This window comes from Anguilla anguilla, chromosome 5 (genome assembly GCF_013347855.1).
Source record: "Anguilla anguilla isolate fAngAng1 chromosome 5, fAngAng1.pri, whole genome shotgun sequence".
In the NCBI taxonomy this organism is placed as follows: domain Eukaryota; kingdom Metazoa; phylum Chordata; class Actinopteri; order Anguilliformes; family Anguillidae; genus Anguilla; species Anguilla anguilla.
In genome coordinates this window covers 16,873,736-17,017,337 of record NC_049205.1, presented here as the reverse complement: position 1 = coordinate 17,017,337, position 143,602 = coordinate 16,873,736, and the positions used below count along the sequence as shown (strand labels likewise).

At 46.2% G+C, this 143,602-nt stretch overlaps 6 protein-coding genes and 1 long non-coding RNA gene across 16 annotated transcripts in view; 2 read left to right on the top strand and 5 right to left on the bottom strand.

Annotated features, from left to right (window-relative positions):
- ripor1 (RHO family interacting cell polarization regulator 1) overlaps positions 1-36,201 on the bottom strand; it is a 90,899-nt gene extending 54,698 nt beyond the window's left edge. Inside the window, exon 1 of one of the 2 annotated variants that reach the window (XM_035419853.1) lies at positions 35,809-36,201. The gene's annotated coding sequence lies outside the window, so the exon portion shown is untranslated. Of the gene's footprint in view, positions 1-5,833; positions 6,395-35,808 lie in introns of those variants that run through there. The other variant, XM_035419852.1, reaches the window with a different exon arrangement.
- Positions 36,202-42,442: 6,241 nt separating this feature from the next.
- Positions 42,443-49,502, bottom strand: vrk3 (VRK serine/threonine kinase 3). 3 transcript variants are annotated; one of them, XM_035416567.1, is made up of 15 exons: positions 49,384-49,502; positions 48,405-48,634; positions 48,080-48,220; positions 47,573-47,710; positions 46,783-46,923; positions 46,235-46,290; positions 45,784-45,850; positions 45,520-45,604; positions 45,311-45,410; positions 44,813-44,905; positions 44,403-44,535; positions 44,021-44,141; positions 43,720-43,778; positions 43,326-43,462; positions 42,443-42,926 (listed from the first exon to the last, which is right to left on the bottom strand). In XM_035416567.1, the coding sequence occupies exons 2-15, from the start codon at positions 48,631-48,633 to the stop codon at positions 42,921-42,923; spliced, it is 1,506 nt and encodes a 501-aa protein (XP_035272458.1). In that variant the 5' UTR covers position 48,634; positions 49,384-49,502; the 3' UTR covers positions 42,443-42,920. The 3 variants fall into 3 exon arrangements, with proteins under 3 accessions (XP_035272458.1, XP_035272457.1, XP_035272459.1); XM_035416566.1 differs by lacking the exon at positions 49,384-49,502 and adding an exon at positions 48,961-49,223; XM_035416568.1 differs by lacking the exons at positions 47,573-47,710; positions 49,384-49,502 and adding an exon at positions 48,961-49,228.
- Positions 49,503-49,824: 322 nt separating this feature from the next.
- On the bottom strand, positions 49,825-52,034 carry zgc:158868 (uncharacterized protein LOC791147 homolog). The gene is made up of 4 exons (XM_035418076.1): positions 51,893-52,034; positions 51,647-51,701; positions 51,001-51,278; positions 49,825-50,035 (listed from the first exon to the last, which is right to left on the bottom strand). Exons 1-4 carry the CDS (start codon positions 52,001-52,003, stop codon positions 49,922-49,924), a joined length of 558 nt encoding a protein of 185 aa, XP_035273967.1. The 5' UTR covers positions 52,004-52,034; the 3' UTR covers positions 49,825-49,921.
- Positions 52,035-65,625: 13,591 nt separating this feature from the next.
- On the top strand, positions 65,626-108,301 carry pard6a (par-6 family cell polarity regulator alpha). Of its 2 annotated transcripts, XM_035419861.1 has the most exons (4): positions 65,626-65,917; positions 72,583-72,805; positions 102,241-103,137; positions 103,180-108,301. In XM_035419861.1, exons 1-3 carry the CDS (start codon positions 65,855-65,857, stop codon positions 103,134-103,136), a joined length of 1,182 nt encoding a protein of 393 aa, XP_035275752.1. In that variant the 5' UTR covers positions 65,626-65,854; the 3' UTR covers position 103,137; positions 103,180-108,301. The 2 variants fall into 2 exon arrangements, with proteins under 2 accessions (XP_035275752.1, XP_035275751.1); XM_035419860.1 differs by having other exon boundaries at positions 102,241-108,301.
- Positions 108,302-115,227: 6,926 nt separating this feature from the next.
- Positions 115,228-120,836, top strand: LOC118226699. The gene is made up of 3 exons (XR_004765085.1): positions 115,228-115,289; positions 116,551-116,676; positions 120,343-120,836. It is a non-coding gene; the product is annotated as an uncharacterized LOC118226699 (long non-coding RNA).
- An 81-nt stretch (positions 120,837-120,917) lies between these two features.
- LOC118226698 (trichohyalin) lies at positions 120,918-126,451 on the bottom strand. 2 transcript variants are annotated; one of them, XM_035416495.1, is made up of 5 exons: positions 126,160-126,451; positions 125,174-125,546; positions 124,147-124,533; positions 122,104-122,678; positions 120,918-121,353 (listed from the first exon to the last, which is right to left on the bottom strand). In XM_035416495.1, exons 1-4 carry the CDS (start codon positions 126,406-126,408, stop codon positions 122,173-122,175), a joined length of 1,515 nt encoding a protein of 504 aa, XP_035272386.1. In that variant the 5' UTR covers positions 126,409-126,451; the 3' UTR covers positions 120,918-121,353; positions 122,104-122,172. The 2 variants fall into 2 exon arrangements, with proteins under 2 accessions (XP_035272386.1, XP_035272385.1); XM_035416494.1 differs by having other exon boundaries at positions 125,174-125,542; positions 126,153-126,450.
- Positions 126,452-127,448: 997 nt separating this feature from the next.
- Positions 127,449-142,748, bottom strand: gfod2 (glucose-fructose oxidoreductase domain containing 2). Of its 5 annotated transcripts, none has more exons than XM_035418429.1 (3): positions 141,749-142,748; positions 139,612-140,072; positions 127,449-131,532 (listed from the first exon to the last, which is right to left on the bottom strand). In XM_035418429.1, the coding sequence occupies exons 2-3, from the start codon at positions 139,862-139,864 to the stop codon at positions 130,592-130,594; spliced, it is 1,194 nt and encodes a 397-aa protein (XP_035274320.1). In that variant the 5' UTR covers positions 139,865-140,072; positions 141,749-142,748; the 3' UTR covers positions 127,449-130,591. The 5 variants fall into 5 exon arrangements, with proteins under 5 accessions (XP_035274320.1, XP_035274321.1, XP_035274322.1 ...); XM_035418430.1 differs by having other exon boundaries at positions 139,612-140,069; XM_035418431.1 differs by having other exon boundaries at positions 139,612-139,991.
- Between the last annotated feature and the right edge of the window lie 854 nt (positions 142,749-143,602).

Genomic DNA, 143,602 nt, shown 5'->3' with positions numbered 1-143,602 from the left:
TTCCGCCCGTCTCTGAGTCTGTACTTGTTTGAATGCGCCTTTTGTGTGTGTAAATTTGTTTATGTGCGATTCGTTTGTTTGTATATCTGTGAGTGTGTACTTGTTTTGTACAGTTTGTGCACCTGTGAGTGTGTACTTGTATAGTTTGTGTATCTGTGAGTGTGTACTTGTATAGTTTATCTATCTGTGAGTGTGTACTTGTATAGTTTGTGTATCTGTGAGTGTGTACTTTACTTTTAGTTTGTGCACCTGTGAGTGTGTACTTTACTTGTATAGTTTGTGTATCTGAGAGTGTGTACTTGTATATTTTGTGCACCTGTGAGTATGTACTTTACTTGTATAGTTTGTGTATCTGTGAGCATGCACTTTACTTGTATAGTTTGTGCATCTGTGAGTGTGTACTTCTTCTGTGGTTTTTGTCTGTCGGAGCTGGGCCCAGGGAGAGAGTGAGTCAGACGGCGCAGCTGCGTTCCAGGCCCCTCCTCGGTAATGACACACCGCAGGAGCGACGCAGAGTAACGGTACACTGCAATAACACACAGTAATGACACACTGCAGGAGCGATGCAGAGTAACGGTACACTGCAATAACACACAGTAATGACACACTGCAGGAGCGATGCAGAGTAACGGTACACTGCAATAACACACAGTAATGACACACTGCAGGAGCGATGCAGAGTAACGGTACACTGCAATAACACACAGTAATGACACACTGCAGGAGCGATGCAGAATAACGGTACACTGCAATAACACACAGTAATGACACACCGCAGGAGCGACGCAGAGTAACGGTACACTGCAATAACACACAGTAATGACACACTGCAGGAGCGACGCAGAGTAACGGTACACTGCAATAACACACAGTAATGACACACTGCAGGAGCGACGCAGAGTAACGGTACACTGCAATAACACACAGTAATGACACACTGCAGGAGCGACGCAGAGTAACGGTACACTGCAATAACACACAGTAATGACACACCGCAGGAGCGACGCAGAGTAACGGTACACTGCAATAACACACAGTAATGACACACTGCAGGAGCGACGCTGAGTAACGGTACACTGCAATAACACACAGTAATGACACACCGCAGGAGCGACGCAGAGTAACGGTACACTGCAATAACACACAGTAATGACACACTGCAGCGGGGCCCAGAGCGTGGTAATGACACAACACTGGTGCTCAGGCCTCTACGTCTGTCGGTCTCTCTCCATCTCTGTCCTACAGTGATGTCATCACTGCTGGCCCAAAGCTGCTCTGGGGCTCTCACTGGCCAATTTCTCAGAATAATGACCCGAGAGGGGGGGGGGGGGGTGCAAGTGGTTGGCGCAAGTGCACGGCCACCTGCTGGGAAAGCGGAGACCGTAACAAACCCGCTCGACTCCGAACGAGCGAGGCGAGGACGACGCGTACGGCGACATGCCGACAGCCACAGACAGACGTCGCGTATCCTCGCACACGGATTTAGGGGGAGCAGACAGCGTGTACTCCGATACTGATACTCGCGGTCGGAGCAGAGCTAGCGACACTGCTTTCGCTTACCGCACTGGGGGGTGGGGGGGAAGGTGGGGGGTGTTAGCTTTCGTTTCGCTGGGCTGTCGCAGACCGAGCAGCGCAGCGCAGCGCTGAAGTTCCAGCGGCTTCCTGTCTGAACAGGCCTGGAAACCGTGGCAGCCGCTCGGGCGCTCACATGACAGCCGGCCGCGCCATTGGCCGCCCGCCGTTCTAAAATAGAACTGGGGGGAGACGGGGGCGGGGCTTCTGTCTTTGCTGTGGCTTTCTGAGACGTTCTGGAACTCCGTGCCCAAAACTCTGAGGTTCTCCTGACGGAGCACGACTCGGTCACAACAGGAAGAGGAGAGTGGAGGTCGGACACAATGGCTGCCGGTGACAGAGCCTGTCAGGGCGCCAGGAACAACACTCATCAACAAACACTCATTACCCACTTAATTATACTGCAGAGGAGGAACAAGAGTGTGTGTGTGAATGTGCGTGTGAAAGTGTGTGTGTGTGTGTGTTTAATTAGCTGAGACTCCAGCAGGAGGTGGGAACACACAGGAACAGATCCACCCCCGGGATGTCATTAACTTCAGGGCACACGTGGCCGAGAGCACACTGCATGCTGGGAATAAAAAAAAGGGCAAACTGTAATATGGGAGAGCGGGATGTGTGTGTCAGGACGAGATGTCGGTCTAAGGACACATGCCCCTATGTAAAAATCACAGTTTTTCATGCACGCTGTTTTTTTTCCACTGGGACAGGCACCATCGACTGCCAAATAATAACTGTTTTTTTATCCTCTAATGTTCAAGGAACACTGAATACTGCTCGGACAGTGCTGAGATTGTAATTTGCGCCGTTATGTGGAACAAAGGTAAAAGAAAAAGTAAATACCAAGACTGAGAGACACACTACACACACACACACACACACACACACAGAGGCCAGCAAACTTCGCGAGACTGAGATCCAGCTCACATGTGGTCAAGGTCCAGCCACACAGCAAGTTCTGCCATACCTTTGTGTTTACAGAATAAGCGCAGCACACAGTATTGGGGTTTCATTAGAGGTCAAAATGGCCCCGTTTCCTTTAAGAAACTGGCAAGTGCTTTTCATTCTGTGCTTATGTATGTGTGTGTACAACCGCACGCGCACACACACAGAATTTTCATTTTACCCTATGGGATCTGACCCCATGACCCTCTGGTTTGAGTGCACAAACTGGCCTGGAATGGCCCCACGGGGCCTGGAAACCACCACGTGACCTACCCCCCACAGCCCAGAAACACGTTCTCAGCAACACTCCCACTGTCCATGCAAGCACACGAGAACACACACGGCAATGGAAAAATCGCATCACACTCCCACACACTCAGTAACAACACATCAGATTCATGCACAAGCTTTTGTACACTGCCAGACAAAAGGACACTCAAACAGACAGCCCCTTTTGTAGACACACACACAGACACAAACATGTACTTGCATACAGATGCACACATACACAAACATACACACACAAACACACACACACACACACAATTGTCCACTTCTGTAATTTTCAACACCATCAGAACATCTGGAAAGCCACAGCTGTCGTTGGCAGTAATAAAAACGATTTAGGGCCTTTGTCTCCACAACACCGTCACCTCCCCTTTCCTTAATCACCCCAGTGCCAGGATGCCCCATGCAGGCACTGCATCAACCGCCCCTCTGACCCTCCCCTCCCCTCCCCTCCCATCCACCTGCACCTCCCCGCCTCCCAATCACACCCCAGGATTGACACAGCGGCGGTCCTGACCACATGGCCCATGCATTGGGCTGGAGCACATACTACAGTAATAACCCGTTAAAGAGCGAGATCACAAATGTGAGATGAGAACGTTCCTAACTGAACATTCTAATGCTGATGTAACAACCACTCCTGGAAACTAAATGTAATAGGAGTTCTAGAACACTGACTTCCATTCCAAACATTCCAAAAAAAACCTACCCTTCACAGGGTTCACAGGGTGCACGCGCAGGGAGTAGAACACAGACGGCACCAAAAGCCTACAACACCCAGGAGTAGACCTGGGTAACGACCACATAAACCCAACCAAACCCGCCAAACTACCACCTAACCCAAACCAAACCAGCCCAGCAACTACGCAAACCTAACCAAGCCAGCCCCTAACAACCATATCAAAACCACGCCTGACACTCAGGAAACCCGGCAAAGGTAGTGGACCGCAACGGACAAGCCCATGCGCGGTAAACGTATGCCCAAAAGACGAATTGGGACACGACACGCCCCCTCTTCCAAACCCCGCCCCTGAATGTGTGCGTCGCGCCTGTGTGTGTCCCTTCACCCCTCCAGCCCATATCCCTTTCATCATAATTGTTTTTGTTGATCGAATCATTAGCTAAATTAGGCCCCTCGGCTGCCGGGCAGCGCACAAAGGCCGCGATTGTGCGGCCCCGGATTATACCCCCACAAGGCCCCGCCGTCCCCAGCGCTATTCCCACAGTCCGACCCGGGAGCGCCGTCCGCCGGGGAGAGAGGGCAGGGCGTCGCCGTGGGACCCGCCGAGGGAGGGCAGGTCCGGCGGGAGCAGGAAGCTTTGAATTTCGTGGTTTCCCCTGCCCTCAGCACGCTGCCACCACCCCCCTTCCCGGTGATGGCCACTTCTTTCCTCAGGTCTATTAGCTTCCACCACCGCAGGCCAGATAGTCATTTAACAGCTACAGTCCGAGAGAAAAGTAAAAACCAATTCACTTCTTCTGACGCTGATGCTTCCAGCACTCGACTGTGTCCTTCAGACGCTGAGGGTTTAAAAGGGTGAACTCATCCTATTTTAATGAACTCACAATGCCTCCTCCATTTCACCAGGGAAACTCGCTGCACATCTTGCTTTCTCACACTGCAAGCCACTTCCTACCGTGCAGATTACAACGCTTACTTAAGTACTCTTTTTAAACCTCCTGAATTATTGACCAGACCCTTGGTAAACACTGCCCAGTGAATTTAAACTCCCGAAACGTCTTTGCTTATGTTTCTCAGCAGAAGTATCAACCAGTTATTTAACTTATTTACACCTTTTTCATTGTCGTTTGTTTGTATACTGTAACACTGAGTGGAGTTTTAATAATAAGACCGCTGCTCCAACTAAAAATAAAAACACTGTGGACAAGAGCATGACGAATGTGAAATGAACTGATAAATATGGTGTCCTAGTCGAGTAGGTAATCAGTGAGTCAACCACCCACTAGAATGTTGGAAATACAATATTTCCTTTGATGTAGCCAACACCTTGACTAATGACTATAATGGAATCTTCTCTCCATATCCATGGAATGTTTATGACAGTGTAGAACGCTGTGAAGGGCTATAGAATGTTCGTGTTATTGTCGAGATAATGTGTCCCCGTTCGTCATAAAAAAATTATAACTATCCACAATCTGACGCCAAAGGAAACTAAAAAGAAATCTGAATTACGACATACATAGTTTGAAGGGCTCGGCAACATTCCCTTGCACTGGCGTTTTAAAAAAAAAGTCAACACAGGGATTAGAATGTGGGATAAACTGTAGCCGGCCAACAAGGATATTCGCAGTAGCCAATGGAAAGAAGAAGAATCATAATTTATCCCAAAGAGCATAAACTATAAATGCCAATATTCTTTTTAAATGATCGCACGTTTTTGGAGTGAACAAAATATTTTCCCTTACATTTTGGGGGAATTATTCGACTTTCAGATTAAGATGAATGCGCAAACAAAATCCCTGCGTCTCTGTATTAAAAATAAAATGGAGCCCTGTCGATTCTGTACAGCGGCTTGTGTTTTTAATACCAGCCGCTATAGACTTCTATCATCTTCATTACATATTCAAACCAAGCCTAGCTAAGAGACAAGACCCGCTTTGTCATCATAAGCTTGACGTTCAACGCGCTAAACCACAACCACACTCTCCGTCCGCCTTTCCCAGATTCGGGAAAGGAACGGACCGCTTCGCTATCCCGGGTCTGTCAAAGCGGTTTCTCCGACCGAAGCCAATCCGGCGTTTCTGATGCAAATTCCAACTCCGGACGGAACGATAGCCTAGCATGGGTGCACATGTAAACTCATTTGACTCGTATAGTTTTAAACGTTAATCACGCCCCGTCGTTTGCTTAGTGCACGGGGCCTTTTTATCCCGGGTACCTTAGCCTATATTTAGTCTGGAGAATAAAACCGATATAGCCATGCTCTTCAGCGTAGGCAGAGGACATAAAACGTGCTCGAGACAAAAGCTAAATTGTAAAAAATAAACGTGCGTTTGTAGTGCTACATACATGTCTGCCGCTTGGTCAGGTATCCAGTTCCAAAGTCAGGTCCTCGAATTCGCCGTACAGTCGTCAATTTCAAAGTAATAGAAAAGAGGCGAAAGTCTTCACAGCAACAGAATATCCACAGTCACTCTGGGCGATATCCTCCTCTCGATGTCTTCCAGCTTCCCCGAGTGTCACTTTCCCCAGTGCTATCAGCGGAGCCGAAGGCTGGGACCTGCCTTTCTCTCAGGAGGGGTGTGGGCAGAACGATAAAACTGCGATCACCACATCCATCCGTGTTGTCTTGCGTACTGCTTCTTTGAAAAAGGGAGCAAGACAACTTGCAACGCAAATAATCAAAATTCTCAACTGAGAAACGCTTCGAAGAAAAGATTTGTTTTGCAGCGCAAACCACGCGCTGGTGGCTGACTGCTTGCTTCTGCCTCGTGCTGCACTGTAGTCAGTGCTCCTGTTGATCGTGAGAGGCAGTGCGTGTGTGTGTCTGCGAGCACACACACTCTCCGAGTTGCAGCAGCCGCTCTAAAGCCGACAGAGCTTAGAAACGGGTATGGCAGCAGTGTAGAGCTGCGAAGAGAGAAGGGGGATGGGAGGGGTAAAGGGACCCGGATTTTCGCCTCACCTCTCTCGAGTCTTGTAGGACGGAGCAAAGTGATTTTTTTCTCTCTCTCCCTCTCGCACTCCTTCTCTGTATAAAGTCATCCCCAAATGCTCGGTTTAAAGTTGTAACTCAGTCAGGTTTAAACAACAGCAACGGCAAAGTTAGAATGTACGTATATAAAATGACATTAGTGTTATAAGTAAACGACTCTTTACAAAGTTTAAACTCTGAAATATTGGACAGATCCCAGGGGCAAAGCTGTATAGTAGCCTAAGTCTTAAAATAGGCATCCCCACTCTAGACAAAAATAGCTTCTGTACTTGGATATTCCTAAAACGTGATGGGCTATTTCTGCACATGTGCCCATATTATAGCCTGGAACAATAATGACACTCAGGGTGAAGCCAGCTAAAATAGGAAACATTTTGGCACATATTTAGACATTTGAAAACTACAGCCTGTTACTGAGTGATAATGTCTTTGATCCAACTAATAAATCGTCTGTTTTAAAAATATAATTGATGTGAAATAAATCCTGGCTGTTGTATGCAGATTCCAGGTTGATAATCATAAAGCTAGACGCACATAGTGCATAATGCATTCCATTTAAATCATAAAGAATGTTATGGGTGCTCGCATATCAGATGGAATAATCCAGTACTAGACCTGCTCCCAAGTACTGAATTTGTCACAAATGCCAATTCCAAAGCAATATCTTATTTTGCAATATTCCAAATTATATTAATAATTATATAGAGGATGAATCTGAGCATGAGTACAATGAGCAGGAATGATAATTAGAAGAGAGGCATTGCAATCTCTCTCCCCCTCTCTCTCTCACGCTCTCCTCATACTGAACTTGCACGTGACATGAGAGATGGAGGGAAAGCAAAGCAGCAATGCCACCAGGGACGGGAAAAATACATCATCAGAAGCAAACAAATGTAACGACGAATGACCGAATAATAAGACATTGTGTTGCACATAAGGGGTACTTGAAGATTTGATAGATTTTCTCCTCACAGGCAGAATCCCATGAGGGCTACTGTGTGTTTGGGGGGCTTGCCACGGGATCCGATGGCAGGGCGGCTCCTGAGCGCTTCAGTCGCCCCTGGAAGGGTGGACCGCCAGACCAAGCCCTGTGATTGCCGATCAGCCCGTCTCGCCCGTGATGTTCCATTCACTCAGACCGCTGTCTGAGACGAGCCGCGCGCGGCCATCTTCTACGGAAAACTGAAAACCACGAGACCGAAACCCGGATACGCGCACTTGAAAGTGACCATTTCATAATGCACTTCTCCCGGGGAGTTTCACACACTTCTCAGATATGATGTTAGTGTTGTTGTTTTTTTGTTTTGTTTTTTCTTTGTTTGTTTGTTTGTTTTTTAAGCAGAATAATATGTAATATTTTATAACATCTATATCTCCTGAAAATAAGTTGTGAGGCTGTCCATGACAAATTAACTTTGTTTACAATGTTATGAGTTCCACTGAAGAATGGAGGGGTGTGGCTCATGACCATTACCAAAAAGAAAATGCCAGTCCTATAACTACACATCTCTTCTGACTATTTTTGTTTCACTCTACATGTGAAGTTTCCAGCTGGACAGCCTGCAGACTCTGTGTCCAGTGCCGCTTTGGTCTTTCTGGAGCTGGCCAAGGAACTACTGTCCTTCAAAGGAAGAGAGCTGCCCACCAACTACCATTTTGGATCTTGTGAAAACAAACAAACAGAAAAAAGGAACAGGATTTTTTTGACAGGTCTAAAATGCCCATTTGCATTTTTCTTTATGTGTGAGTGCTGGGGTCATTTCCTTTGTCAGTTGAGAAAATGAATTGACATGCAGGTAATTTCATTGAAACATGCCCACAATGTTCAACCAGGATGTTTCAATGAACAAATTGAATTGCAATTCATTTCATGTATTGATTGAACTGGAAGGGAACTGACCTACAATCCCAACAGTCACACGCTAAATGTGACTGGAATAACAAGAACATAAATCAGCCGCATCGTTTACGTTGAATTGGGACAAACATCTTACGTACAGCCCCAGTAAGTAAGAAGTCTGCAGGCTGAACTCCAAGGCAGAACTGTGGTTGTGAACTTCAGCAAGGTAACCAACACTAACCGCCCCAGCAAATATGTACACATTTTCCCTTTGTCTCTTATCTTCTCCTGTTCAGTGATTCACACTTTGCGCCATTTCTCTGCCTATCACAGTGCAGGTAACTGTTAGCATGAAACTGCTGGGTTCCAACAGGGTGTATAAAATCAAACTGTTCCTTATTATCATGACTGGTAAACCAGAGCATGCAGTGCACATATGGATCACTCTGTGTACAAGCAGCTCTCTCATTTTGTTTACTAAATACTTTTTTATTTTTTTTAACATAATTTATTTATATATTTTCTTGGAGAGCAGATATTCTCTCACACCCTGACACACATTTAAATATATCACACAGATTCGGAGCCACAGCAGATTTAATTAAAGGCTGACATGACCACGCTGTAATTAGCACGTCGAGCTAAAGACAGGGAGAGAACGACAGAGGAATAGACGGGAGAGAGCCAGCTCAACATGCCCTGTCCTGCTGACGGAACCGGGAGGGGGGCGTGTGATGCGCCAGATTAGCCATCGCCGTGGCGACGTTACTCATTTCCTTATCCCGACCGGCGCCCTTCTTCGCCCGCGCTGACCCTCAAACTTTCACCCTTCCGTGTCGTCGGGGGCTGTCGAAACATTTAGGCTGGGATTTTTGCAAGATCTCCTGAGGGTGTTATCCTATGTGTCTGCACAGTTCTGGTTGTCTGCACAACACACAACACATAAAATCTCAGGTCCTCGCACAGAACTACCCTTTGTGCACCGCCATTATCAACGCAGGCCTCTGTGCGTCATCTTGAAGACAGGAGGAGGAGACTACAACATGCCACTCAAATCTCTGCCTTTTGGTGATCTCCCTCAGTCTATTTTTTATTTTTTTGCTGTTTACCAGTCTGCACAAAGAGCGTTTTTCTCCCTGGAGGGGTGAAGTGGAATAAAATCTATTCGTACAACAAAATGTCTGTCAGATTTGATCAGAGATGTAAAAAACTGGAGTTGATGAGCAATTCAATTTTGCGATGAATGAGAGGAAACCACCCAGCTGCTAGCTTCTCACCTGTGATTGGTCAGGTGCCCTGCACACTCAAATCAACCTGAGTGATGCTGTGGACAAGAGTCGTTGACAAGGGGTCAAAACACCTCTCACACCCTCGCTTGTGCCACCAAATAAATAATAATGCTCACATCCGCCCCCCCTCCCCAAGCCCGTAATACCAGACTCGTCTCTCTTTGTTGGGGAAATGGGGGGGGGGGGGGGTTTGGGCGGTTGGGGTTCAAGTGGTGATGGGTGGTGTCCTGCTACTGTAATTTAAACCCCCCATGTGACCATTTTGCAAAACACACATGGCAGCCTCAGTCCCCTCCCTACTAAAGCACTAACATAACTCACATAGCCCCACGTATCAGCTTATTGATTGTGAATGTGATATTTTGGGTTGCCCCTGGCAACAGCCTTTTCCTCTTCAGCCTTCGATTACTAAGGCGCTAGGGGCAGAGTGCGGTGTGGGCGGTTTAGCCGAAGGGAGGGGGTTGAAGTGGGTGGAACGTAAAAGAAATGCAGAACCAAACCCCCCCCCCACCTCCCCCAGTGTCTGTCTCAATGTCTATCACAAGGGCAGTCCTGCCTTAGGGCAGTCTGTGTTTTTGAAACCCTGTACGCCAATCTCAACAACCCCCCCCCTCCCCCTCTTCCCAGCCTGTCATTTGGAAGGGAGGTATTAAGATGTCTGATCATATAGGAGTGCTGGCAGCATTGGTGAATGGGGTAGAAAACCCCTCCAACCATAGCGCAATACTCTGTGTTTGTACTTATGTTATTGCTGTTATTGAGTGCACTGTGTTATGTGCATTTGTGCATGTGATTGCTAGGTTTCTTGGTGGAAAAATAAAGGACACATTTCAAGCTGAGGTTATTTGAATTTAAATGCAAATATAAATATCTTTTTCATGCCTTTTTTTGTAATTGGTTTGTCGGTTGCGGAAGCCCCACGAGGCCCACACTTCCTGTTGGGGTGAGTGTGAACCCTCTCTCCGCAGCTGCAGGACAGGAAGATGTGGTCTATCTGGATGGGGCAGCCTGCACAGGATAACCTGCTTCCCAATACGGCAGCAGCATCAATGAACTGCCCCGTGCACTAAATCTCAACATGTAATCAATACACAGAGCAAGCCCTCCAGCAAACACAACATCCTCGCAACATTTCTCCAGCACAGCTGAAACCCTGACAGAGAATGCAATATGTTAATGGCAGGGGTGGGGGTAGTTTATATTTAAATTTGGTCGGTGCTGGGAAGTTTCAGTTCATTTCCTCAATCATCTGAACTGAAATGGAATTGATTTCCAACCTTGGTCAACAATTAACTGATTTCATCTGATTCTGAGCACCTGCACAATTTCCTGCTGGAGTAATAAACAGACAAAAAAAAAAACTCTTCTTCCAAGGATAAGTTGCGTTAAGGAGACAGTGTTAAAGCACCAGCCTGCTGCCTGCTTTAGGAAGAAAGTAGTTGGTGTGGGTTTCTGGTTTGTAGCCATGAGTGGAATTACTGCTTCCAGCCATTCTCTCTATGGCAGAATAGGGTGAGGAGCACAGAGGCTTTGGAAAGCGGCGGGGAGCATTGGACCTGGGTGTATGGGGTGGCAATTGTCCATCCAGAAAACATAGAAATCCCCCCTAACCCTCCCCCGTCCCATCCTATTCCAACGTCTCTGAATCACTCCCTCCCGCGTGGGGTGCTGCCCCCTCCACAGTCACCAGCGGCGGTGTGTGACGGGCAACAAAAGCCTCGCCAGCTCCCAAAAAAAAGGGATGAATGACTCCTTCTCATGGACCCGTCAGCGAGTTGCCCTGGCAACCCTGCTGAGGAGACCCTGAGTTACTTGGGGGGGGTGGGGGGGGTGATGTCATGCGATGCCACAGGAGAGTGGGGAGGTCTGATTGGCCACTTGCCCATGCCAAGTGCGGTAGGCATTGACTGGAGAGCATGGTCAATAGTGCTGGCCCATTCTTCACAACACCTCATCCCCCCCCCCCCCCCCCCCCCAGCCCCACTGCTGGTCCTTCAGTACTACTGAGCCATTATCCAGTCATTTGAATTCAGCAGCCATACCAATTCAACACACAGTTGTCCGACCCCAACACGCCAGGACCAGTCCACTGGTACATAAATTTAACACTCTCACCACAGTGGCTCTGCAGCACTTTTATAATGACGTCACCATGGCGGTCCAGAAACACTGTGCAAATGGCACCCTGTCTAGTGATCTGAATTCAACACCACCCTGCCACTACACCCTCCCATTAGCTGCTTCAATTGCAATTACATCCTCAATGGAGCGCTCTCTCTCACTTAATGTATGCAACCCCCTCATTGTGGGAGCTGTAAAGGTCTAAATAGGGGTGGACATGATGTCACCAGTCGCCACGGTGACATGAAGGGGCTGAACAAACAAATGGTAGAGCACAAGACAGTTGCACCCTTGCTTGCATCCCACCTCAGAACATCTGAGAATTTGCCCTTCATCTTAAGGATCTGAACATTTTGTCTTGGGAGGATGCAGTACCCTTTATGGTTTAAAAAGCTTTAGTGATATATTTTTTGTCTTTTGGGGGTTATTAATTATTAATTACACACTCATTGTTGTCTCTCCCTGCACAGCTGTGTGTGTTATCCACTCGCCATGCACAGCAACGTGAAACACACAGACACACACACACACACATTGCAGATTGGGTCATGCAATGGCACCCCTGGCCACAGTGCATTATGGGTAAACCTCTGTTCGGTAATATTTGAACTACATAAATGTGCAGGCTCTGGTTCAGTTGAAGGGCTCTGGTCCTTAAGAGCGGAAAGGTGTTGGGGTGTTTCTCTGCTCCTGAACAGGCCAGACATCAGCCTTTCTGCACCCTAGGCAAAATTTAGAACCCGGGAGGGGGGCGTGGTAGGAGAGCAACTGGCACCTTATGTGACCGCCCTTGTCGGCCATGCCCAGAACTGGCCCTGCCCGTAAGCATCCCAATTAATTCAGCCCAAGGGACTACTGGACGTAATGAAAACCCCCTTTTTCTTAGCTTTCTTTGGAAATTTGTGAAAGAAAGAGATGAACACAAAACCCTCAGCACTGTGTCCATTGAGTAGCCCAGGAGTGGAACTGGGTCTCTGGCCCCTAGGGGGGAGGGGGGGGGGGGGGGGTTCTGTGCTTGGCTCCTTCTCTCTGGGTCTGGAATGTTCCGAGGGGATCAGCGCTCTCTCTTTATAAACACGACAAAAACAGTGTCCACTGTCCATCTCTCTCTCTCTCGCTCTCTCTCCCTTACTCTCTCTCTCTCTCTCTCTCTCTCCTCCTTCTCTCACAGACCCCTCCGCACGCTGACTCTCATGGCCCACAGGAACGCAGCACAGTCGGAATTGAGAGTTTAACTGCAGGCCAGGGCATGTCGGAGCAAGACACAAATATATTTATAAACACATGACAAAAACAGCATCCCGTGTGCTTTGCTCTGCTCTCTGCGTCTTCTCTCTCTCTCTCTCTCTCTCTCTCTCTCTCCTGAGCTCAATTTTCTGCTTTGAACTGGAAGGTGAGGGTGTGTATGGGGGTGGCAAGGGGGAGGGAATGTGCAAAGTGATTGGAAATAAAGACAAGAGAGTAGGAGAGTGCAGTCCAGTTTTTCTTTAAGTTTGTCAAGCAGAAGACACCACGCTCATTCTGTAATGATGTAACATTAACCCCCTCCCACAGAGGAGAAGAGTAGCAGAAATAGACCAGTCCCCAAAGCATGCAGGCAAAGAAAGCACTCTGCTATTATACAAGATATCCATTTGCTGTGCCGAGACCTTTGGAACTTCTGTTCCCTCTGCTTAGACAACTAACAACACGCATTTGAAACACCCACTCAGAAATAGTCACACTCAAAAAACGCAAATTCACACACACACACACACACACACACACACACTTCATCCCTCCTGTCTGGTCCATCTGTTCCTGCCCTGCCTCACACATGTACAAACATACACACACACACAGGCAATGATTTCCTGGCTGGTTGAGACATTATCACAAGAGAAAACCAAAGCATAGGCACACCCCAGGCATGAGGCCATGCCACAGGATCTCTCAGTCTGTCAGTCTGGTCTGCAGGACACACCTGATCCAGAGTCAGTTTTGTCCTCCTTAACTCAAACTTCAGGCAGATCCAGGGTCAGTTTTCTCCTCCTTAACTGAAACTTCAGGCAGATCCAGGGTCAGTTTTCTCCTCCTAAACTCAGACTTCAGGCTGATCCAGGGTCAGTTTTTTCCTACTTAACTCAAACTTCAGGCAGATACAAGGTTGGTTTTCTCCTCCTTAACTAAAACATCAGGCAGATCCAGGTCTGGGCCTAAGGGGACAGAACTGATCTGTCTACTTGCTGTCTAATTACTGCAGTTTGGTCCTTGCACTTGGTGTTTGCGTTGTAAGTCACTCTGAATAAGTGTCTGACGAACGGCAGTAAAGCCAACGGGGCTGAACCAAACGCTCTGTCACAGAACGCTGCAGGTGTGGCGTTCGGGGCGGCAGCTATGTGCGGTGAGAATATGTGATCACTGGGCCGCAGACCACCCTACCCTCTGAGAGAGGGGGACAGGGAACCCGTTTCGTGCTGTCACGGGACGACGGTGCCTAGAGAAGGGGTAAAGTGAACAGTGAATCCGAATGGGGCATTCTGCTGAAAGGAAGGTTTTCACAGCCCAGTGAATCTGTGTTCAGACCTGGCCTGTCTCCAGCACATAAGGCTTTTTTTTTTAGAGGGGGGGGGCAAGGGTGTACTTCCTCTCCTTCTTGCTCTGTTTCGAGACAAAGTCAAGTTAGCCATGCACGTGTCAGTAATGTTTGTTAACCCGCTCCATGGACTGAAATCCTCAGATTCAAGATGAGCGCTATCTCCGAAACCATTCCTGTAGCGGTTGCTTTGTCCCGCAGGAAGGGGGGTGGGGGGCTCCGGCTGAATTATTAAAAATACGTCTGATAAATTAACACAGCAGCTTTGAGAAGCATTTCACACACGTTTTCTGTCAAAAACACAATCGCACGGCTATCAAAGTTTATGGGGCATTTTTTGCTGTTTGCTGTTTTTCTCATTACCGTCCCCGAGGCCAAAACCCTGGCGTCCTGAAGTTCCGTGTCAGGAGCAGCTGAAGCACTCACATCCAGTGATGGAGGCAAAGCAACAGAGGGCGCATCCAGCCAGAGGGAACCATTGATAGATAGAAGCAGCGGCTTGTTATCGATCAAGCGCAGTGGGCTCGGGGCACACGAAGCACAGCCCATATAAACCGCTTCCTTCATTCATTTCTGTCTCGTTTGTCTGTAGCGTCTGCCTCTCTTTTCCCCGCGTGATTGTCGGTGCCTTTTTTCTAGAATCACGTCCCAGGAATTCTCTGTTTTTCCTCTGTTGGCTCTGGGTTTCTGGGTTTTCCTGGCCGATAACACACTTTATTCAGTGATAGCGTGTTCAGCCTCTGTGATAGCGACACGGTAAAAACAAGCTACTGAAAATATGCTTCAACTGAATGACTGCCACACTGTTGAATCACAGAAATCAGGAGACCTCAAAATTAAGGAGGGTGCTCTTCTCAAGCTGATAGTACAGCTCGGTTTGCACCCTACGCTTCTACCAGACGGGTCCACAAAGGATTAGGGTATTTCTTAAAGACAACTTATGCCTAAATGAGTTATTCTCCTGGACCTCCAATTCCCTGCCTCATTCTGTTGTAGTGGAAGTGCTTTCGAGAGTCAAGGACACGCGAGGGTCAGATCGCTCGGCGAAGGTGGTTTTTTTTGGGAGAGTCCACACGGATGTTGGAAAGTTCATTCCCTGACTCACTCGGCGTTGAGGTTTCCATTTTTATGTCTGTATTACGGATCGTAGGCCAGCGGCAGCAGCTCTGGCTCAAGCAGTCCGACCCACAGGATGCCTGGTCCCACGGCGCTCTTCCTCCTCCTCCTCCTCTTCTTCCCCTTCCACTTCAACTTTCACCTCGTTTTCTCTCACGTGCGTTCCATCTGCTGAGGACCCAGAGCACTGAGTCTTTTTGGCACGTGGGAAAAACTGAACGAAAGCACGTGCCTCCCCGGAACACAGGCCGGGGAACTGGAAACCTTTTCTCCCGAAACCGTGGCGTCTCCATCCTTGCCAATCCCGGACGGCGGACCGGGAACGTCGTCTCGTGCGCCGGGGAGCGCCGCCTCGGGAGCCGGAGCGCTGCTTTTGGGACAGCGGCCTTTGGCGAGCGCCTGGCTCCGCTCCACGGGCTCCATCTGCTGTGGGCCGACCCTGGCAGCAGCGGAGAGGCAGCCTGTGACAGGCGGGACCCTGGCACTGTCCAATCCCAAGGCTGCCCCAGGCTTTCCAACATCCTGCCTCTGAGCGCTGACTTCTCCAGTTTGTGTCAGGTTCTGTAATGTAACGGTAGGGTCAGGACTAGGGCTTGACTGAGTTCACTCGGGCTAGTTGTGTCTCTGAATACTTTGAAATAGTATCCTTCTGCCCACCTTCCATTCATCAGTTCACTGGTCTGTAGTGACAACTGATTGGCTCGTGAGGGCTCTGCCATATTGCTTTTGGACGTCCATGATGTATAGATAGGGGGCTCTTTCCAATGACTTATTCTATCCATACTTTTCTCATAGCCTAACAAAAGTCCTTTCTTCAGAAACTTTCCTTTCATCCTCTGGTAAGTGCAGCTAAGGAAGAGATTAAAGGACATGTGGAAAGGTTGCAAGGAGGTTAAAAAAAAGTGATTGGAAAGAGTCCCAGGTGAATGATGGAAGGACGGAAGGAGAGGAAGGAAGGAAGGAAGAATGGAATTGAGAGTTTCTGGATACAGCTTGCGTTAGTGCAGATTTTATGAGGTAAATGGGGGGGGGGGGCATAATTACAGGATTAACTTCACTTTCAGGGATGTGCCCCATCCAACAAGGTAAGTCAAAGCACCCAATGATGTACCTTCATCGTTTGGTCAGGGTCCAAAACATCATGTCTAATACTTAAAACTATTCTAACTGCTATTTGGGTAATTTAGGCAAGATGCAAACACAAAAATAGCTCATGAGCCCTTAAGTCCCTATAATTGAGCAATTTAAGTGCTCAAGTGTGGATTTTATGACAGGCCGACAGACTGGTTACAGGATGTGATGTAACCACATCATGTCAAACTCAAAGTGGTCAATCCACAATTATACAGTATCCAAACATGTGTTTACATTAATATGAGTTGAGCTCAGCAGTGCTTATGAGTGCCATTAAAGGAAAAAGAGGCTTTTTCATATTAACAAACAGACAGGCCTTCATCCTTTTACATAAACTAACCCCCCAACACACACACACACACATACATACTCACACATACACACACACACACACTCACGCATACAGACACACACACACATACTCACGCATACACACACACACACACATACATACTCACACATACACACACACACACACTCACGCATACAGACACACACACACATACTCACACATACACACACACACACATTCACGCATACAGACACACACACACATACTCACACATACACACACACACATACTCACGCATACACACACACACAAACACACGCACTCACACGCCGAAAACACATATGGAAGGAGTTAGCCGTCACACGGGAGGGGCTCCGGGGAATTGGCTTCATCAATTTTGCATTCGCAGAGAATCAAAGAGCCGGCCTGAGGCTCGCAGCGGCCGGCACTGCAGGGAGGGAGGAGGGGGGAGGAGGGGACAGGGTGAACGAGGGAAAGGGGGCACGTAAGGAACACCCAGCGAGGCCTGGCAGGGGAGGGATGAGGAGATCGGCCCTAATGATGAAGACAGGAATATCAGATATGAGCAATGAGAGAAAGATGAAGAGAAAGAGGAGAGAGAGAGAGAAAAAGAGAGCGGGGAATGTTGGGGAGAGGCAGAGGAAGGAACGACAGAGCAGAGGAGGCGAAAGGAAAGGAGAGAGACATTTAACTTTTTAAAACATTGCTTATTAAATCATTCCAATTATTTCAAAAAAGGGAGGGGCAAATCAGATTAGCACCAAGAAACGAACCAAAAAGAGCAAGCAAACATGACGCATTACTGCACTTAGAGCATATTGATTTCCTTTTTACTCCATTTTTAAGAGAGACGGGGAAAAGGAGCAGTTAAAGGAAGAGCGGAGACAGACGAAAGGAAGGGCAAAAGAGAGGAAGGAAATTTTAAAAATTGCAGTCAGTATGAATGCCCAGGTCAAATGAAGCAGGGTTTCTAACTGTCTCAGCTACATTGTTACAGAGTGCATTTCAAATACACAGTATCTCCTCACACATTGCTCAGGCCTGCATAGTCAGCATACTGCTTAGGAAAAAAGATTGTGGTTTCTATTTTTCTTCTCACCCCACCCACCACCCCCCCCCCCCCTTTCTCTCTGTGGACATTTTTTCTCAATTTTCTCCATCTCTCTCTCTCTCCCTCCCAGGATTCTCTGGGAGCTCAGGTCATCTGTCTCCTAAATCATTGACTGAGCTGCATGAGCTGTGATTTACAGTTCTCGTTTCTCTAGAACTTTCTCTCCCCGCCCGAGCACTCCGGCAGTAGCACTGGACTTGCAGACAGAGCCGGTCAGTCTTACAGTACAGGAGAAAAGAGAGAGAGAGTGAGAAAGAGAGAAGGAAAAGAGAGAGAAGAAGGTTGGTGAGGGGAGACGGGAGAGGGAGCGCTACAGATGGAGGGCGGGAGCTCTTCACATCTCTAATCCCAGCTCCCCTGGAGATTGCCTTCCTCCTTCTTCTCCTCCTTTTTTTCTCCTTCTTAAATTCTTTAATCTTCCCGAGCCGAATGACTGCCGTCGCTCCCTCAGACCCATTCATAATGGAGGGGGGCTTAATTACTAATGAGCGAATGTGCTTTAACAGTGTGTGCGGGGGGTGCGCACTGAAAAGCAACAGGGGGGAGGAACCGGGGGTGGCTGAGAGGGTGGGTTGTGACAGTCACTCAGAGGGACACAGGGACACAGGGACACAGGGACAGGCCCTAATGAGGCTCCATGCCCCAACCAACACCAATACTGCAGCCTCAGTTTCTTCTTCTACCTCACACTCACACACACACACACACAGTTCTGTTCAATGATGACCAATGCCCAGCTCTTCTGTGCCTTGAAGTAGGGACAGAAAGTATTTCAGACGCATACATTTGAAATATGTTTTTGCATATATGTATTTCATATGGAATGGAGGTTTTTATTCCCCACTTTTTAATGACCAATACCTCTTTCCCATCTGCACAGCAACCTAGGCCTCCAACATCATAACTGTAGTTTATAGTACTTGATATTTTGCATTTTTTAACAAAATACATTACCCAAAATAAATTACAGATTGGAGGTCAGACTCCTGTCCTGGAGGGCCACAGCTTCTGCTAGCTTTTGTGTGTTTGCATACTCAAGTGATTAATTTAAGTCACTCATTGGCTGAAGAGTCCATTAACCTGCTTCCCAGGGAAAAATGAACAGCTAATTTGAAGGAACCCACAAAACCCAGACCCTGTGGTCCTTCGGAATGGAGTTTCACACCTCTGCATTCTAGTTAGTTTTTTTCCCATCACTGGGTGAGAGTAGGACCTCCTCCCCGTGTCGCTTTTTTGTCTGGAGCGCAGCCACGGGTTCCCCCTCGGTGACCCCCGAACAGGGAGAGCGGGCCCCGATCGTGCCGTCCCCCTGCACGCCTGCATGGGCACCCTGTTTAGGTCTCCAGCTCATGGATCTGCTCCAGGGCTCTCTGTAATTAAAAGCCACCAAAGGCCTTCCCATTGAACCCCACTGAAGTGTCTGAAGCGTGTGTGGTGTCTATTACACTGAGAGCTGAGAGAGCGAGTGTGTGAGTGAGAGAGAGAAAGTGAGTGAGTAAGTGAGTGAGTGAGTGAGAGAGAGAGAGAGAGAGAGAGAGAGAGAGAGAGAGAGAGAGAGAGAGAGAGTGAGAAGGGGGAAAAGAAAGACAAAGGAAAGAGAAACCACAATCATTTCCCCAGGGAAGGCTGTCTCTTTACAGAAATGGAAATATTGAAAATGAATATATTATCAAGATTACAAAACATATTGAAACACTTAAAAATGCATGGACAAATACAAGAATTATTGCTACTTTCAGACATTAAATATATATTTAGAAAGGCACTGCGGTGAACTATATTGTTATATTTCCAAAACATGACACTCACTACCTGTAAGACATTAAGACAGAGATGTACATCAGAGCTAGCAATAAAGACAGTGAACTGTGTAATCCACTTTTAAGAATTTTAAAGTATCATTTTACCCTAAAATAATATTTTATAAAAGGAAGTGAAAACCTAAAAGTGATGTAAGAACCAAGACTTATGTCACCATTGCCCACAAACTACCATTCGTGGGTGAGGCTAGGACATATATGCAATATTAGAGGCTCAACAGCTCACTGAAATGGCACACTGACATGCTCCAGCCAGAGGAACAGGAAGTGGCATCACCCAAGCAGTGTCTGTTAGACATGACATACTCTATGTGTTTGTAATTGTTTTGTTTTGTGTGTCAGTAACAATGCGCACTTTGTTCTTTAATAAAGCTATAACGTATGTCACATTGATATCTCATATAAAACGTATTGTATCGAGTTCAAGGCCTTCAGTCATCCGGTCATTAACATGCCAATAAAGCCTACGTAGTATGTCTGCATTTTCTAGAAAGAGAAAGAAAGAGACAGTGCTAAAGGGAGGAACAAGACTGAAAATGAAAGAGAAAGAGAGAGAAGGGCCTGGATTAAATCAGCATTGGTTCATGACTTTGATTTGGCCATAAATGCAAGTATCAATGCATTTTCTTTCTTCAAAGAAACAGTTTGCAAGTTAAATTTACTTAGTGATGGTCCAACTTGCCATGCAGCGTTTGTTAAAGAAACTAACACATCTGTTTATTGGCAAATAAATATCCCTCTTGCACTCACATAACACACTGCACATGACCACTTTGGCAACAGCTTCGCCTTGTGCCCCTAATAAAGCGCCATTGAACTGAACTGAAATGAACTTAATTGGCAAAGGGGCCAGAGAGGAGACACAGAAAGGGGGTGGAGGTTTGGTGGGCGGACTTTCACTAGCTCATACACGCTTGCTGTCTTTCGATACTGTTACTTTTTACATTGGCTGTGGTTTCTCATTGACCCTTTCTGTGGATAGCCAAAAATATGTAAATTAAAGAGAGAGAGAGAGAGAGAGAGAGAAATAAATCCTCAAAGCGATTGTCTATCCACCCTATTCCCCCACTTCCCTATGCTTTGTGTGCTTGGGTTGCTTCTCAGTCCAACGCGGCCCTGATCTGTTCGTATGTGTGTGTGTGTGTGTGTATGTGTGTGTGTGTGTGTGTGTGTGTGTGTATATGTGTGTGCGTGCATGTGCGTGCGTGCGTGCTCAGGGAAGTAGCACCAGCATCGTATGAGCCCCATGACCAAAACATGAATAGCTGCCAATGCCCCTCTGCAGTGCTGTAAACACCAGTAAACAAAAGCAGCTCACAAAGAGACCACTGCCATTTTAGTGCTTCCTCGCACAAACCCGGAGCTCTGTGTATCCTGTTCGGACATCTCAGTAACTTATTGAAAAGGCACTGTGTTGTTTATCATTTCTCCAACTGCGCCCACGACCATGTAAGGAAGGAAGCTGTCGGATCCGATACAGTAGAATACAAACGCACGTAACCGGGCTCGGACGGAACTTCCTGAGCAAGGCCTTATCTGACAGGCCGTCTTAAAGGGACAGGACCTTGGACACACAGTGCGGCGGCTGGAATTACTGATACAAAGGGAACATTTCGCTCTGTGTTTTTCCTCCTTTTTAGTGTCCTGTGGGCAAATGGCTGGTAGCGTCTCTTCCTTCAGCCATTACCAAAGACATACAACGAGGGCCAAAGAAGAAACAGTTGCCGTGGTGAGGCTTCTGAGACAACAAGATGATATAAATGGGCTTTACAGTCACCTCAGCGGGAGATGTTTTTTTTTTTTACCAGGCTTTATTTAATGAGGACAAGTTTGTAAAACATATAGGGGCTATAACAGGAGATAGATCTTCTAACAGGATCACGGTGTTTTGTTGGAAAATGTCTATCTGTGCTGACATCAGTGCCTGCGTGGTTGTGTTCTCTCTCTCTCACTGTCTGTGCTTAGTGTTTGTTCTGTTTCAGCATGTCCTTATTCTGACATCATCAGCTGTGCAATTGCTGTCTCCGCACAGCTGTCCCTGTCTATGTGCAGACATGACCATGCGCAGTTGTGCAAGATCATGTGACTGTCCTGATCAGTGAGAACACAGCACAGTGTTCCCTACAGGGGACAGGCACACACAACCCCCTGTTCTTCCTCACTCACTGAAGGCTCCTGGAGCCATGACCGACTCTACACCTCTGTCCTCTCCCTCTGTTCTATATCTCTATATTCTCTCACTCCCTCTTCCCATCCGTTTCTCTCTCACTTTTCCATCCATTCCTTTCCATGCCACCCTCTTGCTCAATCTCTCTCTTTCCATCTCCCACCCTTCCTCCTGCTCAGAGTCATTTCCTCTGTGCCAAACTGACGTCCCAGACCACAAGTCCCCCAGCTGATCCTAAGGCTGTGATAATCTCTCTCTCTTTATCTGTGTGCTATTTATAAAAAATCTCATTCAGCATTGAGGCCTGCAACTGACAGCTAACAAGACTGTGGCAAAGGTGCGGCAAATGCTTTCAAAAACCAAAATAGCAATGGTAAGGGGTGTGTTTGGGTGTGTGCATACGTATATGAGTAGGGGGGAGTGGGGTGGTAGTGGAAAGACTAATGCGTCAACTAAAGTGGCCGGGGCTAGCAGCCGTTGTGACAGCAATCCAATAAGCAGCTTGTGGGAACAATTCCACTGCTCACAGCTCTCAATGGACAGGAGCCCATGGAAGTGGAAGCCAGTTGGGACAGGCCAGGTTCTTACAGTCACACAGGGCTCGGACTGAAACGTTTTCGTGGAAAATGTAGTCGTAAACATTAGCCTGCAGTTTGAACCGTGTTATTGTTTTGTTGTATTGTTGTATATGGCCTTCAAACAACACCACCCCTAAGAAAAAAAATCACTTATCTTCTTCCTTCGCCTCTCAGAGGAGTAAACAAATTATAAGTGAAACCGGGTCCTCGGCGCCGCTTAGACCTGAACTGGCGCACACGCTCCCCCGGCAGAAACGCGATAATAAGCTCCATACTTCTGACGCACGAGCAGTACCGAACGCGCAAACTAGGAGAAGCACCCGCCGCAAACGACAAACACAGCTGTCTTCAGTAAGCCAGCAGTTCACTAGGTGCACCAGGCCAACAGACTTCTGCTCGAGATTTTTTTCTCTCTCAAGGAACCGCTGTCGCTCACATCTCAAAATATTGTGGGATCCATTAAGTGCGATAAACGGTTAAAAATACGAAATGCGCAAAGTGACTTTATTAGGTACCATTTGCACCAAAGTCTGACAATTATGTGTCATATGTCTAATGTTAGAGAGTTTTAAATTGGCAGTACAATGGCACTATAACATTTTAGGACGTCAGGAGGAGCAATTATGGTCAAGTTAATACACACACTCTAACGCAAACAGACGTAAAAATTGATCTCCCAAATGTATCCTTGTCAAATATCGCCATCCTGTGGACAAAATGCCACATAACGGACATCTAAATATGTCGATTAAAATGTGATACAAATTAATAAAACAAACCTCTTCATGCCATAATTCTTGAAAAATATATTTAGAATTTTGAGCTAGTATATTATTTCACCGTCATGTCAGTATGTAGTGTCGTATAAACGCTGGCAATTCATTTAAAAGGTGGTTAGACCTTCAAAAAGCATAATGCATGACAATTTATTCTTGCAGCGCTGTGAATCATCGCATTGCAGTGTGCTTATGTATTTAGTACATTATGGATATGCCAATGAATATTACTTTGGCAAGCTACGGTCCATTTACACAGTCAGTCAGGCAGTCTGCACGGCTGGTGATTGATTGAGGAAGGCAGTAATTAATGAGAGGCAATGAAGTGGAAACAGCAGCAGTCGCAGACCTGCCACGTGATATTAATCACAACCCGCACAGGACAGGACAAATGAGTGGGACAAATGTTCATGAGGAGCTCACACACACACACACTCAGACTCTCTCTCTCTCTCTCTCTCTCACACACACACACACACACACACACACACACTCAGACTCTCTCTCTCTCTCACACACACACACACACATACACACACACACACACACACTCAGACTCACACACACACACACAAAGCCTTTCTCCGATTACGGAAGAACAATCCAGCTGTTCAAAGCTGCCAAATCCGATGCACAGCACATAGTATGGGATTCTTAAGACTTTTCAAACCAAGAGATGCTAACTTTTTAAATACAAAATCGCATGTCATGTACATCACTGAGACAGCATACAGCATTTGTGAGCATGATTTCTTGGCTCAAGGCCAACAGGTCATGGGTTAAAATCTAAGTTTGGGGGGAAACGAACATGAAAAGATTCCAGGGTTCTGCGGGAGAAAAGCGGAAACTGAACGCGCAATAACAGCGCTCGCCACCTTTGACCTTTGGTGAATGTGGCCTGGCCTTCACTTCCTGTTCTGTGAATCCACAGAAATCTGCATTATTTCCCAGGAAGCATTCTGATCTGCGTATGGCAGCAGAATGAAAAATGAACATTAAAATGATCTGCCTTTTATCAATTTGCCCCAACCACCAGCAGATGCCATTTAGAATGTGAACTCATGCTACTGTTTCAGGTCTTTTAATTGTAGAAAACTGTATCTGACGTCAAAATCCCTTTTTTCAGGGGAGCCCTGACCGAACAGACAAGGCAGAACATCAAGTCATGGAACAATAAAATCTAGGAGCGTAGCACACACGTTAGAATCACATTGGTCTCCATTCCAAAACATCAGCTGGTGGTAAAAAGATAGAAAAGTAGCACTGCATAGGCTGGTCACAAGAGAAGCAGTGTAAGGCCACTCAGAAGAGACCTTTTTATCTGAGTAGACAGCACCACTGCAAAGCTGTAGACTGTATGGCTGCAACAGAACATCAATACACATGGACGGTTTATGGGTCTGAGTGTTAATCACTTGCTTACAATTAATCATTTATTTAGTGCCACTTAAGTAAGGGCGTACAATATTACTGGACACACTAATTAAATTGCCTCCTGCACTTGTGTATGTACTGTTAGTCCACATGCACCAAAAGGCCATTGTCACCCCCCCACCCACTCCCCCAACACACACACACCTCAACTTACATGCCCACCTGAAGCACAAACAGACAACAGATCGGACAGAGATGGGAGAGGGGGCAGGCAGCACTGCCTGCTGGGATATCTTTTATTTCACTTACCAAATTGGGGTTGCTATTATTTTTCTTGATATTCACCACTGAATGAATGAGATTACACATTTCTGCATCCAGCACCCAGACCTCAGCCCCCAGCCATCGGCAATATTTGATCTGGTTACCTTAGCACGCATCACTGCATAACAGAGAGTGCTGGGAAGAGCTTTCTGAGGTATAAGGAAGGATAAGTGATGGGGCTAATATTAGACATTGTACTAACACACAGTGACATCACAGAGAGTGTGCAGCATATTGCTTGTCTCTTTGTCACAGTGCTGAATGAAACTCCAGCAGGCTGATTTTAATCTGAGTTCCTGACCTTTCTCGTTGATTGCTCTAATGATAGTGGGGAGATGTTTTCTCCTGCTTGCGCCTGCAATACAGCCAGAGGCACTCTAGGTGTTCCACTACCAGGTTTGGCGCACTGCTGGATACTGTTTAGACTCTAGACTCTAGGGTGCTGTTGTTTAACTACTACTCTCTGGGAGCCAGACTCCTTTTAAAAATGGTGCATTTGGGATGAACATTTTCCACATGCTATTTATAAAACAACGCATGAATAAGAGGTAAGGTATGCATGCTTACACAAAGTATACGCCTCATTAAAATATGCGTACCTTTTCATTAAAATAATTTTAGTTATGATTCTTTCACAAATGGGAGGTACGCTGCCACTGTGCAGATGCAGCCTGAACATAGACAGTTATTCATGAACTGAATATGTTATTCTTCTCAGTAATCCCAGGCCCAAGGGTGCTGCTATGGTGGGCCGTATCTGGCCCCGGGGCTACCTGTGGTACCTAAATAAGGAGCCTAGCCTGGATAAAAGTGCTGCTCCTATCAAGATGTCTTGTGTTCTATTAAAGATGCTGATAAAGGCCTTATATTTGGTGACCTGAAAGAAGCTTATTTGACAATGGTGCACCAGTGCTATAATCACCTGCAGTGTCAGGCTGCGGTGGCGTATCTGCTGTGTAGGGGGATTCCAGACAAACGACGGTTTTGTCTCGTAAATTATTAAAGAGTACCCAGCACGCATTGCATGCTAACAGGGTTGGGAGCGAGAGAGTGCCCTGGGGAACTCCCCTCCTCATCGATACTTTAACACTCCTAAATGTAGAAGGGCGACACACCTGTGGCAGCTGCCCCAGAGCAGGAACCTAACACTGAAATGACCCCTATTTGAGACACAAAGACACATTCCTATGCATGTATGCACATGGACTAATGTACACACAGACGCATGTATACAGAAAAATGCTCATTGTTAATGTAACTTATATAACAGAGTTTATAGGGAGTCCAATAGGGATCATATGAATTGTGTCAGGATAAATGGTACTGTATCAGAATTGATTTAACACTGAAATTTTTACTGTGTATACACACAGACACAAATATTTTGCTTAGTAACAGCATGGATAAACAGAATGCAATGTAACACACACTGGCGCTCACATACACTCTCACATATTTACCCTGTGAGTAGTTTCAGACAAAAGTCTCATACTACTCATGTTAACTGTAATCAGTGCAGACCCATTAAACAAAAGTATTTTAGCAAACAGGACCCCACCCTTTGTCGCCCCTCCAGTGTATTTCCACTGTCCAGTCCAAGCCCACCCATACCAGGTGCCCTTACCGGGAACTGAAAGGCCCACTCAGACATTTAAGAACAGTGCAGGGAAAGACTGACCATTCTTTTCCTGCCATTGTGAGGTCACTGCTACGGTCTCCTAGAGACAGAACATAGGGCATAGGACAATGGAATGACATCAGCAGGGCCCAGCTACAGTCAAAAATATATACATATACAGTGGCCTCCAAAAGCATGGGAACAGTAGATAAGAGTGAAATTGTTATTTTTGCTATATACTGAAGGCATATGAATTTGAGATCAAAAGATGAAAATGAGAAAAAGTACAATCAACTTCTATTTCATGGAATTTACATTTACGTGCAGGTACCATTTTACAGAAACAGCTGCCTTTGTGTTGATTCCTCCCATTTTCAACTATGGTAACCACTGGTAAGCTTCAAGAACAGAATGACTAGGTTAGACCTTGATAAAAAGTGCACACAGTAGAGTCCTAGAACAAACTCTTTGAGACAGATGAGATAAGGATTAACCTGCACTAAAGCAATGAAGAAATGGAAAGAGCAGAAAGAAAGGAGCTGCTAATAATCCAAAGCACACCATCTCATCTGTGAAACATGGTGGAGGTAGTGCTATGGCTTGGGCATGCACGGCTGCCACTGGAACTGGTTCACTTGTCTTCATTGATGATATGACTGCTGACAGCAACAGAGGGATGAATTCTGAAGTGTACAGAAACATCTTATCTTCTCAGATCCAACCGAATTCCTCCAAACTAACTAGATAGCACTTCACCTTAGAGCAGGACAATGACCCCAAACATACTGCTAAAACAACCAAGGAAAAAAAAATTAATTTTCTTGACTGATCAAGTCAATCACCCAACCTGAATCCAACTGAACATGCGTTTCACTGGCTGAAGACAAGGCTGAAGGCAAAAAGCCCCCAAAACAAACATACTGAAGATAAATGCAGTACTGGCCTGGCAGAGTTTATACTAATCAGTCCAATTACTTTTGATCCCTTAAAATGGGTGAACTGTGTATGAAAAGGGCTGTAATGCCTACATGGATCACCTGATGTAAATGTACAGTAAATACCCACAAATTAACCCTCCTGTTCTGTTCATTTTTTAGGTGTTCCCGGGTGATATAAACATACAGGGGGGGTTTGCAAATACATGAAATGAACCATTTTCATTTAGAATGTTGATTACACTAATTAAGGCCAGTAGAAGAAGTTTCATACTGAAAAAATAATTTTAAGTATTTTTCCTAGATTTTCAAACTTTAAAAAGGGTCAATTTGACCCGCAGCATAACAGGAGGGTTAAAGCTGACCCTTTACCCTCATTTTCAGTGCAGTTTCGCAAGTCATGCTTGCACGGACATGAGTATAAGAAAGACACTTAATGTGGGGCCGACTGGTGGTCTTAACAAATGAACTTGCTGCAGGCCAGTCAACCAGGGTGGGTTGCTGGTGTGCAATGCAATGATCTCATCTTGGCTAACTGAATCCCTCCCATCCTAGAAACAATAGTTTGGTCTCCTCCAGGGCTGCTGGCCAGTCTGGACAGGCAGTCTAGTCTAGTTCTGACACCAGACCATGGCCCATCCACATATCAGAACAGTGCCTTAACAGGGTGAGCCACCCAGGTGTCCATGAGGTAGGCTTTTTAAAGGCAAAAGCTCTATAGAAACAATTTTTTTTTATTACATGAAAACATTTTTTAAATTACATGAAAACATTTTTTAAATTACATGAAAACATTTTTTAAATTACATAAAGAACATTTTTTAAATTACATATTAAGAAGAGAATACGAGTGTAAATAATGTAAATCCCCTTCACAATTTTCCAAGGTTAACCAAATGCCTTCCTTTGATATATTATCAATAGGCTGTGCAGTCATATTCTCCTCATAACATGCACGCACACCTTGTTGTTAAAAAGTGTTTTCCAAGGAATGTCAAAGTTCCTTGGTCAATCAGGGGGCCTTCACCTTGTGGCCTCTTGTGAATACAAACAGCTCAGGAATGCACCATTCATAGAGAGCCATGGAAGCTCTGTGCTGTTGCCACAGCAGCGAGGTGTAGTGTGGAGTCCTGACACAATGTTATCTCCCTGAAACTTTCTGTGTGACAGTGAGCCAATAGAACACACGTGAGAATGTCCTTGTGCCAGTCACCGATGGGAAGGACAAGATGGGGGGGTGGGGGGGGGCTAAATAATTTCTCGAGGGGTGCTGGGATCAGCATAAAGGATACCAGTCATGGAGAGGCGTGGAAAGGACAGGCCCATCTCGCCTCTCTTGCAGGAACTGACCACACAAAAACAATAAGCCAAAGTCTCTCTATTCTGTACAGTAATGTTGTGAGTAACCATGGCTGTGAGGCTGTGGAAATCCCCACTTTCTGCCTCTGTATGCTGTTACAGTAGATAGACCGTAAATTAAGCAATCTCAGGCTAATTACAGCCTGGATTTAAAAATAAAAATTGTTGACTGATTCACCATGTTTCCTGTCTGCACCGGCCTCTTTTCTGGAGTGAGTGTGAAGGGGCACACACATATTCATGTACTACACTCACACACACGCACATATACACACATATACTGTACACAGATGGACACAGACACACAGTCACACACACATAGACACACAAACATGCAAAGCGACACACATGCAGATGTTTTCTTGATTTATTCAAGATTATATCTCTATGTCTTGCTATTCACTCTGAAATTGTATCAGTGAGGATAAACCCATCTCCTGTGTGAGGATCAGAGGGGATAAACCCATCTCCAGTATGAGGATCAGTGGAGATAAACCCATCTCCTGTATGAGGATCAGAGGGGATAAACCCATCTCCAGTATGAGGATCAGAGGGGATAAACCCATCTCCAGTATGAGGATCAGTGGAGATAAACCCATCTCCAGTATGAGGATCAGTGGAGATAAACCCATCTCCTGTATGAGGATCAGAGGGGATAAACCCATCTCCAGTATGAGGATCAGAGGGGATAAACCCATCTCCAGTATGAGGATCAGTGGAGATAAACCCATCTCCTGTATGAGGATCAGTGGAGATAAACCCATCTCCTGTATGAGGATCAGTGGTGATAAACCCATCTCCTGTATGAGGATCAGTGGGGATAAGCCCATCTCCTGGAGCATACCACACAAATCATGTGAATCAAACAACAGTGATCTGCAAACTGCTACTCATGGTTCGAATCAGTGAACCACTCAGAACCGGTGACAACTGGATTAATTTTGAGGTTCAAGAAACCGCACAACAAAGTACTTTCACGTTAGGTGCCAATCATCCCCTCTTTGACCTGCTCCTCTCCACTGTAACGTGTCCCACACCCTCTCCGCAGGGCTAACCTTCACCTCTCAGCCCCCTCACTAGCTGGCATCCTCTCAGACAGGAAGAGGGGCATCACTGGCGCCCCACGGCTCACCCAGCCTCCAAAACAAGTGCCTGCACATCTGCACTAATAAACATTTCCTCTTTCTCCGGCCATCTCTTTATCTCCCACACACAATAGGAGCCTTCCTGCCAACTTTCCTAAAACTGTGAGCGTACAGTATGAGAGAGAGAGAGAGAGAGAGAGAGAGAGAGAGCAAGAGAAAGGGCAAGCAAAGATAAACTACAGGTAAACTACAACTACCTCTTGGCATGGAAGACCCATAATCTGCAAGATGTTGAGACTTGAGACAGAGCTACACTTTCTCCTCATATGCAACACAAACAATGAATCAAGGAATCCATACATGTTACTTAAGTGCCAATTTTCAAATACTATATTTTTTTAAATGTAAGTGATAACAAAAAAATGATAACGATAACCAATGATTAAATAGACACAGGCCACAAACTACCAGTCCCTCCTGGTTGAAGCTGTGCCATGTTCAACACTGCCTGTTGCGCCATTGTGGATAACATCCACATTATTAATCCAATATTACAAAAAATACTTTAAAAAAATATCAGAAGCCCATGACACAGATGCACTATAATTTTAATTAATATTGCAACCCCCCACAATCATAGTTCTTGTGATTGGCTGTGGCTGAATCCTCAGTTTTTGTAAATAATTTCCAAAGCAGAGACCAGGTTCGGCACAGGACACAGGCAAAGGAATCATCCTGAGAGGGTCACTTTGTGAACTCTGCCACCGCAAAAGTGCTTTCCGCCGACTTAGGCCGGCTTGGAAGGTAATGCCTAAACTAAAACCGGCGATGCGGATCCATGGCACTTGCCAAAGGTAGAAGACTAAATACTAGTCATCTGAGAACACACACACACGCGCACACACACGCGCACACACACATAAACACAGCCCGAATTTACATTAGCCCATCTGAAAACAAACAGCCACGCAGAGGCTCACACTCCCGTGAAGTGTTTGCATACGTAGCGGTGATGCTGCCTGCACTTGCCAAAGCTCAGGAGCTGGATGAGGCCTGGAGGTGGGCGGCAGAGCTGGCCAAACAGATGAAGCTGCTGTTGTTGGCGGCAGACTTAAGGAAGCTTAAGCAGCCAGGGAAATGATAGTGTCACTCACTCACCGATAGATTTACTGAGTGACTGACTGACTAATTCATCAATTATTCATGGACCAACTGAATTGACAACTGACTGACTGACTGACTGACTCACTCACTGGTTCATTCACTAACTCACTCATTAATTAATTTAGACTCACTCACAGACAAATTCACTCACTCACACGGATTCACTCGCTCACTCCCTGGCTCACTCACTCACACACTCACTCATTTACCGACTTGAATGACTGACCGCCTCCCTCACTCTCACTTTGCCAGATTTGACCATTTAAGTACAAAGGAGCTTTTCACCAGACCGTTCCGACTGGAGCCAGCTCCAGTCTGGCAACTGGAGCCAGGAGCCCTGTGAGGCACTATGACAGGATTTCCTCTGCCTCCTCATTCAAGAGTGACTCCTCTGGTCACGTGGGAGTCCGCCTGCAGGAAGTGCAGCTCACTGATGCATCGGCTAAGCGCTAGCTAGCTAGGCTGAAAGCTCAGCGTAGGGCACACATTTAAGTCTGCACTTCTCCAGAAACTGGTGTAGGACATTTCTGCAATGCGATGGGCTCACAAGTTCAATTGGGTATTCCAAATTAGGAAAATATAGTTATAATAGAGTGATAAAACATTTGTTAAAATTTTTTAATTTTAAAGTCATGGTATGAGACGAAGCCCCTCTCTGCGAATGTGAAGTCAAGAGTTGATGCAAGCCAGTTTTTTTCTCACAAAGACACGTCTATCTGCGGAGGGAAGCTGTTCCAGGAGCGAAAGCTCCTGCTCTAATGCGATTAGAATGCGAGCTCTCTCACTCTCATGTCTACAGCTGGGACACTGATAGCGATAAGTAGGAGAACTGTTTGAAAAACAGGAATTTCTGGCCTCTGCAGTACTGAAAACAGAACATAAGTTACACCCCCCCCCCTCCCCCCTACACACACACACACACACACACTCACACACATACACATGCACTCACACACTGACCCTAACACTGCATATGCACACACACACACAACACATACACTCACACTCACTCATAAACACATATGTACAAACACACAAAATCTACACACAATATCCCCACTAGGATGTCCCCTCTGTGGTGCTCAGAGTGCACATGTTCCTGTACACATAGCACAGAGGGATGCTGGGTGTAAAATGCAAATGCAGGACATCTGTACGATGCAAGGACAATGAAACATCTGTGCCACAACAACCAAGACAAATATTAATACAGAGGGGGGGAGGGGGCAACAAGGTCACCTGCATTCCATTCCCCTTCCCCTAATGGGCTGTTGGTCATCGCCGGGGATGACTGCAGAGGGGTCACCGGGGCCCACCGTGGCATGTCCCGCGGGATGCGCACGCAAGCGAATGACCCCCATGGCGGAAGCGTCCGCAAAGATTAAACATCATAAAACGGTCCACTCCGCCACAAAGGGGCTGGGAAATGTGGCGTGCATGTGCACGGGGCTTTCCCTCTGTAAGCACGCAGCGCTAAGAATGATCTGTGCTCTTCGTCTTCGTCATCATCATCACTGTCATCATTATTACCATCACCCGTAGCTTCCTGTGAAACGTTCTTCAAAAGAACCACATTCAGACCACGTAAATATTATATAGCCCTTTCATAAGATACATACGCATAGACATGTAAGCTTAAGCCAAGTGACATTGATTGCCATAGCATGTGCCACATTGTCACATTAATGGTGACAGATCATAGATGACAAAGCCATGAACTTCTAATATGGTATGTTATGTTAACAGCATGTGATATGGATTCCCAAACAGCATACCCTATGACTGTCTATGATTAGCTGGGACATGAATGTTTAAGCAGTGTTTATGAGGGCTTTATGTATTGTTTACGAACCCTTATCATGATTCTATTTACTAAGCATTTCTTTGACTTTTTATTTTAGCTGCTAGTTTTGTATCTGAAGCTATAATCTGCCCAAATACCACTTTGGCTATTTGCACCAATAGATTTCCCATTACCTGCCTATTACCCTTAAGCTTACCTTTAACTATTGACACCTGGCTGGATAGGTTCTCCTGTATTTCTGGGTTCCTCCCACCATTTCTTCCCAGTGGGGACGTTTTCCTTTCACTGTTTGAGTGTTTCTTCTTCCCACTGGGGATTTTTTGCTTCACTTTCTGGATTATTGGTGGTTCAGGGTCAGACTTGACTAATTCTTTACATTTTCTGTTTCTGCAAAATGTTTTTGTGACAGTGTCTCTGTAAATAGTGTTACACAAATGAAATAAATATAATAAATAAATATGAGATAAATAAAAAAATAAAAAAATGGATTTACCTGCTCAGCAAATGCTAAGGTTGCTCACTCTGTGCGACTTAAATATGAAACATAAAACATATGTGTGAGCTGGAAAAGAGTGGGAGGGTTCATTTTTTCTGTTACAACAATATTGGGGTAACTATAGAAACACAAGTTCTACCACAGGAGTGATATCTGGTAGTTTATTTATTCAACGATCTGTTTTGTTTCTCATCTTACTGGCAGAGAAGAATGAAATGTTTAATTCTGCACTGCCAGTAAAATCAGTAAAACACAGTACAAAGGATACGGAACAAAGGACGTCCTATCTGGGCTGAACCCAGGACTGCTGGCAACTGTACCAGGACCCAAATCTGGCCAGTTCTGGTTTCTAGTTTAGTTACCAGCCCAAAATATAACACAGCCACTCAGCACTGAGATTAAAGAACTGACTTCATATCCCAGAGGTCACAGGGGCGATTCCCAGGTCAGGCACCCATTAGCCAGTGGCAAGCTAAGGAAGTGAAAAATAACACTTACCAAAGCAGCCGAGCTCACTGTGGATGCGGGTCTGCTGAGGACTGTGATGTTAATGTAGGGTACCTTGGCCTTTTGCCATGTAAACTTACATCTCCACTTCCTGAATAAACACTGATCGTTCTTTGGGAATAAAAAAGCCTTTTAAACCAGCATATACGGCACACAGAGTCTGACATTTTCCCCACAGAAATCACCACAATAATGCATAAAGAAGGGAGACATCATCAACCGTCACAAACAAAATCAGTCAGATCAAAGAAAAAGAATATTGAAGGAGATGGATATGGCAGGTTTTTATGCCAGGTTTTCAGTATCTCTCTCTCTCTCTCTCTCTCTCTCTCTCTCTCTCTCTCTCTCTCTCTCTCTCTCTCGAGGGCACGCACACACACACACAGACACACACAAGTAAGCAACCAAGCATGCGTGCGTGCACAGTTTTCAAACTAGAAAACTGAGAGACAGGTTATGACACAAAAGTGAATTGCATGAGCGTAGCCTCCTGGACACCAAACTCACACAGTTCGAAGTGTGCATTCATTTTAACTGTTTGTCCAGGAACAAATTCAACATTCCAGCACTGACCTACACAATGACCCTGTGGCTGGGTCACTGGCCAGAGCAAGTGAAATACAGGAATGCCAGTGCAAGCAATAATCAGTTGAATGTGCCATGAACAATTGTTTTCTTTATGTCATCATTCCTAACAGGTAATAGGATATTTGTACGTGTTTTTTATATGCATAGCTCAGGCAAATCTTGTGAAAATGAAGGTCTTGTTTCATGTAAACTAGGTAAGAACAGCTATTAAGCAGTCAGTCTAGAAGAAAGTATGCAATACATGCAATTTAATGCACTGCCAATTGCCAAGATACTTATTGGAATTCTCTTGTATCAGTATTTAATGCTAAAAATCCCATTTGGTTTCCATTCATTTGCTCTAAAAGCTGGCATCAGAATTCAGTTCAGTGAGTATTTGAGTTACGTCCAGGAGCACGCCGAGTTCCGTTTATTAGAACTGCTGACCACGTGCAGAGAGCTGCGCTCTCAGCCGCTGCGTTTCCTCTACATTGCAGCACGTGGATTAAAGACCCTTTTCTAAAACCCAGCGGTTGCCCGGGCAACGTCAGCCGCGGAGTGCAACATCGAAAGCAAGCTGCGGTGGGCTCACTGCTTTGGACTTGAAATTGTGCCAATTTTCTTTCTCGCTGGAATCTGACGGGAATGGCTCGGACTGGCGCAGGGGACTACCCCACCCCAATAACATCTGGCAACTGATTAATAAGGGAGGAAGGAAAACATTGTTTCTCAAGTCAGTTTACCCAACTTACTCAACAAGCTGCGTTTGTTTATATTTCACTCTGCGCTATGGAACATGTACGAAATAAGACAGCCAGCCGTAAAAACAGCCACCGTAGCATACATAAACACTGCGCACTTCAAAAGTAGTGCAAACTTCATTTGTGAGTGATTGCACATCTCCTAGCCACTCCGACGCACAGATAAAATATTAAATTCTGAAATTAATAGTTATGAGAGGGAGGGAGAGAAACTGGGTGTCTGTAGGCTAGTGTAGTCTAAATTTGTACTGAAACTACAAAAACAATACCACCACCCGTTCAAAGAATGTAACAATGTAAATAATGTGTACGGTATTTAATTTTAAGGACGGTGCGTAAAAGTTGTAATATTAATGTAATACAGTAGGCTACCTTTTATTGTAACACAATGCATCAACTAAAACCCTGCACTGATCTGCGCTCGCGCCAATCTGCGCACTCGTAACTGAAGTACTCCAAGGTGCACAAATTAATTAACGTGGAGACCGCGCTTACCTCGGCGGTGACTGTCAGACTGCGACGGAGTCCCAAATCCAAATGGCAATTTCAGGGTAGCCTATATGTCTTTCGAATAAACCACAGGCTAGTATCCCAGTGGAAAAAATCCTTTTTGCTTGATCTGTGGAGTCCTACAGTCCAGTTCACCGTATAGAGCTTCTGTTGCCTTCTATCGTGCTTTTCAGTTAAGTTAGACAGTTTCCTATAATCCCTCCTCTTAAGCGGAGGGACAACAAGCGACAGCGACCTCCTTTTCTGCTATCCTGCGCAGGGTGTTGTGGAGATGTAAAGTGAACGAAAGATTTAAAGACAACTCCTGTCTCAACATCGTTTAGCTCGCAGCTTCTGCGGTTTGTTGGCAGCAGATGGAGTCCCCTCCGTGTCATACAATCCCGTTGGCCCGAGTGCTAAACCCCGTATGATTGAGCCCCTTGTCAGATTAGTTAATTAACACGCTAAATTTACGCGGTCCGGGATCTACACAACATAGGCTAGTTCTGACAACCAATAATTAAAAGGGACAAACTTCTTGTTGAATATTTTATGCAATGTAAAGACTAAAAAGTAGAATGGAATTTCTTAATTTTATAATAGTTTAAAAAAAAACAGGTAGGCTACTTGCGGTCATTGCTGCTTTTTACTTGGCTAAATCTGCTACTAACATGTCATTTCATTTTCTGTCCAGAACACTAACATGCAGATACTTCACACTCTAAAATAGACAAACGCCAATGTAAAGAAACACGCTTCTCTTCGGTTCCTCCCCGATTTGATGGTCAAAATATACCAGTTTGGGTACCAAATTAAATTCTCGCGCTACATCGATTGAGATTCGATTTTTTACATTCTTGCGAGCTCTGTCAAGTGGCTCAATAAAGAAGCACGTGTAATATTTTACTAGTCGCTGCCCTTCTCGGAAATATTAATAGGAGCCCACAGAAAAAGGCACTGCAAGCACTTCCCTCGCGTCTCTCTCCCACTCGCACAACTCCCACAGCGTGCTCGGAATTTAACCTTATGGTATTTAGCTACAGTGTGAGGCCGCCGTGAAGGTTTAGATCAAACATTGTACGAAAAACAAAAACAAACAAATAATAATCATCAAATAAACTCTGGACAGGCTGTGTTTTTACAAAAAAATGTAATTTTCCTGAAATGGTATTCCAGCTTCCCATCCACAAAAGGAATTCTGAACAATTGGCAACTCAAGTAATTCAAATATTAAAGCGCATTCATGAAACTACAAATATAGAATCTTAATGAATTAGGATTTCGTGTTACATAACAGCTTTCAAAACAATAACCTTATCAGAGTAATTGAAAGATTTCTTTTACAAATCTCAGAACACGTATGTATGAATCTCCAGGGGGCAAAATAGAATGATCATTTTTGCATGGAACTTTGAGAGTAATTTTATATGCAATAGCATCGATTATATTCAAATTCATTTGTTACTTTTCGCTGAACTGAGTATCTTCCAAAGTAAAGTTTTCCTGGCCACACCTGCGAAAGACCAACAGTTCCCATCAACAAAATCTGATGATAAGAGATATCAGCCTCACTTTAAAGTGACAGGCTAATGTTTCACTCTATCTATCAGAATGATTTTAAATCTAAGCTGATATGGTACAGTACTCAGGCACATCTATGTCCAAACATCTGAACACTCTACATGAGTGGTTCCTTAACTTTGAGCCCACTACCTGCTTAATGAATAGGTACTGGAGACCATCACTGGCAAGCTGGCATATGTTCAAATATAGAACAAAAATTGTTAAAATGTAAAAAAGAAGAAACAAGCTACATCATAAATAGTACTGTCAACATAAAAGCCACAGTGTTTAATTTCATTGCTGGTGAATGTAAACAAAAGTATATTTCATACAGCTAGTTCTTTCATGTGTTGTGACTAACCTCAACCGCTCTCACCATTGTGTTCCAGCCCACAGACTGGGAACCACTGCTCTACAGCATTGATGTACTGTATATTTAATCAAATATGTGTGTCCATTTTAATTTATATAATTATATTCTGTGTTTGTACATCATTCCTCAAAATAACTATAACTACTGTTTACACTCACTGGATTATATTTCATTAACTGTCAACGGTCATTAGAGAATCAGATTTTTTTAAAAAGGTCTTCAGATTCTCTGTTTCTGCTTCTTGGAATGATCTTCAAAATGTATCATTGTATCAATTACAGGAGCTCATGACTTTAAATGAATTTAAAGTTAGAGTCAAAGACCTGGAATTCAGAACAATTGTGCTTTCTGGTTGTTATATGACTTTATTACAGTCTCCTTTTTAAGTTTCAATGTATAATTTTTTTACGTGTGCCATTGCCATTTTTTTTGTAACAGGTGTTTCAGCTGTTTTCTTGGCCAGGTCACTCTTGCACAAGGGATTCTGAATCTCAAAATACTAACCTGTTTAAATAAAGGTTAAATCATCCTTGCTTTTTATTGTAACCAGTCAAAATTCTAGCTGTTTATGGTACAAATACTCTCAGAAATAAAATACAGAGGAGACACATTTTTGTTCTTTAAGGAACACATTTCCTAAATGTACCATACAGGTATAATAATGTTCTTTCAGTACTAATAAGTAGCATACCTTTTACAAGCAAAAAAGGTTTTAATGAGTTATTAAACCCATGGCTAGGGCTAAATTTTTTACCTATAGGGTATTGCCCCAGTGACAAGCATTATACCTTTTAGGGACTTTTTATGGACTATTTTTCTGAGAACACTGATGTAAAAATCTCTTCACATGAAACCAGTTCACAAGGGCCACATTTAGACATTGCTTAGACATCACATTTTTGGACACGTTGATTGGTTGAATCAATATCTAGGTGCTTGGAGTGGAAATAACTAGTCAATGTTCCACTGGCACACCAAACGTCGCAGCATAAAGAGACTTGGTCACGCCTTTCTTCAGCTACAAGCAATGGTTATTCCATGCGTTGGACATTTCTCCAAGCCCTGCTGTTGTCAGATTCTTGAGTGGGTCTAGTAGGGCTAAAGGCAGGATTATCATAGATATGTTGGTCAATAGTTTGTAGGCCGAAGCATCATCTAAGAAGAAGCTAGTTTTACTCGCATGTTTGTTTGTTAGCAATCATTTTTTGTCCTTCTTTTGCTCACAACAGAATCACAGAACACAATTGTCTGTACTGGCCAGCAGTGAACTGTTCCTACTACAAGTAGCTGATAATAAACCCACAGGAATGCGAAAAACATGCACTGGTCCGAACTTGGGGGGGTGGAGGGGGGGGGGGGGGGGAGTCTTGGTTATTGTTGACAACAGGCAACAGGGTCAGAGGTCAAGAGGGTGAAGGGTAGAACTAATGATATACTGTATACATTAACTAGACTTGCATCACTGGTTCAGCACTTTCCCACAACTGTATGGCTACCTGGCATTTGATATCTTTGGCCCAAAAGCTGTTCTTGCCCATATATTATCATTGGGATAAGCTGTTTTCATGAAAGATAGAGTCTAAAAATCATGCTACAGAGGTCGACTCAAAGACTAACCCTTTGAGAAAAATGTTCAGGCATTTCTCACTTGCTGACTTCTTGCCCTACCTGGCTATGGTTACATTCCACTGCAGTGCAGACCTACCTAACATCCTACTTCATTTCCCAATTTTTCCCTATGAGATTTTCTTAACTCTAGAAAGCACAATATAGCATTAGCACCCACATATAAATGTAAAATATTACGATTATGTCCATGTCAATGATTGCTGTTGTAATTAAACTGTCACAAATTGATTTGAGAGACTTTGTAAGGTAGCCTGGCTGATGAGTGACTGTTTGCCATGTGACCGAAGGGATAGAGCGCCACCCTGTGGTGTATTGTAAGAATTGAAAATTCTGCATTCACAGGAAGGGAGGGGGTAGAATTCTACTGTACTCCACACATCACATGCTTCCTGCTTTGTGCTTTTGATGTTTCTGTGGGAACAAAACTTGATTAATTAATGTCTCTATGGGAACAAAACTTGATTATAAATAACCTGTTACAAATACAATAAATAAGTAATACTTATTCTGTACCCGGTCAGTCACAAAATGGCATTATGGTGGCGTAATGTGAAAGTGTAAGATGGAAAGTGGAACAGCACTTGACAGAAAAGACAAAGCAAAATTGGCTATTTTGCACTGTATTTTTAATCCAGATACTTAAAATCCAATAGCCTGTTAGGCTGACATTGATATTTTTGAAAACTGCAGATTACAAGAAAAAAATGTATGTGGACATTGTGATATGGTTGCTGATGAGGCCTCTGATTTATGTATAGAGTTTTGGGAAATGTGCAGGAAGGGAATATTGGGAGTGTTCCTTCATTGCCAATAATGAAATGCGCTGAATTCATTTGTGGAGGGGCAAAACTCTACAATTGCGAAGGTCACTGTGATTGACGTGGAAGATAAGGAGGATGATCCAGAATTTGTTCCCTCAGCATCACTGTCAGCCATGACATCACCAACAGCCAGTCAGTCCGATCGAGGTGAGGTTACACCTCATTGTTTTCCACATTACCGTCTATATAATATGTCTTATTAAGGACAATAGTCCGAATTTTCCATTTATTTTATCTTTCTTTGTCTGACAATCTCTCCCTCTCGTTCTCCCTCTCTTGTCTGGAGGGAAGAGCAAGGCCACGAGTGAAAGGTCCACATATGGCCCAGAGCTAATGGCAGAGGGCGATCAGGTGACGGACACAGCTGGCAGGAAGTGGAAGCTAGTCAAATTGCTGAGTCAGAGCGATAGAGAGATCATATGGGAGTGAGCTCATGGGGCCTGAAAAATCATGCCCTTTCTGTCACCCAAATAACCTGTGGGGGGGAAAACTGTCAGTCTCCCAAAACCTAAAACACATTAGGGTTTGGGCTTTGGGGTTGGGGAGGGGGGATCTGAGGTTTGGTTCTAATGTGTGGTTACAAACAGAAGAATAACATTAGAATGGTTGATGACAAGAGCAAGCTGTTTAATGAATCTAGACTGTGAGAGGAATTGAAACAAAAGCTCTACGAAAGTTTTGCCGTTGTCATTACCCAGAATGCACACTCTAGTGTGGGGGTGGGGGGTGTGTGCTTTATCCTCCCCAAGCGTATCGATTTTAGTTGAAAGAGGGGAACTCTGTTGCAACCCCTGCCCATCATCAATACTGCTAGCAGTACAATACTGCTAGCACTCGGAGACTCATGGGAGCTGAAGTTCATGCCAGTCCATGACCAAAACTAAACTACATATCCCACATATGGCCTGGGTGTCCAATGACAAAAAAAAGGTACAAAATTCAAAAGAAGACGTATTTCTACTGTGTTTATATGAGATCTCCACACATCGGAGTGTGGCTGCTGTTGATGTTCTTTCATTTCTGTGGGAGAAGCACCCCTACCTCCTGGTGGCCATGATGCTGTAAAGCAGTGAGCGGAGTTTTGCATGTGAGTGGGACGGGCTGCTGCAGAGGGTAATAGGAAGTTCAGGAGCAAGAGGTGATGTGCCACAGAACACTCATTCATTCATTTTCATAACAGTCTCTATGGATGATGGAGGGATAAAAAAAAAAGTGACAAAATGTTTCCTGGAGCCATCACTGGGGACATGTTGCCCTGGAATTCATCTGACAGCGGATTGGATGATGGTGCAGAACAATGGGAGTGTGTAAGGGAAAGAGGACAGGAAGGAAGGAGGAGGCTGGAAGAAAAAAAGAGATGCATCCAGAGATGCTGTGGGAGGGAAGTGGGGGGGGGGGGGGAGTGGGTTCAGAAAAGTGATATGCTGAAGTCATCACAGGTTTCTGATTTGTCCCAATCCCTGCTGTGAATCCAAGAACCGGACTGAGAGGGTAAGGTGGATGTGCACCCAAGAGCCTCTGCTGGGGGTTCAGCAGGAAGTGGACGCTAACCAAACTACCAAGTCAGAAGTCATATAGTACGGTGAACAGGAGGGCCCAAGAAACCACATGCTAGTGCTTTGGCTTCCACAAACAAAAGGCTAGAGCAGAAGAGAGACCGGCCTGGGAGGGAGGTTTTGACTGAGGGGCCTTTAACAAGGCAGAAAAAACAACGTCAGTTGTGAAGTTTGACCAAGACCAGAAATACAGAAAACACAAGCTCACCAGTCAAGTGGTTCAGTGACAGACGAACAGTATTCAAAGAATGGTTTTCTCTGAATTTATTCAGCCTACGTTTATGTCTCTGCAGCTCTGAATGTGAAGTCAGGAAGTTTAGTTACTGCTAAAGTGGAGACCTTGATGACTCATATCAGTTTGTGGCAGCCACCACATAGATCCAGTAAAGTACAAAACAGCAATACTGTAATATAGAAACCTGGACTCACTGCTAATTAGTGTTAGCTGCTTTTAGCTTGTTAGCAAGCAATATATACAGTAATACACTAACGAAAAGCCAATAGCCTATTCTTCTGTGTTTTGCACTTTATTACCCCGCAAATACAGTACACTTCCTACTCTAAAGCATTGTTCATTAAAATGGTGATGAATTCTGTAGGAATACAGGTTTGCTGTATTGGAGATGACTCCAAAGAGCATTCTAATGATGTCAACAGTCATACATAAGGAAACAACATGAAAAACTGAAGAAGCAGCATTTTACTAAAACATTTTTTATTCCCAATGAATGGATTAATCTGCCCACAAATGCAAATATTAAAAACTATTCTTCAAGCATAAAACACAAAATCCCAATGACCTCTAAAATGGAGAATGTTCCATGGATGTGGCTCACATCTAGCATACCCAACACAAACAAATTTCGGTATATGTGATATTTCAGTGATACAAACTTTAGAACATGTGTTCTGAATCCCATCTCAAAACAGGGTGGGGGTGAAACCCACCCTCCTAATATTTCAACCAGTATTTTAAAAACCAAACCAGCAAACCAGACCAAAAAAAACACCAACCCAGTGCAATAACATTGATAAAATTAACTGAAAGTGACTATATTAAACAAAAACAAATCAAAGCATGTCAAAATTAGCAGTCACATTCTAGGTCTGTGGTTTAAAAACACACAAACTCAGCGTAAAACATCCCCCGATGAGAACTTTCCTTCCTCTTCCAGGCTACACCTGTGAAGACAAACAGTTCCAATCAACAAAATCTGCTTCAAAGAGACAGCAAATTGCTTTAGAACATCTGACAGATATTTCACTCACTAACACCAAATAGGCTGGATAAAATGTCAGTGGTACTAAGGGAGTCAGTGAGACACTGAAAGTTTTTTATAAGTTAAAGAAAATACAATATTAAAGACAAACAATAAACTCATTTGTACAAGGACCCCTGCAGGGCATTGCCCTTCCTCAAACCCAGGCAGTAATTCAGCAGGTTTTATACTCCACTTCTCGGCTTGGAAAAGTGTATTGGTTGAATCCATGTCTTGGTGATTGGAGGGGGGATTTAAATTTTGGTTAGATTCACTGTGGCTCCTGCACTAATGTCAGCTGAGCCTGCACAGGTGTCCTTACCCGCAGGTCAATGGGCTGATCCAGAGACGCCCCCAATTTGTGCAGGGCCCCAAGCAGACCGCTGTGCAGCTGCTGGTAATCGGGCTTCTCTGTGTACTGCAGGCTCATCACCTGGGACAGGTAAACCTGCACCGCACCTGCAGAGCACAGCACAGGCGAAGCCCTCGTCTCAGACACTGCATGGCCAGGCTCGGCACCACTGACCCAGATAACGTAGCCCACAGTGCAGACTGGTGCTTCCGGTGCTTTCTCTCACGTTCACGGGGAAAATTTACTGATTCCTGCAGTCATATAGAGATTTTACCCACTTAATATTTGATCATTTTATTTTATTTTTATCAGAGTAGTCAGAAGACTAAGATAAAGATGAAGATGTGCCCACATCAACACACACCTGCCATCTTTTTCCTCCCAAAACACTGGGTCCTGAGTCCTTGAACATCAGTCATGTATCTGTGTTCAGACAGAGATTGTAGAGATTAGGCATTACAAATGAACATCACTTCATAAGGAATTACTAAATCAAAAGGTATTTGTAAGAATACAACAGATCAAAGACAAACAAACACACAAATGCAATGACACCGTCAACACATAGATCATTTTTTATATTTGAACCTGTAAATGAAAACTGAGAGTGACATGCATTTGTTTCACTGTGACAGTTGACCTTTGACCTATGGATGCCCTCTCACCTTTCCTTCTCAGCCATGACCTTGGCAGGGCAGTCTGTGAGCGAGGTCCAGGGCAGAGCACCTGCTAGCCAGCTCAGCATGCAGTACCCCAAGGCCTGCAGGTCACTGCGTCTGGATGGGCCTGGGGGCGGGTGGGGGAACGGGGGGAGACAGCGGAGGGATGAGCAGGGTCACCAACAAAAATAGAGGTAAAACAGAGGTCAGAGGTCAAGAGAATTGCAGGGAAAAATATACAGAAGATTTCTATGTGCATTCATCTCAAGGTACTGAATTCATGGCAGCGTCACTGCGGACCACAGGGCGGAACACAGCTGTCCGTAGCGCCACCCTTGAGTGGGGGGAGTACAATGGAGCAGGGCAAGGGGACCTTGTTTCGGCTCACCTGCCCCTTTGTGAGAGTCCACGCTGATGAACTCGACGGCGCCCTCGTGTGGCGTGCGGCTCCCCTCCCGGTACTCCACGTGCTTCCCGCTGGGGCAGTAGCGGAAAGCGTGGCAGTATCCCGCCAGGTACACCTGGGGACAGGTAAGCGACATCCGACTCATTCCACCGCCTCACTTATCGTATGACTCCATGTCATCTTGCCATCCACACACAGTGAGGAGTCCGTCTCATCTGACTTAAGACCAGGGGGAGTGGCACCCACTTTAGGCAGGATTTAAATTAAAGAACCTGTGTGGTCAACTGGGGCAGGACAAATTCACCTGAGTTGGGACAGGTTCACTCGTTTGGGTCAAGGGTCATGTGGGACCGACTTACCAGTGTGAGTCCAGTGGTAAAGGACACACTCACCTGTGAGGGCTTTGTGAAGTCGATGTAGATGTTCTCGGCGTGGATGTCAGCGTGGACGTACTCGTTCTCGTGGATGTACTCCAGCACGTCCAGCTGGGGGAGGAGACGGGAGGAACACGTGAGCCGTGATCAGTAACAATTCAGCAGCACTGCAGGTTGATGGACTCAACCCCTGACACCCTGATCTATATGTTAGAGCAAGTGAATGCAGGCATGGCAGTTTGACTTGTAATCTGATGGAGCAGAGTGCCACCTGGTGGTGCTGCCTGGTAAAGGAAGAAAGGCTGCCTTAGCACAGGAAAGAATCAAGAGAAAAATATTTGGCTACTCTGCATCATGCTTTCCTGCCTCTTGCTGTCTCCATGACAACAACAGTGGATTAATAGTGGGAAACTGGTAAGTGGGTGCAGTATTTGGCAGAAGGGCCAGAGCACAGGGAGAGTGACATGGGAAGAACAGAACTGTCATATATACAAACACAGCAGGTCCTGTACTCACTATTCGGCAAGAGAGCTGCAGAACAGCTTTCTCAGACAGCACTTCCCCTTCAGGCATAAAGGATTGTAGAGTTTGGCCCATGTTAGGTAAGATCAGAAACCTAGGGACACATAAACACAAACACACACGCACACACACACACCAATGAGGCAACATTCACTGGCTGGATTCTCTGTGACTCGAATACTCACACACGTGCACACACACACCTGTATGAATCTGCATGGAGCCCAAAGCCATCACAGGAAGGAAGGCCCAGAAAATCCATCTGTTTGTCCTTCTTCCACTTCTTCACTAGAGGGTAAAATAAACATATGGACAAAAATAAACATATGGACAAGCCTGATTCACTTGAAGACAGTTTTTAGGTTCAACTCTAAATACTGTACCAACGACCCAAGTATGTAAAGAAAAAGAAAATGTCTGGTGATCTGTCAGTCACCAGCAGAGGTCCCTGGGAAGTGGTGTCTTACCTGACGTGGGTTTGGCTGCCCTCTGCAAGAAGTTCTGCTCATTGAAGATTTTCCCATCTTTCGAAGCCTATAAAAGAAAAACACATTACAACTACAGCCAGTGGAACTGGGAAATACATTAATAACAATTAAATAACAATAAAATAATCCAAATGGAAGACCTTAGGATTGGATTAAACCCTCTCACACAGTCCGTGCTTCATCACCCTAAGAAAATGAAATCTTCTGCAACAGGATGACATCATTCTAATGAAGACCAGGGCTGGCATGAAACTGCTGTGATAAGAGCCAATCAGCAAGTGAGTTCACTGTAAAAAAAAACCCAAGCAGAGTATCTGTGCACCAGACCTGCTCTGGAGATAGAATTCCCTTGTGGCAAAGAGCAGAACAGGGTTGCTGATATGAGCTGAACACTGACAGAAAGCAGAAACCCACTCGAGACTTTACTCACCAGCTTGAGTATGTGTTCGTAGTCTGCAGAACAGGCTCTTGTTGTGACCTGCTGAACTGAAGAACCAATAATGGAAACAAAGAAGCATTATTAAACCAAAAATCCACTTCTATCACCTAACTTTCTTTATGTGCCATGATAAATAATTAGCCACATAAAAAAAGATTATTAAGTTCTTAGTTACCCCTCAGTTACTGTTACTAAACCAGTCTTTCAACAAAGAAAGATTCTGATCTAATCTTGGGGGTACAGGTACAAACTGCCACATAATTTACCTAAACATTACCCAAGGGGAAGCTTTCAGCTGACATGCTGACATGACATTCCCTATTTCATCAAGTAATGACATACAAACATACCGCACACCACAATACAACATTATATTTCATACACCCTGAAACCTACATCTGGGAGCAAGACTCAATCTGTTATCTCAACCCCAAGCATTCCGATTGGCGGGGAGATCGAAGCTCCCGCCTCCCCTGACATCTTAAGAGGAGATGCATTTTTTCATCCAGACTATGGCTTTTGGGGCCCTGTGCACTCACCCCCATAGAAGATCTCTGTATCGCTCTGACTCAGCAGTTTGACCAGTTTCCACTGCACGCCAGCTGTGTCCGTCACCTGCTCGCCCTCCTCCAGTGGCTTTGGGGCAGATGCACGCTTCATTCTTTTGGACTTGTTCTTTGCTGTGTAGCAGAGAAAAAGAAAGAGAAAGACAGAGTGAGAGATAAAGAGAGACAGTTCAAATCAGGCTTCTCTGCTTGCTCCTGATGGTAAACCAGCACCCATGACCGTGTGAACTAGACACCATCATTCTCAGGGCAGTAGTTCTCAACCCTCGCCCTGCAGGTTTGTGTTATTAATCAGCACTTGACTGATGGATTAAAGAGGTTCATTACACTGTTATCGCACTATAAACTCACTGACTGGTTACTTGGGCCTACACTGGCTGCTGATTTTATGGTGAAGCACAGGCAGCAACTGACCAGAGCCATGGCTGAGAGCCACTGCACTAGGAGCACTGGCTTTTCAACAGGGGGTCCACAGACCCTTGGGAGTCCTTGAAGACACTGTAGGGGGGTACCTGGCTTGATACACAATGACTATAAAGATAATTGGGAAAATATTTCAAAATATAATTTAAAAAAATATACAACCCCTTTAAACTTATGATAGGGGGCCCCACACATGCCTTTGAGTCTGGGTGGGGATCCTTGGATCAGAAAAAGGTTGAAAACATGCAGAGAGTGACACCAGATTTTAGCCACTCCACCAATGCAGCTCTCCCTCCCAACTGTAGAGCAGAACGTGGAGGAGAACACTGCACTTCCTCACCTACAGCGGGTGATTTGGGGGATTTGGGTGATTTGGGTGATGACGAGGTCAAAACCCCTGCGTTGGCCTGTTCTTCTTGGCTGACATTTGCATGGGCCTGCCGTTTCCAAGGTGACGACAAGGCTTTTGGGCTCTTACCTGTAAAAAAAAAACTGGGTGTGTAAAACAGACTGGGCGAAGGTAAATGAGCTCAGCTGATTGACAGCTGAGCTCATTTACCCCAGGTTATGGAAGCGTTTGGTGCTAAATTCTCTTGGTGTAACCAATGAGCAAAGACTGAAGCTGCATTTCTGGGGCCCGCTAAAGTCCCAGCATGGTCGGTTTTTTTGATGTGAAAAAGAAGATGGGACTAGAGACCAACAAAAACATGTAAAAACAGAGTTCTGTGGCCCGCGGATGATAGTGTCCCTGAATGACCGCAGAGAGTGTTTATGCCAGCAGGTGGCGTAGCCTCAGAGAACATTACGAGCGGAGTTGTTAAGCCGACACCACATTTCCCTCACTCACCGGCAGCTGCAGATTTTGGGGACACGGCGAGCAGGGGTGCGGCCGACGCCAGCAAGGGGCTGGCGGACTCCGTGACTTTGACTAACTTCTGGGTCCGGCGCAGAGGGGAGCGCGGCAGACCAGAAACAGAGCTGGCGGGACCTGTGGAGAACAGACAAGCATCTTGACCCACATTTCAATAAGAAAGATCGCATCTTTTAGGGCTTAGTTTGAAGTAATGCCCCAATGGTAGCCAGCTGAAGTGTAAATGTGGACTACTGCATGTATATCTATGTATTCTGCACATGTATGTGGGTATGTGCGTGCTGGCCTGAAGTTTTCGTACCATCACCAGTGTGCTGTATCAGCTCTGCTTGGGTGGGCCAGGGGGAGCTCTGCAGTTGCGCAGTGGCAGAGCCGTCAGTCACACTGATCTGTGGAGCGGCTGGTGAGCTGGTGGATGAGTCGACCTGTGCTGTGTCCAGAAGGAAGGGCAGCTTCTGTCCGCAAGACGGGCAGAACTTGAAGTTTGTTAGCAGCTTGGAGCCACACTCAGGGCAGAAGTTTAAGGGCATTCTGAAAAAGAAACTAGAGCTTATTGTTGTTCGGAGAAACAGCAATGCTGGGTTAGCAGGCATACTCTCTCAAAAGTTTACAGTTTGCTTTATAAACAGGAATCATATCCCTGACAGTAATAATGCAAAGCTAGCTTTTTCATGCAGTCACAGAACGTGAACTGTCGTGCATACATTGTTTTCATTGCCCTGCGTGTGTAGATAAGCAGAGAGAGGGATCGCACGCAATGTCTTATGAATTCCCTGGTTTCGTGGGGATCGTTAAACTGAAGAAATCCTTGCTGCGTTCATGGCCTGTACGAGCAGGGCACAGACAGGGTGAATTACCCAATAGAACAGGCTTCCTGGCGCTTCAGCGTAAAGTATAAGATAAATAAAGCGAATTGTCCTTCCGAGTAGCTGATCTCCATGAAGACCTTCATGTTTGCCAATTGGTCATTCCAAACATTCCAGAAAAGTAGAATGCGACTATAGCGGTCTCCTATGTACTGACAGTTAGCTTGAAAATAAATTCACTTTATGCAACTAAGGGATCTTGAAAGCAAAGACGACTTGTACGAAACGTATGCACTCGTCTATACCTGAGTTAACGATAGTTCGCGACATAGACACTATATGGTTAACGAACCAACAGTCAACCCCCCCCCCCCCCCCATACGTTAGCAGTATGATACAGAAAGAATAAACTGTGTTTTCCTTCTGGTGTCATCTATGTTAGGTTACTGTACTTAAAGCACACATTTTCTGTACCTTCAAGTCTGCGAAGTATGGGGGAAAAAACACGAATTCATTCCCTGAGCGCAACAACTGTTCACCAACTGTTCCTTCCTTGAAATCACATGATCAAAACAGACATCATTCCTACGGCAGCCAGCAAGAGCCAAATTTAGCAGTTTAACACCGCAGGGACCACCGACTTCTTTATCAGTTTATTTTGCCTTTTCAACGCATAATAATAATAATAATAATAATAATAATAATAATTGATGCTGTTATGGCTGACATAACTACTTATTTATGAGTTTAATAAATATAATTTATATAAATCAAAATGAATTCATATTTAATGGACCAAAAGTAAAAATTTTATTTCTCAGGTTTGAGGTAAGCAATGTCGGAGACAAAATACTGTCGCAATTGCTGCTTCACTCTGTGGGTCATTGAATACAAAAAATATTAGCTGGATTTGAGTGGACAAAATGCTTCATTTTATTTTATTTACCAGACAAAGTGCAAAGTGGTCACACAAATTGCTACATAAAGATCTGGCAGTTGCTCAGCTGGAACATCACCAGGGGATCCCGTTCCCCTCCCAGTCCAGCAGAGTGCCGCTGTCCGTGCTTGTGAGGGAGGAAATGACTCGCAGCATCCCACTAGCGCTGTCTGCGACCGCCAGCGGAGCCTGCTCCACACAAACACACCGTGAACCCTGGTTATGTTTCACCTTTAAGACCACAAAAATGTGTACCACAATGCTCTGCCAACATTACAAATGTATAACAAATCTCCCTGAGTATGGAGCAGACCAAATACCAACACCGCTATAAACTGGGTTTTAAAACAAGAAAAACAATATTGGTATATGGTGGCCAGCATTTCCTCGCTCATGCTTACATATTCACGGAGCTCTGCGTCCCAAGTGCTCATGAAAACAATAGAACACTCAGCTGAGTGGGTGATATTACCACAAATTCTCCCTTCTTTGTCATAAACCAAAGTTGGGCTCCTACCAAAAGCATTGTTAAACAATAGTTCTGTGTTCAACCGCAAACCACCATGTCTTCATTCTATAACTCCTGATCTTTACAAGTTCTCCACAACTCCCACCTCTTCCCTGGGGTGAGGTCACACCCTTTACTCGATTTGGAAGGAAAAGACCTGCATGTTACAGTATGTCATGGTGTTGTAACACATCCCCCCCCCAAAAAAAGTGCGTGCAAGTGTGTTTATGTGTGTCTGTGTGTAAAAGGGGTATGAGACTGACCTTCACACTGTGCGTGAGACTTCGTATGTGACTGTGTGTGACTGTGTGAGGCTGTGTAGTGTGCGTGTTTATGTGTGTGTGTGTGTGGGTATGTGCGTAATTGTGTGTTTAAATGTATTTGTGAGGCTGGGTGTAGCTGTGTGTCCATGTGCAAGGCTATGTGTTTTTACTAGTCAGCAGAAGACTGTAAACCAGAACTGGAGTTTCCCTGGCTCAATATACAGTATGTATCAAAAGTCATGGTGCAATGACTGAAAGTTACAGTGTCACCAATGCAATTAAGTAGGTTGAATAACATATTCCAGTGGTGAATTCAGCTTTCTGAAGTGGGGATGCTGGCATTGCCTGGATGATGTCCAGGTAAGCAGGGGTTTGTGGGATACCTTGCTGGTGCGGTAGGGATACATGGTAGCCTCGGCGAAGGTTTCAGAGCACTTCTCTATGGAGGACAGCACGGAGGAGACGTTGATGATGGCAGGCATGCTATGGGATCCCACCACATTGGTGACATACACATCTACCATTTCCTTCATGCCTGTGTCCTGCAGATTGCTCTGAATGTTCACGCCAGCATTGTTGGTCAGCAGACTCAGGCTACCATCCCCTAGTTGGCTCCCCACGACCCCGGAGGTCTCTTTAATGCTGGCTGGGTCCGAAGTGTCTGCCAATCACACGCCACGGTCAGACTCAGGTACCCTCTGGCTGGTTACACAATGCTGACATGACAGTTGTTGCCATGCTGTTGCTTGGTTTGAGGCTAATGAGTGAGCATAACCACCCTTCCCCCTAATAAATTTAGCATCATCAAACAAGCCACTGTTTTACTGTTTTGAACAGGCACTCTCTCTCTCTCTCTCTCTCGCTTTCTCTCTCTCTCAAACACACACACACACAAAATAGCCATCCTGATTCTAAAGTGAAATAGCTTGTACTGACTGAATAAATCAATCAGTGTTGTGAATAAATGAAATTCATCAAAAAACAAAAAAAAAACATCTACAAAAATCCAGGCAGTACTGAAAGCCTTACCCAAGGGGATGATGGTGATCAGTTTCAAGTGTTTCTGCAAGAGGTCTTTCAAGGCCTTAAAAAAAATAGAAGGAAAAAAAAATACACATTTCCGAGAGCTTAGGTTACATTCACACATTCCAGTCCATTTCAGCGTTGTGATGTTCAGAGCATAGTCTGAGAACGCCCTGTAAACGAGAGTCATGTTGTTGCCAAATGTACGCCATTTGTAAGATCTAATGGCAAAGAAGTGTTAATCGGAAGAACAAAGATCTGGGATGGAGGGGTGGCCGATTCAGCTAGCTGTCGCACGAGCTCGAGTCCAATTCCCCAGTTGGACCCGGTCACCAGCACGCCGTCATATATCCCTGTGTCCATGGCCACTTTGCTGTCCGTCCACCACCTGTGAGTGAACAACCTGCACCTTGGTGAGGGTTTGTGTCTAACTACCTCAGTAAATATTTACCTAGGCTGTACCCTATCTCCAAGATAACCCAGAAAAGTCACCTCCCCCACTCACAAAGACATGACACGGGTTGACATTCACACAGCCATTTATATTGTTACATCTTCACATCAATGGTGTTAGAACATCGCATACTGGCTACTGGGGTGTTGCCAAATATAGTCGACTAATCACCCATTGTTTTCCCCACACACACAGTACACACACAGTGGACTTGGCAGATGATGCAGGGATGCAATCAGTTATATGTAGAAAGCCACATAAATTAGCATCAAGACAAGCTTAGCCATTGGGATGAGACATTAAAGTGAATGATGATGAGCTTAGGCAATGCTGTATATTAGTCTCAGGCTCTGCGCTGATTTGCATTAAATGGAAGTGATCAGTGACAAACGTAACCCCCTGGAGAAACAATCAGCAGATTAAAATGATTTCGAAGATGAGTGTCATAGCACATATTTGAAATGGCTTGTTTTAAATGCGATGCTCTTGCGCTTTATGACTGTTGGGATAAAATGTAAAAGTTGTTTTCCTACGAGCCTAATATGAACTCTCATTCTTTTACTGAGAAATGTTTTTGCAAAGAAATACTTGAATATGTTCCAAACACAATATTTAACTGTCAGTTTCACATCCAATATTCAACTATCAGCTCTTTCTCAAAACAAAGTTTATCTCAGATTCATGACTCACATTCACATTTATGTAGACATATTAATTCACACAGTAAATATAGCGTACAGTAGGTGGCTGATAAAGTCACTAGAACACTATTTATGTCATGCAGGTAAAATATATAAACATACAAAATTAGCCACGAAGCGGCGCTAGTTACAAGCACAAGGCAAACCAATGGACGAAGCGCATGGTACGGTGTACACTTCCCTGAAACGTACTTGATGTTCCTATGGTCCAAAGATAAACAGCACGAAAAGACACTGAATCTGTAGTACAGAAAATGTTATGAAGGTTGTAATATAGTACTAAATAGCGGTAGTCACGTGGTTGAAATAGTAAGGTATCATTGCGTTGAATATACGCATTTTTTTCTTAATATGTTTGGAATTATGTTGTTTTCTTGATTGTATAAAATTCACATGTATTCATTAGGTTTTATTTGCAGCAGCGTACGACGAGGTTAAGTTATACATTACAATAAGTAAGAACAAAGATGAGTCCTGCCGCGGAGAAACTATGCGGATGGATTCCACGGACTCGTGTACAGGCGTCACGTTCCCGTCAGAGAGATTATTCGCTATTCACGGACCTCAACTGTTCCGGAGATATAATTGTGCAGAAATGACAAATGCCAAGAAAAAATGCGTTATGGAATCATAAACCAGAACCATCATTGTGCATTGTTTGTCCTCAATTTTTCCATAACATTTTACCACTAATAATTATTTTACCAAATATTGAATAATATGTGAATAATTTATTAGCCACTTGATTAATAGCTGAGCCGGAATTATATGATGCCTGTTCATCTCTGAAAGATAATGTATCTTTCTTTCTCCCTGTCCCATTCTGGTGTGAAAGGGTGAAAATCTGAGTGATTTAGGATAAAATATGCATAGCCTACCACAAATTGTTTAACAGCCCGTTTCAGAAAACTTGCATCAACAAACCAATTTGTATGGCCTTTTGGTCTGGGTACGTGCAGTGTTAGATATGTATGGTATGAATATTTGTTTCTAAATTTCTATTTTTTATTCTAATGCTTTCCTGGTCTCATTTTCAAATTTGTTATTGGTAAGTGTTAATGATAAAGTAAATGTTCTTAAACTTTGGTACAAAAAACCTAATCTTAAACCTATCTTAAACCTAAATACAGGTTAGTGCTCTCTCTCTCTCAATTAAGGTCAGCTCTTACTCTCTTGATCTCTCGCTCTCTCGCTCAGTCTCTGTCCCTCTCTGTTTCTCTCCTCTCCCACCTCTCCCCCCGCTGTGGAATGACAGGTATCACAGGCTTTTCGTATCTCTGATAAGAAACCTTCACACAATTTTCAGGAACGAGACAGAAACCAGAACCATCAGCGCCCCCACCTCATCCCCTCCTTTCATACAGGAGGCTTTGGCGTACAAAGGCTTTGATTGACAGAGAACAATAGCTGAAGAACAGAGAACAAGTGTCCAAGACAGGTGACCAAAGGCAACCATTCTGTCAGGTGGCAATGTAGTCATAGGCCTCATAAGTACAGTTCAGCATTCTCATGAAAACAACACTAGCTGACTTATGCTCAGTGTAGATCAGGCAGAACTGTAGGGGCTGAGTTTGTCCAATACTGACACTTCTATTATTTAATTTGATCAAGTGTTTTCCATATATGGTAAAATTGTGCATATTTGGACAGAACCAGGAAACAATCAATTTCCCTCATATCATGACTCATGTTCTCACCTGCAGTAAAAGATGTCAAACTTTAACAGAAACTTTAATGACTCGCACTTACAGTTTGAGCTGGAGGCCATACAGCATTGTTCCCCGCACGACTTCAGACATTGTTCTCAAGCTTCTCTGTTTTGAGTCTCTTATCGTTCAGTCTGCTGAGTTGGAAGCTTCTCTCTGTAAAGCAGAGGTCAGAAGAACAGGTTGACCCCCCCACCCCCACCCCCATCTGCCAAGGAGCCACAGTAAACACAGGCGCTTGTTCAGTGCATCTCGTTTGTTAACTTGTGTCAGCTTTCGTCTGTAGCCGTTTCGGGTCGTTTGACACATTTCTTCCATGTCGTGTAGTGTTTTTCAACATCAGGGCTGTGTGCTTTTTTAGACCGTAAACAGCTTCACTACCCCTGCTGAATGTTGCTTTTCTGCTAGTTGTCAGGCACTTTTTTACAAAATCCTCTAATTGTTGTTTTTGTCTGGTGGTGAAATGAGGTTCACTGTTCTAAATATGTCCGAAACCAATCTGTGCTATCAGATATCAAATAGCTATCAGATAGGCTAACAAACACAAAGTCTGTCAAACTGGTAGTGTGCTGACAAGGGAGTAACATCAAAAGAATGTAAATAGGTCCAATACTCTTTCCAAGGCTTTGTTCACCAGTGACCAAATGTGATCCCCCTTCCTCTGATAAGACTATATAAATGACTAATGTCAAACAAGCGATTACTCAAGCTGACTGTACCCCAATTAAAAAAATAATCCTCTGTCTTTTTTTCTGTACTCCCCCCAGCGCCCACCCACCCCCCTTCGTCACCAACACAGCACAGCCTGATGCCTTGTTTTGAGAAGGTAAAGTGCGTGGGACGTACAGAAAAGACCTGTCTTCCAGGAGCCAAACCACGCCAGGAATCCTTTGAGTAAACCCTGAGGAATGCTGGGTAAGCAGCTGAAGAGTTTCAGCCAGTGGGCCCTGGGGCAGGAGGGCGGGAGGGCGGGGCGGGAGGGAGGGAGGGAAGGAGACAGGCAGCCCGCGGTGCATTCTGCAGAGCTAAGGGAATGCGGAGCTGGAGCCCGGGGTTCAGGACGGGCCGGTCCGACGGCATTTCTGCCCCCGACGGAATCTCGCGCGGCATTCTGCATGGCTTCATTTGGAACACGGAACTTGGCGCGCGCAGGGCAGTTGACCAACCTTGACGCTAAGAGCATGTTGTCTGTTGTCACTGCGGTAAGGGAGGGTTAGGATCTTGATGGAGGTGAGGATGTTTGTTCTAACTGGAGTGCGGCGTGCCGGTATTGTTTGGGTCGCGCGCGCTAAACCGCTGAACTGCCAATCGGTTGTGTGAAGGTCCGCAAATCGCTCACTGCCCAGTCCATCTGATTCTTCTCCCCGGAGCCTGAGCCATTTCCAACCCACCCTACCACCCTGCAGGAATGACAAAGCCAAGGGCTCTAACATACAACCATAGGGCTCTGCTGGCTGCCCTTTGGCATAGAAAACCATGTTAATTATTTAATTACGTAAATAATTAAGGCTGGGTACATTACTAATGGACATAAACACAGATACCCACTCAACAATTTACGCCTGAAACATAATTGGTTTGCGAGTACAGGTCCGTGACCTCTGCTTCATTCTAATTCCTATTAAGGCTTTTATCTGAAACTTGTGGTGAACATAATCAGATGCTATTTGGATCACAATAACTGCAATAAGAGGCCAGACGCACCCGTTGAAAACAATGGCCGAACGTATCCTGCCATTGCTGGACAGTTCTGACATCTACTGAGAACATAGATTTGGGAGTCGTCCTCTTCCTCTGTTCAGGACTCCTGTACTGGGAGAGAATTCACACTGCTCTCCAGATGGAATGTGGCCTGGCAAATCTGGTAACTCTATATCTGCAGTGCGAGTTTCCTGCGGCTTATGAAGAGGAAGAGCGGGGCAGAGCGAATAGGGTGAGACTGAGAAGAGCAGAGATTCTCAGGTGCGATACGGCCGCTAACAGCACAGAAGCGGCAGTGTTCGTGTGCCAGATCACGCCCCTCCTCGTTTTAACTGGTGATGGGACAAGAGGAGACCCATCTCACTGCGGGAGAAGATCTTCTATTCATCCTGGGTGGGACAGTCATAGCTCATCGGGAGAGAATATGATCATGACCTAATATTAGATTTAAGAATGCAATTTCTAACCCTCTGAAATCTAAATCTAAGTGACATTTAAATAGGATTTGCAGATGATAAATTGCACTGTGCATTTGTTTAGATAATGTACCGCTCTGCACACTTTTATGAAGAATGCATCTAGCTCTTTAATCTGTGTGGTACACAATGGTTTTTCTCTCCCACCAGCTCTCCCTATTCTTACTTTTTGATGTTGGAACTTTGAATAAGAAAATGAGACTGGCAGCAGGAGCACTGAACTGATTTCAGGCCTGGTTTTTGTACTCTTTAAATTGAACGCTGTTGGTATTTCTGGGGCAGGCTGCACCTTTGCCTGTTTTTGCGAGAAAATTCCAGGTCAGATTTCCGCATTTGTGGGCTTTTTGTTTGTGTAAGGACAAGGAGCGCCTTGTTGAGTAATAAGCTGTTATGAATGGGGGTAGAAGGGGGAGAGAATAGTTTCTAATAGAATGCTTTGCTAAAATCACCCTTTAACCAACCCCCCCCCCCCCCCCCCACAAACACACACAAGCACATACTTTCCCAACCCCCACCTTCATTCTTTCCCTTAGTTAGAGATACCCCACCAATTTTCATGTTCTGGAATCCAGTCCTGTACACACACACACACACACATACACGCACACACACTGTCTTTCTCACACACGCACACACACACACACACACATGCACACACGCACATATTCTCACTCACATAGACTCACTCGCACACACTCACACACTCACACACGTACGCAAACAGGTTATCTTTTAGAGGCGTGTATTACAATCCTGCCTTTAGGAAACAGTTGGAGATAAGTCACAGAAGCTGTATCTCTGCTTTAATGAGTCTATATGTCTCAGAGCATCTCCTGCTTTCTGGAACGAGAAGGGAAAAATGAGATGCACAGGGCCCAGGGCCGGTGCTGGACACAGGTGATACCAACGATCGCCCGGAGCCCCATCCATCTGGAGGGGCACCAAAGGAAGGGGTAAAAGACAATAAAACGTGTAGATAAATGTGATGTGTCCATGATAGTCTGCACCCCCAATTCTGCAATCGCATCCCATCCCACCCCAGTATCGTCCCCCCACCCACCCCCTCCCTCCCATGCCCCCAGTCTGCGATCTCATCCAGGGAGGCACAAAGGGCCTGACAGGGTCAGTCACATGATGAGCGATTTTCAGTACAGTGGTTTTTATGATTGACACCTGAAATGGCAACCAGCCCCCACCACAGACCATTTACTGCTCTTCACATGAGCTCAAAAACAGGCCACGCTGACACCGAAGGGGGTTCTACCTCATTTCAGGGGAGTGCGTGACCTGCATTTAAGTGTCAAGTCTGACCCAGTTCCCAGTTGTACGTTCATTTAAAGGTAAAAGTGTCAGCACAGCACATCTGATTGTCACTTTGCAAAGCTAGACAATGTGCAGCTCAACCCACAGGCTGCTTTTGTGTTTTTCTAAGGCTAATGGAGGGTGCTGATAATATGTTTTTCACCTGGAGCGGAGCAGAGCTAAGTGAAATAGCTCACCTGGAGCAGCTGAGTCAGTCTGATTTCTGTCTCTCGCGGCTGCCACTGGCACATTGCCTTCTTCTTCTTTTTCTTCTACAGAATTATAAGTTGGAGCTGGAGAAGCACTCAGCCTTGGCTCTGGTGAAACACACACACACAAAACAATTTATATATTTGAGCCAGTCACAGAGAGAATGGAATAATGACAACCAAGCTATGAGCACGGCTGTTATCTACTTATCTCTGTTGCCACAAGCTCACTTCCTTTACTGATTTTGATGTGTTAACATTCTATCAATAAAGACACTTCATTTTTTTTGCTTGTTTCTTTTACTGGGAATGCTTGTGAGGATTTTTTTTACTCTTATAAAATTGTATCCATAAAATGTACCAAGCCATTGTTGTTCACAGTTATTAAATTGACAAATGGCCCAATTTGTGATTCTGAATTGTCTTTACTGTAGTAGTTCATTTATATTGGGAATGAAAACCAATTCAACTGCGGTGCCCTTGAATCCCTCCTGATTATCACAGATCACAGACATCAGGGGTGTTGGAAAGTTTTTGTTTTTAACACCAGGATGTCTCTCAAATTAGTACCAATAATTAAGCTTTAAATTAAATGTTATACTTATGAACAAATTGTGTCATCAGATGTTCATATCAGATTGAACAGGGAGAACCAGGAGGTATTTATTCATAATAGATTTTATATATCGACATATTAACAGTTTTTCCCAACAGTTAAGACACATTTCCTGAAATGATGCTCAATTCCCACAAAACCATAAGTATTCAACTGATTTGTAAACCTGACAAAATCAAACACTCTACTAAAAAATATCTCATCTTCCATCTAAATCAAACTTTTCCTTCAGATGGCACACAAAAGCCACTAAGTACATGAACACTACTGAATAACTGCTGAGATCGAATCAAAACATTACTGTAAAACCCTGTTATGGAAATGAATCAGGAACCACATGCATTTTCAGGACAATCTCTATAAATGTTCATAAATTATGTAAGTGTGCAGGTAAAAAGAATAAAATACCAAATTTATTACCTGTAAATTGAAATACGTAAATGCAATAATACGCCAACATAAGTCAAAAGTTAAGTAAAGTAAAAATAATTCCCAAGTATTCAACTACATAAAATAAGGGGGGAAAACCATTTATTCCACTTCAGCATCCTGCCTCTTGTCTGGGTCAGGCCAGAGGTGCCCATCTACATCACGGGCAATGTTAGCCCTGGCCAGGCAGCAGGGAAAGTACCCCACCTGGGTTGTCTTATCCACCCCAGGGAAGACTCCAACGTAATGTCCCCAAAAGCTTCATCCATTGTCTGGAGAAGGTTTTCCTGCTTGTGTGGATTTCCACCATGCCACCATGCCAAGTAAAACTCATTGGAATGGGGAATAGGGTGAAAGAAACAGGTAAGAGAATTTAGGATCGTCAGTGAACCAGCTACACACCACGGCAGTGTGTTAGAATTGGACATTGTCCCAAATGACAATGTGGCATGACTGCTATGGCTACCCTGGCTCCCTCTAATCTGGTTGAAACATTACCCTGATGACCACCAAGGAAAGCCAGCAGATGTGCTTTGTTATAGGGGGCCATGGTGGCATGGTGGTGGGGGACCCCAGGGTGGCTGATGGTGGCACAGTGTGACATCCACCACGCCTACAAACTAGGAACACAGAAGGCTTGTGTCGCTTGTATTCTGCTTGGCAAAGGATGCAGTCACTGGTTGAAATGCTAATGTTATCTTTAATTATTGTGATCTATTTCTTGCAAATGATTAACATTGCTGGCTATTACAATGTTCTGCCTCCATGAGCTTGGCTCTCAGTTCTGCAATAACAGAACAAGTACTGTTGGTCTGCTGTCATCCATTTTTACAAAATATGACTACAGCTCCCAAGTATATGAGATACAGTACAGTAATAAAGCATTTCCTCGCTCAGCTTCACACAGTATTTCAGCAGAGTAAACTGGTAAGAGAGCAGAGTACAGCAGGATCCCTGACAGTAGTAAATTACCAGTTTTCTTCTCTGAAAGTCAAACTGTCAGCTGGCTCAAAATTGGCAACGCTCTTTACCCAGCTTCCCTCATTGTCATTCCATGGACAATGACTTGGTCAACTACAATAGGACAGATTTAATCAGATACGAATGTTCTCCTTGCCCTTCTTCCTCTTCCACCTCTCAGTTGTGTTCTTCCTCTTGCTCTTTCTGCAGAGCTTGCATCCATTCCCCCAAAGCATATGAACTCACCTGCGGCCCTTTTTATTCATCCTGAATAAAGGTTCTGATTAATGTTTGGAACGTGAGAATTGTGTGTTAACTGAGTTAAAGTTGTGACGACTTCAGTTAATTATTTTGAATGCCAGCGCTTCCTAAAGAAGCCCATGGTGCAACCTGTACCTTTTTAACAGAGTTGTGTGTAGAGTTTTGGTCCAACAAGTCTGCAACGTGTCTGAAAACATGAATAGTGTTTACAGTTCTGGGAAATTAGTCTTTCTTTTGGTATCTGACGTAATGGCTCGGGATGTTTTACTCCTAGAACCAGGTTTAGCACGTGATTGAGGAAAAACGAATACGATATATTAAATATTATATATTTAATGTGGGGGAATGCAATAGCATGCCCGAACACCTAGATGCCCATCTGAGAAAGTTTCTGTTACTGTATCCCAGGGATACTTCCTGTTGCTTGGATCTGGCTGCGGCTCACGCTCTCGTCCTCTGATTCTTTAATGAGCGGGTAATGACTCATTAATGAGGCGGCGCAGCCTTACCGGGAGGCTCTCCTCTGGCCCTCGTACTGATTAACCTACATGTCATCAGATCCCGGCCACCATCTCCTGCCCAGAGACACCAGGGTGAGCCGCCAATCAAACGAAGCGCGGCGGACGGGAGGAAACCGTCCGTCCGCTCCGCTCCGCTCCGAGACAAAGGCTTCTAACATCAGCTGCCGGGGCTTATCGGAGCTTACCGGAGCCGAGCGGGGCGGTGTGTGTTACGCACAGGTTAAAGGGCGCCCGCTCTCCCTCGTGAAAAGTAATGGAGGCGATCAAAGATCGACCGGAGGCAGTCGGTTACCCTTTGAGCCTGCTGCTGTTTGGAAGTTAGACCACGGCCCGAATTTAGTGATTTACCGTTCCTGTCTTTGGCCTTGAAGAACATCGTTCTACCTCATAGATACACAAGGCCACCCAGACAACCTGGCCCTTAAAAAAAAACCTGACAAACCACATTTTGACAAACTGGGAGACTGGGAGAAGTCGACGTGCAGAGGGAATGCTGGAACCTGTCATAAAAATTTTCCATTACATTACTTGCCTGTTGGAGAGAGAACAAATAAAATGCTTTATTTAAAAAAAAAGAAAAAAGAAGAAAAGAATCACCTAGCTTGATGATGAGACCAGACGATAAAACACTTGGTTGATAATGAGACAAGTGAATTGGCTGGGGAAACATTTGTCCCTATAAATGCAAAATCAGTGCTGGAATGGACAACACTGTATGTGTTTACTCTTCCCCTCTGAAACCTGTTGGAGTGGCTCTCCTCACACCTGTAGTGTGGAAACCCAGGGGAGTGTAGCAGGTAGGTTAATGTATACCTGCGCATGGAGACGGAGGCGTGTTAACTGAGGGGCCTCGTTAACAAGCCCGTCAAGAAGCTGCCTCGACATCAAAGCGCCTGGTGGATGTTTGACATCCTGGAAGATTCCAGGATTATCGTCGTGCAACATTCCTGCATTCCGGCATTCCGACAGCTTTCGTGAGCTGGGCTTTGCTGAGGCCTAGCAGGGTGGGGTGCGGGGGTGTTTGTGTGTGTGTGTGTGTGTGTGTGTGTGCACGAGGGTGGCTGAATGGGGATACGTGGGTAGAATGATGTTGCAGTCATTAATTATAAAGACGAAATACTTTCATAACAATTTTATTTACTTAACTTGAAGTTAATTCATCAGAACTGTCTGTGGTTATTAAAAACTACCTCCTCTGATCCTCTGGGGATTTTCATGTCTCATGTCAGAGAATAAAGAAAAAAATCTTTGTATTTAAGACCTTGGCACCAGGAAAAGGGTGAAAGAACCTCATGGGATAAGAAAGAGGGTGAAGGGTCAACAGTACTGCAAGGTCTGCTGGGTTACAGCCCTAGTCATCACCGTATTGAAACGGCACATTTGTGTAGGAGACATTCACACTCATTTATTTATTTTTCTCTGAGTGGGCAGGGGAAGGGTTGCATAAGCAGCCCGTGTGCAGCGCAGCGCTCTCGCAGGGAATCACACGGAGTGGTACCAATTAAACAGAGCCATGATAAAGCTTGTGGAGGAGTGAACACGTGGGAGGGAGGGAGGGAGGGAGAGAGAGAACTGAGAGAGAACCTTCCAGAACACGGGGTCTGGAACAGTGACCTCAATACTCTCTGTCTTATGGAGCAACTTTGCCATGTATGCACAGTTGAATATACGGTTCCATATGTTAGCTACAGTGGGCACACGTGTTGAAAAGCCGGTAGTAACAGCTAAGAAGAGAAGCTAATTTGAGGTCTTTTTCTGGTTTTTCAGGTCACCAACGTCAGACTGCCACGGTCTAACCTCCAGACATTACCATATCCTTCTGAAACCAAACAGAAAAAAAGTTTAAGTACTTTACTTTTTGATATAATACAAGTGTCTTAGATGACAAAAACCTTTTACAGTGAAAATACTTTCAAAATTATTATTTATTTTATTTTTATTGACTGTCCCATGTAGAGTAGGTTTCAGCATAGTAGAATGTATTGTTCTTGAGCATAAGACCAGAGATTGGTGTCCCCTACAGGGGACAAAAATGAAATGCCAGGTCTTAGAAGGATTATGCATTTCCTCAGCTCTCTTCTTTCACCTCCTTTCTTGTAGCAGAACAAACTATTCGGAAAATCGGTGGTACTTATTCTTCACAAACTACTTGATCACAGTGTCCACCATGAGGAGCTGTGTGACAATCAGACATTGAATGGCATTACATAAAATAAATATTGATTGACTGACTCACTTTAACAAATTTACATTTCTATCCAGTTTGTCAATGTGCCGCCCACAGGTAGAAGGGACGGCAACTCTCCCAGTACTATCTGAGGACAGAAGTCAGAAAGCCTCCTTTCTGTGAGGAAGTTCTGTGAGGAACTTCGTTTGAACAAAACATTCAACAGAAACATCAACAGTTAAATGAATGAGATCTACTGTGCCGTCGGTTGTCACTCCAACCCTAACAAAGCGCACCGCATTCAACAGCTAAAGATATTGTTGGGCTGCAAATGACTAGAATCAGGTGTGCCAAACAGGGTTGAAATCAATACTTGCAACAGAGCTGCCCAATCCTTTTCCTGGAGATCTACCATCCTGTAGGTTTCACTCCAACCCTAACAAAGTGCACCCCATTCAACAGCTAGAGAGCTCGGTGAGCTGCTAATTAGATGAATCAGGTGTTTAATTTAAACCTAATTAGGGTTTAAATTAAAACATACAGGAGAGTACATCTCCAGGAACAGGGTTGGGCAGCCGTGCCTTAAATGTTTCAGGACAGGGTCCGGGTCATTCTCTTTGTCATGCATTAGCCAGGGACGGCGGTGTCCACTGGGACACTGGTCCCTTGTTCCTCAACATATAGCTAATAACCTCTATGGAAAAAAAACATTTTTGACACATGGCTTTTAAATATATGGATTGCCCTTCAAAGAATAATGGGCTGAGGAGATATTTGTGTGTGTGTGTGTGTGTGTGTGTGTGTGTGTGTGTGTACATGCATGCGTAGGTTGAATGCGAAAGTGTTCTTTCTACATTTCTCTCCCCAATGCCAAGTCATATTCATACTACAATACTCATTGCCACTTCTGTTGTCTATTCTGGAGACCACAGACCGGCATGTTCTCTCCTTTGAAGCATATAGTGCCAGCAGCCACTTCTTTTCACACCGCGGTCCACAAATGAAGCCAGCACACTGTCAGTCGCTGAGTCGGAGGAAGAGGATTTCATACCAGATCATGGGGCCCATCCATGCCCTAGAACAGTGACCTAACAGGATGAGCCACCGAGCAGCCCTGAGTGGCAAAGTGTTTGTGTGTATGTACGCATGAGTGCACATGCATGTGTGTGTGCACACTGAGTTGTGAGAGAGTTTGTGTCCCAGGATACTATGTAGGGTGGCAGTGTGGTATAAAGTTTAATGGGTAAGAAGCTGGTCTTGTAACCTAAAGGTTGCAGGTTCAATTCCCGGGTAGGACACTGCAGTTGTACCCTTGAGCAAGGTACAGTATATATCCGACTGTATAAATGGATGCAATGTAAAAGTTGTGTAAGTCGCTCTGGATAAGAGTGTCTGCTACATGCCTGTAAGGTAATGACTAATGTACACTAAAGTACACCAAAAAGGAAACACAGGGTGTTCTGTATTTGTTTCAGTATGTCCTGAACAGAAAGTGACAATAAAATGAATGTGCTCAGTCAGTTTTGTGTTGACATATGAGGCTGCAGGCACATGCTCCCTGGGCGTGCACCAAATACCATAAACAAGAAGACACCTCACCATTACCAAAAGGCAAATCTATAAAGGTCCATAGGAGGACATTGCTCCTTCAACCACAGATGTTTTATTTCCACAGAGATTTTATTTCCTCTCACAAAATGTGTCCGAATGTGGTCCTGTTTCCTGAGCAGGAATGTAGACAGACTCAGAGACCCGGTTCAAAGGCAGCTTTTAAACAATAAACAATGGCTTCACAGAAAAGCCTGGTAGTTGGTGAGATTATATCGCGGCTGTTTCTGAGCGCACAGCCTCTGTGCAGAACACTACGCAACACCAAAGGACTTTGTAAGCTGGTGTCATTTCTGTGATGTAGGAAGGTCTCCTTGTGATCAGAGACCCTGATCATGTATGAAGTTCAAGTTATTGTGGTTTAGGATACAGTGCTTAAGCTCAGCTTCTCCAGAAAATGTCCACATGAATTAACGGATCAATTATAAAATGTATGTTTTCAAAGTACCTGTGACAATAATAAACTATTTTTTAATAAATAGAGTTACATGTGTGAATGCATGTATTCAAGAGAGTGGGTACTCAATTCTGAAACTACTAAGACCCATTGCTCATAATGCTGTTCTTCCATTTTGTCCAAATACAAAAATGAACAGTTTCAATCACAAAAACTAGTACACAAAAGAACAGCTAGCAGTATCACTGTATCATAGTTTACAAATGATGTCACTTGTAACTATTGTAGTCTTCTTTAAAAATAACTTTGAGAACAAAAAGGCGTTCTAGGCTGTGTGAGTCAGCGAGCCGTGTCCCACCTGTTCACAGCCTCCTAGTTTCCAAGGCAACGCCGTCGGTAACATTCCACGGGACGTCACATGCGGCCACACCCCCACCTTCAAACGGCGTGTCGAGCTGACGTCATTGTTGTTGAAAAAGATTAGCCCAGCCCCTTGCTAGGAGAGCAGGCTCAAACGAATCAGTTCCCTGAGCACCAGCAGTATTGCGGACGGAGTAGTACGTGCTGCATGTGTCAACGTCTGTACTGCTGAGAGTGAATGCGCGAGGGATCGAGGTGACTGACCATTCGCTCCAGTTTCTGGGGGACTCCCATCGGAAGCAGCCGTGTGGTCCACGCCGCTGGATTACACGAACACCAGACAAACATGTCAAGGCGGCAGAGGACCCCTTTGAGAACCGCTGATAACGTGATCGAGGTCAAAAGCAAAGTAAGTTTATTCTACATTTTCTAAATATGTAATGATGAAAAGATTGCCGCGGAACAGGTCAGCGGCGCGTTGCTGACGTTCTCCATCATACACCTGCGTATGGATGCATGTCAATAAACACCCGTCTAGATGCTGAATTAAATAGTCGAAAGCTATGAACATCCACATAAATCGAATGCACAATGCGTTGTTATTGCTTTCTATCGCAGTGATGCTTGTTAGCCGCATGTAGCCAATAGGCTACAGCCCGAGCTGCGAAACAGCGTTGTTGCTTGCCGCTAATTTATGTCTGTCTGCACGTCCCGGAGTGCGAGTCTGGTGTCTGGCAGGTTTCCCCCTCTCCAGCGTTTATTGGCAGGGATATTCGATTCAACAGCTAAATAAGCCTAGCTAATGACAGCTCACCGAGTCTCGTCTCGGAAGCACTCTACGGCATTGTTGTTATCAGATGATCATTGTTGTATTATACGCTGTTGTGGTGGTCTGCGGAATGGAATGTGGATGTTGAAATCCTGCTCGTGCTTAATTATCAGGCCTCTCTAATTTAATTATGCGTGAAATACGAGTGATTTATTTTGCATCGAATAAATGACAAAAATGCGCGTGATGCTTATATTATTGAGAACATTTTATGTACGAAAGTACTAGGCTATGCAAATAGGAGTATTTTTTGATTGTACTTCAAGCACGCGCACCCAGGATTTCAAAGGCATTTGAAACGACAGGCATTGAAAACTTTACCTAATTTCTCTTTCTCGCCGTTTCGCTCTTTGTACATTTTTGTGATGTATTTCATGTGCTGGGAGAAGCTTTTGTGCTGCCCTCCCTCTATATATCACAAAGAACTAACCAGTCGCACATCTAAGTTGAAATTCTAACCCTTGCTCCAATTCTCCAGGTTCATTGTTTGCGCTCTCATGTATGAACCCCATTCTTACCCTCCTCGCAAAAGATTACGGATTGTCAGATGAATGTAAACAAACCCCACATTAGTAAATTGGTCTGCCATCCTCGCATCTAACGACGAAGAGAATGATTGACTGTGGTAGTCATTATAGTAGTCATTGTACGTGAATAATGTTTTAAGCGTTGTGCAACGCAACCTAAAAGCCTGCCATGATAGAAACATACACACACACACACATACACACACACATATATATGTGCATGTATATATATATATATATATATATATATGATTTATTTATATGAACATACAATGGTTTTGGTATTGTTTCTAAAAATGAATACTGTAAAATAATATTTATGTGAAATAAATCACCTTTGCCTTGCCAATACGTTATTGATTGTATTTAAAAAAAACTTTCATAGTGTCTTTTCTGGTGTTACTTTTCAAAATACAGCTTTGTTTGTGGGAAATAGCGGGTTTTAGATTGCTGGGGTTTTTTTTTGGGGGGGGGGGGGTGATGGGGGGGGGCTGCTGCTGCTGCTTAAAGAACATCCTCACATTGTTTTTTAACTACTGTGTTGAAAACATCCAAATATGCTGTAAGAATAGAGACGGGACCAATTGAATAAAATAAAAAGCTAGCAATACCAGAAAAAGCAACAATAAAAGAACCAATCTTTTCACATACCCGACGTTCCTTTCAGAGATCACAGAGGGATGTCTGTAGACAATTCCCGGAGAACCAACGTGCTTGGCAGGCTGTAGCCTCTGTGTGGTTCTTTTGGCATTTTCTCTGAACACATATAATCAAAATAGCTTATAGCCACTCAGAGAGAGGCAGGAGGCTGATGGTGCTGGATAGGATAAGAGTCTCCCCTCCTGACAGTACCTCTTACTACCCACTTTTATCCATGTCTCTTGTGCTTCCCCAGGTGGTCCTGCATGAGTATTGCCCCTCCTCACCCCCATTTTTGTACTTTCCATGTAAGAATGGAGTGAACGTACGCATGCTATTAGTGATCAACTCATATGAACCAAAGAAAAGACGTTTTTTTTTCTCTCCAGCATAAATTTGAGCTAATGATAACAGAGTGTGATAACTCCACCTACGTAGGGGTTCACGAAGCCTCACTTTCCAATCGCGACATGTCCGTGGGCAGCCGGGTGTGAAAGCCGATTAACTTTGGGGTGGCAGGTGGGCGTCCGTGCCTGTGCCCAGGCTGCCACCGCGGGGTCCTGCGGAGAAGGAGGCAGCGTCAATGAACAGCGCGTGACGAGCGGTCTATCTTTATCGCCAAGTCTCAGCGGCCAGCGGGGTCTATTCTGATCGGGGTGGAATCGCAGCGATGCTTCCCCGGCCCCGCTGCAGACAGAGCTTTGCGTCACGGTGCCTTGAAACGCAAACCGTCCGCCAGCCTGTATCTCCTTCTTCCTTCCTCTGCCCCTCCCTCTACTCTTCTCATTCTGCATCCCTCTCTGTCTATTCTTGTCTTATCCCCCTCTCACGTCCCAGCTCCCTTATTTCTCTCTCCCTGTCTCTCCCCCTTTCTTTATCAGTCTCTGTCTCTGTGTTGGATGTCTGTGATTCCGTAGCGCAAACAAGGAATGCATAAGAAAGGAAGGCGGGAGAAAGAGTGACATGCTCGGAGACGATGCTAACGCTGTTCCTGCTCACGGTCTTCCTCTCTCCTACAGAAACAGGCACTGCGCTGATTGTGCGCGGGTTTCCCTCCGTCACACTGGAGGTCACGTGTGACTGGTCAGACGTTGTTTTGGGGCTGAGCTGAGTCAGGGATTCTGGGAACACTCCTCATACCCCCGTGCGCTTGTTTGAGTTAGGGTCGGGTGTCATTTTCTTGGTTGGAGTTAGACGTCATTTGGAGGATTGAGGTTATGAGTAGTTCGGGAGATCGGTGTAGGTGTTTCTCTGGCTTGGCGATAAGTGTTCATGAGGTATGCTTTGGTGTTAAGGTATGGATTGCACCTGGTTTGGGCTGAGGATGGAGCTGTGGTATTTGAGTAAGTGGGGTTATTTGGGTTGAGTGTATGGATACTGTTTGGGATGTGCTGTTAGGGGTTACCTGGGCTGGAATCTGGGGGATTATATGGGTTATTGTGTTTGTACTGTTTGCAGTCTCCTGCAGGGGTAGTTTGGGGTGAGTTGTGTAAGCATCTTGTTAGTGGAGCAGGAATATCCTCTTGCTTGTTGGTAGGCATCACTGAATCAGCCAGTTCCACAGTTCAGGCCCTTCCAGGACACAAGAGAGGTCCTAAATAAAGCATGTTGGGCTCAATATTTCATGGAGCGGCTCCCTCTCAGCCTTCTGGCTCTGCCTCTGCTTTATCCGAACCCAGAATAATTACAAGCAGGTACTCAAAGGGTCAATGATCTATAATTTTAGATATTAGAAATACTTATGAGACATTTCAGAACATGTATTTATATATTTTTATAGGAATGGAGTGTAGCTAATTTTGCAGGCTGCAAATTTGTTCTTCGTTATCACATACTGTAAAATGAAAGCTAATATTGCAATTAAAAATACTGTAAAATAATACATAAAATATAATGACACCCCAGTCACATTTGAGAGTGATAACGATAAGTAAGAACATGATCTTTGCTAAGACTGTAATGATAATTTTAAGCATAGCATTCCCATAGTAGCCAATTTTTTTGTCATACAGCACATCTGTTGTTCATCTCCTTTTTCACTGAATTTAGAGAAGTGGGTAGGCTAGAGTGTTACTTTACAGAATGGATGAAGTGGGCATAATTCTCATGTACCTGCTTGAGACCTGCTAGCTAATTTGTTAGCCAGCTGGCTTCATAACGTGCTAGCAGCATCTAGACTGCAGCTGTGTCAGCTAGCCAGCTAACCGCCTAAAATGAATCAATTCTAGACTTCTTACTTGGTAGACTTCTAACTGCTCATTTCCAGGGAATTCCCTTCTGCTGCCCACACATCTGTGTTTTTCTGGGCACCATGGTTTTGCCATAAAGTTTTTAAAAAATCTGCTAACAGGAGCTTAGGAGTTTGTCTTTCAGGCTTGTTGATTGCTGGCAGTAAAGGGACTATCATTATTTTTCCATTTTTGAGTGATTTTTGTTGGGCTGCATATGAAAAAACTAACAAAGTATCCCAGTAATGTCCATTGTTGTTTCTGAAGTGGCTATATTTCTCAGTGCTATAGCTGTGGTTCATTTGACCAAGGTTTTTTTTTTGTTGCTCACTCCTATGGAGCTTTCATTCCTAGGCTAGGATCTCATCTTGACTTATGTGGCACGAGAGGGCTGTATATGTCAGTACCCAGTTGGTCTCTTTTAATGCTGAGTGCCAAGTAGAAACTGAGTGTGTAAGTCTTTGGTGTGACTTGGCCGGGAATGGAACCCGCAACCTCTTAGGGCCAGGGTGGACACTGAATCACCAAGCCCACAAAACTACAGAAAAACAAGAAAGCCGAACATGCAAAAAAAAAAAAAAAATGCACAGGAAAACCTAAAAAAATAATAATGTGACAAACAGGTTAATATAATTTTTTGATGCCAGATAATCCTCCTGCCAAGCTATGGGTTGGCAGGGGCATACTCCATATATGGCTTAGAGTTTAGCACCTTCAGTATCATACCTGTGTTATACTATCTCATGCACTTATTAACATATGCACTAACACGCTTAGGAAGCCACTAATAATGTCAGATCCCATTCATTAATTGCTTTCACTCGAGTCGTAGAGCTACTGTAGGTTAATCAGTTCCAGGTTTTTGGTAACTGCACACCTTTGATTCAGAGCCCAGAAAGACAATAAAGGGCATGATGATGGAACAGAAGCTTACAGCAAAGTATTTATTGGGCTATTTTTCATGTGTCTGTCTTGGAGGTGGGGTGTGTTGTAAGACGCTATCTTTTCTGATAATTTGCACGCATTGTCTCCAGATTTGTTGCACAACCTTTACAGAGCAGAACAGTGAGACAGGAATAATATAGGCTAGCATCTGCCTCTCGGAAGACTTCCCCTGTCAATATGAAAGCTGAAACCGTAGTCCAGTTCCTGCTAATGGACGCTACTGCGGGGCAGGAGGGCAGGCTGGGTAGACCAGACCAGAGAAGGATTGAGAGGAGGAGAGGGGCAGCAGGACGGAGAGAGGGAGATCAGAGGAGAGAACAAGAGATGAGGGCAGAAGAGTGGGAACAAATCTGGAGAAGATGGGCAAAAAAAACAATAAGTTGGGTAGAAGAATGAAGACAGAGATGGAGAGAAATAGCTAGAGGAAAGAGGAGACAGAAGGAGAGATGAGAGAAGGAGAGAAGGAGAAAAACAAACATTTTGGGGAAAATTATTAAGCGGGAGGGGGAAGACAGAAAGAGAGAAATAGATAGATAGATAGATAGTGGGTCCAGGATTGCTATAAAAACATCTCCTGTAATGAAAGAGTGGGAAGTAATGGATGTGCTGTAAGGCACTGCGGTGCACCTCGTGAATCACATTTGCAAGGCAGAGGGATTAAGAGAGCGAGTGGAAATGGCGTTATTAGGCACTCCTTTTTTTCTACTCTGGGGGGGGAGAGACGGATGCTCGTCACGCCTCAGAACCCACGCAGCACTGGGCCGCAGTCACCGCCCCAACGGGTTCTGTGTTCACGCCTTCCGCTAGTGCTGAGGCCGGATAGCGACCAGCGGAACTGGACTCAGTCTCAGGTCACACTCGGTGAGATGTCCACCTGGAGCCCCTCTTGGGCTACTGTTTCGCGGCGTGCGCTGTTGTCCTCGGTTCATCCTGTGCGACCAAATCTCCCCGCCCCCTCTGACCTTCGACCCCCTCCCCACCAACGTGCTGCCTTTTGATTGGTCGTTTAATCTCTCGGAGGATGTGAAAGATGTGTAAAGCTGAGAGACAGGTGCTAAAAATAACCCGACAGTAGACATCTGTAAAGGGAAGCGATGGGCTTGCACATTTTTGTGTGGTATGTTTCGTGCACGCCTTTGCCAGTTCTCTTCAGGCTTCGGCCCAGAGGTCAGTTTCTGTTTTGGGCCTGTGCAGGCGTTGGAATGCAGCTTGAGAGAGAAATTGTCAATGGTAAACAAAAAGAGAAAAAGAAAGCCAAGCCCTGCTGGCTGTGAGCTAGACTTCAGATCTGAGAACTGCAGCTCAGTAACTGCAGCCTTTTGGAGTGTGATACTTAGCTTCTCACCTTGGTAGTATAATAATTATTTGCACAGTAGGTGCTCTTATCTGGGGTGGCAGGCTTAAAATGTATCTGACATGTCCATTTAAGTGAAACATTAACGCAATAACCTCCCCTTCACAACAACAGCTTTTTAATCCTCAAAGGAAGTTGAAAAATTATCTGCTAATGCAGCTCGTTGCTGTTTGTGAGGGCAAAGCCAATATTCAAGGGAGTACCATTTCATTTAACAGGTGATTTAATACAAAGCAACTTATTTTTTTTTTACATTCAATGGATATTTACTGAAGCAATTCAACCTAAATAGCTTGGTGAAAGGTACAATGGCAATGCTCCACTTCGAATTATACCTGTGACCTGTGACCTGTGAACTGCAAACCCAGTTTCCTAAACATGTCATTACGTGCTGCCCAGTGACCTACTGGCGTCAAACTTACTGGCACCGTCGGCTCCAAGCCTCCATCTGGCCTGATGGAAAACAGATAAGGAGCCTTAATCTAGCTTGACGTGCTGTGTGTTGATTTTCAGGTCTTTCCATACCCTGACCTTCTTTGTGTTGTGTTGCAGTTTGAAGCAGAGTACCGGAGGTTTGCCCTGAAGCGCTCCGGCACCAGTGGGTTCCAGGAGTTCTACCAGCTGCTCCAGTCGATCCACAGGATACCGGGCGTGGATGTGCTGCTCGGTTATGCTGACATCCACGGTGACCTGCTGCCCATCAACAATGATGACAACTACAACAAGGCCCTCTCTTCGGCCAATCCGCTGCTGAGAATCATCATTCAGAAGAGAGGTGAGGCCTCTGGGGGGGTGATAGGCAGTCAATTTGTGTGGGTTGTCTGTATGAGTTGGCAGGTTAAGGGGAAGGGTCAAATAGTGGACATTTTTGAACCTGTCTGTTCCTTTTGTCCTGTGGTTCCCACCACCCTACCTGACACTCTGGAGTGGAGATTCTGAATTTGACTGTCAAACTTTGAGAGAGCGGTAGTGGGGATGTGGGGAAGAAACATGTGACTTGAATGAGAGGGAAAGCAAAAAAAAATTATTACTTTGGCAATTGTATTCCCACATGTGGTCATGCCAAATAAAACATATTAGAACAGAAATGAAATTGAACTGAAAAGAGTGACAGAAAGCGAGAGGGAGATGGAGAGACAGGCTTGTTTCCTGTTGCGGCAGCTGAAGAGAAGACCAGTGGAATGAAGAAAGTTCTAGAGCGCGAGGTAAACAAGCGATAAGGGCAGCTGTGTCTGGAGGTCAGGCCCAGGGTGTGGAGGTAGGGGGAGGCAGAGCACAGCTGTACGTTCTGGGCTCTTCTCTGTAGGACTAGCAGGGCCCAGGGCTGAGGAGGGACTTCAGTAATGAGCAGAGATGGATTGAGAGATTTAAAAGTGCTTTAAGACAAGGGGAGGCAGCAAAAATGTAAGGCAAACAGTGGAGAGGAGTGGTTTTGAGTGGGTAAGGGAGGAGAGGTTTGAGGGTGAAGGAAGGGCTTTGGTTGAGGGAAGTGTGAGGTTGAGGAAATATTCAGTGGCTATGCTGCTATGCTGAGTCTGGCAATGGCACCACATTTGTGGGACTGGAATCAGCGGCGACTGGCGTGGAGCTGCTGTGGGTAAGGGGTTTGGGTTTTGAGGACTGATCCTAGATCAGTGCTTTTGGCCCTGCCCTGCTGCGGTGAGCAGCCTGCCTCGGCTCGCCGCCAGCCCTCAGGAATGCAGAGGCCGACAGCCGTACTGGGGAGCGATGGAGCTCAGAGCTGGGCACCTATCTTTAATCTTGCCCATGACGTGGAGCATGCCTGGGCCTCACCCATTTCTCCCAGAATGCACTGAGCCTCTCTCCCCTTCTCCTTCCCTCTCCCTCCCTACCGCTCTCCCTCTCTTTCTCTATTTTTCTGTCTTGTTCTCTCTGCCCGCCTCCCCACTGTCTCATTGTGGCTGAAGAAAACTTAATTATACTTAATATTATATGTAGTATACTCTATGGAAATGTGTCACAAGCACTCTTAAAAGTTTGTTCTGTTTTGTTCTTTGTTTTGTTTAATTGTTTGTGTAATGCTTTGGGTAATGTTAATCTGGTGAAAAAAATAGTAAAAAAACAGTGAACTATTGTTCTCAGTTGGGGATATGGTGGATTAAAAGAAAACAAAAGCCTCAGCTTACTTCTTAATTAGGCAGGCTTTATTCATTACAAAACATGATTAGTTTAGTTCATGCTATTTTTGGTTAATTAGCTGATCATAGCTGCTTTTGCTGACCTGTGTAGGCATTCAGTAATTTGATTGTCACGCATAATATTGTGTTACATAAAGCGCTCTACTCATAAACCCAATGAACTAGACAAGCCAGGATGGCCTATTCTTGGGAACTAATTCACACTATTATGGCAGACGATGCATGTATAACTAAATAAACTGTCTGGAAAGACATGAACCAACTTCCCTGCAATTTTTACTAAAATCTTTTTTGAAACTTTGTCTGTAGTTCATACTACGAACAATAGATTGAATGGTAATAATATGGCTGGAATGTTTGGAATGTCAGTGGTGTTGGATAAGAGGTAACTATCTGTTTAAAATGTAACTTGGCTTTTAAAGTAATGATATAATGTAAGATATGGGCCTAAGCATCTGGTTTAAAGGCTTTACATGCAGAATTGCAAGTGGCTGCTCGGGACAGCATGGCTGACGGGCGTGGCAGAGCGGACATATTGAGCCTGACCGTGCGGTTGTTTGTAGAGGCTTTGAGGTCAGTGTACTTCAGGTGTGAGCACTGAGTTGTCAGTCATTCTGTGCTGACCTGTCGCTGCTAGCCTTGTCCCTTCTGAGGATCACTACTGGGCCCCGTCCTTGCTCTGTGTGACTTGGAGTGTAGGCGCTCAGCTGTTCATCTTCTCTCTGACAGAGAGTGGAGATGTTCGTCTTGTTCCCTTAAAACGCAGCACAGCAGTTTCGCATATTGTTTTGTTTGAAACGGAAGGGAGGTGCTGATCTAGTTCAGTCCAACATAGAGCCGAGTTACTCATCTCCTTCTGTCTCGGGCGGTGTGGAGTTGTTTGTCTTGTTCTGACGGTGGTCTTGCTTTGTCTGAGATGTTTTGGTAGTGTGTCAGGCGGCCCTCCTGGGGAGCTGGCCGCTCTGGGACTCCGTGAGGACAGGGCTGGGCCTATTGTACGCCTTTCACCCCCCCCCCCCCCCTTCCCCGGGCTCGTCCCTGTGTTTTACTGAATCAGAACCAAAATGGGGCATTCTCGCTTAACTGTCACACCTATGGGCGAAACATGGTCTGTTTGGGTATTCTTAGATAATTTGAAATCAGCAGAGGGGTTGAGACTCGTTAAATGGGAGAAGATGGGGCGGGATGTGAGGGGGAAGGGGGGGGGTGTGAATTTTAATTTGGACCGCTGGAGTTACCTCACGCGTGGAGCGGCGTGCATGGGGGGTCGGGGAACTATGGGGATAGGATGAGGTAAGGGGTCTGCAATTGGTTTCTAGCACCCCGGCGCAGGCCAGGGAAGTGAGCAGCATGGATAATGAGGCTGGGTCCCCTGCGGTCCTGGGAAAAGAGAGGGGGATAGATTGAGAGGGAAAGAAGGAAAGGGGGAGAGATGGAGAAGGTGTGCTCATTACATGCGCTCTTTGGGCATGCACCATGGTTTCCTGAAATTCTCTCCCTTCTTTATCTTTTCATCTTAGTGCGCGATGGGGAAATAAATCATTGCAGTGTCCTCTGCGCACATGTTCTCTCGTAGCCCTGCATAATAAACTTCTCCCGTCTAGGTTTACTGAAAAGGAATGGGCAGAAAAATGGGGAAACGGATCCTTGTTTTGGTACGTGGGGCTCCATTTCCCCTTCAGATAATGCAGAAACGGTCGACATTCTCGCCAGCTGTTGCATCGTCCATTTGAAACCGCAAGCTGTGGACCGATGCATTTGAAAATGAATAAAAATTATTTCGAAAGCTGGACACTTCCTGTTTGGATCCAGGCACGGGTAGAGGGGTGGGGGGCTATACCATTTAATCCATGTGTGGATAAATGCCATTGCAGAAATCCTGCTCTGGCCTATGGGGGGGACTGTCCTCTTTGGGGCATATCCTGAACACTGGGAGTGTACAAGTGTACAGGTGCAGGAGGCAGGAAATGACATCTTTCCTCACAGCTTTTGATCTGGTTTGTTTAGCTGTTCGGGTGCTGTTTATTAAAGAGCGTCCCTTGCTGTCTGGTCCAGCTGTGCTCTTATTATTATTATTTGTCAACAAAACCATTGGAAAGCATTTGGCTTCTGGAGGTTCCTACCATCTCTGAGTTGAATGAATGTACCACACATTTTCTCTGAGAAGCAGTTGACTGTGGTTCAGTACTGTGGACCTCCAGACACACACACACACACACACACACACACACACACTCACGCACGTGCGCACCCACACACACCCTCCTCGATGAGTGCTCTCGGATTGCTTCGGCTGCATCTATAATTCATGGGGACAGAGATAGCTCTGCTCGCTGAAAGTTTTTATGCCGCTGATTCCAGCCTCCTCCGCCCCATCCCTAATGCTCCGCCGTGCTCGTCTCTCTCTCTCTCTCTCTCTCTCTCTCTGAGGGATGACTGTCTCTTCTGTTGCACCTCCTTCTGTGGCTAAGTGTGCTCGCCATGTCAACATCTTAAGCCCTTACCTGTCTGACTAGCGCTGCTCATAAATATGAGGCTTTATATTTAGAGCAGGAGCAAAAAGCTAATTTAAACCCCCCCCTCCCCCTCCCCCTTCCCCCCAATTTCCAGTGTCTTGCCCTCATCCCCGACATGATTCCATTTCTCCTTGTGTGCAGCCTGTTGGCTTTTTCCCAAAGGGTCTATGTAATATAACCCCGCTCTTAGGGGAAAAATAAGCATTTCCTACGAAGGCCTTATTACTGCTGTGGACCTGTCTGAGCGCAATGAGTCTACGGCTTCTTCTCTGCTTCCACGCCTGGATTATCCATTCTGTTTAGTTTGCAGCTTTTCTCTATTACGTGTGTGTGTGTGGTTATTTATTTTATTTATCAAATTGCGAGGATTTGTGTTGGGACATCTGATCGGTGTCTGAGGCTGTGTGGGAATGTGTGTGTGCGAGCGCGTGCTGTGTGTGTGCGTGAGTGTGTGTGTCTGTGTGCGTGTTTTTATATTCATACTGGTAATAATCGTTAGCCTTGGGGAGTGAGCTGTGAAGCTAACGAAGGAAATCCATTGTGAGACGGCTGGTTTTGAAAATTTGGGGTCTCTGGCGGCATCCCTGGTGCGATGACCTTGCTCCTTCTCTCTCTCTCTCTCTCTCCCTCCCCTTGTCTCTCCCTCCCTCTCTCGTTCTCTCTCTTTCTCCATTTCCCTCCCTCTCTCTCTCCCTGTCTTTCTCCCTCTCCCTCACCATCCCTCTCTCTCCTTCCCTCTTTCGCTCTCTCTGTCCCTCGCTCCCTCTTTCTGTCTGCCAGTGTGCCAGTGCAGTGATTCCGTGCTATGTCCGGCCTGTTGTTAATCCACATCAGCAGGGGGCTGTGGGTTAATGGCAGTTTGTGAGGTGCTGGGTTTATTCCTGTTCACAGATGGTCCCGATGTTTTGGCTGTTAAACCATGAAGCCCCCCTCCCCACTGACGGGGGTGAAGTCTAACGTACGCACTGGGCTGTGGGTTAATGGGTTTGTGCTGCGTTAGTCTGTTTGATTATAGATGGTTTTGGGTTTCCTGTTTCTGTTTTTTGCGGGGGTTATTCTATTTATTAATTTATTTGTCAGGGACCATATGCAGTGTTTAACATAAATGTTCCCAATTGATATACCATCTGCAATCCCAGGGCAGGTTACAATCGACATAATGACATAATGACTGACTAACAATAACATGAACTAAAGCTAGACATAGAAAATGCAACGTCAAGGCTAAGAGTTTTTTACTGGTCTGCATGGAAGTATGTAGGGAAACATTGGACAATTCCAGCCCTGGGGGGTAATTAACTGTATACACCAATGCTGGTTCGCTTGTACGCTAGGTTATAGCACAGTCCAAATGCTTCATAATGGTACACGAAAACTGTTTTCAGCTGCCTTTCATGAGTTTATCAATAACAACATGTCAGATCACATAAATTATTTGCTTTATGAAATAATTATGAGCAGACGTCTGTCTGAAATCCAGAAATGAACGCGGGCCTGTGGGGTGGAACCCCGGGGTAGGGGTGAGCGGTTTAAAGTTCTGTTGGTTTTGTGGAGTGTGAAGGAGAGGTGGGGAATCTGCAGTGTTTGATGATTTGGGGTAGACTGCGGTAACGGTGGGTTTTTAGATGAGCGTAGCCCTCTCTTTGGGGGGGAGGGTGGGGGTGGGGAGGGGTGTCGCAGAGTCTGGGGAAACGATGCTGAATGATGGACGCGTGAAGTTTCGCAGGCAGGTCGGACGGGCGTTCTGGCGTGTGGGAATGTAGGACACGGCTACGGGGGGACGGGCGTGAGAGGGCAGGAGGAGGGGAGGAAAGGATAAACAAGGAAACGGGAAAATAAGCCACGCAACTGAAGACCGGTTTCGCGGGAGTGCGCCAGAAAGTATGCGCACCCTCGCTGTGGGGGGGGGGGCATGCGCTCCTGCGTCTCCACGCAACGGACTTGCGGGACGCAAACAAACGCGGGACGCAAGATCGAGGTTTAAGGGAGAGAGATTTAACCGTGTGGCTGCAGTGTAGAGGCAATGTTATAACGCTGACAGAACATTCCAGTAACATCGCGAGAACGTTTGGTGTTAGCTGGGTGTCTCAGGTGGCCGTCCTGTTGGGACGTTCCGTTTCAGATACCCTCAACCCCATTAAGATACCCTCACCCCATCCCTGTCCGCCTCACAAAATAATAATAATAATAATAACGAACAAAAAAAACAAGCATTGCTGTGAAATCTATTTCCTTGACCAAGTAAAGAAAATCAAAATTGACGAAAGGGGAGCCTTCGGTAACAGACCACTTGATTTTGACCAACTCTGGTTTAGAATGAGCCCAGCTGGTTTAGATGTGCACATCTTACAGCTGGGTGTTCATACCCCAAACTGCAGGGGAGGGGGTAAGTTTACTGGGGAGAGGGGGAACGGAGAAGACTCGAGTAACACAGAGAAATGTCTTATTGTTTTACGGGTTGCTGAGTCACTGTTGTTCCTCTGGGGCATGGCCGGCAGCACAGTTGGTTTAATTGTGAATTGTTCCACATATAGAGGGGCAGGTATTCCAGTTGCCTTGAGCGGGCCTCTGTGGCATCTGTTGTGCGGTCTTCTGATCTCAAATTGCCCTGATTTCCCTCCAAAAGTCCCTCTCCCGTTAGCTTACTTCCTTTGCAAGCACTATTTTTAATCACTTGGCAAAGAGAAATGCCAGTCCGGTGGCTTTTCTGTGTAAACACGCTCGGGTCACGATGAAAGTGTCGGTGCCCAGACGCGTCCTCCCCCTCCCTCGGTTTGTTTGTGACCTCGGCGGTCGGGTTCGAGCCGCGCGGCGAATGTGCCGCAGTAGCGGTGTGTCAGAGCTGTGTCAGGGCTTTTGTTGCTCGGCCAAATGGTCTGTCATGCATGGCTGCCGAACATCCTGGGCTCCCACACACACACACACACACACACACGCACACACACACACGCTCTCTCTCACACACACACACGCACACACACACACACGCTCTCTCTCTCACACACACACACACACGCGCGCGCGCACACACACACACACTCACACACACACACTCACACACACGCACGCGCGCGCACACACACACACTCTGGTCACTCTGCTTTGGTGCTGTCCCTCCACGCCTCGCTGGCTGTCCCTGACTCCTGTAACCGTGGCAGCTGCACACAGTGTGTCTGGAGAGAGAATCCCACAGCTGGCTCCAAAAACAGCGATTAGCATAGGACCCCTGCGCATCTAGCGTCTTCGCCGTCTCTCTCAAAATCCCCTCGCCCACGCCCCCCCACAGACTTACAAGTTTCTGGTCTCAGTCTGTTCTCCTGCTCCATGATTTGGTGGGTGGGTTGGGGTGGGGTGTTGGGGGGGGGGGGGGGGGTGGGTGCCTCATGAATAATGCTAATTGCACCTTCCACGCGTAATTGATGCCCATTTGCTGTAATAATCTCGGCTGCTGGCTCATTAGCATCTGAGCTGGTCTGATCTTAATGCGGGGAGGGGGGTGGGTGGGTGGTCAAAGAGTGCACAAGATATAGTCCACACAGACTGGCAGGCATAACTAGAAGGATGAGACGGTTTCATACTGGTGTGTGTGTGTGTGTGTGTGTGTGTGTGCGTTTGAGGGGGTCATGCAAGCTGGACTATGCAGAAAGCAGATCTAGACTATGTCACCCTTGAGGAGGAGGGGGTGGGGCATTGCTTATTGAAGATTATAGGCGGCAGCTTTGGCTCCGGCTGGGATGTGTTTTTCTGTGAGGGGTGGGGCTTTGTCTGGCCTGGGTACTGTAACTTATCACATGATCATCTCTCTGAGTGGCAAGATTGATTCTTCTGTTCCAGGGTACATTTATGTTTAAGAGAGCCACTGAAACACACCTCCTCTGCATTAAAAAATAGATTAAAATAAGATTAATTTCCTTGGCTGTCTGCTACCTCCAGTTATAACACTCTTTCTTATTTTCATAAGAAAATATGACACATATCAAGGAAATGTTCTCATATACATTTTCAGGCGCAGCAGAATATGAGACTGAAATACAGAATGAATGCATTTGTTATGTTGTTAAACAAGATTGGTGTTATCTGTAGGGACTGGGGGCTGTAGAAGCTGTGCTTGTTTTTCATTGGAGGATACTGTAGAAGCTGGGTTTGATTCTCATTGGAGGAGACTGTAGAAGCTGGGCTTTTTTCTCATTGGAGGAGACTATAGAAGCTGGGCTTGTTTTTCATTGGAGGAGACTGTAGAAACTGGGCTTGTTTTTCATTGGAGGATACTGTAGAAGCTGGGTTTGATTCTCATTGGAGGAGACTGTAGAAGCTGGGCTTTTTTCTCATTGGAGGCGACTGTAGAAGCTGGGCTTGTTTTTCATTGGAGGAGACTGTAGAAGCTGGGCTTGTTTTTCATTGGAGGAGACTGTAGAAGCTGGGCTTGTTTTTCATTGGAGGAGACTGTAGAAACTGGGCTTGTTTTTCATTGGAGGAGACTGTAGAAGCTGGGTTTGATTCTCATTGGAGGAGACTGTAGAAGCTGGGCTTGTTTCTCATTGGAGGAGACTGTAGAAGCTGGGCTTGATTCTCATTGGAGGAGATATTATGAGGTTGTAAAGGCTGGGTTTTTTGAGACATTAGATTGTAGATTGTAGCTGGTGTCCCTGTCTGGGGCATCACTGCCATGGAGTGGTGATCCAGAGAAACAGAGTGGAGATTGATTGGGCTTTTAGTGTGACATCATCCCTCTGAATGGCAATTTACAGCAGGACTGTTTGGGGCGGGAGGGGTTGAATGGAACAAAACAAACTGCTCAAGAACTGATAGACCACTGACACTTCCTTCTGACTGATACACACGTACATACACATGGACATACACATACACACACACACATATGCACACTCACACTGGACTGGAGGATTGAGGTGTGGGCAGTTGGTGTTATCTGGCCTGGGGTTGAGGCGTGCCCTTGCTGTAACCTCTCTGACCGAAGGAAGGGGCGTGTCTTAGTTTTACCTCACTAATGGAAGGGAAGAGGCGTGTCCTAGCTCTATGTCTCTGACCAGGGCAAGGGGGCGTGTATAACTCACTGATGCAGGGAAAGGGGCGTGTTCTAGCTCTATGTCTCTGACCAGGGCAAGGGGGCATGTATAACTCACTGATTGAGTGGAAGGGGCATGGCCTAGCCATAACTTTAAACTGCAGGTGGTAGTAACGGTACCCTGCTCTAATTGCACCTGGTGACTGAGGGAAGGGACTGAGAGCGCCTACCTTTCCAGAGGAGGGTGCGTTTCCTGGCTGTGCCCTCTCTCATCGAGGGTAATGGCCGTTTAAGGCTCATTCACTGAGAGAGCATTGCCTCTCCATTCAGCGAAAGCCACGGTGATGGAGCTGACTGGCTGAGAGGAGGCCAGTGGGGGCAGAGAGGGTGCGGGGTCACTAATGGGTACAGAACTGAACCAGCTGAGCCCCTGCTCCGTGGGACAGAGAAGGGGGCCGACGTGGGGGAGGGAGGCTGCGGGGGACAGGGGAAGGGGGGATGAGAAGGAGAGTGGGGATGATTAAAAGAGAGCAGTAGAGAGATAGAGGGAGAGAGAGATGGATGGAGACGGCACAAAAGAGATGTGAAGGTGGAAACAGAGATTACTGTCTTGAAGTCTGTGGCAGGAGAAGAACAGGATTGATCTCTTTTCTCAAGATGTTATATATTTATAGGTATATTTGATCAGGTAGATTAAAGGTTGAGAACAGAGACTTTGCCTGGGGCTTGACCTGTTCATTTCCAGACATACAGGAAGTAGGAAGACTGATTAGAATGAGGGCAGATAGATATGTTAGCAGAAGAGGCGGCCTTCTACCTTTTTTCTACGCCATTCTCGGGTGTGATTTTGGTGTGACACAGAGCTCATTCGCTGCTTTCTCTCTCTTTCGCTCCCGGTCTCTCTGGCGTGCTCTCTCTCTCTCGCTCTCGTTCTCGCTCTCTCTCGCTCTCTCTCTCTCTCTCGCTCTCCTTCTCGCTCTCTCTCGCTCTGGTTCTCGCTCTCTCTCGCTCTCTCTCTCTCTCTCTCTCGCTCTCTCTCTCTCTCTCTTCTCGTTTCTCCGCGCACATTAAAAACGCAAGGATGAGAACCTCAGGTCCCCACGGAGGGGACGGCGGAGACGCTGTCGGCTGTTAGCGGCCCCGGAGGCGTTGGACGCAGGACGGGAGCGATAGCGCCGCTGCTCTAATGAGGGGCGGGACTCTCCCCTCCGCCCCGCTAGTGCAGCGCTCCAGTCCGGAGGGGCCTTCCCAAAATATCATCCGGTCTCCACAAAACCCACGTGATAACACTCGCACACCTACACACACATGCCTGCACTGAACATAAATACACCTCCCCCCCCGTACTGAAGTTCATCACTGGCCTGAGGCTGGTTTCCCCTCTTATCCCACCCTCTCAAAGCAAACTCAAACAAGCAGACATACGCACTCACACACACACACACGCACACGCACACGCACACACACACACACACACACACGCACATGCGCACACATACACGCACACACACACACAGAGGCACACATTTGCACACACCCTACCCTGGCCTGGCTCACACAAACACACCCAAGTGAGATGACAACAAATACTCTTATGCATCACGTGACATGGCACTGTAAGGTACATCAAATGCGATGAACCCAGCAGAGAAAGACCGTCATTGGGTAACCATCCTTATCATTCCCCAATCAGAAGCCGGAACCGCGAGGCTGTGTGTTACCCACATGCCTTTGTGTTCTGTTTGACTGTGGATTCTGTACACGTTCGACCGGGGGAAGTGCAGACTTCCTCGTTTATCATTTATTCATCGTTACAGCGGAATCCGTTACTCGTACAGACGCTCGTGTCTTGTGTGATGTCACAGCCGTGAATGTGCAGCGCGCATCAGGGCTGCAGAGGACGGTAGCTCCAGGAACACGGGTTTTGATGATGACATAGCCTAACCTGTTTTTATCTGAGTAGAAACTCAGATAAGAACAGATCGGGAGTAGAGGTCTGCTTATGCAAATTTATTTTTCCATATATGGAGGGCAAATATTTTGGCATTCTTGTTTGACATTTTTCTGACGATGGATGATATGTTTGATAATGTTTAGTATTCAGTTATTTAGCAGGATATCAAGACAACATTGACTTATTTTTATAATAAAAAGCTGTAATGTGTACTGAAAAATGTAGTGAATAATAAAAAATTTATATATTTAAACTTAAAGATTATTTCCACTTGTCTCAGTGGGACATGCCTTAATATAATCCACAGAGTGTTTTACTAAATAAAACTGACAATATATTGGCACGTATCGGAAAATATGTCTTGAGTGAGTCCAAATATTTAAATTATTTGTATCATTCCATGTATGACAATATATTTTCAATAAATGCCAATATATTTTTCTTGCAAGTGTTGATCAGAATACTGACATTTTATATTTTAAATAGACTAATTGGAATACATTATACTTTCATTGTGGTATCTTTAAAAAATATAGCAGTAGCTTCTTATTTTTTTCGTTTTAGCTTTATGAATGATACAGTCAAACCTCTGAGGTTTGAATCTCTGAGGTTATACTGTGTATGCGCATGGTATTATGGGAATAGTAGTTTTGTGCACTGGTTTATATTGAACCACTGCTGCTGCAGCCCCTGTGGGTGTAAATCCACCAGGCTTTTTGTTCCTCTTTAGGCCTGTAGCAGTGGCAGAGCTACAGAGACAGGTTTGGGTTCCTCTAGGGGCTGAGTGGGGCTGAGTTCCTGCTTCGGATGAGTAAATAACCAGCAGCCACTGTGTGTGTGTGTGTGTGTGTGTGTGTGCATTTGGCTGTATTAGTGTGTGTAAGAGAGAGAGAGAGAGAGGGAGAGTGAGTGGGTTTGTGTGTACGAGAGCTAGTGAGTGCGTGTCTGTGTGTCTGTGTGTGTGTGTGTGCGTCTGTGTGTCTGTAGGTGTGTGTGTCTGTGTGTGTGTGTGTGTGTGTGTGTGTGTGTGTGTGCGAGCGGCTCACTGCTATCCTGCCAGCTGGCATTGTCCAGACCCAGTTGATGGGATGATAACATCTCCACAAATTCAATTGAAAACTCCTGTATCACTCAGAACAAAAGCCATTATTATTCTCCAGCACCTACCAAGAGAGAGGCGAAGGGAAAGCGGGAAAGAGAGAGAGCTGGTTAGAGAGGAGAAGAAAGGGAAAGCAGTCACTGAGAAAGGGGTAAAACACAAAGAACAAGAGGGATAGAAGGCAGAGAGAGAGAAAGGGTATGGCATGGGAGAGGGAGAGAAAGGGAGAAGGAGTGGGAAAAAGGGAGAGGATGAGAGAGAAAGGGAGAAGGAGAGAGAGAAAGGGAGAGGCAGCGAGAGAAAGGGAGAGGGAGACTGTTCACATCTGCTGTCCAGGTGCATTGGGAATGGAGTGTCTTGCTTCTCAGTTCAGGAGACAGAACACCTGTGAGGCGGGGATCTCTATCTATCTAGGATCTTTATTTGCCCGAGTTACAGTCATTCTTTGCAGTTAGCATCTGGCTGTGTGAGACTTGCTGCTCATTGGCTGATTATAAACTGAGATGGTTGGTTGTGGCTGGGAAAGACTTGGATGCGAGTGCAGGTGGAATGTTGCGGGTGGGCCGCCGTAACCGTGGGAGATGGAACATGTCGCTGGCCCACCCCGGCAGGCAGGCTTGCGCCACCCGCAGCTCTTTGGGTGGGTTTGACTGGTTGCCGGGGGCAATGGCATGAGTTAAGGGGTGTGGTCCAAATGGACTGGCTTGGCAAAGTCCACAGGTGCAGCCACTGGACCCCTCTGCGTCCATGACGACGGGCAAAACAGAAGCCACTATGTCAGCTGTGGAGTCTGTGAGAGAAAGAGAAGAGTGAGAAAGAAAGATTAAAGGAGGGGGGGGGGTGCATGTGTTTGTGTGTGTGTGTGTCTGTGTTTGTGTGTGTGTGTGTGAGTGAGAGAGAGAGACAGAGCGCTATTAGTATCTCTGGAATAGTGTTGTTCCTACATCTGTAGCCTCCCAAGCTCAGTCTCCAGAACAGAGAACTCCAGAGCATTATTACTGCCCTGCCTGCCCACACACACGCACTCAGACACACACACACACACACACACACACACACACACACACACACACACACGCACACACACACACACACACACACACGTTTACTGCTGCTTCAGGCCTCCCTCTCAATGGAGCTGTTTGCATGACTGGGACATTGAAAGCACTTACCAAATCAATACTGTGCTGTTATTCAAAAAAACTGAAGCTGCAGAGGCTCTTCTAGAACATTCTCCACAAGTGCAACTTCTTTGAGTTCACCGCGAAAAAGGAGGGGCTTGTCTAATTACCCAAAATAACCACAAGCAAATCTTTCATCTAACCAAAGCAGCAACTTCCCTAGAAATAGTATTTCTGTGATACAGTTGAGGAAAAACATCAAGAGCAGATGAAATACTCAGAAGTGCACAAAGCAAGCGCTGAATAATGCTTTCTTTAATTACCTTTCCACCCTCCCCACCCCCAAAATAATCCTTTGTACTTTGGGATTTGCACAACATAAAAGATAGAACAAACACAGAAAATACAATGGTGATTCTGCATCTGTATTAAAATATGCAGTCTTACTGTGAATCAACACAAGGACTACTGCAGTACCCTTGTGGCATTCACACGTAATATAGATGAGAAATGTAGGTTAGCTTCAGTGTGTGCAGGGCATACACTACACTAGACTCATACACTAGACATTCCAGTAAAACACGGGGAGGATAGTGGTACATCAGTTCCTGTCAGGTGTATGTGTACGTGTGTGTGTTTGTGTGTGCATGTGTTTGTGTGTGTGTGTGTGTGTGTGTGTGTGTGAGTGAGAGAGAGATAGAGAGAGAGAGAGAGAGTGAGAGTGTTTGTGTTTTTGTGTTTGTGTGTGTGTGTGTGTGTGCGCGCCTTGCGCTACAATATGAGCATCAATATGAATTACAGTGTCCAGGATCCAAATATCTGTCAACTGGTGTTTATATTTAGTACATCATGTTCATATGAGAAGATTCTGGAGCTTCTGATTGGTACATCACGCTCAAATGGGCTGTGCCCATCCAGAAATGGCAAAAAATGCTTTCTTTAAAAAAAACAGCGACTGGAGTGTGTTCAAAGGAACATGAATCGTGTAGTCATGAGTGTGTGAGTCTGAGGCAGGACTCCCTGGTTTTGGGGAGGGGGGTAGGTGGATCTGGAGGAGTTGCTGAGGTATTGGAAGAATGCTGCCAGGCCGGGGTTAGAAACCCTCCCGCCCTACTCTTTGTCCATCATAACGCATTCCCAGCATGCTTTGCCTTTGTGTGTCTCATACTTACTCATATTGTGTCATAGGTCATGGTCCAGTGGGTTCATAACTTCCTTTGTCAGCACGTGGTACAGTGACTCATCACCCACCTGATTGGTGAGGTGAGCGCTGATTGGCAGAGGACACTCAGGGAGGCGTGCTGTATGGTCCATCCAGGTGTAATTGGTGTGGATTGTGGGTGAAAGGTCACTGGGGATGGTGTGTGAGTGTCCTGGTTTCATCCTGATCTATTGTGGGGGGGTGAGGTGGGGTGGGGTGAGGTTTGGGGTTGGGGTTGGGGGGTGGGCAGCTCAGAGGGATGTGATGCAGAGGATATATATGTGTGTGTGTGTGTGTAAGAGAGAGAGAGAGAGACAGTGGGAGAGAGAAAGAGAGAGAGAAAGCGAGAGAGGGAGACATTGAGAAAGGGAAAGAGAAAGAGAGAGAGCTTCTCTTGCTTCATTACATGCCCAGTCAGCCAGTTGAATATCTCTCTATCTTCCTCTCTCTCTCACTCTCTGTCTCTCTCTCTCTCTCTCCCTCCCTCTTTAGCTCCTCTTCCTCTGTCACTGGCAGTGCAGTTGTCAGGTGCTGTCTGGGTTTAAACTGTAATCCCGAATGGAATCCTGAGAGCTCGGAGCTGGTGCCAGGAACACGGGTACAGAGGGACGTTCACAGAGCGCCAGGAGGGCAGGCCCAAGCTCTCTGCTGAATGTTCTTAGTTCAGATATTTAAATGTCTCTTTCTGTAGCAAACACCCATATCCAGGGCAATGTGCATGGCGTTTGTTTTCAGCTCTTATCCTTTTATAACAACTGGAAGCAGAACAGGCATACTGGCAGTACCTTGTTCAGGGTTATGATGGCTGCGTCTTACCTGGGTGTCAGACCTGTAATCCGCTCAGAGATTTTGACGCTCCTGTTGGTACATAGTTTAAGAAGGATGCATGCCATTGGTGGGCAGGGTTGGGAAATGCATTGCTGTTGATGGAAAGGACGAAAGAATGCTCTTCTCTTGGTGGTTGGGATAAAGGAGTGCCATCCTATTGGTCGAAAGCTTTGCCATGGGAGTGCAACACACAAATTGTTGGGGAGAAGTCTGCCCTTTCTCTGCTAAATGAGAACAGTAATAGCACCCTCCAATTCAGAGACCCGTAAAAGCACACGTTGCGCGGCTCTCTGTGGGATTATTTTGTTTGATTCAGGCCTGCGTCGGTTGAGAACGGGTGCAGGATGCAGTCGGAAAGTTCCGGCTTTAGAACTGTGCGGTTCGTCTGGGTTCCCATAGTCTGGGATGAGCTCCTCGGGGCTGACTCTGGGTTCTCTGTGGGGCAAGGCAGGGGTGGGGTGAGGCTGGGGTCAGGGGCGAGGGTTGTTAAAACCAAAGTGTTTTTTTGTCCAGGTTTCAATCGTGTGTGCATCTCAGTCACAGGCCTGAAATGGGATTAGCAGGAGCTCATCAGCCTAAAGTGTAACCCCAGCCGAGCCCCATTACTCACGTCCCAGGAGCCCCGTGCGACCGTCAGGTGTCTGGTGTCTCGAGTACGTTTACTACCGCGATTCCCTCCCGATACGCTCTCACTCTCCTTCCACTCAGCTTCAGGGTCCCCAGTATGCAGCGGTAATGTGTTTGCGTTTGTGTGCGTGTGTGTGTGTGTGTGTGCACGTGCGTGTATGCGTGTGTATGAGTCTGTGTGTGTGTGTGTGTGTGTGTGCAATTGAGATGCAAATGTCTAACCTGCATTTTGTTTGCTTTATCCCTACTGGTATGCTTTCTGCTACTCAAATGAAGGACATCAGACAGCAACTGAATTATATTTGGGCCCTTATGATGTATTTTATCAATGTGGACCTAAATAAAGAATGAAAATGTATGTGTGCAAACCTTAAGGGGATTTGTCCAGATAGGACAGTTCCTTCACCAGAAATATTGTGCATGTATGCTGTGTGAGTATTTGTCGCCCTATGCTTTTGCATTTATGGATGCAGTGTACACGTCGTCTTCAAAGGGCAGTTTGGACAGGTCTGCGTACCTTCTGTTTACATGATGCAAGAATAGCCGTGGCCCCTGGGGTTGCCGTGGTGACCGTATGGCAGGGTCGGGCACCAGATGGTCTGAGTGCAGGACGGGGTCAGTGACCATCAGTGTTGCCTTCTTCCTTAACACGTTCTGAACACAGGGCTACTGAACCAAATTTCTGAGCACTAAGCTGCTAAGTCAGTCTGACCGTTGGGCTGAGGAAACTCCCTGACATCAAAAGGGACATGAGCCGTTTCTACCCTCCCGCGGGATTGGATGTCCACCACGTGAGACCGCACCTCCCGGACACAGATCTTGTTGCTAGGGGATGTGGGGTGACGGCAGGTTTTCCACTACCTGGTCTGTAATAATTAATGCAAGTTTTTGTCTGTCTGTGCGCGTGTGTGCGTGTGTGTGTGTATGTATGTGTGTGTGCTGATCTGAAACCTTAAAACCACTGGCCACTCAGCAATAAACATGTTAAAATGTCTGTTCTGTGGAATTGTGGAATTTGGTTTGGGGTATTTGTTGATGGGTGGATTCATTTTGGCCCTGTCTGTGGTATATGGCACGGTTAGTTTTCCTGAATATTTTATATATATATATTTCGTTTCACACAAACGTATCTGCACCACTGCTTACAAAGGGTGCAGTTGAATTCTAGCTGTTTGTGGACGCAGGTTTTAATTACCCTTACCTCAATTTGGGATGCCCAATTGTAACTATCAGCATTTGACAACTGGCTATCAATTTGGGAGTGCGCAGACGAACACAGTTTCTCTTCTGAAATGCGCGATGCAAAGCACCCGTTCGTATCACGCCGCGGCTTGCCAACTGGACGTCGAGGCGACGAAAATCTCGCCGTGCACAGCTTAATGGGGCAGACATTCAGGCGTCAGATCGACCAGCGGGGGGCGCTAGAGGGCGGCGAGACGTGGATCCCTGCCGAATGAACGCTCCCTGCCCACGGGCGGGTCAGACGCTAGCTATCCATCGCCCTGCGGGCCTGCAGGCCTGCCGTGATTCCTGATCTGCGGTCGCGTTAAAGCCTACAGAGAGATGAAAGGCAGGTGAGATGGACGGGGGATCTCTGGGGGGGGGAAACAGCTGTGTGTGTTTGGTGAGGGGAGACACGCCTAAGGCCAGCCATGAACTTCAGCACAGGGGAGTGGGCGTGTGCGTGTTCAGCAGAGGTGTGTGTGTGTGTGTGTGTGTGTGCGTGTATGCGCCCATGAATGTGTGTATGTGTGTGTGCATGTGTGGATGTCTGTGTGACCGTGTGTACATGGATGTGTGTGTGTGTGTGTGTGTGTGAATGTGTGTGCGTGTATGCGCCCATGAATGTGTGTATGTGTGTGTGCGTGTGTGTGTGTGTGAATGTGTGTGCGTGTATGCGCCCATGAATGTGTGTATGTGTGTGTGCATGTGTGTAGATGTGTGTGTGACCGTGTGTACATGGATGTGTGTGTGTGTGTGTGCGCGTGCATGAATGTGTGCATGCGTGTGTGTGTGCACATTCATGAGTGCGTGTGTTTGTGTGTGTGTGTGTGTCTGCATGCATGAGTATATTAATATTTGTGTTAATATGATCCACTGTGATGGGGAACAGGGAATCATGGACCTATCTGTATTAATACAGCTCGCTGCACTCTGGCCTTTGTTCCTGTCTAACAATGTTTCATTTTCTCTTCTGTGGACGCGTCTTAATTAGGCCTCCATGTGTCTCCGTTAATTAGCGAAAAGAACGCAAAGATAACGGGCTTTTGCCCAGCCCGGTATAATCACACTTCATCATCCACGGGCCAGAGGCATCATCAGAGCAAGGAGAGGGCAAAGAGGGGGCGAGCTTTGTGTGATCTGCTTGGAAAGTGAAACTACAGGTCTATCGTTTCTATAGATCACCGTAAAATGGTGTTATCGGCCAAACTCTGTGTAGGGGGGGGATGTGTGGGGAAATGTTCTCCATGAGATGCTAATTCCATCCATTATTCATCTGTAGTCTGCTAGTTTTTTTTTAACATGCTCAACCCACTTAGCTAGTTCAGTGCGAAATAATAATTTAGCATAGAACTGAAAAACAGAAAAACTGCCTTTTCTGTTTTATGCAAGCTCACAGTTTGCTTCAAGTGTGAGTGTATGAGTGAGTGTTTTTGTGTTTGTGTGCGCGTGCGCGTGTGTGTGTGTGTGTGTGTGTGTGAGAGAGAGTTTGTGTGTGTGTGTGTGTGTGTGTGTGTGTCTGTGTGTGCGCGTGCGCGTGTGTGTGTGTGTGTGTGTGTGTGAGAGAGAGTTTGTGTGTGTGTGTGTGTGTGTGTGTGTGTGTGTCTGTGTGTGTGCGTGTGCGTGCGTGTGAGTGTGTGTGTGTGTATCCCTGCCTGCCCCGATCATAGTGATAAACTCCAGACTCACTCTGCCCTGATCTTCCAGGCCCTCCTTGGCTAATTAAAGAGAGTGGTGTAAGTCTCTGGGTTACTTCGCATCAGAGAAACTAAGAATGCTGGTGAGCAGCGGGGCCTGATCTCGCCTGATTGGCTGCTGGTCTCAGGCCAGATGGTGCTCGTTTCATTATGCTCATGTGCCACTCTCACCATTGTGTCTGTGCCATGCCCGTCGTGTCGTGTGTGTGCATTAATCCTTTAAAGGAACAATGACTTATTCCAGAGTCACGCGCATGCCAATCAGCGCTCCCCGGAGCAACAAACCATTTGGCAGGGCGGGCCAATCTCAATCTAACCAATTGGCTTTATTTCTAACATGTCAACACTCTCCGACTGACTAACTGTTCCCTCCGTAAAATGCCACTCAACACTGATTGACAGACAATGTTGCAGCATGCTTATGTGTCAGGGTGCGTCTAAAATGAACAGGCTTTCACATACATTTTTTAAACCAGTTTCGAGCTGGTATGGCAGGGGTTAATCCTGCCCAATTAATGGAATTAAATCCTCCAAACCAATTAGTCAGGGTAGTGTATTATCCTTCTTTGACTTGGCAGAGGCCCATTTTAAGGGGTGACCTAACTTGTGCATACGGAAATTAATGCTGGTGATATGTAGGTCATAAGGATGGATTACAGAAACAGTGTGACAGTGTTGTGCAGAGCTAGGTGTGAAGCCAGACTGTCGTTTCGCAGCAGAACAATTATTATGCATGTCCATTCTCTCGCTTTTTGAACAGCTCTGACATAATTACCTTTCATCGACAACCAAGACAAACAGCCACCTCAAAGATACTGGTATCAATGTCTGGGCCAAACTACGACAGAATATTAATTCATTTTCATAATAATCAACCAAGTTATAAGTCTCTCTTGTGAATCATATGAGTTCATAATCTGTTTATGAAATTCCCTGTCCCAGTCCCTGCTGCATTTACCCTACAGTTTGGATATTACTTATGGCACAAATTTTTATACTTAATAAGTGTTTTTGTATCCCTCTGAGGGAAAACTGCTGATATTTGAGGTGGAGCTTATGCGTGATTAAAAAGACTCGTTTAATGTTTTTGGAGGGAAAGGAGCCATTTAGTCAGCCGTGCTGTGCTGCCACGTTTTCTGCATCTGGAGCCCCAACTTTTGAGTTTTATTGTTTTCCCAGTGTGCGCGTGTCTGTGTATGTGCACGAACGCAAACGCAAGCACACACACACACAAACACACACAAACACACACAGATACACGCACACACACACATGCACTTACATATATATTTATACACACACACACTCACGCACACAGACATACACACACATTTATATATATATAGATATATATATATATACTTATACTTATATACACATACACACACATACACACACATTTATATATATATATAGATATATATATACATACTTATACTTATATATACACATACACACACATTTATATATATATAGATATATAGATATATATACTTATACTTTTATATACACACACACACACACACATATATATATTTATATACGCACACGCGCACACACACACACACACACACACACGCACACACACACACACACATGCAAACACATGCAGACGCACACACACACACACACACACACACTACCCCTCAGCGTGTTTGGTTTTCCTCGCCTCTCTCTCTCAGTAGAGCTGCCAGGTTATTAACTGCACCCCAAGACATTCTCTGAAATTTGCCTGTGTCTGCCAGCACCTGCTGCACTGCCTGGAATACAGGAGGCCTGCAGAGAGAGTCTAAGCCAAATCAGCCCCCCCTCCTGCCCCCCCCCGGTCCTAAATCTCCCGTCCCGACTCGTTCACCGCACCGCCCCGTTAACTGAAAGAGAGTTCCAGAAGCGCGGCGAGGGTGAAACATTCCGCCGTCTGGGAGAGGGACATCAAAAGGGCCGATCTTACCGGGAGAGAGGAGAGGCTGGGCCTGACTCTGCAGCCCCCAGCAGCAGCAGCCGTTCTGGGGAAGAATGCAGAGAATTCCCCCTGCATCCAGGAGAGAGGCAAACAAGAGTGGGATTGGAGAGGGCGGGGGAGGGGGGGGGTCATCATGGGAATCGGACCCCGTTCTATTGATACGTTTGTACGTTCTGATTTGGAAAGTGGCGGGCACTGTCGCTGTACCCTTGAACGAGCCACTTAGCCCAAATTTCTCCGGTAAACTGTTCCGCTGTGCGGTTTGGCAGGTTCCAGGTGTAATGTAATTCGCCCGGGATGACGGGGACCCGGCGTGCAGATTTGTCACGCGTTGTGATGGCGCTCTTTCGCCACCCCGGCGCGCGGATTAATGCGGTCTATTCGGATTCGGGGGAGCCGCGGCAGCTGACTAAATCACACCGCTCCCCCCCCCCACGCGGGGCAACGAGGCCCGCAGTGTTTTAGAGGAACAGCTTTCAGGGAAACGCGCACACACCAAGCAAAACACGGCATTGAGAGGCAGGTTAGAGAATGGCGCTGATTACCGTACGCTGCGACCGCTCCAAAGAGAGACTAAAGTATGAATCTTGTATCTAACGGCAACAATGAGTCTTATGATTGGACTAGGGCCTGTCAAGTTACTCCCCTGGTAGAACATCCTCCATTTGCTTTATTATTTTTGGAGGAAACGCTCCAGCGAAGGCTTTGTCTCGTAAATTAACCAAACGAAAATATTTCCGCGGTGGGGATGGGAGGGGAGCGCGCATTAAACTCACAGCGCAGCGCCAACATTGCTCCCAGTCCCCCCGGGACGCGGGAACGGCTGCGCTGCCGTCTCTTCGCTGGCACGTTTCGGGGGCCTGCAGGGTGCTCTCTCCGGGAAGGACAACTCATGGTAAACACACGCAGAACCAATTTCACGGGTTCCGAGCGCTCTCGTCTGGTAGCGACGCTAACCTGCTGACGTTCAATGCTGCAACACGGCCGCAATGTTTCTTTGTTTTTTTTTTTTGTTTGTTTGTTTGTTTGTTTTTGTTTTGGCTTTCGTTTTGCTGCAGTGCCGGGGCACGTCGGCGAGGACGCGCTCGCCGGATCTTTCCCACCCCCTTAGCCGCTTCTCCGCCCCGCGGGGTCTCGGACGCGTCTGCGGTGTTTCGCCCCGGCCGTCCCCCTCAGGCTGCGGCCTACGCTCGGGTTGTTTTGCGCTAGCGTTCGTTTCCTTTTGTCTGAGGAGACTCCTGAGCTGCGCGGCTCTGTTTCGTGCCCGGCCGACCCCCCCCCCACCCCCCCACCCCGGTGAGGGGGACCTGCCCTCGGGGCCGCGACGGCTGGGCCTCGTCTGGGAATGAAACCGTGGTCAGGAGTTCAAGTCCGAGGCCGTCTCGCGCACCGCGTTAGCGCCCGAAGCGTTCAGAACCGCTACGTCTTCAGACCTTACGCAGGCAGACTAGAGACCGGAGTCTGGCTGGTGTGATTTTCTCAAAGCAGCGCTCCCTCTTCTCTCTCTCTCCGCCCCTCTTTCGGGCCCTCAGGGCGCCGGGGGGCGTTGTGAGGACAGGGGCCCGCCCTGACATTGGCCGTCCGGGTTTTTTGTTCTCGATCGGAGCTCTCTGAACAAGTGGAGCTTGAAGGGTCCAGGGACACGGGTAATAAACGCACGGGTTATGGAATAAATCATCCAGGGAGAGCGGGACTGTGTTGTTGGTGGTGGTGGGAGAGGGGAGGGGGGGGAGCAGAGGGGAAATAGCTGGCATTCATCATGCCAGTGGAGGTGGGGGTCCTGTCTGGAATCTGAGAGGTGCTTCTGCCGCCCTGCACCACCGAGCACAAGTAGGACAGGTGGGAGGACAGGAGCACTCTCCTCCTCCTCCTCTCTGTTCTTTCATTCTTTCTGTCTGCCTCCTGCTCTCTCTCTCTCTCTGTTTTCTCTCCATCCACCTCTTTGTCTCCCGTGTGTGTGTGTGTGTGTGTGTGTTTACAAGCATCTGTTTGTGTATGTGTGTGTGTGTTTGAGAATCTACCTATATGTGTGCACACGCACACACATACACACACACTCATGCCCCTCAAAATTACGGCATTTGTGTCCATATGGTCCCATCTCCTGCCCCCACCCCTTGCCCCGAACACTATTCTTCCCTCTCTGAAGCACATCCAGACTAATTAAGCCAGCGCAGTGCTCACCCACATGCTTCGTAACGGCAGCGGGTGGATTAGGAGGGTGCGTGCATCTGAAACGGATTATCGGAGCTCGTGTGAGCGTGCACGATCGATTACACGCGTACGCACGCGGACACGTACGCAACCACGCACACACGCGCGTACGTAAGCACACGCAGCCACACAACGCACACGCGCGTACGCACGCTCGCGCACACAACCACGCACACACGCGCATACATAAGCACACGCAGCCACACGACGCACACGCACACTCGCGCACGCAATGTGCTAACGCCACGTCCGTGTGCGAGCGCCGTTTTTTTGGCGGTGCGCAGACGTCTGTGGAATGGAGGTCCGGGCGTGCACCGTCTCCAGAGGAGCCAACGAGCCCACCGCCTGAAGCAGGTGAAATACGTCTCTGTGCCCTTCTTACACTCCGTGCGCTCTCCGTGCCCAGAAACAGCTCTTCTGAGGAAAACATGCAGCGTGGGGACGGCGGGGGGGGGGGCACGATGGGATCCATTTCTTAAAATTGGGCTCATTTCACAGGCACTTCACTTAAGCGCCTTACAAGGGGGGTGGGGGGTGGGGGGTGGGCAGGGGAATTTGATTACTAGTAACCCCCTGCCCCAGTCTGAATAATCCATGCAGACTACTGTGGAGAGAGACAAAGCGAGGGGGAGAGAGAGAGAGAGAGAGAGAGAGGGAGAGAGGCAGATTTGATACCATTCCTGAGTAAGTGTGTGAGTGCGTGCGTGTGTGTGTGTGTGCGTGTGTGTCTGAACATCTGAGTGACTGCAGGGTGTATAGCAGGCAGGCTGGTTCAACTACACTGCAATGTGGGGAAGGCCTTGCATCAAAGGCATCATCTTGATTGCAGGAGAAGAGTTAGGTTCCACCCCCCCCACCGCGCCTGTCTGCCCCCCTACACACACACACGCACACACACACTTGCACAGGCGCACACACACACCCACACACAGACACACACGCACGCACACATACGCGCACACATAGTTCATTATTCTGACTGCATTTATCCCCTTGTTCACCAGACAGTTTCTCGTTCACTGTCATTTTTGGATAGTGGGGGGTCAGAGTTCACATTTAATCAAACCTCCAGTTGTCATCCCCTATGAAATGGTGTAGTGGAGCTCACACTAATTAATTAAATGTGAAATATCATGACAGCTACACCCTGAGAGGCTTGTGGTGTCGTGCTCCTGTGGAGAAGCCTTTTTAATGATGTCATCTATCACGTCATCATTTTTTTTGATGTGAACCTTAATTAGAAAGTAAATAGCACTTCCTCTGAATGAGGCTGAAACACTTGCGATTCTGTTTATGAAACCAAAGTTGTTACTGTGTGTGTGCACGTATGTGTGTGTGTGTGCCCGTATGTGTGTGCGTGTGTGTGTGTCTGTATGCCTTTCTGCCTGTAGAAGTGAGCAAACAGCGCTTTTTTTCAGTCTCTCAAATTCAAATTTAAATTTCGACTTGGTGCTTTTTCACCATCAGTTATGGCATCACACTTCTTGATAAATGCACTTTTGGGACACCATGAAATATTAAAAGTTATGTATACACATGAATACACATGCATGTGCACGTGTGTATTTACGCACTGATATTATATATAAAGAACAAGGTTTCAAATAACAATAAAGCATGCATGAATACTTAAATAAAATAAACACTGCAATGTGCCCTTGTGAAACTTTATTTCAAGGTGCTTCATTGACTTGCTGTCAGAAAGGGTTGCATAAGCTGACATCAAAAAAAACAGAGATAAAATTGTCATGCTTTCAAACTTAAAACATATTGTCATTCATTCATTTCTGTAACAATGCCTACTGGCAAACATTACAGAGTGACAGTAACAGGAATAATACAAATGGTCTTTGCCTGTCTGGTACGCTATTAGAATTCATATTATCGCGTTACAAATATATTTTTATCTGAGTTAGCAGCAGATCCCTGTAGGCGAACAGTAAAACTCCTGGGGTTTACGTTCACTGATTCGGTATTCAGAAGAGAGAAGCTTTGTTCCACCCGCTCGCACGCCCCCTGGGCCCCTGGTCCCGTAACATTGCCGCAACGTCACGGCGACGTTAGATTTTTCACGGGGCTAATCGTCAGAATGCTTAAATCCCTCGCAAGCATCGTATTCTGCTTCAACGGCTCGGGGCTTAATGCCGCTGTTGGTCTTTTCTCTCCCACACTACTGGGCCGCGCTGACATCCCCGGCAGGCACAAAGCATGCTGGGTAGTTGTGAGAAGGAGGGGGAAGAGGTTACGAGTTGGATTGAGGATAGGCTGTGAGTTGTTTTTTTCTGTGACCGGGTTTGTGGCCTTCACTTGACTGTGAGTCTCCGAGGACACTGAGGTTGGAAAGCACAACAACGTAATTGGCTGTAATTAAGCGATGATTAAGTACGTAAAGAGGGACCAGTCATGATTTCTTTGGTGGGGTCCAACAAAGTATGACGTTAATGAACACTGATTGTGAATGAACGGATTAGTCTAGATAATCATTTAATGGGAAAAGGGCTGGATTGGTCTTTTTCATAAACATATGAACCGTATTCAGGTACTTGGAGTGCTTTATATAGGCTAGGTGCAGATATTTGTTTGCAAATATTTATAGATGCAAATAATTATTTTGCATGTTTTATTTGATGACGGTGGCCACACTAAACACTGTACTAAAGATGAATTCACCTTTCCCAGAGCAGCTAGGCAGCCCCACTAGTGGATTGCTGCAGTATACTATTTCATACTTTTATATATCTTATACTGTGTCATTGGTTATTTCTGAGTCACTGTTTTTTTTTAAGCAAAGAGCAAAAAAAAAAAAATGAAACGGTTATCAAAACAATTGTCAGATCATATTCTGATATCACATTCACATGAGCCTACTGTTCGCGAACTATTGCAGTTATGACTGAATAGAATAGATAAATATGCCAACTGCCGCGAACAGTGCAGTCCTCGAACCGACATGCAGTTTGGCCGTGAAAAATTAGCAGTCATTAAATGGCTAATTTAGTTGATTCAGGAATCGCAAATGGAAAATTGCTAGTGATTTCTCACTGAATGTCTTTAAGGCCATCTTGCTGCTACAGGACGGTATGATAGGTTATAAAAGCTGGTCACTGAAGGAAGTGCCCTAGCTGTGAAAGTGCTCATCTCCCCCCGCACGCTGAGCCTGGGCCTGGGTTTCTGGTTAAAAATAACCAGAAACATTTCCTCCTGCCGCACTCTCTTTCACGGTGCATTAAACTTGAGTCTTGAGCGGGTTCTTCCAGCGCCCTTGTCTGCTGGCGAGGGCTAAAAATAAGGAGGCTGGTATCTGGGGTGGACGGAGAGGTGTGCGGAAGAGGGGTGCCCGCTCGTGCCGGGCGTGGGGTATGGGGGGACATGGGTAAGGGGGAGGATTAGAGAGTTTGAGTAGAGAGGGTATCTGCTTCAGGTGGTGCTCTTCGCGTCCGGTCCTGTCACGTCTCCTCACTCCTGAGGGTGCTGGTTTTGGGCCAAGCTGTTGAAAAATAGCGAGTCCTGACTGCTGTGCTTCTGAGGGGTTCGCTGTACGTAGCGGCAAGCGCACGCAAGAGAGAGAGCTGTTTGTCGTTTGCACACGGACAGTCACACACTGAGCACTCTCAGGGCTCCTGGCACACACACACACGCGCGCACGCACGCACGCAAACACACACACACAGATGCACACACAAGCACACACACACACATACATGCACGCACATACATGCATAGACACACACACACATCCACCTAGATGCTTACACATGCAGTGTGAACACACACTGTATCCTGTAATTGGCAATGTGATATGCGAGCAAGCTGTGGAAATCACTGAAATACCTTGTGGAGGATAATTCCAGATAATGTCAGCCTGCACCAGCTGGTCAGCCCCCCCCTCCATACCCTCATCAGGGTTCATTCAAAATAAATCTGAGGTTCAGTAGAGCCTGAACTATAACGTGTTCTTTAAAAAAAAACCACAAAAGTGTCTGTGCAACCTGACTCCCCTCTTGTGAACCTAAAGAGTGTGGTGGCTGAGCCAGATTAATATGAGTCTCGTGTGCTGGTCCACAGCGTGTCCACAGAAGCTCAGGTGGTCCACCCCCTTGGCCCACATCACTAACTGAAGCTGCATTTAATTCTGCTCATCACCGGGTTTCTTGGCAACCATCTGACAGCATTTATCTCAGTCTTCTCTTCAGAAGAGACAGAATACTGAGAGATGGATAGTTAAAGGGAGAGAGGGGGACCGAGATGCATCGGAGATGGATATGGAGGGAGAAAATTGGATGGATAGAGATGATGGAGGCAGGGGCAAAGAGTGAGATGGATAGAAATAAAAGGACAGCAAAGCTAAGAGAAGGCGGCTCAGAGGACATACAGAAATGAGTAATGATTTGGTAACGATTACAGGCTTCGCCTTTCTGCCTCTTCCATCTGGAATGAGCCGCATGGGCAGATAGCATCACTCTGCAGCACAAAGAGCATCGCTGTGCAGCGCTGAACATCACTGCTTGATACAGAGAGTGACAATCACAATCCTCTCCATCACAATTGAAACCCTGTTGAATGTCCGTAGGACGGGCTGGGGCAGCTTGATGGATCGGTCCGTTGTGAAGAGAGATCTCCAGAATTTTGCGCAGGAGAGCCCAGATGTCTCCAGCTGCAGGAGCCTTAGGGACGGACCAGGATAACGTAATAGTGTATGTGTGTGTCCGTGGTGACATGACATGACACTTAATGGCAGGGGTGCCGGTGCACCAGAAGGGGACGGGCTGAAATTGTTGCGGTAGGTGCTTGTCAGGAACCGGTCCAGAGGTGTGCAGCAGTTGCAGTCGGCTCTCTGAACGTCGCCTGGCGAGACGTGCCTTTGTTCAGACCCTCTCTCCTCCAGAACAAAGGGAACGCCGCGCTGAGTTAGCACTAGCTGTCCGGCGTTTTATGAGCGGCGTCTGTCACCTGTCACCAGCAGCTCAGCCGGCCCCTCGCGCCGGTGCGTCGTGTTCCTAGCGCGCACCGCAGGGCTTTTAGCACTCACCTTCATAACGAGCCTGCATCAGCCTGGACACCTGTACTTGCGTTTGTGTGAGAGTGCCTGAGGGGTCTGCGTGTGTGTGTGAGCGTGTCGAGCAGTATGGTTTTTATTTCAATTTGCCGTCGTGAAGGACTGGAGGGACTTCTGCGGTGGACCTTCAAAGTATTCTCTTTGAAGGGAGGTTTGTCCTTCGCTGGAAGTGCTTGATCAAAAGAGGGTAAGAGGAAGAGAGAGGGAAAGAGGTGCTGGAAGATTAAAGCCGATGTAAAGCTCCAGTGTTATCGCTCTCCTCGTTCACTGGAAGCTCACCGGGGAGCCTCCCGTGAGGCAGAGGCACTAATGAAGTGCAGGAGCAGGCGCCGCCATCAGAAACACAGCCTCCAGCTGTGCTGGGACACCTCAGTGTTCCGGAACATTTCACTCTTCCAGAATACTGTGATGTTCCAGAACATTGCGCTCTTCCAGAATACTGCGGTGTTCAGGAGCATTTCGCTTTTCCAGAATACTATGGTGTTCCAGAACATCCTGTTGATCTACAATAATAGGGTATTTCAGAGCATGTGCTTGTTCCAGAATACCCTGATGTTCCATGGCAACGCAAAGTTCTTGAAGACTGTAGAATTCCAAAATACCCCATTGTCTCCATAGTACTCTGATGTTCGAGAACACAATAGTGTCCAAGAATAACTTGTATTCCAATGTTGCCAAATGCATCACCTGAATAAATAATGTGCAGAATTCAAAATGTATAAGTAGATTAAGTCACCCCTGAAAATAGGAATCTGCCGAGGAAATCCATACCAGAACTGATGAAATACAGAGACAGTGAGATTGTGTTTGTTTAGGTTATTCAATCTGTTGTGAGATGAAGGTTCGAGAGACAGATTGATCCAATATCCCCCCAAACACACACACCCACACATTTAATCATATCAGTTTTTCTCTCAAAAACTGCCAGTGTCTGTGAGCAGTTCAAGCATGATGTCCAATCTGATGTCTGCATGGCTGTAGCTTCTGGCTCTGACCTAAAAGGCAGAAAAATTGATCCTTAGCTGCTGACATAACCACTGTGCTTCTCTCTAAAGTTACCGCTGTGCAAGCACATCTTCAGAAACCCTGTTTTTTGAGTTTCCTCAGACGCTTTTATCCAGATTAACTTATACGGCATACTCTTTTTATTTTACAATCCATTTATACGGCTGGATATTTACTGAGGCAATTCAGGTTATCAGGTCAACGGCAGCCTCTGAGGTACATGCCCAGTTCCCTAACTATTATTCTGCAATTCTGGCCTCTAGGTTTTAAAAATATATATATTTTAAACAGATCTCATAAACTGCAGCTGTTTTAACAACCGGAGGCGCAGACAGTGGGTATCTAAGCTAATGTGAATGGTTTACGTCTGCATTTAGAGAATGTAAAAGATTTCTAATTCAGATTCAATTTCGAATTGATTTATTGGACATGCGAGAAGAATCTTCTTTTGTCCAAGCACAGATATAGCTCATTGCTCATTGTTCTCCGTCTCTCTCTCTCTCTCTCTCTCTGTGTTGGGCAGATGTGGACGAGCCCGTGGTCTTCGCCACCAACTCGCTGCAGCGGAAGAAGAAGGGTCTCCCGGGCCTGCGGCCGGCCCAGCAGGGGAAGGGGAAGCCGGCGCTACTGATCGGCCTGCCGCAGGACTTCCGGCAGATCTCGTCCATCATCGACGTGGACATCCTGCCGGAGACGCACCGGCGCGTGCGCCTGCACAAGCACGGCTCCGACAAGCCGCTGGGCTTCTACATCCGCGACGGCGTGAGCGTGCGCGTGTCGCCGCAGGGCGTGGAGAAGGTGCCCGGCGTCTTCATCTCGCGGCTGGTGCGCGGCGGCCTGGCCGAGAGCACGGGCCTGCTGGGCGTCAACGACGAGATCCTGGAGGTGAACGGCATCGAGGTGGAGGGCAAGTCGCTCGACCAGGTGACGGACATGATGGTGGCCAACAGCCACAACCTGATCGTCACCGTCAAGCCGGCCAACCAGCGCAACAACGTGGTGCGCGGGAGCAAGGCCTCGGGCAACAGCTCCGGCTCGGGCTTCTCCCACGACTCCACCCCCAGCCCCGCCTCCCAGTACGTCAGCCACTACAGCAACAGCACGGCGGAGGGCGAGAGCGACGAGGACGGCGACCTGATCATCGAGAGCGACAGCCTGCCCCCGTACCTGCCCGCCGACCACTTCGCCAACGGCGACGGCGGCGGCGGCCTCGGCAACGCCTCGTCCTCGTCGGCGGCGGCGGCGGCGGCGATGGGGCTGCGGCCCCTCCCCCAGAGCGCCTCCTTGCACAGCAGCTCGCTCTCAGACAGCAAGGCCTCCCTCAGCTCCCTCAACACCCCCACGCACAACGGCAGCCCCGCCGGGGCCAGCAGCAGCCAGGAGAGCATGCGCGAGGACGGCAACGTCATCACACTGTGAGGCCCCGCCCCCCCCCCCCTCCTCCCGCCTTTACACCGGGAGAGCCCCGCCCCCTTCCCCTGAGCCCCGCCCTATCGGATCAGACCACTCCAACGTTTCTGAAGGAGGAGGAGGAGTCTGCACAGCCAACAAACGGAAACAACAGCAACAAAAACCAAGAAAAACAGTTCTACTTCCCTTGGAAATATCCACTACTTTTTGAAAAAATATATGAACTTATTAATACCTCATTTCTACAACACAATAGGCACTATATAAAAAAAAGTATTGCCTTTTTTTGGTCTGAAAGTGCCCGATGTTTGTTCCATGCATCTAAAATGAATGGAATTGGACACCGCAGCCAGTGAGGTCAGCGGGGGGCGGGACTTGTGGCTAATCCTGAAGAAGGCTGACAGCCTCGGCTGTAAGGAGGTGCCTTTCGCTATTTTTTTCTCTCACTCCGCTAGCCTTATTAATGTTTTTTTTTGTTTTATTACTCTCACTAAATCTCATAAAATTAGCTCATTTTCTAGCACCGGAAGGTTGGGGAAAACACTGCGAGGCATTTCTCCGGAGAGGACACGCAAGCGGGCTGTACTCTCTCCCTCTCAGTCAAACTACGAGCTGGCGAGGAAGTGTCCGGAATACACAGTGAAAGATGTTAAATTCAATTGTGCCCTCCGGCTAAGGGTTGGAAGCACAGCGGTGGCTTTATTACTCTCCCTCCCAACCCCTTACACACACACACACACACACACACACACTATAGGTCCAGACAGTGCTCCCTGAACAGTAAATCTAGCCTTTTCCCCCTGCACGTTAAAACAGCAGAAGGTGACATAAGGTCTGCTCTAAGATGGAAGAAAAGAACATGTTCAGCACATCATGGTCCGTGCAGCACCTTGCTGGCTAGTTGAGGATATATTGTTAGCTTTTTTCTCATTATAATTTTTGTCAAAGGTGTTTTTCTTTTTTAATTCTATCTATAAATATATATGGCTCTGCAAATATGTTGTCATGGCAACCACTCTTTTGCACATATGAGCTTAGCTGCTTGACCGCACCCATGACAACCAATCAGATGGCTTCCACTCTTACCTGTCTGTGCTTCACCGCCCCCCCAACCCCCTCCGCCCAGAGGAACAGGAATACAACGCGAAGGATGTGTCAAAACCAAGCCAGGATCACACTACTGAGGACACTTGAGCCCTGACCTTTGACCTGCTTACACCCTGACAGGACCCTGTGGACAAACACCTGCAGTACACAGACTCCGTCAATGGTACTTCCTGTCTTTCTTTGTGTACAAGAAGTCATACACGCTGTCCGCTTTAGAAGCTGAAGGATACTTATAACTGTTTTTTTTTACTGATAATAATGTGAGAATGTAGCATGAAGGATTTGGCTGCAGATGTTATATTTGGGATGTCAGATTGGCTGATGGTCATATTCAGAGTGAAGGCAGTGGACTTCTGCTTCACTGCTGTAGCTAGAATTAAAAAGGAAATAAAATCCATACACCAACCACCACAGATATATTTATAGATACATGCTTTTGTGCTGCCAAAAGTGACAGTCCAAAGTTACTTTGAAAAAACACAAAAGCAGAGATGTCCCCCGGTATTAACTGGTCATCCGAGTATAACTGCAACCTTGGAGTATTCATATAAGGAGCTGCCTCACCTCTGCCAATATCCCAGTAATCACTGACTGAGCCATTAGTTCCCCAAGCTGATATCAGTGTGATAGGATATGGAGGCAACTGGTCCCCTGGATCAAAGGTGTTTAGATGCAGTACTGCATTCACTGTGTTAAAATGAGACTCTGAAAGTGTTGAAATAAATAGGAAATGGTGAGGGACTGGTTGGGTTCTGTAGTTCACCATTATGTGTAAATGAAGTTTTCTAACTGCTCTGACCGCATGTGGCCCGAGTGGGAACTGTGCTATTCCACATGCACCGCGTAGGGTAGAGGTGTGGACCATGACAACGGGGTGATTCCAAACTCCAGCTTCTGCATTGTTTTCTATTTACTTCCCACCAAACCCCGTCTGTCGTTATTTTTTTTATGTGGAACCGTAACCGTGACAACGGAGCGGAACTGGAGCCTGGTGCAAGGGGGAGTGGATTCAATTGAAAATTTTGACGCAGCCCTCGTTTTTATCATTGTTGTCTCCGTGGGTTTGCGCCCTGCGGGTTGTGTGCTCTGGGTTTGCGTCCTCTGAAGGTGGTCCGGTCCTGGTCTTCCGTTCCCTTGGGAACGTCTCAGATGCCGCTTGTGTGAAGTACAAGGGAGCAGCAGACGGCAGGCTGAGATTTTGGTGGAGCAATAGTCCGTCAATCATCTGCCCCTGCCAAATCTGCCATTTCCTATTGGCCATTATTGGGCTGGACCAGGTTTTGATTGATGCTCAACGTTGGCTGTTTCAACACCAACTTCCCCAGGCCAGGTTCAGTGGGAGGAGATAGAATGTTGACGCACGGTCATGCGGTCTCACACTGAACAAGCCTGCAGTGGACTCATACTGAAGGACGCAAATGTAAGGCCCACACCCATCACAAGGCACGTGTGCGTTTATGTGTGTGTGTGTGGGCAAACTATTTTCAGCTTTCCATCCCTCTTGTCTCTTTTGTAGAAACTGCATGCTCCCCTGCCCTCCGTCTAATAACTGACGAATCAGTTCCCCCTTCCATCATTAATATATCCCGGCAGGGTCGGGCTGGCGGTGCTGCTAGCTCATGAAATCTGAGTTATCCATCTCCGCAGCCGGCCGAGCGAAAGCGGCTTCATTACTGGTGTTATCGCAGAGCAGCGCTTTATTAGAGCAGCAGTTCTGTCGCCTCTCCTCAGGCCACAGCCAGCAGTCTGCGCGGCGGGGATTTACCTGACCGTGACCCCGTAGACCAGCGCTACACGGCGCTACGCCTCCCTCACATTGATTTAGCTGCAAATAAAGCCGGGGACAAGGAAGGAGACGTGTCACATGGCACAAGGTTGATCGATGGGGTCATGGGTCAGGGGTCGCCCACCCCTAATCAAAACGGTGGATCATTGTACATGTACTCGTATTTATCACCTTTTGTTTTTTTGAAGATCATGTCCTGTGGATAGGTGATAGTGACCCAATGGAAATGGCAAGAATGACTTCTCTTTGCACCTTTAGCATGGATTTAATACTAAGACTATACTGCAGCTGCTTATTTTGAGTCCGGCTGGAATGTGTTTCACCTTTAAAAGTCGTACCAGCTGACAGGTGATGCCAAATGTGTTTATTGCAGCTTGCATTGATCTCCATAAAAATATGAACGGCAAAATAAGCAGCACCCCATAAGGTTATGACTCTGGACCAAGTCAAGAGCTGGCTGAGCTTAACATTGGTCTGTGTGCGTTTGCGTGTCTTTATGTACGTGCACGTGCATTTTAGGGTTTTTTTTTTATTTAAAAAAAGCAATTGCTGTCCTGTCTGGTTCCTGTCCTGCTGAAACTGCTATAATTGCATGTGAATAGGTCTTGTTGACATGGTTTCCGTGACGACCGCACCTGCGCCATGGCGATGAATGTCTATTTTAATTCCCCTGATAAGCACGGCACGGCGGAGGCGTGCGCAGACATGCAGACGGATTGCTCGCTCGGAGCGCGCTCAGTGCAGATGCCAGGGGTCAGGCCGCGTTCACCTTAATTTAGGTTTATCACCATGCCGCTACCACAAATAACACCGCCCCCCCCCTCCCCCACCCAAAATGTTCCTTTGGATTGGCTCGCCCTCTCTATTTCTGTAGCCAGGACCCTACCCCTTTTATTTTTAATAAAACGGTGCAGATGATGCAGGTTCCGAATATCTTTGAGTGCTTTCAGATCAATCGGACGTTGCCTGTGCAGTCACCAGCATTGCAAATTTGTTCCTTCAATCATCCTCTAGAATTTAAGGATGGTCTGTACTGGATTAATCTTTTTCTCTTTTTGGAATAAACTTAATTTTTTTTTTTAGAAGACAGTGCGGTGGGCTTTTGCTTGGGTCTAGTTGCTGCATGAGGCCCTTGCAAACCACAGAAGCCCAAGTTTGACCCGTTAAAGGCTTCAAATGAATGACTCTCGTGCTGACTTTCTAGCGACCTGATCCAAAAGAGCACTTAGGGCCCCACGGCCAAGGAATTGGGTTCTGGTTTGGGTCCGTCAGTCAAAATAATTAATGAAGGAATTTTCCCAGCCTGCATTGCGCTTTGCCCCTCGTCGTTCTGAACCAGCCGGGGCGGCGTCGATGCGGGTCGCAGGGGTGTGTGTACTGAGCAGCCCGGCTCTTGGAGTTACGAAGAGCGACGGCACTAGCAGACGCCAGTGTGGGCGTAGATGCACGTCAGACCGCTATCTCAATTTTAACCTTAATATCAGCTGCGTGAACGTTAGCAGCGACCTTCCCCTACCTGCAGAGAAACACCAAGCCAACCCCCTGCCGCTGAATTGTAACCAGAAGGTTCAGAGGTCGCTAATATGTTTGCGTCTTTCCGGTGATTCTGTTTACGGTTCAGGTCTTTGAGAACGCGGGGTCGGCTGTTCTCCTCTTTATTTGTAGGGATCACAGCGGGGGGGTTATCGGAGATTTGTGAGCATGAGAGGGGCGGGAGTTAACAGAGCATAGTAATCACAGGTACTGAACGGGCAGAGGCTCTGGAACAATCCGCTCAATGCCGAGAATGCTTTTTATGTCATTGGGGGGAGGTGACCGTGACCCGGAGTCCACCCTGACCAACCAGATAGCCTCTCCCTCCCAGTATCCATGGCAACACTGCACACACTCCAAAACTATGTACCGGACAATAATATAAGCCTATATTTTTTATTATTCACTCATTGTATATGTATAATAAAAATTAAAAGAAAAAATAATACATTAAGGGACATTTTTAATAACTTGGGAGATTTTTGTATGACAGAACATTTTATATATGTATAAAAATATGGACAGTATTTTTCTTATTCTTGTACTTTTATTTGTATATGAGAATCCTGGAGATGACCCTCCTATCACTATGACTACCGTGAGACAAACTGAAATCAGAGGAACTTTGTATTTATATTATTTAATGAATCAAAGGGTTTTGGGGTGTACAATACTGTGAATGTGATATAAATGTATGCTGATTATAAAATATTATCTAAAGATAATAAAATATGTTAAAAAACCAAAATGAGTCTGTATTCACCAGTTGTATTCTGCTCTACCAAAATGTCATTCAACCTGCAGTACTTGTATTATGAAGGTCTTCTGTTACCTTATCTCCCAGTCTTACCGCAGATCGATTTCCATTTAAATTTCAAAGATGTACTACATCTTTGAATCTATCTTTGAGCATATCTCTATGTGTAGCACCCTGAAAGGTGTTTTCAATTGCCAAAATGTAGAATCACAGGACCTGGAACCTATGTTTTATTCCTACAAGAGAATGCTGAATCATTTTATACAGAGAAGGTGTGAGCTGTGTTGTTAAATTCACCTGTTTCTACAAGTCATTCCATTAATGGCTTATTTATCATTATACTTGCAAAGTAGTAATTCTTTTTGCAAAAGTAGATTTTTATATAGCTTTTCTGCGCATAACGTCACCTTTATTTTTGGGATATGGCAAATACTGTCATTCTAAATGAACTTCCCAAGGCCACATAAATTCACAGGAAAGGAAATACGTAGCCTGTAATTCATACAGTTTGGAACATACCACCTAGACCAGGGGTGTCCAATCTTATCCGAAAAGGGCCAGTGTGGGTGCAGGTTTTTGTTTTAGCCTTCACCAATACTGGCCCTTTTTCGATAAGTTTGGATTCCCCGACCTAGACCTTAACTATTACAAGGTGGGTCTGTAAAAGGAGAACAAACATTTGAGAGTCTGGGCTTGATAGCTGGACATGTGGTATCTGAAGTGAATGTGGTCTGGAGGCTTGTTTCCAAGAGCTAGGGAGGGGGGTTGAAATATTTGGCACAAAGGTTTTATTAGACAGTCTTCTCATCTGTTTATTGATTGATCGTTTAGTAATGCCTGCTGCGAATCTGCCCTGCCAGTCCATGTTCTGTCACGCTCATTCAGGAAGTGCCTTCATCAGACGAGCACTGGTGGTCTCCCACCGTTACCGTGACGTTGTAGTGAGCGGAAGACAATCGCTCCACTGTAACTGCCGTTGTAAGAGCCTTTGTTGGCACTTAAGGTAAGTGACACTTCCCAGTCCATTGTATTTAAGAACCATACAGATATCCAGTTTCTGCTCTGACAGGAATTGTGTAATTGATATTTACTATATATTTAGTGATGCAATTCAGGATAAGTAGACTGATCGAGGGGTACAGTGAAAGTCTTTGATTTGGGAATCAAACATACAACTTACCGCTGACCGGTCAAGCTCAGTCTCCTACACCTCTGATGTATGCCAGAGAGGAAGGGGAGGGACATTAGATCAACTGGAGTTCCCCTGAAATCCCTGGTGCTTTCTCTCCCCTCCCCCTTCCTCTTTTGCCACTGTCCCGTGGGGACAGGGCGAGACCGGGCAGTGCAGGGGGTGGGGGTGAGTTGGGGTGACAGACACGCAGGGTTCCAGGGAAAGGGTGACGTCAGTCTCGCCGGCTCTTGGCTCTCGCAGAGGGCAGGCCTGACAGGAGGTGTCTGGATTGGCACCCAACCTAATCTAGTCATACAGGACAGAGAGGAAGTTCCCCCCTGTCTGTCAGATCCTGTTATTCACACTCCATGCTGGCCGAGAGAGATACAGCAACAGTGAATACACACCCTGCACATTCAGCAGCACAAACACACACAAACCCATACAAACCAACACAATATCTAGGCACTGTGGCACAGAACTGAGTTTCATAGACGACAAATTGTGAGGCAGCTGTGTGGTGTAGTGGTTAGGGCACTGGGTTTACAGTATTGAGATTGCAGGATGAATTCCCCTGTGGGGAACTGCCATCATGTTCTTGGGCAAGACAACTAACCTGAGATACATCTGTGAATAATACAACAGCACGAAGTTGTGTAAATATGTATGTGTAAATATATTGTTGTGTAAATATATGAAAGTGTTAATTAAATAATGAACATGTAGTTTGCTGGGCAAAAAGGCTGAGAGAAACACAGAGAACAGGTCACGAGTGCTTTAATGCGCAGAGTAGAGGCAGTGGAGTACTGAGGGAGAGGGGCACACTGTGTTTTGGAAGACTCTTTCTGTCTGGGATTGTTTTGCCTGTGTTTCTCTGTACCCTGATCTGTGTGGCAGGCCAGACACCACCAACAGAGCCCCAGTGTCCACACACACACAAACACACACACACACTCTCTATCTCTCATACACACACACACACGCACACACTCTCTCAATCACTCACACACACACACATACACACACACTCTCACTCACACACACACACACACACACACACACTCTCTCTCTCTCACACACACTCTCTCACGCGCACACACACACAGCGACACACTCTCACTCACACCACACACACACTCTCTCGCTCCCTCTCTCACACACAAACACACACTCTACAAACACACGTGGGCCTCAGTATTCCCAGTACCAGGCGAAGGCAGGAGGAGGGCCCTGACTCGGTGCTTGGTGAAGAGGGCGAGGGCTGCAGACGAGAGCCCCTCCCTCTCCTCCCCCCCCCCCCCCCACCCCCCCTCCCCCCTCCCCCTCCCGTTCCAGCCTCCACAGACTAATATTGTGATAATGGAGAGAATGGCTGACTTGTCTGACTCACTCTGACTTGCTTTCTCTCTCCCGCTCTCGTGTGAAAGGCAGCTAGGACTCAGCGGCTCAACGGCAACAAAGGCCGTTCTGTGCCCCGGCCTACGGCATTCCAAAGGGCGCATTGTGCCCGGTGAGCGGCCCTGGGACAGGGACCCCCCACCCCCAAACGCCGCTTCACCCCCGCCCACCCGCGCCCAGCCCCGAACGGGCCCGGTCGAGCCGCCGGGTTATTAACGAAAACAGCGGAACCGGCGGCAGTGCCTCTCTGCCCCTCTCGCAGATGGATAATTTCCTGTGGCCTGTTATTACTGTAATCGTCCACTGTTATCCTTCATAAGCTGAGCTGCGGTGCATCCTGGGAAAAGACCAGAACGCTGAGCCGGGAGGTGCATGCGGTCGGACGGAGGTTCGAGAGCATGACCTGACAAGGGAGGAACAAACCCGGACCACAGTACCACTGTCCTGCTCTTAGGTTTTGAGGAAAATCTTGAAACATTCCATTCTCTTTTCTAACCGTGTATTTGAAAGAAAAGCCTTCCATTCATTCTTGGCTTTACCCTAATCAGGTGAAGCTAACAGCGCTGGACACCTTATTGAGTCTGCAGGTGTGTGTCCCCGCCTCTGGTTGAACAGGACTTCTCTTGTCAGAATTTTTACCCTCAAGGGTGTGAATCAAACATGACTGAGAACTTAAGCTGTTTGCACCAACACAGGGGTAGACAGAGCCTGTGTGTGTGTGTGTGCGTGCGTGCATGCGTGCGTGCGTGACATTTTTTCCTTCTCTACCACTACCTCCCACACTTAGCGAACTGCTAACTGATACGAAATTATCAGATAGTGTGTGTGTGTGTGTGTGTGAGATTTGTGCGTGGAGGCTACACCTCCTGAGCTCTAAATACCAGCAGCAGAGAGCAGCTTGACGCAAATGCAGAGTCGTCACAAATGCAGAGCCATCACAAATGCAGAGCGTGCACAGCACACTGTGGCACCCCGTTACCCACAATCTACGGGGAAGCCGTGGGTGCCCTTTTTCTGAATGAATTCTAACAAGCATCCTACCCACAACCCACAGGGCAAGCTTCTGGTCACGAGACAACAGAAATAGCATTAGATGGTGTGTTTATTCTGCAAACACCAGCGCACGTGCCTTTCATCTCTTCCAAACATGTGCCAGATTGAGTATTCCTTCCCCCTCTCCTCCAGCTAAGCCTCACACTCCATTGTCTAATGTTCCCCACTGTTTAAACTGTGCATCAGCGATACATTTTTCACTCTAATGTATAGAGTCCTGCTGAGGTGAAATGGTGTCGGGGGGGGGGGGGGGCTGGCTCTTAACAGCATTTCCTCATTACAGCACCATCAGTAGGGGCTTTCACGTGCAACCTGTGTGATTGGTGGAGGTGAGGGTGTGGGGCGGAGCCACTGGGGTGGGGTCTGAGTGCTGCTAAGCGCATTTACTCTTCTGATAAAGACAGATCTGTAATGTGATCAATGCTGTAACTGACACCATCTTCTCCACTCACATCTGTTTGTGTCTTGTTTGTGCTATATCTATCTCTGCCCACTCCCTCTCTCCTTAATATTTTTCTTTTCATCACTCACTCTACTTCCTCTCTCTCTACTACGTATTTATTTTTCTTTCCAACATTCTCTCTTCCGCATTGTATTGTTTAATGTGTTCCCCCAATTTGGAATGCCCCATTTTATTTATCAGTGTTTATTGAGTTACTTCCACCCATGAACTCAGCCAGCTGATTCTACTTATAAGTTATACCTCTTGGCTGAAGAATTGTGGTAATCAGCAAATCCAGGTGGTTGGAACAAAATACTGGGGAGGACTTTTACTTTCTGAACCTGGATTTTCCACCTCTGCTCCACTATCAGTTCAAGAGAGGGCAGGTAAGCAGGTTCTCCCCTCCGAAGCATGTGATGTCAGCTATCGCTTCTTATCACACCGCATTTTTCTAAGTTGGGCGTGCACAGATACGAGTCGGAGGAAGGCATGTCATTCATAGCTTAACAGACAGACTGGTTGGACCAGTGGGGGCCGCTGGTATGCGATGAGACACAATCTCCCTAATTTCCTACCCTGACTACATGTCTCTGACATCAGAGCACAGGAAATTTTAATAAGACGAACAGGCCATTCAGCCCATCCAAACTCATCATTCTGCCTAGAGATTAGAGCACACCTCAGATCTGAACCTTTTCACTGATAAGACATCAGGATGGCGCAGTTTCCCTATCCAAGCCCCTAATCTCCTAAAACTCATATCCTACATCCACTAAAAATGGGCCACTTCCATACCTGATAATATATAAATGCTAGTGGAAGTTGACACCCTTGTAGATAATGAAGAGCGAGGAGACAGGACACAGGAGCCACTATGAGGTTTGTAGTTTGTTTAAATCACATTGTGCCAGACTGCAAAAGCATTATGATCAGACATTCATACCCGTGTAGTGTACAGAGGTCCCCACCATGATGGACACTTCAAAAGTGTATGGGACTCTGTGACAGACGATGTTTTTTTACGTTTTCTAATTGACAGTTTTCAGTAAATAACCACAGACATCAAATGTTTTACTATGGATACCGGTATCCATGTGCAGACATGTTGTTAAGTGTCACACAAAATCCGCAAGTGTGCCTCTGTGTCATTCTGCTGTTCCAAACATCCCTTGGAGACTGACTGGAGATATCTGCTGACCCCTGCTGTTTGCAAGGAAACAGCCGCACAAGTATGCCAGGAGAAAACAATAACACAAAGTTATGAAAGAGAATTACAAGTGCAATCAAGGCTGTGCGTGCACATCCAAATCATGTGGCATTGAGCCAACTGAATAACACAGACAGTAATAATAAACTCTGAATTCTTTACTAAAATTAAAAATAGAGACGCATACCATTTGTCTACATCACCACCACACTGTCGTCAACACCACAAAGCATGACATTTAGGTATGTAAATATGCGTATGCAGAAATATTTGGACACACCTTAGTGAACAAGTTTAGTTCCCTGACAAAAATGTCTGAAACAGAATCCTGACATTGCCAGTGCCATGACTACTATATTACACGCAGTCATGCTGTTTCTCTGAAAAGCTGTTACATTTTTTCATTGTCACTCTGAGGAGAAAAAAGGCCTCAAATGGAGTCTAAAATAATTCCACTTCCGGATTTCACTGCACGGCCAGCCCTATGCATACAGTATGTGGCCCGGGCGTTGACAGATCTGTGGAATGACTGTCATCCTGTTTACATGTGACTGTCGTCATATTTGCATAAGCTCCCAGAAGTGGCTATCCAGCCCATAATATAGAGGTAGAATGAAAAATATAGATTGGTGGTATTTAAAATACATTTAGTTGACATATGTATTTGCACGTATGATTTTCATTTGTAATACAGGTGTTCACTTCTTTTTGGTGTGGTTTAACACCTCTGTGTCACCTGTAAACCAGCCAATGCTGCCATTTTTTAAAATTATAATTTAAGCATACATTTTTAGGCATGTATGTTGTATTTTGAAACGGAATACATTGTAGTGCATTTTTTCCATTCCCTGCTAGGCAGAAACCTTAGACAGATTTTCTAGGATTCAGCTTTGCAGTTCAAAATACCTACATTCTCTTCGTTGATTCAACACGTGTCACAAGAATCCTACTACAGTTTGCCATCTGTCATTTACTTTGAGTTCGCATGTAGCTTGAACATTATAAATATGGCTACAAAAAGGGGAAATTAGTGAACCAGAGACATGTACACACGGAAGGCTACAGGTACAGGGAGTATCAATCATCTACCTCATTATATGACTCTGCAGGCTGTTTCAGGACAGACCATAGAAACAGAGATTAAAGAGCCATTTCTTGATCATAGAAAGCAAATTAAGTATTAAACAAATTGTTACTGTGTTAATTAGCTGGCCATATAATTAAGTATTTCAGTAATTACTGATATAGCCTAATTGTTTCTGTCACACATATCATATTACCATTGTTACTGTGATTGGATTTGGGGTTCTCCTATTATTTTCCCAGGAAATTATTAGCTCTACAACTCAGTGATGTACTGTTGAGTCAGAACAATGAGTCTAAATATGGTGCAGGATAGATACAGTACTACAAGGAAGGTCTGGAACCATGGCTTCAATGAGCCGCAGGGTCTGCTGATTTATGCTCTTAATCAGCACTTAATTGATCACTGAAAGCAGGGGTGGGAAATTCTATTCCTGCAGGGGCCACTGTGTATGCAGCTTTCTGTTGTCACCAATTATACTGCCCAAATGAACTAATTAGCTGAATACACTAATGCTGGTTTAAATGCATTAGACCACAATAAGATGCTTCATGTTGGGGCACTGGAGCCATCTTCAGTTGTCACCCATGAACTTATCAGGAAATGTAGCTAAAGGGTGTGAAGGTAGGCTGAAGTTCCTCATTATTTACCTTTGCCTGGCAACTTGTCAAAATGAGAGAGGGTTTCTGGGTATTTTTTTTCATTATGCTGAATGTTTGCACTTGCATTTAAAACATTGTGCCAGGGTCAATGGTCAGCTAGTAGATTTTAAAGGATACAAAAATGAAGATTAAGCAGATTTTTTCAGCAAGTCAGAAATAAGCTTATCAAACACATTTTAAAATGTTTGGATATCCCAGTGAGTAGTGTTGGCTGAATAATCACAGGTATCAAGTGCCAACGTTTTCTAATGGAAATTTCCAGAGCATAGTCAGGTTCTAGCATGTACAGAAATCCTATAGCAAACATCTAGATCAAAAATGTAACTACAGGTATCTGCAGGTTTGAGTGGATTCCAAGAGCCATACAGGTTCTGGTGATAACCGTGACCGGGAGATTGGCCCGTATAAAGTTGCCTGTGTTGACCTTTGTCTACCCGCCGTCAGGTTAGCTCTCACGCAGTAGTCTAATCTGAGAGCACCTCGCTCCCTGATGCCCTCCCTCTGTGCTTTGACCACAGCAGCATTGCCTCAGTGATGCGCTGAGCTGAAACTGCTGTTCCCGCAAGTCCTAATTCTACTTAGTACAAAGCACCCAACAAAACCCTTATAGCAATGGAATGTACTGCAATGTGTTTTACCTATGTGGAAAATATTAACACCATGATAAATATATTTTATTGCAGAGTAAATTAAAATGTCTATTTCAATATCTGAAAGCAAAAATAATTTGCATATTTGCCCATATATTGTGTTAAGTGTTGCAATATTTTGATAATGCATTGTATTTTTCATTTTGTTCAATTTCTATAAGGGGGATCTATGAGGATCTTTAACCATTCATTTAAAGCTGCCTGTCCATGTATAAATGTTAACTGTAAGACAGCATCCTGTTTGTCATAAAAGGGCCCACCCATCCCTTTCAGACCCCCACTGCATCTCTTATGGTGGAACGACCAAATTTACACTAAATTGTGTCTTGTCACAAAACACCAAATACAAAATGCCTCCTAAAAAGTTATGTATAAACTACAACCAAAACTGGAGGGGTGGAGGTTGCTTTGTGGTTGGTTAAGAAAACAAGGCTGACAACTGCATATTAAATGCATACATAGAAACACATAAATGCATGTATGTGAAATATTACTTATTTATGGCTGTCAAGTGCTACCAGTACATTCAGGAACTCCATGTGTGTCAAACGGCTCATTCATTCTGGTCAAAAGAGATAAACGAGCCCCTCATGGACCTGAAAAAGCATCAGCTGTAGAATGTGGTCACTTGAAGAAAAAGCACTGCACTCTGCCGCAGCTGCACTCTGAATCACATGACCATAAAAAGAGGGCCTCGTGGTAAGTGTAGTTTGACTGTGAGCCCAGGGTGGGCAAATCCCTCAAGCAATTTTCCCCTATATTCCACCAAAGTAGAATGTTTCCGTCAAGATTACCCTTGATAATGAAATATTTAAGAGCAGAACCTGGCAATAATCCTAAAGAGAACACCCCTCCATTCACCCCAGTCAACAAGTAAAAATATTCTGCAAACAACTTTAATGCTCCCCAGAGTAAGTTTAACTTTAACTCACTTTTCCTTGTAATCTGACATTTCCCAGCACCAGTGTTAACCAGTGGATGTATGCATTACCTGCTGTGATAATGAGAAGGTGGCTTCACATTTCTCATTCAGCATACAACCATGTCTAATAAAAGCTTGTGATTCAAAATGAAAGCCAGGGAAAGCTTTTAATTGGCCACACTACCTACACACCAATCGCATGGCCCTTAGTTATCACAAAAACACAATATACAACTGAACACTCTCCTGGGTTTTATTTTATAAAACCCTGGAGTAAATTATTCTATATTATTTTATTTTTATAGAGACAAGACCAGGAGGCGTACAATCTTTTCCGAAAGGGGTCGATGTGGGTGCAGGTTTTTGTTTTAGGTCAGCACTATGACACCTGATTCAACTAATTAACCAATCATGGTCTTCAGTCAAGACTTTCATTAGTAGAACCAGGTGTCTCACTACTTAAGATTGCATAATTAGATTCTTTTGATGATCATATGCTTTCAGTGATTTCTTTGCCATTGCAGGGATAAAGACCATATTTAGTTTTTTCTAAATTAAAGTGATTAATATCAGATGTTCACAAACACAATGTAGGATACAGACACATCTGTGCTAGGATAAATGTCATCGAAATTCATTCCATTAAATTCAATTTCAGCTCTAATTCAAATAAATTTCAGTGTTTGAAAAATCCTCATAAGACATCATTGGCACTTTCCAATTCATGGATTGCAGTTCAATTTTCTTCCTGAGCTGGCTGAAAAGAAATTGGACTGACCCCAATCCTGCTGCCCGGCTACTGTGGGTGAATGCAGAGAATGGCTGTTTGTGTGCGAGTGCTGAAATGACCCGGGAGCGATCTGCTGTGTGTCTGACAGGTCCCAGGGCAGCGGCGCACAGACGGCTGCAGAACTGAATCAGCAGCCTGTGAATCCACCTGCAGCTGCGCTCACTTCCCTGGCTTCGCTGCTTTGCATCCACCTGCAGCTGCGCTCACTTCCCTGGCTTCGCTGCTTTGCATCCACCTGCAGCTGCGCCCACTTCCCTGGCTTCGCTGCTTTGCATCCACCTGCAGCTGCGCTCACTTCCCTAGCTTCGCTGCTTTGCATCCACCTGCAGCTGCGCTCACTTCCCTGGCTTCGCTGCTTTGCATCCACCTGCAGCTGCGCCCACTTCCCTGGCTTCGCTGCTTTGCATCCACCTGCAGCTGCGCCCACTTCCCTGGCTTCGCTGCTTTGCATCCACCTGCAGCTGCGCTCACTTCCCTGGCTTCGCTGCTCTGCTGACGAGCCTGCGTTTCTCTCAACGCCTTTTTTTTTCCATCTCCAAAACGTCACAAAAGCTTTTCACCTCATCTCCGAGCTTTGGTTCACCCCATTTCTCGAGAAATAGCCCCATCAATCATGTGCCCACTGAGAACTCAAAAAAGGCCAATTCACACTCCCTTAAAGGGAAAATGATTGTCTGAGAGCATTTTTCTCACTGGCTATATCATTCTTGTTCCACTTTATGGACTATAATGCCTTTTAGCAGTAGAATCAGCAGGCTGGTCTGCAACTGTACCTACAGCATGGAATGGCTTGCGCTGTCTCATTCTACTTAATATACTGTTGGTATAACCCTTCTCGTGTTTGCCTGCAGACTTATTGTATTTATATTGCTTTTAATGTGATTATACTGTAACAAAATTTTCCTAAGAAGACAGTTGTCAATACATAAACTATCCTAACCTTGCAATAGAGCCATACTTCACCCAAACCTGCCATTGTTAATTTATAATGTGACTGGCTGCTAGCCTTCCTTGTTCTGCAGATGAGTTCTGGTCATCTGATCTGCACTGTCTCTAAGCCCAGAGAGCATGAATGGCATTGTGCGAAGAATAAGATAGCTGATTGGGTGGGTTGTTGGGCGCCAAATGAACAAAAGTTGTTAGTGACATCACGGTCTCGCCCCCACAACTCAGTGATGTTCCTGTAAGCGAGGTCCACATCCAAGTGCTCCAGTAGCTGACCTATACTGGCTTTACCTAGTGATGGCATAATGAAGTTTTATGAGCAAAAAAGGAGTGGAAAAAACTGACAGAAAGTTAGATTAACAAAGTAATATCAGAGATGGTTGGTGTGGATGCAAGTCTTGTTCTAGCTAAAAACATCAGATTAAATTATTTCATTCTTGAAGTTAATTTCGGTGTTTCAGCAAGAACAAACACCTGCACCGCACTGGCCCTTCTTGGATGAGACTGGCATCTTTTACACACAGATTTCACACATCTTTTTTCTCCACTAATATTCAAAAGAAAATACATCTCTTCCTTTGATTGTCGAAATTTCACACCCACATTTAAGCCGGGCCTGAGCTATACACCATCTTTAATAAAGTGCTATTATCAAAGGACTTGTTTATTTGTAACATTTTGGACCTGGTTGTGTAACTGCCTCCTGAAAAGTGGTTTTTGTTTGTACTTTTTCATTTCATTTATTACACTCCCACACACAAGTAGGCTGTGAACTCACTCGCTTCAGTTAGTAATTCATTTCCCTCCCCTTCAAAGCAGCAAAGGAAAATAAACTTAGGTGAGGAAAAGGAATGGGTTAACATTGGTTACAAGAGTTCAGCTGTGGGGCAGAGATTTAAGGTCAAATTTAAAAGCTGGTCAGGTCTGAGGTCCTTTCAATTCCGAGATCTCCAACTCCAAGTCCTGGAGGGCTGCAGCGTTTGCAGGTTTTTGTGGCTTCTTTTCAGTCGGTGGCCATTTTAAGCCTTGGGAACAAAGAGTGTGGACACTTCAGCCCAGCAGAGACATTAAGTACTTCAGTACTGAAACGCACCAAAGACCGGCAGAAACTGCAGCCCTCCAGAGGCAGAGTTCACCAGGGTGAGGGTTCAGTTCTGAAGACCAAGGACACTATTTGACCTCAACTACGAGGCAGGATTTGATAAGATTTGATGAGATTTAACTAGTATAAAGACTTTACAGAAAGACATAAGGTGAGTAAAATTGTAAGTCGACACAGTCCTGAATGTTTTGTAGTAGATTTACTTGAAACGCCAGCACAACAGCGTGGCGCTTGACCAAACAATTATTGTAGGTTCACTGTAGAATGCAACAATCTGTTTTTCCCGTTTAAGAAACACAAATACTACACAGTAGTATTTCCATGCATCCATGCCACGCTTTTTTGTGACTTCAAGAAACTACTCTCCCCTTGGGGATTAACCGTTTGAACAGTAGGTTTTTGGAATGTTTTTTCGAAGTTCTAAGTCAGTGTCCTAGAACTTCCTTGCTTTCAATTACCAGTAGTGATGGTTACATCATCATTAGAAAGTAGAATGTTCGGTTAAGAACATTCCAATCACATATTTGTGATTAAGGGTTAAAAAGTACATCTCCTGCCAAGCTGGATAAGGTTCTGATCCCAGACCACCTTCTTCCTGTTTCCCAGGCCTCATGATGCACATATGGATCTGTGTAAAGCACTGTCACAGTGTGAAAATGCTGGTCTCCTCTGCAACAGAGGCTTCTGCAGTGGCCAGTATGACATCCAATCCAGAAAGGCATAGAAAAGCACATCTACAAAGGACAGCATGAATGAGTGAACCAGAATTTCCTACTACACATGCTTTTACTGCCCCCTGCAGCACAATACGCACAATTACAGCCCATTTGAACTACATTGTTAGCACAATGTACCCAGATACAAATAACTTTTATTAAAACTAAAAGCTGTCATACATAACTACACTAAACAAGAGTAAAACGTTTCCACAGAAAACGGTCTTTAACACCTGTAGGCAACCCTGGTCCTCGAGCGCCCTTAGATGTTGGAGGCAGGTGCTCCATTCAACCCCTAATTTGTGGCAATGTAGCATAATGGCTAGAGAACTGACCTTTATAACTGTAAGGCAGTGGCTGCGGGTTCAACTCTGTTTCAATGAATTAAACTCATTTTTTTCAATTGCTTAAAACATTTTTTTCATTAAGAGAGTAAATATGGGAGAGAAATAACACACAAGTGCACTCAGTTTCTTTCCTTTATCAATTCAAAAGAAACACAATGACAAAAAATTAATCATGGGGCTCAAATCACAGAGGGTATTTATTTTTCAGAAAAGGAAATCACCAATGTCAGAAGCTTTTTATACACATCGGGCATCCAACAAAACTATGCAAAATTCTGTGGCTTTCGCCACTTCTCAGGACTGTTTGCCCAGTGGCAGGCTGTCTAAGAGTAGGCCGATGCTACAGTGGTCTGTGCGGGTTCTGCACAAAGCTGTACAGCTTCGGCGGCAAGTAGGTTAGTCCGTGAATCGCTGGCAGGTGGCCATCGATCGATGGCGAACGAGCCGGACGCGACGGCAGGCGGACCGGGTCCAGAGGAAGTTCTGTGGCGCTGTACGTGGGTCCAGTGCGACAGCAGGTTAGCTGGGTGCTCAAGGTTCATTCAGTCCATTCACTGAAAAAGGGGAAAAGGAAACGAGAAAGAAAAGCATAAATCTGTGGGAGAAGGGAATCGAAAAGTGAAGTTTGCTTAAACAGCCGAACATGTAACAAGGTTGTGCCTTGAGTTCCCAGACGGGTCTGAGCAAGACACTGTACACTTCACTAAACAAACTAGTAAAATGCGGGGAATGGGAAAATGTGGAAAAGGTGAAGTTGAAGTTCCCAAGGATAAGGATACAAAGCAAACCCATGCAGAAATGGAATATACTTTTAAATATGGATCTTGAAAACAGAGGTGGAAAATCCAGGTTCAGAAAGTAGAAGGAATCCAGTCACTTGGATTTGCTGGATTTTGCACAATTTTCCTGCAAGGATGGAGAGCTAATTAGTGAAATCAGCTAGTTGAATTCATGGGTAGAAGAAACACATGGCAGGACTTTTTACTTTCTGACCCCTGGACTTTCCACCTCAGCTTGAAAGACTAAGGAGGAACGGTCAAAGGGTTATGGCAGGGCTGCCCAAGTCTGTTCCTGAAGATCCGCCGCCTTGCAGGTTTTCCTTTCAACCCTAATTTGGCACACATGATTCCACAAATTAGCAGCTCCATGAGTTCTCCAGCTGTTGCATGAGATGTGCTTTCTTAGGGTTGGAATGAAAACCTACAGGATGATAGATCTCCAGGAACAGAGCTGGGCAGCCCTGTTTTATGGGGATGGACCAGATTTATCTTAAGTTCCCATCTGTCAAAAGACGTTGAACTCACCCCTGACGTTTTCTCAGGTCCTGTATCCCAGCTCGCCGTTTCCTGTATTTCCTCCCATCATTCCTCTCTTCACGTTGTCACCACCAGCATCTCCACCTCCCCGCCCTCCATCCCCGGGAGGGCCTGGTTCTCCTGTCTGATCTCCCCCCCGACCATGGGGACCCTGCCCTGCCGCGCGGCGTCCCAGTCCCTCTGCAGGGCCTTGCGGTCCTCCTCCAGCTCCCTCCTCAGCTGCTCCAGGGCCTCCCTCTCGCGCTCGATGGCCATGGCCTCCTGCTCCTGGGTCCTCCTCAGCCGCTCCACGGCCTGGCGCTCCTGCTCCAGGGCGCGCGCCTCCAGCTCCCGCACCCTCTTCATCTCCTCCTCCTGGGCCCTCCGGAGGTGCTCCGTCAGCTCCCGCTGCTGCTCCAGGGCCCTGGCCTCCTGCTGCTGGGCCCGGCGGAGCTGCTCGGTCAGCTCCCTCTCCCGCTCCAGGGCCCGCGTCTCCTGCTCCAGGGTCCTCCTCATCTGCTCGGACTGCTCCAGGGTCCTCCTCATCCGCTCCGACTCCTCCAGCGTTATTGGCGCCACGAAGCCTGCGGGAAACGGGCGGTGCGGTGGTTAGGGAACCGGGTTTCTAACGCAGAGGTTGCAGGTTCGATTCCCGAGCCCTTCTACTGTACTCTTCAGCAAGGCACTTACGCTGAACTGTTTCAGTAAATATCCAGGTAAGGACTAATTGATCATATGTACAAAATAAATCTGGAAATTTATTGCATATGCATAAATGTAAATGCGATATAATGTAAATGTGAGAGTAGAAATCCAAGACCCAGGAGACAAGTGGTCACAGATACATACACACAAGCACATGCAAACCAGCAGGTCCAGATGCTCATTTTCAGCCAGACCAGGCCATTGTCCTGGGCTATGGCACACGGGAAGGAAGGCAGTTTAGCCTAGCCCATGAATGCATGGTCTGAGTTAGCCCTCAAGGTTAGAACATAAATTGAACTCAGTCTGGGGCTCCAGTAGGAGGGCTCTCAGTAGCGGCTGCCTTAGCCATCATAGATTATTCACTGGTGGCCGTGGATTGTATAGCAGCTGAATGCAGCTGCTAGCCAAGTGTGCATTCTAGTTTTTTTTGGCACAAAGACTTTATTTACTCTCTGTGTTGATAGTCTTTATAGTGCCTGGCCTCATCTTCAGTTTCTTTTTCCAAGTGGCTCCAGCCTTGTTTCTTCGCCCTGAGCTCATGGAACCTCTCCAGCCCTGTCCCTCACTCCTTGGTCGTGGACCGCTGCAGCCCCGTCCCTCCCCTGCTTCATGCCCATGCCTTAATGCAGCCTGCAGCTCCAGATGCATCACCCTGCCCCTCTAAACTGCACTATACTGAGCTATACAATTTGAACCTCTACTATTCCAGTTAGTTTATTACTTCAACTGCAACCTGCTCAATCCATTTTATGTGCTGAGATAGATCTCTTATTGTATTTCTGCTACATTCAATTCTACAACTGCTTTACACCAGGCTGGCCAGTGGAAGATGGACTCCCCCTCTATAACTGAGTTCCTCACAAGATTTCTTCCCATTTGGGAGTTTTTTTTCTTGCCACCGTTTGAGGGTTTTTCTCCTCACTGGGAGTTACCTGCTATATGGGGTATTCAGGCCTGGTTTTTGCGCTTTCCTGCCACTCAGCATAGTGTCTATGTGACAGTTTTCTGTAAAAAAGCGCTATGCAAATAAAACTGATTTGACTAGTCTCAAATGTGACTGGCGCGACGTTGTAAAAAAACAATTCAGCAGTAATCAGCAGAACCCTGGCAGTCTAGAAAAGCCCATACTGCCCCGGCCCCGGCCCCTGCCCCTGCCCCCGGCCCCCGGCCCCCCCCCCCCCCACATGCAGACTCCTGCTCATGGCCGGTTACAGACACGGTAGAGGCGAAACCAAAAAAGGCGCGGACATGAGAGAACCTTCACAGGTCTCTGAGACACTGGAACTTCACAGGCCGAGTCTGAAACGCCGCCCCTTTCGACCGCGGCGGTACGAGACTCCGAATTACCTGGCGGGCACGCTCCCAGGCTCCTGTAGTCGCTCGGCAAAGCGTGCTGAGGGAAGGCGCGGTCCGCCGCCGCCGCTCGCGGCCCCCCCGCCGACGGCCCCCTCCTCTTCATGTCCACGTTCTTCTCCGGGTGCTTTTTGCGCAGGTGCCGGAGCAGGTTGCTGGTGTTCTGCCGGTAGTGGATGTTCTCCGAGCAGAGCAGGCACAGCACCTTGTTGGCGTCCTCGCCGCGCTCGTAGTAGCTCCACACCGCGCTGCGCTTCTTGCTGGGCTGCACCGACAGCGAGAAGGCCTCCTCCACGATGTCGGAGACGGCCCGGCTCGCCTCCTCGCTGCTTATCCGCTCCTGCTCTTCCGGCTCACCCGTTATGATGGACACTTGGATTACTGCAAGGGAACCAAAATGTTTTTTTTGTTTGTTTTTTTTTTTTAAACCCTCAAACCTCAGGCCACACACTTATACATATGCACTAGTATCTAAAAAAAACACTAAACTCTAAAAAGGGTAAAAGTAGAGAACGTCTTTTTGTGCCAAAAAAATTAAAGAAGGCTCCCACATACTATGTTTATGTTGTAAGATTCGTAGTTTATTGACACACATAATGGAGAAAATTGCTACTAACAATGTTCTGTCATAAAGTGGGCGGAAGTGTAGTATAATGGGCAATGAACTGGTCTCGTAACCAAAAGGTCACTGGTTCCATTCCCGGGTAGGACACTTGCCGTGGTACCCTTGAGCGAGGTACTTAACCTGCATTGCTTCAGTATGTATCCAGCTGTATAAATGGATGCAATGTAAATGCTGTGTAAAAAAAGTCGCTCTGGATAAGACCGTCTGCTAAATGACTGTATGTAAAAATGTACAGTAATGTAAAAAATCTAATAAAAACAATAATTTTAAATGGATTTATGAAATACTCTTCACAGGATACGCAGTGTCTTTTTATAAACGCATATAAAAGCGTACACATCCACTGAAAACGTGAAGAACACGTTTTTTTCCAGGCGTGCGAGCAGGGCCGGTTACCTTCCTCGTTGTCGGCGACGCTGTTGTGCGGGGCCCGCCCCGCCAACGCTCTGGCCCTCTCTCCGGAACGCTCCTTCAGACAGCCTTCGATGTCACCGTATTCACCCGGGTGCTTTTTCCGTAAATGCCGGAGCAAGTTGCTGGTGTTCTGAGGATAATGGATATTTTCCGAACACACCAGGCACAGCACCTTGTTTTTATCGAAGCCGTCTTGGTAATATCTCCATACGGCGCTGCGCTTTCTGTTTTTCGTCACAGACAAGGCGAGGGCTCCGTTAAAGCCGTCACTGATGGCCCTACCCATCTCCTCGTTCCCTTCTAAAGGCTCCTGCTCCGTTTGCTGATCGTCCATTTCAGACATATGCATTTCTGCAAGACAGAAGCAAACATTCGTCACACTCACCTACAACATTGTTGTTGCTGGTATGAAATACTGTTATATTAGAGCAATCAAAGTTAGAAATGCAGGACACTCAACCACAGAAATAATACCAGTCTAACCACAGAGTATTACTGGAGAAATACTGTGCGATTCTGATTGTACTGGCATTGAAGATGAACTGCAGTGTTGCAACTCCAACAGAAGGGGCGGGTCAGAAATAAAAATTTCGGGATAGGTTGTTTTAGCTTTAAACAAGATTTTTGTTGTACAGTTTTTAAGGTCTAAGATCAGTTACACCACGGATACTGCATATATTTCGAATAGCGTAGTATTTACGAAACTGAATCAAACGACCTATCAAGGAAATAACTCGTGGGGTAATATCTGATGCTGTACTCTACTAAAGCAACACGGATTTTGAAAATTAACTAGCTTGACAACAAAACATTACCTTAGCTAATGTTAAGTCTTTAGCGATGCAGTGTTTTGACTAGTTACTAAGGTACGACATGGCCTAGCTACTAATTTACAAAGGGAATGCTGGAAAATCTGACAATATTTAGAAACGTAACGTACGTTAGCCAACTTCTAACTTACCTGCGTTGTTCTCGGTTATATCATCAGTCTGTTTTGGCTCGAGCTGGCTCATCGGCCCTCTGGTTACATCACCGAACCGTCTTCTCCTTGTGGTGTTAGTAAGTTCCTCCTGGTGTTTTGATCGTAAGTGCTTTAGCATGTTTGTGGTGTTGCCACAGTGTTGTATGTTCTCCGCACATAGTATGCAAGCTGCACTCTTCGAACTCAAGTCGTCTTGAAAAAAGGACCACACCACACTCCGCTTTCTAGCCGCCATTTTCCCTGCTGTCAGCTTTTGTTTGACCACATTGAGTAACTGTCTCTGGCGCATTTTGCCTTTTGTCGCCACCTACTGGACTGGAGGATAATTGCTGAAAACAAAGTAGAAGTCCGCTCGAAATATAAATATCCGTCAACGTCAACCCACCACAAGTATTATTATAATTTACTCGTGAAATTTTCACTTTTTAAAAACTTAGTCCTCTTGTTCCAGTTGTACATAATATTTACAATAGGATAACCCATGGGCCAAGATCACTTCCTTGGAGAACGTCACAGCTGGTTTTAGCTTTAGGGGTAATATGCCAGCTACATTAACCACATGATCACACATCTTTCAGATAAGACCTGACACCATCTATAACTGTGTTGCAGTTGAATCCCAGGGTACGCAGTCTTTTGTCAATATAGCAATACTATCCCTAAAAAATTTTGTTATCAAAACTTATGTATCCGTTAAGTATGTCCCTTCTGAACCCTGACTGGGCGGCACGGTGGTGCAGTGGGTAGCACTATCGTCTCACAGCAAGAGCATCATGGGTTTGAGGTGCTTCTGAGTGGAATTTGCATGTTCTCCCCGAATCTGTGTGAGTTTCCTCTGGGTACTCCAGTTTCCTCACACAGTTCAAAGACATGCAGGTAGGCTAATTGGAGACTCTAAATTACCCATCGGTATGAGTGTGTTAGTGAATGGTGTGTGTGTGTGTGGCCTGCCATAAATTGGTGATCTGTCCATGGTGTATTCCTGAAAAAAATGCATGCTGGGATAAGCCCCAGCACCCCCTGTGACCCTGACAAGGATAAGTGTGTATAGATAATGGATGAACCCTGACCATGCTGATTAGATATGTGCTTCTGATTCTGGATATATTAAAGCTAGCTTCTAGCCAGTTCTAAGAGGCAGACTTATTGGATAACCAATAGCACAATCTGCCCAGTACCCAGTATCCCAAAACCTCCCATCTCTCACCAGCACAAAATGCTTCAAATCAAACTGTAAACACTGCTTTATAAATAATTGACTGAATGCAGTAATCGACTACAATGTATTTATTCAGTGGGAACATTACATTCAAAGTAACGGTATGGTTTTTGAACTACCACACAAGAACAAGAAAAAAAACGAAAAAAAAACCAAAAACTGACCAATTATACCAAATAAAACTTTTAACGATAAAAACTACCAGGTAGAAATAAATATTCATCTACAAACTATGTACATCCCGTGACATTTTCTTTATATTTTGTCCTTAAACGGAACATCTTATTAAATAGGTCATTAAGAGACATTTTAAAGGAAAAACAAATGTAAAATAAATACAGTGTTCATACTGTACAGAGCATATACTCCAGTCATTGCCCTCACCCTCTGTAGAGTGTGGTTAATTTCTTATCCTCGTGATGCAAAGTCTTCCTCTGATGAAGAACTTATGTATTCAAGAAAGCCACTGATATGTCTTCCAAATGATGCAATCAAAGCATAGCTTTGTCACCTTGCACAAAATGACACATTCTGTGTAGAGGGGTAATCCGACTATCTGGCTGTGGGCCCAGATGTTATTTAATAAAATTTAAAAAATTAAAAAAACTTGTTGCCGCAAATTGAAGGCAACACAATGTCTTAACACCCTGGCAAAAGTTTCTTTCCATATTTCTTTTAGTTTTTTAAAAATGGCAAATTATGCTAGTTTTCCCATTTTTATATATCCTTCTCTCTGAGACAAGAACCAGCAGTGAGCCCCACTCATCTCACATTCAGTGTATAGCCCGGGTCTATGTTGGGCTTTAACCACTTTAAACCCAAATCCCGGGCCCATATTTCATGTTACAAAGTATCTCAGAGGAGAAGAGCTGATTCAGGTTCAAGTTTTCCCTAGCCATAATCTAACCTTATCCAGCATGAGCCAAGAGGCTTCACTGATCCTAGGTCAGTGCTCCCACTCAGAACTTTATGAACATCTACCCTGATCTGAACTGATGCCAGTTTAATCTCTGTACTGGAACATGAACCCAAGCTACAGAAATACATTACTCATATTGAAAATGTAAACACTCTACTGCGCCCCTCACAGGGACCAGCGGGTACAGTGATGCGAAGTTTCACGCCTGCGCAGAAATGCGCATACATACGCAGGCGCACGGAGCAGTTTGTGAAACTCGAAGCTTTTAGCAACTACTCGTGTTCACAGTTGTATAGAGGAAACAAAACTGGGGGGAGAACTCTCGACCATTCGCACACCAGCCGGCGGTGACACCGCAGGTACGGCGAAAGCTCTGCCGTTCGGGGCATTCAGGCCGGCTTTGTGGGCTGGAGGGCGAGAACTTAGAAAAGGAGAAACCAGAACAAAAACAACAAAACCTCTCCATCCCAGGAGGGGGAGATTACAGGATAATCCACACAAAGACCATTCTTCTCCAGGCTTGTTGTGATATTGAGCTTGCATGATAAACCACCTTTGGTCTGGTAATGAATACCTATTAGAAGAAGTGATACAGCTCCTCGGACTATCTCTGGAATGGTACGGCCCGTTAGAGGAAGCTGAAGATGAACATTTTTTGTTTCGCTGTGCTCACAGCGATGTTGGAACAAAGGGCGACTCAGTGAGGTTGCTGGTACAGTGACCATGGCAGCAGGTTACTGTGAAACCTATTGGGTTTGCAGATATGGCAGTGGTTGGGGGGTTAATTCTCAGGGCTTATTTGATATGTAATACACAGTGATGCAAAATAAAAGCAGGTTATATCAGGTTCCAACAGGTTGCATTACCTTCTTGCTAGCTTCTGCTAGATACTTAACTCATCCAGCAGTAAAACGAGAGACCATTACCCTCCATAGCAGAAAACAGTAGTCAAAAGTAATAGCAGTAACTCACTGGCACAAGGACTACAGAGAAGAATCTTCACAGTTCATAAATTAGCCATTTTGATAAAGCTTGTCTCTGGCAACTGCACCGTTAATGAAACCATTAAGAGCAGGAGACACTGTAATGTTTCGCAGGGTAGGGGAAACGGCTCTACGGCCACCAATTTGTAGCACCCATATGGGAGATTCCCGGGCAGCCTTTCTGCAGCAGGCCAGCCACCACACAAAGGAATGACTCTGGAAAGTTCTAGAAAGGCTGCACCTGTGTGGCGGTAGGAGCAAAGCCTCCGGGGCAAAGCTCCTCCCACCCACTGTGGGCATCGATTTCCCACTGGTTCCCATTGGCTGCTCAACTGGACCCAGAGAGAAGTGTTGCTCCAATGAAACGGGCAAAACTCCCAACTCAGCAGGACGACTAACAACAGTAATACAGTTTATAAAAAGAAGAGAGAAAAAAAACAAACATTATACAGCTAATTTCACAAGTTACACGTACAATCCTTGCCCTTCGAAAGGAAAAAAATACATAGTTCAGTGGCTCTGATGAAGCAGGCCAATGCAGAATACCCTGAGTTCCAGCTGACTCCAAAACGCTGTTGCTTCCACAGATCCAATGGCATGTGATGGGGTACGGAGAAGCTAAAGGATTGGGACTGGGCCAGTGAGGGGCGGTCCCTGGTCCCCAGTACTCTTTGGGTAAGGCGATTTTTTTTCACATTTACTTCTGTCTCCTCATGGGAGATCGCTCAGTTCATCAGCAGAGCAGAGCGACTGGGCGGTGACAGAACTCACCAAGACGCTCGCATCCAGGAACACTGTTCCCTCGGAGAATTACGGCATTCATGGGATTCTTCTGTAATTTACAACTGACCTAGATTTGCTGGAAGCTGGCAGGAACAAGGGGGGGGAGGGGGGGGGGAAAGGCTGCAGTTGCATTACATGGGGCTTGTGTTTCAGTAAGGTGCAAATGTACAGTCAGGAAGTCCGGAAACGGTAACATAATAGCAATAAATAAATCGCCCTGAGTCTCCACTGCAAGCGGACCAGTTACAAGCTACAGTACAACGGCTGCTCCGCGTTCTCCACCTAGTGCACGTCAGTCTGTGTGGAATAGGGGTAAGGGTACACCGAAATAAATACAAATATTTATCAAAGTAAAGCATGAAGCAAATTTACATGGTATACCATCCGCATTCACTTGTATGTGCAATCACTCACGGAGGAGGACAAAGGGGGCGGCTACTTCTGTACCAAAGTGTCCTGGGGGTGGGCGTAACCCCTGGATGCCCCGCCCCCGGTCCCGCCCCCTTCCCCCCGCTCAGGGGTTGTTCCTCTGCAGGGCCTCACACAGGTTGTGGTTGGCGTCGGGCTCCTCGGTCATCACCTCCACGCGCTCCCACTCGCCCGAGCGGCTGGACTTCTTGATGGCGTCCACCACGGTCTGGACGTAGAGGCCGTCCTCGAAGGTGGCCGCCGTGGCGACGGGCTTCAGGTCCCAGGAGCGCCTGTCCTCCTGGCCCAGGAAGGAGGCGTGCAGGGCCCGCACCATGCAGGCCATGCCCTTCAGGTAGGGCGGGGGGATGTCCTGGAGCCCCCTCTCCGGCCCCTCCTGGCCCGAGGGGTCGGCCAGCAGCAGCTCCTCCTGGCACGCGCCGTTCCTCTGGCCGTACAGGTCCGTGCCCCGCGCCACCAGCCGCCCGGCCGAGCCCACCACCATCACCTCGTGCACGAAGGCGCCCGGCATGTTGAAGTTGAGCGTGACGGTGCAGCACACGCCCCCGGCCCCGCCCTCTCCCCCGCCGGTCCCGCCCCCTCCCCCTCCGGCCCCGCCCATCAGCATCTGGAAGAAGCAGAAGTCGTCGCTGGTGACGCGGCGGATGCCGCGGATGGCGCCGTTCTGGCGCACGAAGGTGCGCAGGAGCCCGTGCACGCGGCTGGCCCGCCGGCCCGTCAGGTGGCTGAGCAGGTCCACGATGTAGGAGCCCATGGTGTGGAGGCCGCCGCCGCCCATCAGCTCGTCGCAGCTCCAGCCGTAGGTGTCGCTCAGCAGGCTGCCCCAGTAGACGCGGGCGTCGCACGTCTGCACCTCGCCGGCGTAGCCCTCCTCCAGCAGCCGCTTCATGCGCGCGAACGCCGGCAGGAAGCGCAGCACGCTGCCCGTCAGACTCATCAGCTGCGGGTAGTACCGCGACGCCGTCACCATCTTGAAGGCGTCCGCCGACGTGGCCGCCTTCTCGCAGATCACATTCTTGCCGATGCCTGCCCGGGGGGCAACAGACAGAGAAAGGGAGATGGGGGGAGAAAGAGAGAGGGAGGAGAAGGATTACAAATGAATCAAAATTTTAAATATAAATTATATTGTGCATCACGGCCACTGTTGCGTTACATCTTTATGAACCATGATCTGGCAATATCAGTATTGCTTTTCCCCTGGAAATAAAGCAAACTTGAACTCAACTTAGTTGAGAAAGGGATTGTGAGAGGGAGAGATTTTTGGTGTTCCTTTATGAAGCACATTTCATGCAGTTACATAGGAGGGAAAGAGTGTGTGTGTGTGTGTGTGTGAGTCTGTGTCCACTCTTAGATTCTGAAAAACGTGACAGATGTCTGAAAGATCAATAACACGGTGGACAGGCCACTAAACAAACTTTGAGCCCTGCTTCTGTAAACGGCTGCAGTGAGGTCATCGCCCCGTGCTGCTGTAACGGGCTGGGCGCCATGCCAACGCTCGCTGTAAAACACCTCTGATAGCAGCAGTGGTGGACAACACGGATAACGCTGGAATGGCTCTCCCTCTCTCAAACACACCCACACACAGACACTCACACACACACACACACACACACACTCATACATACATACATACACACACACACACTCATACATAAACACACACACACACACACAGACACTCACACACACACACACACACACACACACACACCCACACACAGATACTCACACACACACACACACACTCATACATACAAACACACACACACTTATTCATACATACACACACACACAAACACAAAACACACACTCATACACACATACACACCTACACACACACGCACCGCACACACACACACACAAACACAAACACACACACACACACTGAAAACAGCTCACATACTCCTCTCTGCTCTCAGACTTGAACACACTTTAAGTCTGATCCGTCCACCTTATCCCACTAATCCACGGTTTAAAACCCCCCTTTTTAATAAACCAGTGGGTTTGCTTTGTTGGTTTGCCTTTTTAAATCCATTCCAGTGTTGTTCAAAAGGGGTAGAGATTAGTGAAGCATTACTGAGTACAGGACCTGCCTTTTACTGTTTGTGAGCTGGAAGAGAAAATCTAAAAGGAATTAAAACAAAAAATAAAGGATATAGGCGAAACGCCACACCAGCTACCATTACAAAACTTTTTTTTCAATCCAGTGGAATTTGAGATTAAAATGGAATTTGAGGTTAAAATGGCACTTTTCATTTCATTTATGGTACAAATAGTGTCATGTTGCATATGACTGCTCCACAAACTCTCCATTGTTCTCTCCATTTTTATATCACATCATCAGCCTCGTAAAAAAAAAACCCCTCACGTCCAAAAAGGCAACCTTTCAGTTTTACTGTTACGTAACATGGAACACAAGTATGTTTTTCATTTCTAGAGCGTTCTGAATAATCTGCACCTAATAATAAACTTCAGTCAGAGCCATAAAAATTGACAGTACACAACTGATGATACCCTTTCCATTCATGTACCTAGAGGTTTTTATGATGCCATATCATAAAGCATGTCACCGTTTATCAACTGCACCTGCCCAGGTAACAGGAGAGCTCCGTGCGCTCTCATTGGTTACCCCATCTGTGTCCCGCAAAATAACGAGCCGCACGCTATACTACAGGAGAGCTAGCAGCGACTGGAGCAGAGGTGCATACTGGTAACCTGTAGGCCCCTGGCGAGTAGCTCACGAGGGTGCGTATGCGCGAACCCCAGATTCGTTAGCTGAGTGAAGCCCTCCTGCCCCAACGCTAGGTGAGACGAAGGTGACAGTGTCCCACCTTGACAATGACAGTGTAGCTCTCTCCTGGGTAATGCGCGGCAGCCATTTTGTTCCGGATTGCCCACTGCACATAAGCGGAGGCGGGGAGGGAGGTAGTTACCGCGCCAGTTTAACAGGGAAAAGATTAGGAAGCAGGTTGGAAATTTGGCCAGTGGACCTCATCTACCCCACTTCCTCTTGCCAGAGGTGCAATGGAACACTTATTGACCATATTAAGTAAAGACCTGGTTAATCACCTCGGCCCAAAACCTGGCTACGTTTCTGAAGCTCACTTCCTGGTCTTGCTGACTGACCTTGCTCACTAGCGCCGGTGCGGTTGGCTCCATTACAGGCGTTTCAGCCACCTGGTTCAGTGCAAATCAATGGTAACAATTCGAACAAAACACGAAATGTAGTCGCAATAGGTGTTTTTCTTCGCTAATCTATCTAATGCCTCCCCATGTTAAATTTATTCAATTGTTGTGTTATTTGGACATGGTTGTAATATTTTGTGGACGAATCAAGGACAGTTCTGTCGAGTCACTGCATCTCATGCGCTTAGTGAACGACCGGACTTCATGCCCATATAAGGGTCCTCCTATTCCTATTTCCTACTGCGCAGTCTCTGGACTTCAAAATACTTTTCACCAAGCCCATGGAGAGTCAATGGGTGATGTCACCGATGATGTCACAGTGACTATGTCCATATTTGTTCTACAGCCCATGGGTGCCACCTGAGTTTTGTTTTTAACCCCCTTCCCCAGTGACCGCTGCTTCCCTGTGGCAGGCGCCGAGGGGGTCAGAGGAGCGGCCCAACTGCCTCGCAGCTGGGCTTCTGTCCGCCCTGCCCCGACCCCGCCCGGGACAGGAAGAGCCGCACCGCGTCTGCCCCTCAGCCCAGAACAATGCACTTCCACCCCAGGGAGGAGGGCCGCTGGCCGGCCACCATGCTCCGGGTCCAATTCACCACATGTTAAAGCGTTTGGGGACTTCCTGGCTTCCTGTTTGGCTAGCAGCTTCTCTCCCTCATCCTCTCTCTCCCTCTCTCCCTCATTCTCTTGTTCCCTCTCTCTCATTTTCATTCTCTCTCTCCTCATTTTCTCTCTCTCCCGCTCTCATTCTCTCTCTCCCTCTTTCTCTCCGTCTCTCTTTCTCTCTCTCTCTCTTTCTCACAGACACACACCTGCAGTCAGACGAGGGCGTGTCTGGTAGACTGACTGACTGACTGAACACAGGAATGCAAATCACTCCTGCCAGCCCAGTCCAGTGCCTCCCTCAATCTTGCAAACCATTCCACCCACAGGCAATTACAGCAGCAGACACAGAAAACAAACAGGGAAACGTGCACACGCATGCAGGCATGGGTCACATTAGTGCCTGACAGCCCTTCTACAGCATCCAACCTTCTACAATACAATGCAGTCTGAGCAAAAGTTTCATTACATTTAGTCTACTACATGTTAATACATCATCACCACCCACCAACACACCAACACTCACACACACACACACACACACACACACACACACACACATTCTTTTCTTATCTCAAACACCTGGGCCAGGTTACCTGGGGGGGAACTCCCCCCCGACAGTACCACCTGCTGCAACAGATCCCAGCCCGAGGCAAGGCTAAACATACCCCCCACCCTCCTCCATGGCTGCACCACAAGCGCCCCCCCCCCCCCCCCGACAGGCCTCTCTCCCAGCCACTGCCAGGAAAACGGCCTGTCGAGACACTCAGACCAGGCCCACTGCGCGCTGTGCAGCTACAGCCTGATGCAACACCCTGGGTGTGGATCAGGTACAGTGCCAAGACCAGCGCGTGAGCGTGCACAAACTCCTACACTCACCCACATTTACATGAAGAGCGTGCAGTTTTACACACATCAGTTCTTCCTTATCAGCCCAGCTATTGTGTATGTGTGTGTGTGTGTGTGTGTGGGCATGCATGCGTCTATTTTGGAGATTTCTGCCCACCTGTATGCTTTTTTGATGTGTGTGTGTGTGTGTGAAAACACTCGCTGTGATTGAGTCTGTTTGTGAAGGTCTACGCACGACTGCATTCCACCCTGAGGTATGGTAGCCAGGCAACCAACCCGACAATCAGGGCCTGCTGGAGGAGGAACTTCGGCTCTCTCCTCCCCCCTTATCAGCCCTCTTTGTGCTGCCCAGCTCTGTCCAGTCAAAGCACAGAGGGCCCCGCCCGTCGCCCGGCACAGGAAAAGGAAGTGACTTGGCCGCACACAACTTCCTGTAGAGCATGCTGCTCCAGAGCTGGGGAGCACGTCACCCTATCCCATAGACAGATGTGCGCACGCACGCACGCACACACACCCATGTCCACACCCCCGCACGCAGTCGTACGCAAACACACGGTCACAGCGAACCGTATGCAAACGTGCCGTCAGAGACAGGGTCACACACATTCCCTTTGTGAAACAAACACCCTCTCTACCAGCATACGCACTTACAGTACACTCACAAACACACACACACACACACACACACACACACACACCCTTTACAGAACCATCACATACAGCCACACAATACAGTCACGACTGGAGGAGAGTAACATCTGGCGACACGCTGTCCATCAAAACAAGCAACATTCAAAACAGAATTCAAAACAAGCTTCAGGGGCATGACACTGCAGGAACCACTGATTGAGACACGCAGTAGAACTCACGAATGTGACTCACTGGCTTCAGCCTCTCATAAGTTGGCCCTGTCAGGAGAATAACTGGTTCTTCATCCCACTGTCACATTTACTTCAGGAACCTACCTGGGCGTACAACAACAAGAGTAAAGCTGTGCTAAGCGCACTGTCTGAATGGCCTCGGAACGTTCCGGAACACACCTGTGGGCGAGCGCTAAGGTGGAGAGGAGTGGTTGGAGCAGGGACACCATTCCGTACTCCACCCTGGCTCTTTACACTGTTCGTTCGCTACAATGCCGCGACGCTTTCATCGCTAGGATTCAGCGCGCTCAACGAATGCATTTTCACCGTGCCACTGTTCCCAATCTGTTTACAGAACATACCACACACCTACACCTCATCTGTGTGCACAGGAGTCCAGCGTGTGCACACACTGTGGAGGCCAACTTAAACAAATAAACTGATACGAGGAGGTGCTACCTGCTACGCTGCCTTTCTGTCAGCAAAGCGACACCTGAAGAACAATGTTGTCTACTGAAGAACGGCCAGTCCACTTTCCCATTCAAATAGGTGGTATGCAGTGTTTTACATGTGAACCAACAGCCAAGACACTATGCAATCACACTCAAAGCCCCAAAGCCCGAAGAGGAGTTTCTGCACATTTGTGACGGATCTTTCTTAATCGCGGTACAAAGGCCTCATACGTGACCTCAGAGGGAGGTTTAGGAAACTGTTGTTGATATCTGGGGCGCAACCATTTCCGTCCATTTATGCATTAATGATAAATAACATAATGTTAAACGGCTTCCAAACCAGGGTGTAAATCAGCATCAAACGTGATGGCGTTTCTGAGAGATCACGCCCCCCCCCCCCCCCCCCCCTCCCCGCTTGGTCAGACCCCGGTTATCACCGCAGCTGCGATAGGCAAACGCGACCGTCCGTGACATCTCCCCCCCCACCCCCCCCCCCCCCCACCTCCACCAGGAAGCCAGAACTAAAGCAGGAAGCCCGAGTCATCGTGTAGGAATTTGGCGCGAGAGCACAACGGCGAGGGCGTGATGGGAGAGGGCCGAAGCTCGACCGCCTCCTCCTCTGCCGAACCGAATCAGCGTTTCAGATATTTCTGCATTAACATATTGTTCATCTCCTAAGATTGAGTACTTCAATATTCCAAGAGGGCTCTATGCTAACATTTTTCCAAGTGAGCACATGACGTGCCCCGCAGTTGAAAAACATTAATGCATCCCATTTCATTTTTTCCACTAGCACACATAATGCAAATGCTCCTAAAATTGGAGTACTGTAGCGCCCTGTCCAATATTCCACCCCCAACCCCCCCAGCACAAAACTGCAGTTCTTTCAAACAGACCTTTACAAAAGATTTTTACATAATTATCTATTTGTACATATTTTATTGGGATTCCTAGGCTTGTGGATATTAAAGTGGATTTTCCTTATATTAAAGTTAAAAAAGTAAAGTAAGTAACTGATTAGTGATCTAATGACTGATTAATCCTAATACCATAGACTCTAGTTCAATGAAGTGCAAAAGTTCAAATCAAATAATTATTATCCATTTGAGGGATTAACAGCTGTGATATTGAAAGCCAATTGTCCACAGAAAGCAGGAAGAAACTCCCTTCTCTCTCCTAGTACTACTTTTTTTATTAGATTTGGTATTCAGCCAGTTCTTTAGTACTGATGTTATTCACAATGAATATTAAAGGTCTTATCATGGAGTAGTACTCAAATCAATATGTTTATTACAGCATTGTTTCCAGCAAGAAAGCTTTGTTTGCTTGTGTTAACATCTATTTTATTTATCACTATGAGTGCTCAAATAACCTATGACATTATTATTTTTTTAATCAGAGAGACACAAAGAAAAAATAAGAAAAGTATATGCATCTCTAAACAAGTTTACCGACAAATAGCAACAATGAAACTGAAGGGAAACTGGTCGCAAAAAGTTCAGTTACCGCGAGAAATGTTGAAAGACCTGCTCAGCAAAACCATGATAGTTTTAGTACTGCTCTGCAGAAACACTGTGTGGTTGCTGCAACGCCTCAGACATGTTGTAAGAGTGCATAGCCTTGGCTTGTAGATGTACTCACTGTACACACATAACCCAAGTTCCCCAGCTATGGGAACAGGGCGCTTTTCAGACAGTAGTCAGTGTGTCAATGACACGCTGAGGCTCAAAAGTCAAAAATAAGAGAGATATCAGACAGACAAAACCACTAAACGCCTCCTATCTGTGGAGCCGAGTGCTGTTATGCTATCTGGCAGGGCAGCAAAGTACAAATTGGAAAGCAAGCACAGGCAGACAAACGAAGACAAACACACACACGTGCACACACACACATGCAGAACCCCATTGAGACCTTCAGGTCTCAAATATAAGATTGCAATTTCCGGTTAAATTCTCCTATGTTTTAACTTTGAGCTTCCCTGTAATTCCAAAATTTTGGTTGTTAATTGAAAATGAAAAGTTGGCAAGTTTTTAAAAAAATTAATCTTGCATTTATAATGCTTTCTCTGACACATTCATGTTTCAGCAATACAGTGAAAAGGGCCAGGCAGAGATAATGATCAGGAATGTACCTTATCAGCATCCATCGCAGATTGTTGAGTCCCTACATAAGCGCTCGAGCCCGCAAACATACAGCGCGCTCAGAGAGAGCAGTTATAATGTCGGACCAAAACGATCTTACTGTTGCGGCGCTTAGGGAACACGGGGGCGGGGTTAGGCGTAATTACAGGGCCGTTAAATGTAATTACGCGCGCGGGGAGAACGGGCCGTGCGTTTAGACAGGAAACATCGGCGGCGCTCATTTCCAGCACGGTGCCAACCCGTATCAAACTGGGAATCGGGGCAGGGGCTTCGGTTTTCCACCCCGTGGGAAAAGCTATTGGACTGACTGACTACGCACACCCCACAAAGGAACTTTTATCAGTGGACAGAGCCGGTCACTCTTAGCATTGTGCAGGAACTGGCCGAAATTTAGCGAGACAGCGCTGTGCTTGACAATATACATTTCTCCTACTGGCTGTTTACACTCCTGGTCATTTAGCAGATGTCCTTATCAAGGGCAAGCTACACAGTTTACGTTTTGACAGACATTCCAATGGCCTGTACATCCATATACAGTATGTGTGCATGTCATGTGTATACATGTATGCACAAAAGTTCATGCATTTTTCACAAAGAACTTGTCACAATACACATTACAGCATGCCCAGGCCTAAAGCCCTCACAAAGCAAGCCAAAAAAGGAAAAGGAAAAACTCTCTGGTGTCATATAGGGATATACAGTGTATATATATGATAGAGTGTGTGTGTGTGCGTGTGTGTGAGAGAGAGAGTGTGTGTGTGTGAGAGAGTGTGTGTGTGAGATTGTGTGTGTGTGATAGAGTGTGTGTGTGTGACAGTGTGTGTGTGTGTGTGACAGAGTGTGTGTGTGATAGTGTGTGTGTGATAGAGTGTGTGTGTGTGATGGAGTGTGTGTGTGATAGAGTGTGTGTGTGATAGTGTGTGTGTGAGAGAGTGTGTGTGTGATAGTGTGTGTGTGAGAGAGTGTGTGTGTGTGATAATGTGTGTGTGCGCGCGCGCGTGAGTCACGCTCTCTCACCCAGGGCTTTGACAGCGATCTGACGCGTGAGGGGAGGAGGGATGTTGATGCACACCAGGTCCACGTCGGGGTGGAGCAGCACGTCGTCAGTGTGGCTGGTGTAGAAGGGGATCTCCAGCTCCTGGGACAGGGTCCGCGCCTCCTCCTCCGTGCGTCCCCACACCGCCTGCACCACGAAACCCTCTCCTCTCAGCAGGGGCACCAGCACCCGGGCGGTGCTCCCCGTCCCGAACACGCCGACCCCCGGCAGCATGGCGGCCCCGCCCCCGTCGCCCCCCGTCCTGGGACCTCTCTCTGCTCCGCTGCAGGGGTTCACAGATGGGTACGCATCCCAGAGGCCACTGACCACCCGACACAGCACTTCCTCCCGGCGATCCACTCTGGAAATGCAAAGATCCAGGGATGGGCAACAGGGCTCTTCAGTAAAATCTCTGTGGTTCAACTCCTCTCAGCCTGTGCTGCTAGAGGTGAAATGCAAAAAGAAGAGTCTCAGAAACAAATTTAAAAACTTTTTTAAATTATGTTTCGACCAGGTAATAGAAACTCCATAAGTCTGCTGGTGCGTTTCAGCTCAATTTACGTTACTGATTGGCTATGGATCCCAAACACCTTGTTTCTAAGGCTGAAGTCAACTGTTGATGGAAAGTTAATCACAAAAATCTGCCGACAATGTGACCACCCAGAACTGGAGTTTCAGATCCACAGCTTTAGTTCATTGCACGGGAAAACCAATATGTCAATTAAAAAGCACACTCAGGAACACTTCTATATTACAGGGGACAGCTGCGCACACAGTCTGAAACTTAACCAACCACGAATTCCTCCTCTGACACGTGATGAGAAAGGAAGATTAAGAACTCCACCATCTATACTGCAGGGTCAGACGCAGAATGCAGTCTCCATCCCATACAGAGCGCTATTTATCAAGAGATGAAAGGTTCCATTGTAACAGTCAACTCAAGCTATAGCTACCTGTCATGCAGAGGCGCGCGGTATCAGCAAACCGCGCGTGCAGGTATCGCTACCTGTGCACGCTCGTGCTGATCGGGAGCTCAGACACGCGCGCAGTTAATAATGGCACCCCGTAAAAACAAGAATAGGCTAATCAGGAAGTGCTGCAGCGAACCGCGCCGTGACTTCGTGTTACTAGTAACTCCGTGCTGGCGAAAATGGTCACTGATGGAAGTTCAAACGAATATTGTCATACTAGCTACCTAATGTCAGTAACCACTCCCAGCTAGCTTGCATCATGACAGCTTGCAAAGGTAGGTACCTCCACCTTTGTCACAAACAATAACAAAATTACACCCCCATAAACGTAGCGATATACAGCCGTGATTAACAGATGGTCACTGAAGCCCTAGATACCATTTTTTATTCAAGAAGCTTGCACCTGCTTAGCAACGCTCAAACAAAGGCGAGATGCACTCTTTTTCACGGAAGAAGCAGTGAGCTCTATTTATCAAGCTAACACGGCGTTTGCTCGGCGAATTTATCGTTACTACTAGAGACACATTTGTGTCGACTTGTGCGTTTTTGGTCTACAGACTGTGAAGAGGAAGCAGCAAACTTGCGTAAATGAACCCGATAGTTTTAGCTGTATTTCGAGGACAATCCTTTGCATCCACTGACAAGTCTAACATTAGCTGTATCATTCGCTAAGTCCGGTCTCTCTAGCGGAGCTACATAAATGAAAGGAATGTCGACTGATAGCTTGCTCGCTAGAATATGACGTTTAAATGCTACGTTTAGCTAATTATCAACGTTTGCAAAACCGGCTCAGTAGTACAACATTTTAAATACGGATATATTCTACCTAAATGTAATAAATTGTGTAAATTAGCTAGTCTGGAAACGAATTCAAATTGCTGACGTTACTGCCTGGCTGGGTTTCTGAAATGCTATTCATTCCGATCTATTCACAACGTCCCCTTGTTTGTTTTGCAAGCTATTCAGTCAGCCAGTCGTCCAATAAAAGGGGAGAGCAAATCGATGCTCCGGCAAGAATAACGCACAGTGCACAAAATTATCGCAAGCTTCGAGCCAACAATGGGGTTGGTTATTATCATACACAGTTTATCAACTAGATAGCATAATGATACAAAAAAAACTTTTAACAATCTAGCTACATAGCTACCTCTTCCTTCAGCGAGTCCTTAACTCAAATGTCCAGATGTCAGAAGCACTTCGTGAGTGACGCTGGCCGAATACCGGCACCAGTAGCGCACTACTCCCACTCAGTCACGTCGGGCGATGCTAGCTCAGAAATTCACTCGCTGGTCTTCAGTAGCTAAACCTACAGCACCACAGTCAGCGGAGGAATTGCAATTTTTGGGTTTCCAGTGGCAACGTATTTAAGAACAGAAACCTGTTTGTACCTCGTCCCCAGTGTATGATAAGGTTTGTTCTAAGCCAGGCTGGATAAGCACGGTCCAATTTCCTCTCACGATCCCCTGCGTTGGGAACTGAATATTGTGAGGCTGCGCAGGCAGACTGCGCCGTTTGACAAACCTAGCCACGCCTATCCAGGCACTGAGCCATAGCTGTCAATTAGATTTTAAAGGGATAGTTCAATTCAAAGTTTAAATGCCTTACGTGTGTCAGCGACTTCATGATACCTTCAGATGTTATGTTTGTTAATTGCCCGATTCTTCATAAAATTAATTTATTCATATGCATCGTCTCTGAAAATATAACAGCGCAAGCTGCTTTGGAGTTTGTAAAAAACCAACCAGTCAGGCAAAACTTCTCATCAGTTGCACATGAAAATGTGGTCTGGGTCAACCAAAAGGATACACTAAAACCTAAAGAATATCACAAAACCAGAGAAACCGAATGGTCTTTTTAAAGGGTCAGCCACAGCTAAATGTAGCCTAGGATTAGATGGTTCCTTGGTTACAGCTGGTATAGGTACTCCACAAGGGACTGATTATTTTGGACAGAAACTTTACCAAAACATTAATTCATGATTTTTGTTGGCACCCATGTTTGTCCACTTCCCCTTAATTAAAACTGGTCAAACCAGAGATTTGTCATTTTTTGATTTACCCCTGACAAACGCTCCTCCCTGGTATCTGGGGATGAAGCGGCTGGGCGGAGTTTTCACTCACTCCGCCTATTTCACATTTTCAGGTATGTAAACCGGGCCCTGGAGGCAGGAGTCAGCAAGCCTAGCCACTCGAATGAATTGGCAACAAGCGGCCATACCAAAACAAGCCCACCTGGCGATAAACAAACAACCTCACAAGTAGATAGGCCTACAATAGGCCTAAAATGTATCACAAGAAGCTTTTTCACCCCATATGAAATCAAATGGAAATCTTTTTTCATTGTCAAATCAAGCTTGGTATTCTAATGTGTTGGACATAACTCTTTGATGTATTGGTTAAAATATTAAAGGCAATTCAACTGACAAAATAAACATTGTTGGAAGTGCTTTCCGGGCCTGTCACTGTCAAAAAGTGAAGCAAAGTCATCACTGCTCCTCTTCTCTGTCAGTCATTTTATGGGCGGGTCTGTATAGAAGCTGCCGTCCAGTTCATATGCTCCCTCATTACTGCTGGACCCTATGATTCGCAAACTCGGTCTGGGGGGGCCCCCCTGTGTATACTGGTTTTCATTCCTACCACAATTACAATCCCAGAATTATAATTTAATAATCCCAGAATTCTTATTTAGATGCTTTTCATGTTTATAGAGATTATTTAGGCTGCCATCTGAAGCCTGCCATGAAGAATAAAATCCCTATGTTCATATTATGCCACAGAGCAATTATGTTTGGGAAAAAAAACCGAGCATACACAGGGGGGCCCCAGGACCAAGTTTAGGAGCCACTGCCATAGCCTATGTCACACCCTGCCCGGTCTCCTCCAGTCATATAGGTACGGTCAGGAGGTCAGGCTACCGGGCGTCCATAAAGAAGCACCCCCCATAGTCTTCTCAATGTGATGACCCCCTACTCTGCTGCCCTTGCTGCTCCTTGTGTTATTGT

Bases quoted from the DNA above. Each gene is read 5' to 3' on its own strand.
- vrk3 (XM_035416566.1), bottom strand. From the start codon at position 49,055: ATGAAGGTCTTCATGGAGATCAGCTACTCGGAAGGACAATTCGCTTTA. The intron at 47,711-48,079 runs GTGAGTGAGGGA...TTTTTTTTACAG, and splicing joins CCCAAAATCTGCAGCTGCCG to GTAAGAGCCCAAAAGCCTTG. The intron at 45,605-45,783 runs GTAAGACACCAC...TTTACCCTCTAG, and splicing joins GGCAGCCAAACCCACGTCAG to TGAAGAAGTGGAAGAAGGAC.
- zgc:158868 (XM_035418076.1), bottom strand. From the start codon at position 52,003: ATGGACACAGGGATATATGACGGCGTGCTGGTGACCGGGTCCAACTGG. The intron at 51,702-51,892 runs GTTCTTCCGATT...ATTTTTTTTAAG, and splicing joins CCCCTCCATCCCAGATCTTT to GCCTTGAAAGACCTCTTGCA. The intron at 50,036-51,000 runs GTATCCCACAAA...TGTGTGGAGCAG, and splicing joins ATCCCTACCGCACCAGCAAG to GCTCCGCTGGCGGTCGCAGA.
- pard6a (XM_035419861.1), top strand. From the start codon at position 65,855: ATGTCAAGGCGGCAGAGGACCCCTTTGAGAACCGCTGATAACGTGATC. The intron at 65,918-72,582 runs GTAAGTTTATTC...GTTGTGTTGCAG, and splicing joins TGATCGAGGTCAAAAGCAAA to TTTGAAGCAGAGTACCGGAG. The intron at 72,806-102,240 runs GTGAGGCCTCTG...TGTGTTGGGCAG, and splicing joins AATCATCATTCAGAAGAGAG to ATGTGGACGAGCCCGTGGTC.
- LOC118226698 (XM_035416494.1), bottom strand. From the start codon at position 126,408: ATGGCGGCTAGAAAGCGGAGTGTGGTGTGGTCCTTTTTTCAAGACGAC. The intron at 124,534-125,173 runs GTAACCGGCCCT...GTTCCCTTGCAG, and splicing joins CGTCGCCGACAACGAGGAAG to TAATCCAAGTGTCCATCATA. The intron at 122,679-124,146 runs GTAATTCGGAGT...CGTTTCCCGCAG, and splicing joins CCTGGGAGCGTGCCCGCCAG to GCTTCGTGGCGCCAATAACG.
- gfod2 (XM_035418429.1), bottom strand. From the start codon at position 139,864: ATGCTGCCGGGGGTCGGCGTGTTCGGGACGGGGAGCACCGCCCGGGTG. The intron at 131,533-139,611 runs GTGAGAGAGCGT...CCCCCCGGGCAG, and splicing joins GATCGCTGTCAAAGCCCTGG to GCATCGGCAAGAATGTGATC.